Here is a 107666-nt window from a genome sequence, read left to right as displayed (position 1 = left end):
ATAAACGCAGATAGCATTAAATTAATGTTTCATTCCCATGGTGTCATACAGTGGCATCCAGTTCCAGCGCAGGACAATTCAATGACAATATGGCAGCAGAGAAGTGCCTTACCTGTTATACGCTAACCAGGGATGCAGAGTGTTCGAATTAGACTCAAAGCATCCACGTATCTTGGAGTGAGTTTATTAACCTGGAGACACACTAGTGAAAATGAGCTGGGAACTGGGAAATAACAGAATGTGCATAAAAAAAGAAGCAAAGCGCATAAAAATAAGCATTAAAGCATGGTCAATTTTAATAAACATTTTCCTTTTACTTTTTATCCAGCTCTAACCTGTGCGGGAGCTGTCAGGGGAGGAGAACTGTGTCCACAGCCAAGTGGAGGAGGGTAAGTATGCGTGGAGGTGAAGAAAATGATCCTTGGTTCATATGCTTGGCTGATGAAGCTGGTAGAGATAGGGCTGGCAGCCTGGCGAATGGTGGTGTTTGACTTTGTCGTGTTCTTTGGTCCGTTTGGCAACCTAGGGTAAGGCAAGGCTGTAGAGAACCAGACCCAGAGGTGTTTGGAAACTGTTGCATGAAGGAGCTCCAAGAGACAAGAGCAGGGATCCACAGCAGAGAGACTCTAAGGGCTGTTGATGCCTGAAGGGTGACCCGAGCCCTTCAGCGCCCTGCCATGCTCCTGGGAAGGGAGCTGCTGGCAAGACCTGGCTCTGAGGCTCCTCTCTCTGCTTCTCCTCTGCTGCTTCTGTCCCCTTCTGCTGGCTGCATAGCTGGCGGGCCTTCATTAGGCCCAACAGTGAATGCATCTTTCTTTTGAATTTATAATACGTACGGGTTGATACTCTAGAGGGAACAAGATACTGAGATCTTGAGATAACTTGCAAAGAAGGAGAGATTTTGCAAGGACAGGGAATTCAGCCTTCGTTATGACTTGCCCCAGGGTTTTGTTCTGCACATCAGCAGTTCTGCAGGAGGGGAAGGAACGGTGGCAGCCTCTTCGAACAGAGGGTTCCCCTTTCGCTTGCGCTCAGCTGTACGTGCTGTGTGTTTCTGAAAGGCTATTTTGCTGCATTTCTCCGTGTTCTCAGTGAGAGCAATACTCCAGTTAGTGCTTGGGATAAAATCTTATGGGTGCTAGTTGCTTTTTTCTTTTCATCAGATTAGTTATTTAAAAGCATCTCATTTGTGTCCCCTAGAATTATTCTAAAGATTCTTATCACGCGTGGTTTTTCATTAATGAAAACTCTTGGAGCCACATCTGGCACGTTTTATTGATCATAATCTCATGGCTGGAAGCTCATCTTGGTAGCTATAGCAACAGAACTTCTTTTTTCAAATGTCAACATAACTTCACAAAAAATGGAGTAAGGGGGAGCAGATAATTTAAATTACTAAGCAGCTAATAACTCTTTTCTCTGTAATCAATTCTGAGTTTTCTAATTCGGTACAGTAAATAATGGATAGGAACAAAATCTTCTGACAGCTACATCTGCTGTGGAAGCTTGTGAAAGAAAATAACATGGATGCACATGGTATCTCGAGATTCCTTTTCGCTGGTCATGTGTTGCTCCCAACCTCTGCTGGGCTGCAGGCACCACGGGCAGGCGGAGGGCATGGCCCCTGGAGGAGCAGCACCACGGAGCACGTGTTCGCAGCCCTCCCTCCGCTACCCAGCCAGGCAAGGGCTCTCAAACACTTCCCACGCCAGCAGGGCTTGCTCCAGCTCTTGAGGGCAGGAGGTGCTCCCGAAATGTGCCTAAGGGTTAAGGTGAAATGATAAACTGAAATTATAACTTTCTGTAAGCACACTCTGATGCCCAAGGACCACTGTGAGGTCGGCGCCACCAAGTTGTTCTTATGGATTTTCTCAGGTATGTCTACTCAGGCACAAGTCACCTCTGAAGCAGGGGACCTGCAGGTAACCTGGTCTGCGTTGCGGGATGGCTCTTCCCTCAGCTTCCAGCTCCGATGTTTGGCTCTGAGAGCATTCGAAGCAGTCTTTCTTCATCCTGCCTAATAGCAGCATCCTGCTAGCATTTGGAAATGGTGGTGCTGGGGCAGTCAAATGAAGCGGTGGGTGGATGCGGCAGCCTCCCTTGCTTTCCCTTAGGGCTTTCCAGCAAGGCAAGCAGAGAACCGCCCTCAGCCTCCAGCCAGAGCAGAAAGTCAGATCCAGCTGCAGCTGCCTGCCTTTTTCAGGTCTGCAAGAAACTACATATGGGTATAAGTGGTATTTCTAGAAAGTTTCTAGAGATTCAACCCTTGATATCATCTTTTCAGCAGCTGAAAAAAAAAGCCTTTTGGAAGTGCTGGAGACCACAATCCTGAGAAAATCGCAGAGGGCAAAGGGCAGGCTCCTTCCCTGGGCCCCCCACCACTCCCAAGGTCGGGGCTGGAAAATGGAAAATGGAAACTGTTCCTGTCAGCTTCCTGGCTGGTGATCAGTACAAAATGCTTTGCTGGCCTTGACGTCTTCCCCCAGTTGGTGCTTGCTTTCCCCAGGTCCCACTCCTGGCGTGGGAGGTCTCCCTGTGGTCCGCAGCCTTGGGCAGGGCTGAGGTTCTTGGCAGCACCCCACAAAGGGCCTATATTTATTATTATTGAAATCAAGCTTGCAGCTGGAGGGCAATTCATCCGGGTGCTCTGCCGCTCTAAATATCACCTATTTGACCCCCACTTCTGTACAATCCTCCTCCCCACAGCCACACCAGCAACATGGTGCAAGGCTTTCCCTGCAGACACCCTTTCCACCCAAGAAAACCCATAGATCAGCCTATTCTTTTCATCCTGCTCAAAAAACAGGGTGGGTTAGGGGTTTTTTGCAATGTCTTCCCTGGGTTACGTTAAATCTCCATCCATCCCAGCAGAAGGCTGCAGCTGGGTGTAAGTGGCAATTGCCTTTGCCCTGGCCACTCACGCCCGACCGCAGCCCCAGCATTTTTTCCCCGTGCAGATGGTGCAGCCGCTCATGCGTGTTAATCCCAGCGCCAGGTCACTGAGCGGGAACAAGGCGAGGATTGTTCCCCCAGAGCCTGGGGGAAAGCGGGAACGCAAGGCACAGGGAGGGGAGAGGAAGGATGCACCGCCCCATCCCAGACAGTGGCAGAGGGTGAATTGTGTCTCCATTTCACTCTGGGTAACACCAAGGGCTGGTTGCTGGAAGAGATGCTGGAAGAGATGCTAACACCTTGTTGCTGCTGTATAAAAGGGTGAGTTGGCGCCGGTTGGCACTGACTTGGTGGAACATGTTTCGCCTGTGCTGCACCCACAGAGCACCCCGGGGAAGGAGATAACCATCGGGAAAATATGTAGCTACGGCGCTGCCAGGGATTTGACGCAGCAAAATACTTCTGCCGTTATCGGTTTCTGCTGGTTGAAGCACACCTCCCTGCCGGGGCAGGTCCCTCGCTGCTTTAATGCTTAGAAATTCGGTGAGGCAAGGTTGTGGGTACAACATCAACAGGAGGGACCAGTCTGCTGCGGGGTTAAGGATGGGCTTCGTGATGCCCTGCTTCGAGTTCAGCCAGTCGAGTGCATCGCTGTGAGAAGTTTGCAGTTTTATATGGTGAGAGCAGAAATGGAAGAGTGAAGTACATCCTTAAGAGCAGACAAAACCAATGTGGCTGGAGAGAGGTTCAAAGAGAAAATGGCTCATGTGGCAGGGGGAAAGTCAAGGGCACTTTTTATGAGAAGTGGGTGTTGTGTTGAGCTGGAAAGGAATAAATGTTTATAGAGCTTTTCTTTCCTCAATTTAATTTATTTCCCTGTCCCTACATTTCCTGAATGCTATCCCAGGAAAAGCCTTTCACCTTAAGCAAATATTTTATTGTGTAAGTATAGCTTAGGGCCTCTAACAGAGCAGAGCTGCAAGAGTTTGCCTGCTGCTGTTACTAGCAATGGGCAGCATCATTGGCAGGATCATCAACACAAAATCCAGCATCCATGGGGAAGTTTTGGACTCATTTTGGCCTTGGATATTTTAGAAAAAGATTGATGAGGCCACCTTTTATTTTAATTCCTGTTGTCTCTTTACAGCAGTGCAGATTACACATCACCGCACACATCAAAGACGAGCCTGAGACAACTTTAGGTGTACTCACAGCAGCTTGCCCTAATCCTGTAAGGATCTAGCTCTATTACCTCCTGCTTTTCCACACCTAAAGTCATCAAAGTTCCTACCTGTCTGTAGCCACAGTAGCGTAGCTCCCCAGCGCTTGTGCCAGACATTGTGTGGGTGTGGGGACACATCTGGCAGGTTGTCTCACAGCTGGAGCTTCTCAGGCCACCGCAGCCAGGGAGAGGGGAGGTGGTGACCCCTCTTACACACAGATTAGGAAGCCCTGGTGGCAAGGAACATGCTGCAGGGAACGTTTCGGTATTTGGTATTCAATAATTATAGGAGTGAGGATGAGAAAGGGCTTTTCCACCTGTGCGGATGAGTGGTGGCTTCCAGAACAGAGACTCATGCTGACTTGACCCAATAAATATTCATGGACTCTGTACAAAAAAGGGAGAGCTTCGGCAGGTGGAGCTGAGAGGGCAGTGAGAGCCTGCAACTGCCCTTGGGTGGAGGAAGGGGCTGGACCAGGGTTTCCCACATATTGGCTGACTGTTTTAACCACTAAACCAGTGGGTGGAAGTAGCAGCAATGAAAACCAAACCCAGCACCTAAACGAACGAAAACAGAAAGTCATGATTCATGTATGGGCATAGAGAAAGGATTCCCTACTCCCACCTCCTTTATACCTTCAAAGATCTGAAAAACCTTCCCTTTCTTTTTTTGGAAGATGGGATTAGAAAGAATATTTGCAAAGAGGTGTTTAAACCCTTGTGGGGAGTGGGGCTGGGCCCTACCCACCCTCCTCAGCAGCTATTCCAGCAGCTGCCTGGGGCACGCTGCGCTGGCTTTTCATCTTGCGGGTGGCTATCTACCTCTTCCCTGCCCACTGTGTAATCAAGACGCTATGAATGCTAGCCGAAAAGTTAAATATCTCAGGGTGCTATTGCAGCCGAAATCATCCTTGTGGCTCTCGTCCGTGTTTGTAGCTAGTTGGGTGTGATGACTGTAGCTGTATTGTTTTCTAGGCTTGGAGCCCAAAAATGCCAGATAGAGAAGGAGGGCAATGCATTTAGCAGAGGAATTAGGTTTATGTTCTATATCTATTACTGATACAAGCATTTATATTTGACTCAGCATTCGTTTAATACACATTCATTAACAAATATTCAAGCCAGATGGAAGCTGGCTGCTGTCTAATACCCCAAATACCTCAAGCTACTCACAGCACTACACAATGTATGCAGTATTTATCCAGGTATATATAAAAATTGTATTTCATTATTAATTAATTATATATATAATTATATATATATAGACATATGTACAAATAGATATGCATGTATGTGCACATACATGTGTGTGAATGGAGGCACGCATATGTATGTTTGGATTTCTTATTCCTCGAGACAGCTCTGTTCTGCTGATCCCGTGACACAGAGACAGCCTTGCTGATGTTCTCCGGCTGAAATGACCTAATTCAGTTTACACCATGCGTGTGAGGTGAGGCAGGGCCACTCTCCGCTGCGCACACAGCCCCAGCCCACGCAGCCTGTAGTCACCGGCAGCCCCACCAGTGCCCGGGGAGGCTGCGACCAGAGATCCTCCCGCTCCAGGGAGCAGAGTGGCCATCGCCGAGCATCCCTCTGGCCGGCAGGAAGGGAGCGGCCACCCTGCCCCAGCAGGTTGGGCCTAGCACCAAGTGTCAGAAAAGCTCGTGTTTTAATATTATATCCACTTCCAAGGCAGAGCCCAAGTTGGCAACAGTCCTGTGTTGCAGGAGCATTCACTGAGGAATGCACAGAGCCCTGAAAACACAGGGTGTCATCCTAATGCTGTGGGGGGTCATATTGCCATCGCTGGTGGCAGCCACGCACCGTCTGCTCGTGCTGCGACAGGCCAAGAGGGCAGCCGGCAATTCTGGCACCTGGCTGTTAGGGAGCACCGGGGGCTGCTGACACTTCTCCACTGGGGGGATGGTGGTAGGAAGCTGCTCGCTGCCACCTCTCTTTCTGCACAAGCATCCCAAGAGCATCAGTAAAGTGGATGATCTTGTCCTGTACTCCATTTTACTTGGAAAAACATATGTCACTAAATATTGACTCACTCTTCAATGAGACTCATACTTTCCAAACAGCTGCAGGTCTCTCCTACCCTCTGAAATATTCATGTGGGGGAGTGACGTGGAATATGTTCCCCTCTAAAATGTTATTTTCATTTGATGTGTGTGCTAATGCATGTGCAATACCGTCACTGAGATTACCCTGAACTGTCACATGTTGGAGACTGTGTACAGTTTGTTTCTATAATGGCACTTCTTAGTGCTAAACATTTTAATCTATTTTTTAAAAATGAAAAGCAGACAAACAAATATTGGGAAAGACTTGCTTGAAACAGGGAAAGCAGCTCCTGGGGGAAAACCATTTTTATTGCTCTTAGTTTATGAAACACTTCACAGAGGTCAGACTTCTTTTCTGTGTAAAGATTGCACATGGGGGTACAGAATGATTTTCTGAAAGCCTTATAGTATGTTAGTAGCAGAGGTAGAATATCTGTTATTGATTAGGCATTGAATAATTAATGTTAATAACAAAGATGCTGATGGAAGGGATGGGGTGGTAGGGCTGTGTTCAGACTAAGGCACCTTGCTCTTGGTATGCCTCTTGAAGTGCTCTGAAACGGATTTACACAACATCTCCCCTCTGCCTGTAGGATACAGCTGTGCAAGCTGAGCTGTGTCCCGGCTCTCTCTGTCTCCCCTTGCAAAGGAGGGCAGGCCTTTGCCCACAGGAAAGGGAATTTAAAAAAAAAACAAAAACCACCCACCAACCCAGGAAAGGGCATTGTGCTTTGAAGGGGGCCAGCCTGCTCACTCACTCCCTGGTGACTCACGTCCTCGGTGGCTGTGAGCAGCAACCACAGTGTGAACCCAGACCAGGATGTTGGTGGATGCCATGGGCAGCTGTGGGCACGTTGTGACCAGGCAGGAGGTCTCGGGTAGCAGGGCCCTGGCACACATTGCCGTTCCTGTCACAGAACAGGCACCTACCAGACTTGACACAGGTGCTTGGGGACACTGCATTTGGGGACGCTTTTTGAGCGCTCCTGGCTGTTTGCGACAATGTCCAAGGTGTCACCTGTGCCAGAGCCACAACCTCAATTGCCCGCTGGTTCGGTAACTCCAGAGGTGCCGGAGGCGGGCGTGGGAGGAGGTGCTGAGCAGGGAGGAGCCGCTGGCACCGAGCGGGGTGCTACGGGGAGGGTGACTCAGTGGAGCGTGCTGCCGGCCCCGTGACGCCCAGCCACCACCCGGCTGTGCTGCAGCAGGCGTGGGCGCGCGTCGGCCGCCACGCGCCTTCCTTCTGCCGCCCTTCCTCTTCAAAAATGTTGAAACTAGGCTGTTTGGAGGAGTATTATTCACAGTCGTATTTCACTAGATAAACCTCGAAGTTGGGTGTGATGCCAGGAAAGGCGTGAGGGTAACAAGTCAGGGTGTCAAAATCTGCTCTTCCTACTTGACAAAAGTATGTATGAATTTCACTCTCACACCATGACGTAGGCACATACCTCCGGCTGGCCCTCTGCCTTTTGCTGGCGCTACTTGCCTAAGGTTCGTTGTCATTTTATACTTCTTGAATGACCGGCTTGGATAGACCCAGTCTTTGATGTATTCCTACTAACCCCGTGTGTGCGAACAGGAGGAAGTATAGAAGTACTCATTAGGACAACAGTAATTAGTTGCAACTTCCGAATTGAAATGCACAATTAATGCTGTGTCACATGCCGAGTATCAGTCATGCAATGAGAGGGTTGTGACGGCAATTAGGAATTCCAGAGTTTTAAGGCAATTGCTGTGCCAAAAATCCCGCTCAGCTTGTACAGATTGTGCTGGGCAGTATTAATCCATTGTGCAGCATCAAGCAGAGGCACTGTTTGCAACTCGCAGCAACTCTCTTGCAACCTGATCTCCAAAGCGTTGGCAGTTCCTCTGTCCTGGAGCACATCTCTGTGTGACAAAGTAACCCTGAGCCCAGATGAGAGCCAGAAAGAACCAGTCAGTGAATACTGGTGGGCCTTCTTGCTCACCCTTCCTTGCTTGAAGTCTCCTCCTATGCAACCTCCAAGAGCCCCATCCCTCCCTCTTGAGCTTCTCCTCTTCCACAGGGAGCGGGAAGCAGATGGGCAATGGGAGGCCCAGGGCTCCAACCTGCCGACCCATCGAAGAGGAAGAAGACGAGGACAGTGGTGGCAGAGCCCGAGCAGCTCTTCCCTCCACCACAGTCACCACCAGGCTATTTGAGTATTGCACACACTGGTGGTGAGTGTCTCTCCCTGAGGGCACCCGGGAAGAGACCTCCTCACCTGTCCTTCAAACACGGAGCACGGAGAGCCCTGCATGTCCTGTGCTCTCCCATGCCTGAGAGGCTCGAAGCCTGACAGCTTCACAAAATCATGTGTTCTTGCTCTTGGAGTCAAACATGGGCAGTTTTACAGACACCAGCAGCCTTTACCCACTGCCTACCAGTTTGGGGAACAGATCTGACTTGCCTGTGCCACCGGTGATGTGTGAACAAAACTGATCTGTGCCTGCCTCAGTGCCTGCGGCTCAGTGATGCCGTCCACTGAAACCACCAGATCATGCAGTTTGTCCATGGGTATCCTACCTTCATTACTGCACACCTAAAATATCTCTCCTGGATCTGAGGCATCTTTGCAATGACTAAGCTTGTGAGTCGCCTACCATTTGCCATTGCAAACGACATCCCGAAGGACACCACTGCCTGGCTGATGCCACTGCGTTTGTCCTCTGGTCCTGTCAAAGGTATCTGGCATCACAGGGGCAGTACCAGACGTGTTTGGTTTGGGAAACAAACCTGGTATTTCGTGGTGTTTGGGTTTTCTCAGTAATGGTGAATGTTGGGGCATTTTCATAGTCACCTCCCAATGCAGGGAAAGGTCGGACTAGCTGCCTATTGAACAAGGTGGAAACAAACAAGTGGTGTCCCCACTGAAGCTGAAGTTTAAAGTCCTGCCTCTTTTAATATGCTAAGGCATTTAATAAAAGAGGGAGCTCGGTGTGGGTGCAGACGGTGCAGTGCTGGTGCCTGTCAGAGGGAGGAGAAGGAGGGGGACTGTGAGCTTCTCAGTTTCCCCACTAACATGGCTCTTTTTGATTTTCAAGAAAGCAAACTTGTTTTTTCACCAAGTGCCTCCCGCCTCTATACCCCAGACTCCTCATGGCCTCCTACTGTTTTTTCTAAGCATTTTGAACTAAACGCTGCTTTCAAGCCTGCCCCCAAGCCCTGCTGGTGCTGCTGGATCAGCTTATTTAACCTTCTGCCCCTAATGGTCCTCGTACAATATTTACTGCTCCCCCTTTGAATATTGGAAGATTAATTTAATTCTGCGTCTTTTTCACATAGTAATTGTATTAAATCTCTGAGTTCTGACCCAGTATTATCAAGCAGCTTCTATAGTGGTAGGGCCTGACCCACAGACCACTGATTTCTTTTGGTTTGTGGAAGTTGTACAGGACTCAAGAAGAACCAAATATTTTCACTGCAGATCTTCCACAGGTCACTAAACCGATGCCTGCGAGTGCCATTATTATTCTGAACAGGGAGGCAGCCGCATCCCAGCATTATGAACTGGTTTGAGAAAATGACTGATTTTTTTTTTCAGTTCAGCAGCTGAACCAAAATGTTAATAAAAGAAAGGAAGAAACAAAGATCAGAGTGAGCAGTATATAAATTTTGCAGGTGCTTATCTTAGGTTAAAAAAGCTTTGTCCACATAAAGCTTTGTCCACATAAAACATCCCATCTGACCCAAAGCAAAACATTTTTTCCCCTGCATTTATAAATACAAAAATCAGGAGAGACTACATACACAGATCTGTTCCTACACACCCAAATTTGTTCCTGACCAATAGTACCTCATATAGCAGATGGAAAAGATGGCAAAATAAGGGAAATTTAAACCCACATCTGCCATTTAGTGTTGGTGGAGACTTCCCTGGAGTGGATTGGCCCAGAGGGGCTGGGGACAGCTATATATTTGGGGGGCAAATGCCTTGGGAGACACAGTTGCTCCTCCAGCTCTTCTCCTCCCCCACAGCAGGTTTCCAGGAAATCATGTGAATAAAAGGCTTTGTAAGGAGAAAAGAGAGAGGGTCACGGAGACAAGCTGGAGAGGACGATGGCAGCCAGCGCCACACTGACACGTCCTCCCTCAAAGCAGCTCTGTCCCCATTGTGCTGGGTGAATGACAAGGCTCTGCCAGGATGTCACGCTGACCCAAAGCGTTGCTGCTGTGTCCAATTGACCAATAAATCATGTCTTGTTCGGGGATGCTCTCCTGAATAGCAGGGTAATTGCTGCTCCCTAATGGGTGAGGTTTCATTTGGAGTAGATGCTAGGGGTGAGTGTTTTCCAGTGGTGCAAACTGGAAGAGCCCCCGAGCAGGGGCCAAGAGCATTCTGCAGCATCCCTCCTTTGTAGTGGGGAGAATTGTCACCAACAATTAATCATGGTTTTGTTGGGTTTGTTTGGTTTTTTACCTAGAAATAACTATTTAGATTGAATTTATGAACAGTTTTGAGATGACTGAATTACTTTTAGGGGAGAATTTGCCATTTCCTTCTAATAAACTGCTGAGATCCCCCTCTTAATTACTATTAGCAGCTCTGAGGATCCTTTGGGCAGGTAGAGACCATGTAGAAGGGGCAGAAGTGAGACAAAACATTTTCCAAGCAAAGATATAATTAGGGATTACAGAGACTGATCCTACTGCATAGTATAATTAGGAGATTATGGCGTGGCATTGGCCTGAATTAGACTTGACAGAAAAATCTCTACCCTGCTATATAAAACCTTCCAGGTTTTGAAATGGAAACCTGTAAACAAAAGGTCTTCACTATCTTAAACCCATGTCCTACAGCAGCCTGACGCTGAGAAGGCTTGTGTGTTGAGGAGTGAATGGAAACTTGTGTGGTCTCCTGGGTTAGAGGTAGAGAAACCCCTGATGGGAGGTGACCACCAGCTCCGTCTGCTGTTTCCCCTTCCCTGCAGGGAACCTGGTCCCAGCTGAGCCTCCTGTGGTGTCCCCAGCCCTCCCCAGCCAAGCCTTTCTCTGAGCCCCTCCGGGGTGTCAGCAGCACAGCACAGTGGGCTTGAGGACCTCCTGCTCTGGCCTCTGGGCCAGATCCTGCTGGGATCTCCCCTAGGGTTTGGGAAGAGGCTTGAAGGGCACCCACTGACCACCCCCCCCCCCCTTCCCCCAGTGCTGGGCATCGTGTAGCAGGATCGAACCACTCCCTTAGGCAGTAAGTTGGGCCAAAGATGGCACCCTGTGGGCTGGTGGGGAGGGAGAGAGGGAGAAACCTGCCTGCGCACAGCCCCGGTATTGCAGAGCTCTGTATCAACCAAACCAGCCCCTAAATCAAATGAACACAAATAAAATTGTGAGAATCAGCTACATGGATTACATTCCTTTACCTCTTGCCCTAAAGCATTTCTAAAATCAATAACTCCCCCCAAAAAATTAAATCATACCTCTAAATGGACCACCATCAGGATAGGCTTGGTGTGCTCTTGGTACAGTAGTTGATTAATTCTTGCTAAAAGTCAGTAAGACACTACAGTGAAGCATGCCCCAAATCAAGCAGTAAGACCAATGCTGCCATTCAACCGCAGTATTTTTTGAGGTACCCCAGGAGAAGAGGGGAGCGGAGGAGCGCAGTGCCCTCACGCAGCTCCGAGCACTTCGCCAGGGGTTTCTTTGTCACTCCATATGGTTGCAGCAGCAAGGCTGCCCAGTCCCCACAGCATCTTCTTCTCTCCTGTATCACTTTTTTCTTTTATCTAGTATTAATTTTTCAGCACAGAAACCACCTTTCTCCTGTGCTATATCTATTACTTGTTCAGTATAGATTGTAAATGCGAACAACTCTGAGCACTTCACTTCCCTCATTATATACTCTCCAGCACGCAGGTGGATAATAAAATAATAATCTGCAGCTTATGGTCAATTAACAAGAATAAATCTGTGGATGAAACACATGTGACAAAAGCCCAGCGTGGCAAAAGGCCCTGCAGCCTCCACAGATCCATTTCCTGTTTCTCTTTCTGATGCTCAAAAATCAACGTAAAGTTTCAAAAGCCTTCGCATGTAACTGCCAGATAATAAGAGATGATGTTGACCAAATCAAAGGCTTCTTTTACTTTTGGGAGCATTGATTTGAACAAGGTCATTTGTCTTTCTCCTGCTGTGCAATCACAGAATGAAAAATTGCAGAATTTACAGAAAATAGATAGTCATCAGCACATCATCTTGTCAGACTATGATTTGTCTGGAGATGAATGACTGTCAGATTTCCTCAGCCTAGGAAGCTCAGCTGAACACTGGCTGGGGTCTAGTAATTTCGTTAAACTTCCCAGCACTCACACCAAGCCAAATATTCAGGATACTAAAGATGAATCTATTTAAACATGCGATCTTAATTAAACATTATTCCAGAGCAAGTGCTTGGATTCTCAGATCCATCCTCTTTTAAGGCATTATTTGCGATTTTATCTAGAAGATGAACTAAATCTTTGTGATACATCAGAGGCTTGTTAGTAAATGTAATTGTCTCCCCTCCACATTGTATTTTCCTTGGTCAAGATTATGAATCCCTTGAGTATCTTACTTAGAATTTTGCTATCTGACAACTCAATTAAAAAGTTATTTGAAGTTATAAGTAAAGAAGTAAAGGAAGATTTAGAACTATAAAAAGTAATCTGTATACTTCTATAAAAGCACCTGTCTGGGGGATATTAAATGACTGCAATGTACAGTCAGGAATAAAAGGTAACACAGCAAATTGGAGCTGTCATTTCATCTCCCATTAAGAGATTAATTAATTTTCCTTTGACAGTTATAGCAATTGAGCTTCAACATAACGACATGTGATACAAAAGCATAAAAGCTTCTTTTAAAAGTGCATATTGATAGTCATCTGCTTGGGATCCTACAAAGTACAGCAGATTTTTTTCCCACATTTGGTCCAGCAGGACCATTATGTGGTTTGTCAGAGGCCGCAGAAAGGCTCGGGAACTCCTGAAATCAGAGCGCATCCCTAGTTCCAGAGTGGTTTTTTGGTTTTGTAAGATGTTGAAGATCTTACTGTTCCTAAAATACCTGCTTGCTTAGGGGAATTTTAAATGTGAGTCTTCTCACTTCTGTTTGGGATTATTTAACCCCTGGGAGAAAAAAGTCTTGTTGTGTATCTAACGAAATTACCTCAAAAGATCTGTATTTAAAAGAAAGCCTACCAAATGCATGACAACCTTGTTCTGTGTAATAATCCTGTTGCTGCCGCGTGGTGGTTGCTTTGGGGTTCACCCAGAGCCTTGGAGGCAACTTGTTCCCCCAAAGATGCCACTTGCGCTGCAGCAAGCCCCAGCTCACAGCTCAGCCACCCAATTTAAGGGACCTGACTTGAGTTCCAGGAACAGGGATGAGTTTCCCTGGCTGGTCCACTCTGGTTTTCCAGCAGATGGCAATAACCCACAATGGGTGAGCAGGAGGAGCTGGGGCAGTGGGGGCTTGTGCAGTGGCACTGCCAGTGGGGCAGGAGCCTCCCCACAGCCCTGCCAAATCCCGGCGGCAGGAAGAGAGGGGAAAAGCAGGGAAGAGAGAGCAAGCCAATGAATAATAGATTACTAAGATCTATTGAGCTAGAAAGTGCATACACAGGAGAGGGGAAGAGTGCATAATTCATCTATAATTGCTTAGGGGGGGATTTTAAATAAGGAAGAGATGGGTCACACATTCCCTTTGTTTCTTTTATAAGTTTTCCAGCAGTGGGAGTGTGTTCTTGTTCACCCTTCTGGGCCTTACAGCTCAAAGGTGACCCAGCGACAGTCCTGCCATCTGTCAGGTGATGCGGCTGGTCACACACAGGATGCCAAGGCGTGACTGAAGCATGACCTAAAAATGACTGTTAACCTGTAGCACTGCAGGCAAAAAGTGGTGAGCGTAAAGGACGCACCTTTAAAAAGACAGGGACAAAATCCTGGTACTATACTGTCGACAGCTACTTCATAGCTCCTGAAAATATGCTGAGGAATTTCTATCTTGTGATTCACAGTTAATCATCCTGCTCACTTTGCACACTGCCAAATTTATGTGAGGTTGGCTTTTGTCACAACAAATGGAAACCTCTTTAACTTCCTTGTATTTCTCTGGAATAAACAAGGGAACAGGAGAGAACAACACAGGCTGGCTAACCTAGAGTCTATACAAGATGTTTCCTTGGGAATCGAGCATGTTTGTGTCTAGAAGTGATGATTTTATGTGATAAACTTACACCCTGCATTTGTCAAGATTAAACACCTCAAAAGTCTTACTGGCGTTACAGAAAGCAACACAGATATAGACCTGTGCTGTCAGTGCAGAGGTCTGTCTGTGCCAATATCCCCTCTCTAAAAGTCTGAAAAATGAAGCTCTTCTGGAGGAATAGCAAATGAGACAACGTGCCCTGGTTTTCTGTTCATGGGGGGAGGTACAAAAGGCGGGTCTATGCTGTAAAACTCAAGCATTTATAACTGCTGTTGTTCCGCAGCTACCTGTGTAAAGCTCCTTTTGTTTTCTCATCTTGGCCCCAGTGAAAGACTTTGGCAGCAAGTATCGTGTTTTAATTTGTGTGAAAAGCTTTCTCACTTTCTACTTTGTAACTTGTCTATATCAGGGAATGTTCCCTTCTTTTTTTCTTTTCTTTTTATGAAAAAGTGCAATTAGAAACTCTTGATCTGCGTTCTCCTTATCGTGATGTTACTTTTTTGCTATCCAAAAATAAATTTTTTCAATCTCTTAAAATAAGGCATAATAAAATGAGAAAAATGGGCAATACCCACTCATAAAACATGCAGAAAAATACTGAGCTACTCATAAAAAAAGACAATTCTTCCATTTTTATGTCTCCTCTTCCAAAAAACAAATCGAAAGGGCTGAGGAAGATAATTGTTTTGGGTGGGTATGTGATTGAGATCCTAATAATAACGTAATTGAAAGAGCGATAATTGAAGACCTACATCTATTAAAAAATAGTAACTTTTTATTATTTACTCACCACTGCATCAGCAGAACTGTTTTAACTTCTGCTGGCATGGCGGCTTCTCAGCCTCCACAGCAACAACCTGTTTCATGATTATTTTGGAATTCTTGTGCGTTCAGCACCTAATGAGACACTCAGTTTGTGGCACGCATGGAGGATGTGGTCCAGATTACCAGCTCTGCCGTTAGTTCTCTATTCTGTTGAGACGAAGCTGGTGCAGGTAGGTGAGAGCATATCATTCAGTGCCAGATGGACTGGCACAGAAAACTCCAGTTTGAGAGACCTGCTCAGAAGCAACTAGCTTGTGCTTTATTTTCTGGCCAAGAGACCAGATGCCTATAAATACTGTGTTTCTTTTAATGATAACTTGTGGTTATTAATGCATGAAACAATTTCCATTAAACAAGTAAAAAGTAGGAATGGATGATATATTTCCCAGTGAATAGTAAAATGACAACAAATACGGTCTCATTCATTGAAAAACCTTCATAGATTCGATCTGGATTCATTTGAATGATGCTGCCTAGGGAGAGCAAAGGAAAAGCAATGTCACCGTATTCCCATCACGGAGCTGGGGGAGGGGGCTGCTTCTCTTTGAACATTCAGTCTCAGGCTGAAAGACGCAGGTTCAGTGTCTGCTTGAGGGGATTTAAGCCCCCTCCACCACCTCTTTCTTACTCCGTCATTGCTAACTGCCATGCCATTAAATATTCTGGGGTGCTTGCAATCCTGTTGCTGCTGTTCCACTTAGCATTAATAATTAAATCTCCACTGTCAGAGGGACTGAGCTTCAGATATCTCCCATCCTCGAGGAGTGCTCCGGGCTGGGAAGCATTCACGTCCTTTGTTGGAATGACTGGCCATCTATTTTCCACACCCCAGAACGGTGCCAGCCAGAGGGACCGAAGGTGCCCCACTTTCGAGTGACTGTCTCATGGTTAGGATGCTAATATGGAGGAGATGGTAAATATGATTTTAAATCCAGTTTCTGCTTCATTTGAAATAAACTACAAGGTCTTTGTTTTGCCATTAAAACTCTCACATTTAAATTTGTTTTGACCCAAGTCGGGGCCTGTTTTTAAATTTGTTTTCCCCCTTACGTTTTTTTTTGTCTTGGCAGGAAGCCTGAGAACTCTCCCTCCCTTTTGCAAACATAATGATAACAAAACTCTGAGCCAGCGAACACCTCTCACTTGGCTTTGGAGTTTATTCATCCCTAAGGTATAGCTATTATTTCGTAATTGGAAGGACCTTCTAGGTATTCTTTTATCAGTAGTATAATAGATACTTACAGCTCTGCTATTACTTCCTTGTGAACCTGCCTTCGTGTTAATAGCTTTTATCTTGGCTCAGCTGTTTGCAGCAGCTCTGGGGCTCCTCCCTTCCAGGACATAGTTTCATCCCGACCGAAACCAGCATCCTACACAGCGTCACTCTGTCTTTCGGGCAGGCAGGTGCTGCGCCATATTTCTTCCCACTCTGCAGGAAGAGATCATGACCTCAATTATGTCAAACAGTGGATGGAGCTTACATATTATGTACTGCTAAAGTCAAAGGAGATACAAGCCAGTGAAATAAAGACATATCTAACATATGGACATTTTAGCCAGCTGTAATTATCTCACTTCCTAATTAGAAAGTCTAGAAGCCTTGTGCACAGTGGGTTATGACTTTACCATGTCAATATTTTCACTAAAAGATTTATTCATTTTTTATTTATTAATTTTTTTATTTATTAAATTCAAACCTGACTTTTCAAATGAGGTCTGTGATTACATGAATCAATGGTCTTGATGCAAAATAAGAGATTTTGGCGATTGGCTTAATGACAGCAATACAGGTAAGAAGTTTTCACAAATGCTTTAGGGAGTGCCAGCACAGTGAACGGCTGAGCCTGGGGGAAAAGGCATTAGACAACAGCTACAGTGAAGAGGTGCAATACAGTGCCACAGCTAACGCAGTCTTTCTTTTCTCCGTTTTTTTATCACAGAGCAATTGTAAAGTCAAGCTATGATCTACCCGAAATGTTCCAGGTCATCCTTCACATCAGCTTGGGGTGTAAACTCACGTTAGTCCAGGCAAAAATACTAAAAATTTCCATTCTTTCTAATGACAAATCAATTTTGCTATTTTAAAAACATACAAATAACGAAAACCCAGCCGATCCCTTTTTATGAGTTTCTCCCATGGTTTGCTCTCTAGTGAAAACTTGAATGACTCATTTCTGGCTAGAAGCAGCTGAGACAACAGAACTAATGGCAGCATTGAATGTGTCACCTACAGTGTTATTGCTACGCCAGCCTTAGAGCAATGAAATAATTTGTACATGTTTCTTTTCCCTTTTCAATGGAAAACAATGGGGCAAACAGAAAGAGCAAGGAAAATCAGCACAGAAACTTGCAGGAAAGCAAACATAAGACAAAATGCAGACTTGGATTCCTGAAGATACCTCTACTTGAAGAAGGGGCGACAGGATTGGAAAGGGTTTGATCCCTGAACTCCAGTGACTCCTTGGGAATGGCTATGATATGCTGAAATTACAAAGAACTCTGAGCCAGCACATAGTTTCCTTCATACCAGCCCACTCAGGGACTTGAAATAACCTTTTTGTCAGAAGCAAAACATAGAACTGAAAGAAACACAGCATGTCATGGAAATGTCATAACCTTCTACCTGACTCCTTCTGCAGTATCTGTTGGCACAGAAGGTTTGTTTTCTCTTTTAGGAAACAAAATTAAATAGAGAAGAGCTGGTGCAGGGGCTATAATGGAACAGAGGAACTAGAGAAGGAAGAATAAAAGGTGGCATCTGTACTAGTAAATTAAACATGGTCACAGGCACTGGAACTTGATCATCTGTACTGTGAAATTGTTAGAACAGCCCTTCCCATGGTTTTGGTCAGAGGCTAGCTTGCCATCTCCCACACACATCCTGTGATGAGACCTTTTCCAATAGGTAGCTTAGGTGTGAACAACAGATTTTGAAGAGTAGGAGTGTTTAATACTACGGCTGTGGGCCCTCTGGGCCAGCTGGCCTCACTGTCTGAGAGATGCTTAGGCCTCTTTAACTCACCGGTGTAGGCACAGCCACAGAGAATTCAGGGACCTTCACGTCCTTCTTCCTTTGACATAAGCAACAAAGTCACATCTTTTGTCTAAATGTATTTAACACCATCTTGAAATGAGTTAGATTTTTCCTGATTCCAGTGCTCTGTCTGAAGCCATTCAAAATTTCCACCCTCCTGATGGCAAAAAGCTTTACCAAAAAAAAAAAAAGGCCAATTTGCATCCATTTTGCTTAGAGGGAAAAGTTCTGTTGGTGTTTCCTCTGATATATTTACAGAGAGGGATCAAAATCCCTCTTCATCTTTGTTATGTTCAACTAAATGCGAAATACGGAAATGGTTAGGGACGTTGTGGAAGATGGAATGCACTGCTCACATTATTTCAAATAGTGTCTTCCATGCTGAATGTTAAAAAAGAGTATATTTTACCCTTGCTACCAACAGATAGACCAATTCTTATTTATTTTATGGTTAGAAAACACCTCCTAATTTCCAACTCACATCTATTCACAGCTCCAACAGGAGACCCTGCACATAGAGTATTTCATGCAGCAGCAGCTTGCCCAGCCACACAGACAGCCCTGGCCACTAAAGCTGTGCCAGTGCTGGTAAATAAAACAGGCTAAGGCTGTCCTCTGGCCCTGGCAAACTGGCAGCATCCACCAGCTAAACTCTTCCACCCTCAAAACCAGACTGGATGCATCTAAAGTGCCTAATGGGAACAGTCTCTGGTCTGTGCTAATTCTCAAACTGCTTGAACGTGGAGAGATTCGGTTTGGCCAAAACCACGTGCCAAACCCACGCCGGGGACCGTGCTAGCAATGTCACGTGGTGGGCGGCCCCGTTTGTTTCCTGGCACAGCCATAGCCTCAGACTGTGACTTGCAAGAATGTTTACTGAGTTGAATACCACACTTAACAAATGAAATATTTTTTCTGAATCCCTGGGATCCATAGAGTCAAACCTCTTCCATCAGGATTGTTCTCTACCTCTGTTGTCTTCAAGACCATGGTGACCAAGCAACACCTTTAAGAGAAAATATCATGCTTATAGAACAAAAGATTTCAGAGAAAAACTGAAATGTAACACATGCATGTCTATTTTTCTGAGGATAGGTAGGATTAAATTAACTTCAGGCAGCTGAAAATTATAATTCTGTCACTCAATTCATTCTCATGAATTTGTTTAATTATTTTGAATATGAAAAGTTTGACATTCACCAATTCCAGTAGCAATGATTTCCATCTTTAACTACATCAACAGACTCTAGAGTGCAATTGTTCTGATCACATATGGGTGCCTACTTTAAGATGAGATGAATTATTCTCCAGACTCCTTTGACTGTAACAAATACAACTCCACGGATTCTCAAGGGAGCTTAGACATCCAGCTTTGATGTAGGTACATGCTTACAGACACCCAAAAAACTTGGGCAGGATGAGTTTCCCCCCTGACTTTTAGCTATACGTGTTAAAGCGGAGATGAATCCCACACAGTCTACCAGTTTCTGCTGTTCCTCAGAAATAGCATTCAGTATAAACTGGACAACCTCACGTAACTTCACTGTGACTGTCCACTGGGAACCGTATTGGCCCGTGAGAAGCCTGTGCGGTTGCATGGGACTAGCAACACGCAGTATGAGCTTGAACTTCCAATTTCAGAGTGCCTGGAAGGGAGCACGTTGGGCCCTTGCACTGGAGCAAATTCTGAACTTGCGCGATTTCAGGAACCAGAAACTCCCTCATGTATCTATCTTCTCTAAAACTCCCTTGTGCATCTTCTCTAAGCCTGAATTTTGTGCAGTATAATAAAATGAACTTCAATATGTATAAAACATTTAACATACAAGGCTTTATTTCATTCTTTTTGCACAGCTATGTAATATCTTTGTATTTCTTTCAGTTCTGCTTATCAGTGGTTCATAAACGCAATTCCTTCCTTTTCATTAGACAAAAAATAAGCTTAGAAATTAAAAACACTAGTGCAGGACCCTCCTTGATTCTGCAAGGTATAAATGGACATTTACGTTGTGCTTTTTAAATATCAATAGTTTTCATTATAGGTTTATCGCAGGAAAGGGATATTGTTATTTAAAGCATTAATTGTGCTTTTTGTATGCGTCTGTTAGCTCAAACCATGGCTAGATAAAGACACAACTAATTATGCAGAGTTAAGATTTCATTTAGGCAAAGGTCTTAATTCAAGGTAGCACAAAGAAATGTCCCCCTTTACCTACTGCCTGCTTTAGCGATTCTGTCAGAAAAATGATTATTCGGTACCTTTCTCCACTGTTAATTCTGTGCTGTGACTCAGAGGTATCTTTTCATGCTCACCACAGAAGTGACACGGTTTGGAATACTATGCTCAAGAGAAAAGCGATAAACAATTTAACTTTGCAGGTAACTAGTGAGGCTGGTCTTGGCAAGAGCAGAAGTAAAGGATCTGTTTGACCAAAACAAGCATTACTTTGTTCTTTGGCAACGCTTACAATCAGATAGTTGTAAAAAATTGCTCTTTACTTGCAAACTGAGACTGCTAATACAAACAATAGGCACATTTGAATTTTTGTCACAGCTTCCATTGGATGATCTCAGAGATACAAATAGTGAACAGCACAATGACCATGTGGCCAATGAACAGCACAAAGTAAAAAAGCCTGCATTGACCACAGCCCATTCTGGCTAATGTGATTTACAAAAATAACGTGCTGGCAAGATGGAAAAATCTTACAAATTCCTCCCCGATTTTTCACAGTAAAACAAATTATCTTCTCTGAAATGTGGATAAAAGTTCCTCCTTAAGGCAGAGAACATTCCTTTGTAGTGTCATGGTGAAAGAAGTTCTTCACAGAACTTCTGAGAAATCTGTGTTCCTTTTTCTATATTCTTTACTTTCTTTGTTCCCTTTTCAATTGATTTTCCTTATAGTGTACAGTTATATAAATAAAAATGGCTCATCTGTTAGTTGAGTCAGGAGATGGGGAGTAAATTGACACCTTCATGCAAAAAGCCCACGGTATCTGTGCTTTGTTAAAAAGTTTTTTTGTAGTAGTGAGAAAGAACAGAAAGGAGGAATTGAATTGATTATATGTATATGTGTAGGCGGTAAAAGTATTTTTAGATAGAGGTGAGAGGCTAGAAGCTGTCAAAAAACTGAGAGTAGGAGCAGAGTAGACAGGAGATGCCCCAGGTAATGTGCTTTATATCAGGCAAGTTGAACCATTTTATACAATACGCTTGTAAGTAGTATTTGAAGTAAAATAAAGGTGTTTTCTATTTATTTCAGAACCGTTTGCTTAGTTAAGTGCATTTATTTATCTAAAATCAGAATGGTTTCTCTAGTGCATGTCACTTCTGAGGTTCTAAGACCAAACACAGAGAACAAGTCTCTGAAAAAAGGAGTCGAAACCCAAGGAGACAGCAAAATGAGCAAGGGGGATGTTTGCCGTACCTGCCTGCTAAATGTGAGAAAGCTTTTTGTATTTGCCTTTTCAGTCATTTCCGAAAGAAAGAATCAACATAGTTCATAATGAGATTAGTCTGTTTGGTAAAGGGGGGTGGCAAACAATGAATAAACAACCCAGATTTAATACCGATCACATTTTAAGCAGCACATTTCTGTTGGTTACCTAACATCAGTCCTGGCATTATGAGTAACAGGACAGCAACGTCCAATTTCAGATAAGCAGTTCAAATTAATTAAAATATGACACGCATCTAGGATTACTGTGATTGAGGCATAAAATAAGGGACAGCTGAACTTGTAGAGATTTGAAATAGAGGACTCAGAAGAGAAAAAATAGCAAAAAAGTAAAATGGGATTTTGCCCTTCAAATTTAATAGGCTCAGACTAGTACACACATGACCCCAGTATTTCAAAACTTTGAATCTAAGGAGAGAAAGCATCCATTCTATGTCTAATTCAAACTCCAAAAATGGATTTTTCTAAGACTGGATTTTGAGAACTACAAAACTTGTTTTCTATGGAGTTGTGTTTTATGATAGATTGTAAGTATTGGGTCAACTTTTTCTCCACAATTGCAGCATTTATAATGTCACTTTCTTACGTGGCTTCTCCTGCACCTCTACACGGCTGCCTGCTTTCACAAAACTTGTGGGAGCTTAATTACCTTTGAGACAACTCCCTTTTGGCAAACATAGTTAAATTTGGCCAAAGGTTTTGAAAGTCTGGCATAACAGGACAGACAGACACAGTTCAAACACTGACTTTTCATAAGGAATCAGTTAACAAAGAGAGAGATGGATGTCTTTGTGTGTGAGTTATGATATAAAACATTCAGAATGCAATAGATACATGAATTAAGATTCCTGTAGTTTCTACCATAGCTCACATAAACTACATCAAGCAATTGCAGCTGGCAATTCTTTCAATCTGAGATTCGCGAGGTCACTACATGTACTGGATCTTTCCACCTAACATATGTATATAGCCCCATCTGAGGTGTCAGTATGACAGCCACCCTACATCTCCAGCAAAAACAAGTCACATACAGAGTAAAGGTTGCGAACTCCAGCTCTTTCTACTCCAGTGAAATGATAGAGGAATCCTTCATAGGCAGAATACGCAAGAGATGCTAAAATTGGAACTTGGGCAGGACAGTTTATTTGTAATGTGGAATCTTTCATGACTGCGCTTGGGCAGGGACTCAAAATTACATATCTTCTGGCACCTTCAGCTCTATTATGCATGTTGATATTATGCGGGACCATTGGTTGAACACTGACTCAGAGGGAAGAGTGCCTCAGACTGAATCACTAATGCCATATCCTGCAGCACTCCAGTGAAGCCTTGGCAGCAAGGAAGGATAATTACAATGTGGTTACTATGACTGATTTTTGAGATGCTTTTACGTATACCTCAGGCATGTCAGTAGCTAAAACGCAGTCAGCTTGCTCAGAAATACCCAAGGGTCCTAAGTATACTGTATTCTACCACAAAACTGGGCATACAGATACAAAAACATCCAACTGAACCCCATACCCTCAATTACTCTGTATCTTTTCCACATATGTATCATTTACAAAATAATGAGTACAAAACTACTGTCCTTTTACATGTTCCTTTTGCCTTTTAATGATAAATTATGGACATCTATATGCAAGATGTTGTTTCTCTTACAAAAGACATGCTACTCTCTAGTCTGTTTTCCCAGAGTCTGTAACTGCTGAACGAGTAGGTGTGACAGTGGTATCAGCCTTACAGCATCAATAGAATTTTAATAACGACGTTTTGTGGACAGACAGCCCAAAGTCAAATGATCCTTGGTGTCAAGGGGACATTTTCACCAGCATTCAGGCTAAGATACACAGAAGCAAAGCTTTAAGATATTTGCAGTGTTTACTACTTGTCTTGCAGATTGTCACATACCACCTGATACGGAACATCAAGGAAATACAGATATTGGAAATACCATTCAACATGAAAAATGCGTCCACATGTTCAGTTACACCTATTGATACTATTTTTATCTTTTCCTCAAATAGAGTCTTTGTTTCCCTCTTTCTCTTGCTTGCACTTCTCAGGTCCCTACCCATTGCCTTTCTTTCCCTTCAGCAAACCTGTTCTTCCCACCTTTTGAGGATTTTACTGTCTCCTTCCTTCTTCCGTGTGTTAAAATAATCAAAGAAAAAGTTTGGGCCAACATTAGTCTTGATTAGATGAACTGAGCGCAGACAGTCCACACGTCTCAGTGCCATTGTTTCAGGATGTTTGCAGATTCATGCAGATACCACTCTATCAGTTACAGGCAGTTCATGCTTTCCAGGTTATCTTTGCAACCACGAGGACAAGACACCGTTTTTTTAAAAGAGAAAGATAAGATTGCTCACAATTTGAAAATGCCGTGAAGACCACATAAATGTTCCCAAACTGGATGTTTGACAACTTTTACTAATATAATAAGAGATACCGTGCAAGTTAACTTGGAATAACCGATCAGGAGTATTTGTTATTATTTCTTTTTGGTCACACTATTTAAAAATTGTCGTTTCGTCTGTTATCAGCTATGAAAACACTCGGACAGACCCCTGGTTGCAGCGAGGCAGGGGTGTAGTTTTTGTTTTCCCTCGGTTCTTTCCATCACGGACAGAGAGGCCTGGGTGTTCCCCATCGCCAGCCGAACTACAAGCTGATCTCCGGCCGTCGCACCGCGACCATGGCGGAGACGGACGGCGGAGCGCCTGGACCAACCTGTGCGCTCACCAGCCTCAAATTAGGAGCAACATGCCTTCGGGGGCCGCCCCAGCGCTCCTCAGCGCCGGACCCGAGGGTCGCCGCCGCCGCGCTGACCGGACAGAACCAGATCGAACCAGATCGGACCGGAGCGGCGCGGCGGCAACCGGGGCGCACGGCACCCCCCGGCCACACCACACCCCCCTCCCCACCTCCGCCTGGCCCCGCCCCGCGCGCCCCGCCCCCGGCACGTGACGGGGGAGCGGTGACGCCGCCGTGCCCCGGAGCTGACACTCGGCGCGGGGCGGGCGGGCGCAGGGGCCGTGGTCGGTGGGGCGGGGAGCTGTGAGGGGGAGCAGCAGCCGCCGCCACTGGAGCGGGGCTCGGGCCCGGCCGCGCCGCCGAGGCAGGTGAGGGGCTGGCGGGGGGCAAGGAGAAGAGGGAGGGCGGGGAGGAGCGCGGCGCCGCCGGGACAATCGGGCAGGGCAGGGTGGCCCTACGGCGGGCGGAGGGCACGTCTGGGCCGGGGCCGGCTCACGGCGCCGCCCGCCCTCCTTCCCTCGCGCGGGGCGCCGCCGCGGAGCGCCTCCCGTGCCCGGCGGGCGGCGGGGGGTCTGGGCGGCGCCGCCCCGCCGTGCCCCCGTTGGCGGCGGCTTCGCTCCTCAGGCGCTGCTGGGAGCGGCGGGTTGGCGGCGGTGGGGGAGGAGGCAGCCCCGCACCTGGGCTCTGCCGGTGGGCCCGCGGGGGCGGCGCGGAGGGCGGGCAGGGCCGCCCGACCTGCCGTGTGCCAGCGCCGCTCACCTGCCGGGGCCGCGGCCAGCGGCAGACAAAGGGAGGCGGCGGGCAGCGGCGGCGGCGTGGCGGCCGTTCCCGGGCTCCCCCGATCCGGGGCCGGGGGTTGGGTGTGGGGTGTTTTGCCGCCCTTGCGTTAACTTGAGCGCGGCAGCTCCGGGCGGGTTGGCCGGGGTGCGTCGGTACGGGTTTGTGGCGGTTTTTTATTTGTAGCCTGCTGTTGGAGTCAGAACAACTTAACAAAAGCCCGCAACGAGGGGCGAGTGGGCTGGTGATGGGCTGGGGGCGCGTTGAGGCGCGGGGTGCTGCAGCGTGGCTTGAAAAGTTGTCCTGACAGTTGTTTAAAAGGCATCGCTTATCCAGTACTCTGAGTCATGGGTAATTATTAAATGGTTACTTATTATGCCTTTAATTTTTAAGGAAGTGTGAGCTCTGGGAAGCTAGCTCACTTGGGAGCAGTGCTCGATTTCTAACCTATGCTAGTAATCTCTGAGGAAACAGCAAAGGATTAAGCTTGTTTTCATAAAGCTTAGAAGTTGTCTGTGTTTTGTCTATATTTGTTGTTTGCATTTGCATCTTTGCCTCTATTTTTATACAACTTCTGCATGCTCTAGATGCTCACTTTGCAGATGGTGGTGGTTTTTTCAGGCACCGGTGAGGAGTGCTGGTTGTCTGCATGAAAATACCAGCTGAGGAGTGAGTTGTGCCCCTTGGGAAGAAAGGTATGAATAGGGCTGAATTCTGACAAGGTTGTTGTGTGGGACCTGTCTCACGAGCAGTGGTCGCGCAGTATGGCTTTAACCCCTGAGGAAACTGCCCTCGGAGAAGCAGAATCATAGAATCTAGTGAGCTATAGCCAGGGTATCTCATCTGTCATGAACTGGTAAGAATTTATCCCAATTTAGCTTCAGTAATTGAGTTTATTTCTGTATCGGCACTGCAGAAGGGTTCATTTCAGTAGCGGGTGAAGTTCAGTGCTGAAAATGGAAAAAGATTACACAAGTCAACTGCTGCTGCTTTGTAGGACACTGTGAACAAGGTCACACAAAGATTTTTTTAAGGTGATTGGTTAATATCCTTGGTGGCATTTTTAATAACTTATCATCTCTTTGTATTATAAAGTAAGTAACAATTCCATAACCATGGTAAGGTTTTTTTTACAAGAGGAAAATAAATAGTAAAGTCTTTTTAGTATATCTTGCATTTCAGTTGCCTGATTCTAGAAGATGAGAAGGAAATATTCTGTGCTTGATAATTTCAAAAGAGAGGTATGAAACACCTACAGTGTACCTTCTGATTTTCATTCTTTTTTTGGCCTTTAGTTCTAGGATAATGCTGAAGTTAGGGGTGATCATACCTAATATATATGATCATATTATATACACATCGTATATGATTATACCATATAGACATGCCTCTGTGTATTGGGACCGTGCTTCTTTTAAAACCGTTTGCATGTGCCTCAGGATCAGTGTAGTGAGCAGTTAAGATTGGGTGCCATAAGGAGGTGGCTGCGTTGCTGTAGGGCTGAAGTTGCCCTAGGAAAGACATACCTAAAGCTCTCTAAACCCAGCCTGTCTGAGGGTGGCTGAAGCTGTCACTGCAGTTACTTGGGTCTGAAAAGGTCCCGATTTCTGTGGATGCACATGAAATCCAGCCAGAGGCAGGTGTGTGCATGCAAACTCCCTGATGCTGCGTTTGCATCCCCCGCCGCCGTGTGGAGGGGCTGTGGAGGGACGCGGGGGGCACCGGAGCGGGCCGTGCCCCCCCGGGGCAGGAGCGGGGGCACCGGAGCGGGCCGTGCCCCCCCGGGGAGAGGAGGAGCGGAGCGGGCCGTGCCGCCCGGGGCAGGGGCGCGGCGGGGAGCGGAGAGCCGGGGCGGGGAGAGGGAAGGGAGGAGCTAACCTCTGCAAACACGGAGGGTTGCCAGCCTTACTCAGCCTTGGCTGAGTCAGAGGTGGGAACGGTTCCCATCGGAAGTCGGAGCCCGAAAGGATGGGTACCGAGAGGACGATCCCTCCAGCGCGGCGGGATGCGGGGGTCGCTGCCTCAGGGCCGTGTGTGCGGACACAAATGTCCTCTCTCTTCGGGGCTGCAGGAAGGCTCTGTGAAAGGGTGGAATGTATTTCCACGCGGGGATGTGTCCCACCTTAAGTTAGTTACCCTGTAGCATTCGGATTTCACTTTACCAGAAGAAAAGTGTGGCCCGAGTCTGTTTCTTGGTATTCATGAATAAGTTTTCTTAGGTCTTTGTTGTCAGTGGGGCCAGTCACTGTATTAATCTTTTAATGAGGCATTGAGGCTTTATTTAGGGTATTAAAGCTTGCAGGTGTCTTCTGTGGAAGTAAATAATTTTTCATGCTTATCATCCTCTAATCAGGGTTCTTCAACCTTCTTTACCAAAGTGGGTGCCACCCAGCATTAATGCTAAAGGAAAAAAAAATAAAATACAGTGAGATTACAAGGTCTGACCTGCCATATCGCTTCAGTTGTTGACTAGTAGCACAATGAAGTCAGTAGTCCCAAATGTCGATACTGTGCATTCACATCTGAATTATTCTAAGCCCCTTAGAGCAGAGGTTTGGCCAAGGCTTCCATGGCTCTTTAACCTGAGTTCTATGAGGCAGATACATGGACCCTTGAAAGGCCATTACAATTAGCTGTCACCTGGGCTGCGCATAGGGTACAGGCAGTCTACCTTCTGTGGCACAATATCTGTGTTAAAAAAAAAATGCTAACAAAATAAAACTTAATGCACTTGGATCTGTGAAATCAAGGCCATGGTAGTTGTTTGCAGACCTACAGGATTGATGTTGATATTTGTTAAACTTACTGAGAAAGATTTCCGACCTATACCATAGGTATCTCTTGTTTCTCTCTGTTGAGGTGGAGAACTAGAACCTTGCTTGATCGTGATGATGTGATCTGTTTCTAAAACTGTTTTAGTGTTCTGACCAAACACAGAACAAAGCCAGTCTCTCTTTGATCGTGTGTTCAACATTACCAAATGTTCACTATTGACTTGATAATTTTGCAGCTTGGATGAAAGAACAAAAAAATTGTGCTGCTTATTTTTGTTTTTTCCTTTTTTTGGAAGGGGATGAGGCTGCAAAACTGACTTCAAAAGTGAATAGAGCTATTTTTGTAGCTACTGCATTTTATTTAACTTGTATTTCTGAAAATTCTGCTTTTTAAGCATAAAATACAAGTTATTGAGCATATCTGTCTTGGAAAAAATGTTAAGCATGCAATCTCATTAAATAGTTACAAGGAATTGGCAAAAGAGAAATGAAAAACCCAAGCTTTTAAACACTTGGTAGCCCTGTGGGAAACCATAGGCTTATGTTCTCTTTTTGGTTTCTGTATGGGAGAAAGAAAAACAGTGTGAATGGGTCCTCATCCTACATTTCAACTCCCAAGGTAGCAGACCTTAGAGGTAGCCTGTAACTTGGAAAGACTTGCATTTTTCTGGTGTATGACCTTGAGGCCACGGAAGGGGTTGGGAGCAGCTTTGAAAAACTGTTGGGAGGAATCAGGTTTAGTAACAAGGAAAAAATAACATTTGTGTGGCAGAGCTTCCAAAACTAGGAAGAGAATGGGAATGTCTGCAATTTGCTCATGTTTACCTTCTGCTACAGTTGCTAAACAACTGCAGAGCTGTGCTTAAAAATACCTATTTATGCAATACAGCAGGTAAGCAAGTTGTTTTGTACAGAGGCTGTAAATAGACTACAATGCTGTGAATTTCAATGTACCATTTTATGGTAGAGAGAGTAAACACCAGAATCCTAGCATTCTTTTCTACTGCTTTGTGTTCCTACTGTCAGGCTTTGTTGAATGTGGTACCAACATTCCTTCTGCCAAGTCCTCAATAAAATTGTAAGTCTGACCTTGTGATTCCATTTGGAGTCTTGTAAATGATGGTAGCTTTCAAGTTAACTGTAGGAAATGCTTCCTGGAAGTAAAATAAGATGGATTGCGGGAGAGAGAAGGACACAATTTAAAGATGAGCACTTCTGTCTTGGCATCATACTTGAGCTTTTTTGCTGCTTCTTTTTCTACAAACTTATGGGGGAAATGTGTGTTTTGTTTTTCTTTTTTCTTTTTTTTTTCAATGCTTAGACCAACTAGGAGAGATGGTGAAAGAATTTTCTTCTGTTTTTTCTGTCCTTAGTCCTGTTTAGGGTAACCAAGTTCATGCTGCATGTGTGTGCCTGCATGGAATTGCATTAGTTCCACTCTGTGTCAGGGTAAATGATGCAAATCTCATCACAAATTCTTAACTTGCTGAGCTGCAAGTTTCTACAAAATGTTTCTCATTCATGAAGCATGCATTTTTAACAAAGATTTACTTGTCAATCTTTGTAAGACTAAATGTGACAGCGTTTTACTTGAATTCTCCTACATTCTATTTGAATGATAGAGATCTTCCCCTTTACTTACATGCTTTGATTTTCAAGATTAAGAAATCATTTCATGATAGTTCACTATGTTGTGTTCAGTGTAAATTGGCAAGACTATCCACTCATGAATTGTGACATTGATGCTACATGGTTAAATAGAGAGAACTTGTAGTTCATGGGTGCGGATACAGTGGTGGTTGTCTGGATTATAAGGTGCTAAAAGTCCCTTTCAAAATTGTCATGTGTTATCCTGTCATTTATTATCCAGTTTTGGTTCATATCCTGTTTCATTATTGTTGGGGTTTTTGTTTGTGTTTTCTGTTTTAGCCCTTAAACTCATTAGATCAGTAAATACCACAAAAAGCTCTCTTAACAGCAAAGTAAATATGCAGAATTTAAACCACTGAAACCAAAGTACCTTGGAAACATTAAATACTTTTATTTAATACTACCATGGTTATAGATGAAATTCTATGTTGCAGTTATACTAGCAATTTAAAGAAATAACAAGAAAAAAAAAGATTATACCACCTGTTTTATAGACAACAGCTAGATCCAGAGGCAACATGACCCGCAGCCTCAGCCCGTGTGGGTTGTGGAGCTCCCTAGTCATCTCCTTCTTCAGCAAGGTGAAGATCAGCAGGCTGTGCAGAGTGCGTACTGCACAGGGGTTAAGGATTGCCAGCCCACGCTGAACCTGGTGACAGGAGTGTAGCATCGGAAGAAGATTTAAGGGCTTTCATAAGGATTTTTGAGCACTCTGAAGGAACTATTGAACTGAAACAGGAATCAAAATAAGCAAATAATAATCTTTGCCTTCTCAATACTTCAGTTAAAACCAGCGTAGTAACACGTGAAGCAATTAAGCCTATGTGTAAGCAAGAGATTGACTCTGACTAGTTCCCCCCACCAAGCCCCTGGTGATCAACATTATTTAGTAAAGAAACGACAGGCTTAATGAGCAACTTGATAGCAGGAGGCTTGTGTGAATAGGAGAGTTAAATTGGTGACTAAGTTGTTCTACTGACTTTCTGACTGAGAAATGTATCTGAACATCTTGCATTTTTCCATCAATTTATTAGTCTGAGATTGACATAATTGAACAGGCAGGGTTATTTTTGAAATTATTTTCCTCTGAAGTGCTCTTGGACAATTACTATATTACATATAGATTTTTTTTTTTTTTTTCTTGCAGCTCTTACAGATTATTAACAGGAAAATAACACTTCTGAAACAGAATGTGGCTTACCTTTTGCCTGAAAAGGTGAAATATTTTCAAATAGAAATGGCTGATAAAGGTGGGAAGATCCTTCCAGGACAATTGTACATTGAAGTGGAGTACGACTATGAGTATGAGGCCAAGGACAAGAAAATTGTGATTAAGCAAGGGGAGAAATACATCTTAGTGAAAAAGACTAATGATGATTGGTGGCAAGTCAAAAGAGATGAAAATTCCAAACCCTTTTATGTGCCAGCACAGTATGTGAAGGAAATACCACGAAAAGCGCTGATGCCACCTGTTAAGCAAGCAAGCGTGCTGCCAAATAACACTTTAAAGTTGACACATGGATTACAGAGATCAACTGAAAATGTGAATAAGTCACCAGAGCTTTCTAGTTTTGGAAAATCTTCTCCAATTCAAGTGTCTTGCTTAGTTCGAGATGCCAATCAAAATCTGGGACCGAACAATAGCCCTGGTCAAACTCTTGGTTTGAGCCTGGACCTTACCCAAAACAACGGAAAACTTAACAATGAGTTGCAATCTCCCAAGGTTTCCAATCAGTATCGAACCGTCTCCATGGGTCATTTCCCATGTCCAGAGTTCTTGGAAATAGAGAAGACGAGCTTTTTGCATGAACAATCATGTGATTCAGCAGGAGAAGGCTCAGAAAAAATTCACCAAGATTCAGAGTCTGGAGATGAACTCAGTAGTAGCTCCACAGAACAAGTGCAGGTAAAGTAAAAAAATGGTCCTTATAGATTTGAGCGTGGGGTTTGTTTTTTTTTTTTTCTTTCGTTTCCTTATTGCCATAATTGCTTTGTAGTGTTTTGAGTTTTATTCCTGATAAATTCAGATTGTTTAAGTAAAAATGTTTTGTCTCAGCATGAACTGGTTATTGAAGTCCAAACAGTTGATCTGTATAGCTCTGTTCCTTGCAGAAATACTATGCTTTGGGGATTAATTCCATTTACGTTATCCTGTGATTGAATGTTACAGCAATGCTTTTGTTCTTTCTTTATTAAGATTCTTTTGAGATGACACTGAATTCAGTTTATATTTTCTTCTAGAGGAAGGGAGCCTACTGCAGTAACTCCTCACTTCTTGGCTTGTTGAAATAATAGTGCTAGTTACTTAGTTACTGTCAGCTTTTCCTAAATGTGCATATAGATAGCGTAAGAGCTGTAAATTGATGTATTAGTGGGTTTAATAGTTTAAAAATGGGACACTAAAGATTTGTGTGGAGTTTAATTTCTGGTTTGATTATTTTATTTGTAGACTTTTGTTGTAATGAGTCAGCCTTGCCAATTCTGCTTCTCACAACTTTACTCTGGATTAAAACTCAAAACATGTGAATTTGTTAATTAGTATGGAAGAATCTCAGGAATGATATACTCCCACTTCAGGCTAAAACTGAGCGTTGATGGCCTTTTTTCCTTAGTAAAGTGGTTTCTCTCACTTTTTAATTTTTTTTTTTTTCCTTTTAATATGTCCTCCCCCACTCCCAGCAAAAGATTAGCACTCTGACTTAGGTAATTGGGTCACTTCTGGTACGGGTAGCCGAGTTAATTAATCTTTTGTAATTCCAGGTTTGTTCTTGAACCAATGATGTATGTGTACATACACACTTATGTATGTGTGTATATAGATAATTCCCCCACCTCACACCCCCATCTTTCTGCAGGGACATGTTAAACTATTTTAAAATTCTAAGGTTAAAAGCTCCCTAGTCTTGAACTTTTTTAGGTTGTAATGTGAAACTGTTGCTTGGGTACAAAGTGATCATTATAGTAAATCCCACTTGCCAGCATGTATTCAGAGTACCGAAGGAACTCACTCAAGTGTAGTATTCAGATAGAAGTAGATGCTAACTTTAGAAATAAAAATCTTATCAAGGAGAGCTGTGAATCAGTACTTTGCTAATAAGACACAATTAAGACAAAGCTGCTTAGTTAATGAGTGAGTGTGGAAAGATCTTAAAGACACAAGATTGATTGCGTGGTTTATGTAGTCTTGAACTGTATGAGCTCATATATGTATTAATTGAAATACTCAGAATCAGTAGTTTTTCAACATCGTACTCTATTCTTGGCCTCATTCTTGAAATTCAGAGTTTCTCTAGTTATGGGACTTCATGCCTCCAATATTTGTATCTTTTATGACAATTCTATTTTAACACACACCTTCCCCCCCCCCCCCCCCCCCGAAATAATAAGGAATAAATGGGATTACTAAATTTAATATTTTTTTAAGTAATTTCTTGCTTATACAATGTGAAGATTGATTGGTTTTCTTGCACTTTCATTACAGTAGTGTCCTAGCTCACTGAACTTGATATGAGTCACGATAAAATAATTATTGGATACTTATTTTAGAAGCATGTGTAGCAGCCCACCTACTCCCATAATAATTATTGCCAAAAAAAATATGAAAATGCTAAGGAATGTTTAGAAAGTATATCCTACTTTAAATAGTTTACCACACTGAAGTTTATATTGTATGTTAAGACAGTTCCTTCTACTGCGCTGACTACAGTTTGATGCACTCCTTGTCTAAAGTGGATGAAATTAATGTTACATGGGTGTCTCTTGTCAAACAGTAAGAAAAACATGGCCTGATGCTCAGTTTCCACTGGACTTTGTGACTGTCGATGCAGTGACACTTTTCACCTTTTTCCCTACTGTGTCCCTAAATACACTTGACTCAACTCTACAACCTATTTATAAGTTTGGATTTGAGTGGGGCAGCTATGCATGTATTTGTAGGCTTTGCTGGGTTGTAGAAGGTTGGAAGATGGGAGTTTTCACACTGCTTTAAAAACTACAAATCCTCAAAATGCTACATTTCGACTGTGGAAAAAGGATGGCAGTTTCTGACTGGTGTTACTGAAGAACTTACCATTATTGCAGTCTTGGGCGACAAGAGTGCGTGTGCTCACTGTGCCTTGCAGTTGTCTTATTTTAAAACTGTGAAGTAACTTAATCTTCTTGTGGGCAAACACAGGCTCTTTAAATACAATGAAAATATTTGACATTTAGTAGCCATGGGGATTAAAGCAGTAGCAGCACTGATGTCACCGTTAGCTCAGTCTAGATGTTCAGAGTGCCAGCCTTCTCACTGGAACAGCCCCGCGTTTTTTTTAGAATTCTTTCAATAATGAGCATTGTTCGGTAGAAATCAGCTGTGCAGAAATTAATGGCTCAGAAAGCTGTTTTTATTGCTCTTAGTCTGTAGTGAGAACATCAAGTTCCCAGCTTTCACGCAGAAACAGGATTTCAGTTCACAAGAATGACTGTGGTTCTCCCTCCCCTGCCTACTGTGGAGTTCAGTTTTTATGCAGTCTGCATTATAATAAACTCTAAGCTACAGGTGTTTTCTCCTCAATTTGTAATATTAGAAGCAAGAAGGATCCTAATACTTTTGTGTAGGTGATTTTTTTTGGGGGGGACTGAGGTCATAGTATTCGGCCCTAGCCCAACCTTCAGTGTGTTTTCAGTATCCTGAATACAAATGTATGAGATGCAGAGGAATGCTTCTATTATGAGATTCTTCTAAGAGGTGGTTACATTATTCTTTGAAGATTATCCTCCTCCTTTCCAGTAATGAAGTGCAGGTTCTGCAGCTGTACAGTCTCCAGCTCATAGGCTTGCTGGCTGTGGAAATACTGGAAGATCCAGAGTCTCCGAAGTACTGCGTAAAGGAAGGATTTTTTAGGAGCTGAAATATTATATGAAGTGGAGGATGGAGAGGTGACAGTGGGAGGAAGAATTTGCTAATGAGGACGTAAGCAAATGATCTGGTCAAGAGAAAGATGTGGACTGGGTAATGAATGTTCTTGACATTTTATGCAAAGAAATTCCAACTATTGTGTGCAACTCTGGTGCATAAGGCATTGTAAGAATCAGATGTTAGTTTATGGACTTGAGTTGTAGGAAGGCTGGAGGTAATTTGAGGAAGAAGAATTTGAGAGGAAACAAGCCAACTTAACCAGATTTAAATCTCTGGAGGAGATGGTAACTGCAAGTAGAATTGGAATTGAATGAAATGGTTCAGGAGCGCACAGCTGGGCATAAGAATCGCTGACATGGAGGTGCTTGAAACCATGAGAATCAATGAAATTCAATAAAATTTTAGGAAAATGGTGTCAGGTGTGATGTCCTGATCCCACAGGAAGGGCAGAAGATATTCCTCAGAGAGGCCAGGGATGGGGGGAAAAGGAAAATTTTGAAAGAATTCTGTAGCAGAACACAGATGATACTTGAAAGAAGCAGAAGGGAGGTGCCAGCAGTATGCAGTGAGAGCCCCAAGTAATTGTTTCGAAGAAAAAAAGTTTACATGTTTAGGCATGCCTAAACAGGAAAGAAAAGTTGAAATGAAAGTGGAAGACATTAAAAGTGGTCTTGAAAAGGAGCTTTGGGCAGTGCTTGCAGGTAAAATCTACTAATGAGTTTTGAGAGAGAAGGCGTGCAGACAGGGGAAGAGTTGGGTAAGTTCAGAGATCAAGAATGAGTCGGTGTTATCTTTATAAGGATGATACTTTGGAATAAAATTGTTACAGACAGAAATTAAAACCTACTTTCAGCAATGCTAATGCATAACCTATGTGAAATCACTTTGTTTCTGATGAGTGTTACCTCATTTTCTATCGTAGGAGACATAGAATATATTTTAGAGTAAAATACATGCACTGTCTTAATGTTACTTTTTATGCTCATTAAAAGTTACTTTTAGCAGCAGTCTGGTTTTAATCATTATAAATATAGACAGTGACCTATTTGCAAAGATTGCTCTGTCTTTCATCCTCTTTAGTAATTGACTGTTGCATAAACTGTGAAGCACTAAAGGGGATTATCACTAGGATGGCTGTTTTGCTTTGATTAATTCTGAGCAGTAAAGATCTTGCAAAGAGACCTTTCTGTCTTACCTCTGCAATTTCTGTGGGATTGCTGTAACTTTTTGTTAATAGAGAAAGCAAGTTTTTTTTGGTTTATGTAGAAGATGTGAGAGCACCTCTTCTGGAGATCTTGGCACTCTTGACTTTGTCACTTAGTTGAAAGACTGGTGGCAAATCATTAATGTTAGACTGCTTTGTTGGTCAACCATTAAACGTCTAAAATAAATGGCTATTACTTGTTTTGTGGAGCCCAGAATTAATTTGCTTCTATTATAAGAAATTTCATGCTATTTTTTGTTTCATTCATTTGCCCAAGGAATAAATAAATAGACAGTAAGAAGGAAGCATGCTATAAACCAGAGTTGTTCTTAATGAAACTGAGCATGTTTGCAGATTCATGGTGTTATGTGTAATGTAATACTTTGAATTATATTTTAAGTACTATGTTTTTAATCTCTTAACTCCTTAAAATCAGCATTTGTTATTCCAACGATGTTAAATGCTGAAATATGCCCACTATAACGAGGTGAAGAATAACTTTAAATGGCAAGGAACTAAAAGCTTCATAATTCAAGGAATTTTGTAAAACACTAAAACAATTTTTTTTTTTTTTTTTGGTAATTCCAGTAACTGCTGCTAGAACTTTGTAACTGGCTTGAAATGCTTCCTGAGTTACATTAGTAACTCTCAATGTTGTCTGTCCCGGAACCTTTAAGGAACACTTTTCCTGGCTTTTTTTTTTTCCCTACCCAGTGGCAACAGGTCTGGATAGTTTCACTTTAGAGTGGTGGTGTTTGTGATCAGTGCTCTCTCAGTATTTTTAATATGTAACTACTGTGTAAGTCAGCTAGTGGGCAGATATCTCTTTTGGTCCAAATGAGTAATTCTGGAATTAGGTGCCCTAGAACCAGAAGGCGCTGTGTCCCACTAACACAGCCTACAGCCCCTGTGCTCCTCTGAACTTCCCTGCTGCAAATCAGATCAACCTCTTTTTTTTTTTTTTCTTCCTTAAAAAAAAAAGTATAATCTATGTGAGGCAATTGTGGAAAAATCATAGCCTGGGAGACAAGTTGGCTAGTTCCAATTCTGGTGTCTGAATGCTCAGCTGAGTAAGCTACAGATCTACTCGGTACATGCAGTTTCGTATTGTGCTTTCAGAGTTGAAACAAAGATCTAGAGCCCTGTTAAAATTCTGCAAGTGCCAAAACAGTCTTCTGATTTTCCACCTCTATTTATATTAATTTTGTGCAGCAAATGATAAAGTGGAACATCCAAGGCATCAACTCGTATTCATAAACCCGTGCCTGTAATCCTCGCAGAACTGCTTACTAGCTCAAATGAAGCTCAAGCTGCAGTGCTAAGGAATAACAGTTGTAATATGGAATTAGGTTTTCGGTTTTTCTTCTGGAAAAGTGTAATTTCTAGTGTGCGATATGGTGCCTGTTGTCTCACCTGTCTTTTCTTTTGAAGTAGTGCAAAATCCCACCCTCGTCAGGGGTGACAGCAGAATGTCTATGGATGGTGCAGTAAAGGCTTAAAAGAAAAGCTGCCCGAGGAAGAAGAGAGGGTGTTTTGTCTAAATTGGCTGGAGATACCAGGGACTTGCTTGTTCTTGGCTGGCAGTGCTTCTGTTGGTTTTAAGTTGGGAACCTCCAGACATAGAACAAACTCAATTTTTTTTGTAATAAACAAAAATGCGTTTGAGAATATTTGATCATACCTTGTTCTTGCACATAACCGAATATAAACAATTGCATTTGCTGTGTCTTTACCTAGTTACTATCTAGGCGGTTCTTTAATATTGCAGTGCTTGCCTATGGAATAAATGTGCTGTTATTTTGTGGAATTCTAAAGAAAGTATCACTTGTTTCACAGCAGTGTGACAAAACGATAGGGAACATATGACTCGGTAGAATAAAATGCAGAACACTTTTTTCTTTTTTTTTAGGCAGCTCTCTCTGGAATAGTAGACGTTTGTGCTTAAAAAAAGGAAAGTAAAATCTATGTGTATCTAGTACCCAAACAGCTGATATTTCTCTGAAATGCCTTGTCAGGTATGTTTGGTTTAAAAACGATAGAGAGAAACAGGTTTTGCCTTTACGTGGGGTTTGTTCTAATGCTAAAGGACAATATTTTTGGACAAAACAATCTTTCAGAACAGTAAGAATTGAAGATTTTCAAGGACTTTTGTGATGGTGAGTAATGGGGCAACATAGTGTTAGATTGCATTTATCAATTTTGAATTTAGTCTATCTTAATATGGCTTCTGAGTTAGTTCTTGGGAAAGATAGTACATTTTTAGTAGATTGTTTTATGAAAGTGCTAGGTTAATGCAGGGAAGCAATCAAACAAGCATAGAGAATGCCAGTAGTAGGAAACATAAAACAAAAATGCAGAACGCTTAATTCCATGGTATTTCTGTGTTTTAAATAGCGTGCAGTTGCCTTGAAAAGTGCATAATAGTGCTGAAAATAGCATAGAAGAGGTGAAAAATATGAGCAGAGATGTGGAATGGTTCTTGTGTGAGGGCTTTGTAAAAGTCTTACAAGCCAGTGGGTGCACATTTAGTACTGCATGCAGAGGGCTCCTGATTTTTAAGTTGGTATTGTAATTATCGATGCTGAAATGGCTGAGAGATTGTTGAGAAGTAAAACAACCTTAATTTTGTTTTTTTTTTTCTTTTTCAACATTTTATCTGCTTGTCTTGTCTTTTCTTTTGTAAACTATTTTGTCAGAGACTTAGAGCTTCTGTACAGTGATGCTCTGAAGACTGGCATAGTTATTTGGAGTCCATATTTCAATTAGTTCTGTGCCTGATATTCAAAATGTAATAGTTTTAATTGTTGCCTTTTTAAATAGTTTGCCTGGGGCTTCTGGATGATCTTCATATCCTCCAGTTAAACAGAACACAGGGAAGCTATTTAATTTAGACACAGTGCTGAAGAGCAGAATTTTATCTTTGTTTTCTGGTGGTACCTCACATCTGCAGTTGCTGTCTTTCTCTTGCTTTTGTGGTTTGTCATTCAGTTGCATCACTCTGCTGCTCTAGTCACCACCTGGCTCTACAAATATTTATTTCCAGTACAGCACTGGGATGGAGTGGTGCTGGCTTAAGTAGTCTTGTGATCAAGTATGTCAATAGCCCATATATACTCCTTTATTGCAATTTGAATAATCATAAATCATCTACTGTGAAGTCTGCAAATCTGATGGATTGGAGGACACACCTGCCTTTTTAGTGTCGCTGATGTGATGCGACTTCTGCAACAAATGTGCTAATGTAGAGAAATACGCTAATAAAATATTATGTTTGATAAAAACAAAAATACTGTTAACTAACTTTCTGTATTCTCAGCTGGTTGTTCAATGTATCTAATAGTGTTGTATACACATTTCTGTTCTAGACAGCTTGATAGATTGCCAGGATATTGTTTAGAAATGATTCATGATAAAAGAGAAACTTCATACTGTGTTGCACATAACCATTGTTTGTTCCTTAAGTATTTAGAAGAACCTTTATCCTGTGGTAAAGTGTTGTAACACAAAATACGAAGTTCTTGAGTGACTTTGATGTGACTGCTTTTCCTGTTGAAACTGAACAAAGGTGCTTTCCCTGCTGCCAATGCTCTATCAGCATCTGGCACTATACATTTCCTGGTTATCTGCATCCATTTCAAAGAGGTAATAGATGGCTGTCATGCATAACTGCATTGCGCTTTAGACGCAGGGGACTATATATGTGTGTATGTATGTACATATATTTTCTATAGAAAGATACAAAAAAATCAGGGGCCACTGTTCTGTTTCTTGATAGCACTTTGATCTTGTTTTGCACCTCATATAATGTAACTACCAACTTTAAACTCCTTCACAAAAACTTCATGAGATGTACTCATCAGTATTTTTTTTTTTTAAATCCTCCAAATAAGCCAATTTGTCCTGCCTGTGACTTTGTAATTATCCTCCCTCCCAGCTGCTGCACTCTAATTTTTAATGGCATCTTCATGCTACCCTCAGGCCCTGTACTTTTCGTACCATAACCTGTGTTACTCCTTATGTCTCACGCCCACAAGCTATGCCAGAGGACTTCATCGCTTCCTCCCAGGCGTGCTTTTCACAGCCTTGCTTTAGGGGGGGAACTGGAGCCTGAGCTCCCTGGAGAAGAGGCAGTGTGGCCTTGCTAGTGGCCCAGCTGTCACCCAGCCTGGTCCTTCCAACCCTTTGCATATCGCTCTCTTGCTCGCTGAGCTCAGCCACTCGCCCTTGTGCCCATGGCAGATCCTAATGTGTCATCCGCCGCAGCCTTGGCAGTAACACGCTACAGCCTTCAGCTTCACTTGCTTTCCTTACTCTTGCCTTTTCCAGCTTGAAGGGTTATGTTCTTCATGTGACTGCCTGAGCAGAGAGGACATTTAGAGTGAGGGAAGTAAAACTTTAGAGAGATTTTTTTTCTTGTTATTCTTTCATGGTCTTCTCACAAGGAGAGATCTGTCTCAGTTCCTTCTCTTTCCAAGTTTGAGAGCACTTGTTCCTATAGCAGATGTGGGTTGTGATACACCAAGGTGTAAACTTTCCTTGAAGTTTGTCTACTTTTCAGTTAACTGTATGTGTGTCTAAAAAAAAAAAAAAAAAAAAAAAAAAAACAACACCAAAAATCCAACCTGTATTGCATCTCTCTTTTGCTTTTTCCCTAGTTCATAATTTGCTATTGTAGCCATCAGTGGAGCAAAACTTGGATATGTGCTTGCGCTCTTTTTTTTTTTAATGGAAAACCGGAAACACCCAAATGCTTTGCTTTAGCTGAATTCTTTTATTCTTCTTTTCTTGTTTTGTAAAGCTCTAAAGCCTCAGAAGATTTTGTCCAAACTTATGGTGTGATAGTCCATACAGCATTTATGAGGGCTGTAAGACAGAGTGCTTTCTAGCTGCTGCCTGTCTTTGGCATGCTGTTTATTAAAACAAATAAGAAGAATATTGTGGGGTAAGATGATGTTACACAATTTCTTTCTTTGCAATTGATTTCTGAAGAAAGTTTTCTGAGTGTAGCTTAAAAGGCTGAATTTAAATACCATGTCCATAGGTGGTCTCAGGAATTCCATATGCTTATCCTGCTCTCACGTCATCTTCTCCCAGTGCCTCCTTACCTCTGTCTAAAGCTGCTACTACTTTGCTTCACTATGTATTTTGATGCAAACTGTGATTTGAGGACCAGGCTTCTGTATTGTCCTTGGTATGGCTGGATCTGGGCTCGAGTGCAGCCTCAGAATGGTTGTAAAATAAATAAAATTTCACAAATAATAAATCTTTTTATGTTGTCTTATCTGTCATCTGAAAAAAAATATGCTGGTTTAATATCTAATTTTATTGAAGTAACGTAGTAGTTGCAGACTTACTTTATTTTAACATCTGTTTTAACGTTGAAACACAAAATTAAGTGATAAAAGTACTTACTCTGGGTACTGAATTGCAGCAATAGCTGTTCTTAAAAATGAAAGAAATTCTTGCTAGTGTAAGGAAAATAAAGGGGAAGAAAGAGTGCAGAAATGCATGTCTGAGTTTCATGCTTTCTACCCTGAGACTGGGTGCCAACAAACTGTCTGCAAGTAGAGAGAAACAGACTAAGAAATATGGTGAAAGGACAAATATGTATATTTTTAGTTGTTGTACGGGAAAAAAAGATGCAACCTAGTTGAGATTCCTATGAGAATTTTATTGTTTTGCTTAGTTCCACTGTAAGGAGTGCATATAGCCTGTTGCTGAATATTTCTGGGATTTTGAGATAGTCTTTAACAGTACAATCGTGTACTCGCCTTTAGTATTTAAAAATACCCCCAAACCTCGAAAGTGATCTTAATAATCTCCAGCTCCTTGAAGTTATACGCAGTGGATTGTATGTATTTCTAAAAATATTCATCCTACTATTTGGTACACTTTTGCTAAATGGAATCACAATGTTAAAATTAGTGAATGTAGCCTATTCTAGCTCAGTTAAAAGTTGAGAATTAAAAAAACTATCTTAGAAGCACCATGGCATAATTGCTTACAGGCTTTTTTGTGTGGTCTTAAACAGCTACTAAAGGAAATATTTCTACTTTGCTCAGATTTTGAAGTAACTCATATAAATGGCCCAACTGCTAACACTTTGTTCTTTTTATGTCTTTTAAGGCAGAATTTTAAACTGAAGTCTTGACTTAAACTATTGTGTGTGTGTGTGTCTTGCCTGGCAGGAGACTTGGCTTCTAGTTCATCCTTCGTTACCAGCAGAAAATGTTATGCATGATGTAATAGTAGATGTTCTTTGTCTTAAGTCACTAAAATACATGAGGTTGAACATGAGTTCAAGCAACCCTAACAAAATTTAAAAGTTTTGACTGTGTGCCGGAGCACGTGTATTGTGGAGGCAGCAGCATCTGAATTTAGAAGGACTTTTGTGACATTTTGTCTTAATTCTTCGTACCCCGCCTCTGCCAACACACACACCACACCACCCCCCCTCCCCCCAATGATGGATGGCAATATACGTGGGATTTCTAGGGTTTGTTTGGAAACTTTAACATGCAAAATAAACAGCTGAGTAGGTATGTGTACTGGAGGTAACAATACATAAACAGCCAGCTCCTGGTCTTGTTAAGAGCCTGACTTGTAATGGGAATTTAATTTTAAAATGCTTTTCCAGTAAAGCTGTGAACTTCATGTCTGTAAGTGCCAAAATCAGAAGTATTTTTCTTGGCCAGCGGGGTTTCAAGCACAAAACACATCTAAAGTTTTGGAAAAAAGAAATACATTCATTTTGATGCCAAACACTTTTCCTTCTTTTGCTTTTTGCCTAAAGGTTTGTTTGCTTCAGGCAGGCTGGTGAACGTCCCTTTCCAACGTTCTGGGAGACAGTAAGGATGTCAAAGAAATGCAATATCCTAAAAAGCCAAAGACTCCTTTAGAAAGTGAATTGCAGTCTCTGCTCTAAGTTGTTGTACAGTGACTTTATCCTGCACCTTCTACGTAATCTTGCTTTCTGTCATGGAACCCACTAATTCTATTCAGTGTTACACAGTAAATGTGAAAGAATACTGGATCTGAATGCAGATTTAGCAAAGGATGGTCCACCACAAGGACTGATGGCTTTTAAAGACAGGAAAGTCTGATATGCTCACTGTTGGTTGAAACCTGCCAGGTGAAAATGAGTTTTGATGTTAAAATAATGAAATTTTAGATAATCTGTTTTAATAATGAGCTAAATGGGTAATGGGAGCTCAACATCTGATTTTAATTCAACCATTTAAAAGCTTACTTGTTTTGTAAGCTTTTAAAGCTTACTTCGGTTTTGTAAACAAACTGAAATTATGTTTACGTATGTGAAAAATGATCAATAGTGTGTGAAAATGGCTTTTTGTGTTATCTGTAAACTTCAGTGATGCTTGAGGGAAGGTATATCTGGAGAAAGAAACCCATGGAAACAAGCTATCAAAATCATATCAAACAGCTTCTTGTTCCAAATCCTTTTCAAGTTGGGGGATCTTTTCATATTAATTTTTTATGCTAAGCGTCTCAATAAAGGCATACTTTATGACAGAAGTGACTTTTTTTTTTGTAATGGATATTTATAACGTCTTGATGCTGCTAGATCCAGTTTGTTATGGTGTGCCAGTATGGCCGAAAGCTCTATATGGAGGAATGTTGGCTGCAAGGCTCATGGTACCTTGACGCTTCATTATAGGTTTTGTTATGATTGTGCTGGACTGTCCATGCCACACCATTTCCCCATCCTCTAATCTCCTGTTTCAACGGAATTCTAAAAGGCACAGCTATTAATACTTCCAGTGTTATTTATAAGATAGAGCTAATCACCCTATATACTCAATTGCCACTCTTGTGAAGACAGGAGTAATGTTAGCCTAAAACTTATTCAGGTATTTTAAATTTCCCAGTAAGCCTTATATTTTTAATATAGCATTTGCACTAGGTGTGAGTGAACAGCAGAGTCTTAGGTCATCAAGCCAAACAAGCTGTATTTATTGCCAGCATTCCTGCGGAAGGCTCTGCTAGGTTGGCATCACAGCTACTTTACAGACCCTTGTGGGACCTGGAACCTACAATGCCTGCGGTTGCCCGTATTTCACCTTTTTAGAGGAGCTCAATGGAAATGTCTCTAGAAAACAGCATAGAAATCAATGGCAAAGTATTTTTGTATACAATAATTTTAAATACGCTTGTTCTTCTGTGTGCTGCATTCATGGCAAACTATTGTTTTTTTCAGAAATAGTAACACTTTAAATGCTGCTTGTTCATGATACTCTGCTCTAGCTGGATCATCAACCAAATGCAACAGACATCTAAAGGTGCACCGTTTACTGATGACAGTAGTAGAAAAATAACATGCCCTTTACCCTAGTATATATTTTTCTTGGAGACTCCCAGAAAGTTCAGCTTCCATCCAGTCAGTTCTTTCTGCAGCTCCACAGTGGATTTCCGGCAGCTTCCGAGAACAGCTTTATGCGCTGAGCTTTGCTATAGACTTCAGTGTCTTCTCTTAATGCATATCTGTCCTTAAAAGAATTTTTTTTTTTCCAATAGCTTGGCAGATAGTGCTGCAATACTTTATTATACTTGTAGTTTCAATGAGAATGTTCTCCAAAGGCTGGTGGCTCCGGCTGATCCGGTGGCTGCTGAGCATGGGGTTGGGATGGAGCAGCACGGGGGAGGGCTGTGTTTGCTATAGCCAGCGCCTGGGCACCGCTTACTGCATGTTGCTTCATCAGCACGAAGCTATTAGCAAATTCTTGCCAGCTCAGCTATAATGTACTGCTAATAGGTTTGCTTTATTGCATAGGGTAGTCAAAAAAGCCTGGGATGTTTTAGTAATTTTAAGTAGCATAACATTCCTCTTAATGAAGTTTGACAGCATTTTCTAAACTCCCTCACATTGTATAACAAGAATACCATAAATGCATTCCTGTGTACTAGGTGCTGGTAACTTATTTGTGTATTCTCCTAATGAAAGTTTTCTTATATGAAGGCTTTTGACATAATTTCTAATGTATTCTATAAAATAGATTCCTGGCAAGAAAAACATCTGTGTAATTATTCCATTGTAATACTCTCTTAATTTTGTCAGTTTTGTATTTGTTGTAAGACTTTGTAAATCTTAGTTCAGTCAAAAACCCCCCAAACTCTTGTGAGTTGTTTTTTAAATTACCTTGCAGTATTTTAGGACCTGCTTTGTAAGCTGGGGTATGCAACGCGCAGGGGCTTAGCGTGGCCTCTTTCACTCGCACCATCAGCAGTACGTTTCAGAGAGGGCTGGTGCCAGATACCTGAATCTGACTTTTCCATCTCTGCCTTTTGCTTTACAGGCAGGTTTTTTTTTTTTTTTTTTTTTTTTTGAGGGGCTTTAATAACTTCTTCATTTTACTGATAAATTGGGATGGATCTCTGATAGCTAGGGTTTGGGACAATTTTAATTTTTAGTTGTTAGCCATGAAAAATGGTGTTGGATGGCAGAAAGCCAATTCAATTATGTCAGTTTATTTTATTACTATTAATAATTTGTGAAACTGGTCACGGTCTTATAATCATGGGTGAAGCAGGAAGGGTCACTGTGTTTCCCTGTTTCCCACCTTGGTACCAGGCAGTGGGCAGGGACGTGGTGAAGAATGCAACGTCCTGTTTTTTATTGCAGGGTCTGGTTCACTTACAGCTGGGTTCACTCATTTCTCTCTTACATCTGAGGGTCTTATCTCACTCCTGGAGCCAGACTTCGGGAGAGGTTTTTACAGTCTTAATCCAGCAGTGCTGCTCATAGTCGGGGTGGCTCTAGTTTGAATGCAGCACCATACGTGGGAAGAGCAGATGCCACCTTTATGATGAGTGCATCTTTAGCAGACCCTGTCTGGGTTGATCTAACTGTGACAGCAAGCCTTCAGAGATGGAGCCTTTACTTGAAATATCAGAACACTTGACTCCTTCACTCCCCCCTTATTTCTGGCAGGCTGTACTTCTTTGTTTCAACTCTTCATAAAAGGTCTTTCATCCTATGAAAACTTTGTTAGGGAAGGACCGGCAAAAAAGCAGGGGGATTTCTGTTAAATGTTTAATTACAATTAGTAGTTGATACTTGTCTGAAGGAATGAAATCAGCACAGAAAGCTGGAATAAGTGTGGTTTGATTTTCTTTCTTTTTTTTTTATTTTGAACAAATAGTTCCAAGCCTTTAAGTAAGGAAATTTCAATTTAGCATGCCAAATGTTAAGTAGTGGTCTATTTTTTTTTTTCTTTCTTTTTGAGTTATCCAAGAACTAAAGATAAAACAGTCAGGGATAACTGTGACTAACTCGATAGTCTGATTTATACTGAAAGTTGTAGAAGAAGTTGCAGTGAAACAGAGGAATTATTTCTGTCGACCATGTTAATTATCAGTCCAATCTATAAATGTTTTCACTTCAATATACCTCCAAAAATGGCTGCTTAAAAAAAATAAAAATCCTTAACTGTGTTCTGAGGAACTTGGCTGCCATGCTGTCCTGTTTAACCTTCCTTTGTTTCAGTTTTTGCACCAGTGTGCAGTTGGAAGTACTGAAGTGGCACTACTTCCTATTAAATAGATCTGAGGAGTCAGAAAACAAAACATATATTTTAATTTGATTACTGAAAGCTTGATGAGATGCTAATTCTCAAAGCGCCTTATTTCGTATTTAGAATCTGGTAGCTTTTCTATGGAGTGGGCCTGTGACCTCTTGATTTTCATGATGCTTGATCACTAATCCATATGGCTGCCTGTTCAACAGTGGTCATACTAGCCTGGTAGGGGAGATACTGTCAATGTTTTGTTTAGGTTTTTTCCTTTGTCAGAATTTTTAGTTGAATGTTAAAGTTGGATTTATTTTTAAATTTTTTTTTTAAACTTGAATTGCTCAATAATTTATGTAGGACATAAGGGACCATTAGAACCTGTTCTGACACCTCTTTTGTAACATGTACCAGCAAACATCATACAATAACTTTCCACGTGAAACCCATAACTGTTATGTTTAAGGAAGATTGTTGGAGGAGGGGAGATGGTTTTGGCTTTTGAGGGTGGATGGCTGTGCTGAGCTTCTGGAAATAGGCTTAATCCATTGTTGAGGAACCCATTCATTATTATTCTTTGAATATTCTGGTGTATACTTTCTTTAATAAAAAAAGTAAGTTTCTAGACCATGTGACACTGCCTTAGTCCCTTCACCAATTCTTCTGTTTAAGATACAATAGACATACTATAGGCTGTATACACTGAATGCTATTTTGTGGTTCTTTCTCAATGACTGGAGCATGCAAGCCACAGATTTTTTTTTTCATCCTAATGGCCACACTGAAATTATACTTGAACTGCAAAAATTAAAACTAACTGCCTTTGAAGAGATAAATATCAAAGTTTAGATTGCACTGCAGTTACCCAGAAGCTTAAAAAAGCCCTAAAGCCCAGTTCACTTAGTTTGCAAGACCTCTATTTTGTATTACAAAATGCAGCTTGTTTCATCATTTGCTTATTTGCAACTTTTTAGGGAAGACAAGTGACTTGAAGTTTCCTGTCAGTGCTGCAGCTGTGAAAGCAAAGCAGGGGGACATGGACACAGGTCTCAGTAAAACTGCTCTTCATTAAACATGTGGGGTTTGCCATCTAACTCATAATATTTTTGGGTTTTTTTTTTTTTTTTTTTTTGCAAATTGTACCAGGGAATTGACTTACTATCTCCATTTCTGAGTGCTGTGAAGTTATAATTCAGTCAAGGAAGAATAATTGAAGCACAGGCATTTCCAGTTGTTTCAGGATACTGCTTCAGGTAACTTACATTCTGTGCTGGAAAGCTTTTTAGTATAGAGATGATTTCACTCTCTTTGTGATCATCTCTGAACAAAGAAGTGGGTTTGTCCATTGTTGAACTTACCTGCTCTGAAAAATCGATGTATTAATCCCAAAAAGTATAGCATTGTGTATATTTTCCTCTCTGGTTTGGTTTGCATCTTATTAATATTTCAGGTTAACCACTCCAGTGAGCAGGACAGGAGCCACTGTGGGGTTGACATGACTGAGTGAATGGGGGCATGTCCTTATTTTTCTGAAATCTGAGAAGCTCGCTTCTCCAAAACTCATTTCTTGCATCTGTGGGAATGTCTGAAATCGGAAGCATGACTAGGTCTGGTAGAAACTTCTTGTTTTATCCATGTCAGTTTTGCTACAGGTTGAAGAAAATTGTCCTCAGCTGTTTTTTGGGGGAGGGGTGTTGGAAGAGAAATCTCCCCTTTTCTTAGTGGTATGTTTCTGAATGTTTTATAAGTCTTCTGGGTCGTAACTTATTTTAAGTATTGGTATACCCTGGAGGTTTGCAGAGCAGAGGAAAATATAATATCTTTTCTTGCTTAAATTGATTAGATATTCCTATCACACCTGACCCAGGTTTTTCTACTAAAAATTAATATTAGTAATATGTTTTTTTCCTTAATTTTGCAAGAAGTGACTATAAGCATACTGAAAAATGTACCATTCCTGTTTTTCTTAAAGAAAAAATGAAATAAAATTTGACAGACATAGCAGACCAACATAGCTTGGACTATATATTAGTCCTTTGCCTCACTACATTTTCCGTTTCATCTCATTTGATGACAACTGTGGCAAAAGTATCCCTTTTCTTTCTAATTCTGTAAGGTAGTATATTAGATGCAGAGTGATAGGCATTTTTTTGTGCTTGCCCAAGCAGATTGGTGGAAGAGTATTAGCTTTGCCAGAATCGGTGAATGCCTCACTGGTAAGTGGGCAGCTCACACCCTACTCTGCAACAGCCGAGTTCCGTAGATGTGCTTATTTTGGCATTTACCTTGGTTTACCTGTTGCCCAAGATAGTCATTATGAGTAAAGTTATCATCAAATTTTATCTTGTAGGTGCATCAGCCATCAGTATGATACCCTTTTTCCTGTGGTTGGAAGGCATTGGGTGGCTGTAAGGAAAATATTTTATTCTCTATTGTGTATATAAAGTATTGCATGTATTATATTTTATGTTAAAATAGGTTTTTTTCCAAAATACTAATAATAATACTTTCTTGAGAGATCATTTTTTTCACTCCAAGTGGCGGACTTAAGCTAGTGAGCAAAATTGTATTTCTTGCTTCACTCATTCATACTGCCAGTGTGTCCTGTACTCTGAGATGATGGGAAAAGCTGTCCTCATTCAGCTTAAGAATCTTTGTTATTCTCTGTCTGAGCTACTTGGGATACTTCTTTCTTCCGTTGATGGCATGAGGTCCCTTCTACTTCAGATAGGTTCTTTAATGCTCTCATCACTGTGGTACTATATTGCTTGTTCTTACAGGGTGTTGATTTTTCTTATGAAAAAACAAGGACTTAAGCCCAACATTTCAGACGTGCATATTTGTACAATAAGCAGTTTCTTACTGCATATTTTTAATAGCATGCTCCATTTATTTCTAACTGCAATTGTGAATGTACTGCTTTTCAGGGAAGGGATGCGAATGTGTGAAGCTACACAAAACCTTGTAAGAGTAATAAAAATAGAGAAGAACCCCAATGTGGTTCCTTCTCACTGCATAGGGACAGAAGCAAGAATACAAAATGAGCTATTGAAAGTTGTTGACTAACCTGCACTTGAAAGTTCCCTGCTTTCCTGATAAGGCTGTTGCAAGGTTTCATTCCTTGTACCTTGCTTCTCTCCATACATAAGTAACTCTTTTAATTTAGCCAGGTTTTTTTTTTCCTGTTCCTGTCAGAAATGGACAACTCTACTTATTATTGTCTCTATGACTGATTCTGTTTTAATGTTTGAAGATAACTCCTTCTCCCAGCTGCCTTTGGGGTTTAATGATGCAACTAAACCTCCCTCAGAGCTAACAGGTTCTGAAAGAGAAGGTCCTGCTCTCCTGTCTCCTCAGTCAGTCAGACACTTCAAAGGCAGCTCTGACTGACCTTGCAGTGACCTGCAGACACCTAAAGGGTCTAAATATGGGCCTTTTTTTTTTTTTTTTTTTTTTTTTTTTAAAGTCTCCAGGGGGTTAATTTACTGCCATTCTCGTCTCTTCCATCAGCTTGCTGCAGGGTCACATCAACACCATGGGAGTGGAGGAGAAGGGAGCTGGGGTCACCCCTCTTGGTAGCAGATGGCTGGTAGACCAGCTTAGCTATATCTTAAAGCTGTGTCTGTAGTCTTTTATTTTCTGAAATAAATAAATTTGTGGGTTTTTTTGTTTTCTGAACACTGAATTGTTGGCTGAGTCCTTTGAATTGTGTGCTTTATTAATGTGGTGGCTTGAACTGAATTAGCAAAAGCATTTGCTGAAGTTTTGGTAGAAGCAGAAGTGTCAATGTGGCTTCTGCCTTTCTGCACAAAGGAAATTCTTTGCTTGTGTGCACGGGGAGTTAGGGTAACTCATTTAAGATGGCAAATTACTCTTCTCTTGGCTTCCCTTTTTGCTAAGATGAGCACACCCGTTTTTCCAAAAGGAAAAAGAGCAAAAAAGAGATTTGTTTTTTTTAATAAGGATATTCTGATGTGTTAAAAAAGATAGCTGTTGGAAAAATTTGCCTGAAATTAGAAATATGGAAACAGTCAAGACTTTGCATGTACAGATTTAAGAACCACCCTTCCACCGCCCCCTGCCTTCTTAAAACCGTTATCCCAGAGGCACTACCAGCGTCACTGACAGGCACAGCTTTGGCCAGCTGTGGTTCCATCTTGGAGCCGGCTAAGGTTGTCTCTATCAGACGTAGGGGAAGCTTCTAGCAGCTTCTCACAGAAGCCACCCCTGTAGCCCCCCAGCTACCAAAATCTTGCCACACAAACCCAATACATTCCTTAGCCTAGGTCTGTTTTGTATTAAGAGTATGAGTAAGTTACTTGATAGAAAAGTTTTGTCTATCATAATTTTTCTAGACTTTGGGTGTATAATTTGATTTTTGGTTTGTAGAAGTATAGAGCTAGCATGACAGTATGTAAAACGTAGTTCTTCAAATCATATATTTTGGAATTGTATAGCTAGTCAGGATCCCTAGAACATGCTTTACAGATATTGCTCTCAGATTATAAATTGGGCAGTACTGAAACTTGTTTTTCAGGCTTTTAATATAATATTTATGGAAGTTAATGTAAATAGTTACACTGGCTGTTTTCTGAAGGGATTGCCTGTTTCTTCCCAAGTGGGACATTCTAATCAAGGAAACTGCCCGCTGGAGATTTGGGGCACACGAGTAGCGCAGGACCTTGGGAACAGTAGTTGCAAATAATAAACTCAGGGAAAGCTCTGAGAAGCTGATGTGGAGGGCAGCAGCTGCCCATTAAACTCTGTGAAGTACAGCTGCCTGGCAGCTCAGGAAAGGATGGAGACTGTCAGTTGCTCAACGGAATATATTCTTCTTAATATATTAGTAAGGCAAGCCAACAGAAATTATTCTAGTATCTCATTTCATACTATACCATGGTTGTTTCCTAGGTCAGTTAGCTGTGTTATTCACTGGGGTTTGCCTTCTTAATTTATTCCCGTATTTCCAATATACCAGTAAGCATACTGATACATTAGCATTGCTTGTACTGTTTGAATACTGGTGATGCTCTGCAGCTGCACATGTTATTAAAAACTTGTAAATGTTGCAGTTCATAAGCTCAAGAAGATATTTTGAAGTTACTCTAACACCTAACAAAGAAATACTAGCATGACAAACGTTTGCAGAATTTGCTGCCACAAGCAACATTTAGTGAAGCAGAGTTTCACACAAGTGAAATCTGCTTTTACAGCAGAGTAAAAGGACAACAGCTGTAAATGGTGTGGGAGTTCTGCATTTTCTTGTCAAATGTTTGGAATTAAATACCCTTTCTGATAGAACACAGATTTGATGACTGCTGTATTATAGAACTGTCTCTTTCAAATTGTTCTTTTGTCTATTTTTTTTTTAAATCTAATATTTGGAAAGCGAGCCATTACTATACACTATATAGTTTTTAAATTCTTAATGGCTCTGGCTTTTTCCTTCTCTTTCTAACAGTAGAATATTACAGTTTTTGTTCTGAGCCGTGGGGTTTCAGTAACTTGCATGGTAGTAGTTAGATCATTCATTCTGTTTGATCAAATGGTACTCAAGCTATCTTTTAGGCTTTAGAGCTTGCCCAATAAACAACTTCAGTAACTTTTGAGTAACTTGGGAGTCTTATTAGAGGTGATGTTTACTTTCCCATCTTTACTTTCCATGGGTTCCCAGCTTTACATGGCTTTGTGTAAGCACTAAACCCTCAAAAGTACACTTGAATGCTATGGAATATGTATTTTTGAAAATGTAAAGTGTAGAAAATACTGCTATTCAGTTTGAAGTGACTTAAAGTAATGGAAACTTTTTCTTGGCCCTTAAGGTATTATGAGTTCAGATAACACCACTGCAACCTGCCAATATCTATCTTATCTATCATACGAGCTAACTTTTTAGACGTGCTATGGTACTGTAATGGTGACAACATAGAAGTATTCCATGAATATGTTAATAATCTGTTTTAAAAATTACTTCAACCTCTATGAGGCAAATGAGATGTACAGCTATAGATTAAATCAGTCAAAACATTAAATGGCTTGTTAAGTGAGGGTTCTCCAGTACTCCTGAAACTCTAAGAGATTATTCTGCTGCATTGGTTATTCTGCTGTAGCACTTCTAGAACAACTGAAGAACCTCTGCTCTTGTGATACTGCCCTTCAAAAAAGCAGTAGCTTTTGGCATATTACAGGACAGTTTTCCACTAGAGAGAGGAAGTTAGATTTTTCTGGTGTTAGTGTACTTGGTTTTTATAAAAAATAATCCTTGAGAGACATCACAAGTGATTCCTAACAGCTTTATTCTTCACAAATCTGCATTCACGCATGTACTACAGGTTTCTCAGAGGTCAAGAATTGACAGCAGTTAACTAAAATGCAGAATAAACTTGGTGTTTCTACTAGTATTGTTGAAACATCCTTACTACAGAACCAACTTGATACCACTTTCATGAAGGTAGGAGGGGAAAAAAAAAAAGTGTGAATCTACTACTGCATGGCATGTCCAGGTTGTTCATGATGCTGGCTATATTTCTGAAATAGGTTATGGATACTACATGATGTCTGTTGGAAGTATCAGTGCTTTATGTGGTGAAGTGGACAGAGGGAAAAAATGAAGGAAATTTACTGGCCAACTTTTCAACATGACAAACTTGGCCACTCTTTCCTAATTGTGATAAGCTTTCTGTGTAAGCGTGTATGAAGTAAAGTGTTTTGTATGGTATTTAAATTTCCTACTATAGGAAAACCAGCTTTGTCTATACCCTTGGACAAAAGCTTTTTTATGGAAGGGAGAAGCTAGATTGTGCAAGTGGCGAAGTACAAGTATGGTAAACACTGTCATCTTTGTGCATGGTTTACAAAGGATCCCATTGTAAGATCTTATTTCCGTTTTTTAAAATATTTGACATCACTGTTGCAATCCTTCGATCAATTATGTACTTTCTTTTATTCCTATAAACTTCCTAAGTTCATATGTAATAGTTTTGCTCACTGAGATGGTCATAAGCACTACAGAAATGTGAATGGGAATCTGTAGAGTGTACAGGAAAAAAAGGTTTTCCATCAGTTTTCTTTGATGGGTCTCTTACGATGGAGGATCTGGAGGGTTGTCTCTGGTACTCCAAGCCACAGCCAACTGCTCCCCTCCGCAGCATCCTAGCGGGTACCAGAGAGCCCTCCTGCTGCAGCCGCTCTCCTCCCCTCTTCAGAATTCCTTGTGCATGTGACAGAAGCAGCCACCTCTTGGCTTTCCGTGCTGCAGGCTTTTTGCAGTACAACTTAATGAATCATTGTCTTGATGAACATGAAAATCATTTAAGTCACTTCTTTTGGGCTACCAAGAAAAGGGAATGTATTTAAGTTGAGGCTTTTTGATACGTATCTGGATTATTATTTTTTTAATTGATAAGGCACTAAAATGTCCCCAGAAAGATTTCTGTTTTCATCAGCTCTGGGATTTTTTTTCTTTTTTTTCTGTGTTATGGGAGAGCTAAAGCAGAAGGGAACTTAAATGGCTCAAATAACAGAAGCACTTTCTGGCAGAACATGATGTCCTACGTACTAAGACTCTTTGTTCCATAATCTAGTTTCATAAAGAAAAATATTAATAGTTGTATTTATATTACAATGAATTGTATGTAAATATCTCCAGAAATAGAAGAAAGTAATAGCTCAGCCGGTAATTCAGTGCAAGTAAAATGCAAAATTGACCAGAAGATAGAATTAGTGAAAGTAAATCAGATGCTTAATTTTACTGTTTTCAATCTGATGGAAAGTTTTTGGCTAGCCATTTAAAAAAATGACTTTGAGTATATCTGCTTGATTTTTAAATGGGACATTTTAAACATTTAACTGTTGAATGACCTTTACCAGACAAATATATCGGAATGATTTATATGGGATTATTTTAGTTTTGCATTGCTTTGCACTGTGATTTATTTTTTATTATTATTTATAATGGCAAATCAACTGAACATGAGAACTTCAATGCAGTTAAATAATATTTGCACTACTATAGCTTGTCCAAAATTCATAGTCAGCTAGTAACAGGCCTATAATATTTACTGTCTTCTTTTTATGTGTTCTTTATACTTACAGAGTGAATTATCCAGTTAAGTGTTAGGTAGGGGAAGGTTATTGCATAAAAAATTGTTTGGGTTCCCATTTCAACTTGGCTTGTTAAATTGGTTCTCTATGTTCACCTCTGAGGTAGTAGAGATTTGATGAAAAATCTCCCCTGTGGACTTTTGGATATTACTCTAAGTTTTAAATGTGCCTGAATATGTTAGAAAGAAAGTATGATCCAGAACATGTTTGTAAAAACATAAGCCAAGACCAGAAAGAGGAAGGAGGAGATGAGCTAATTATTCCAGTTGAAGCTGTCACTTCGTGAAAATGAAACTGTAGAGTTTTTGAGATTTCTTTTATATAATTCCTGTTGAATAAAGCTGGTATTGAAGGCCCAGTCCTTCCTAAAAGGACAGTGGCAATTCCTTGGCAAGAAGCTCGGTTGTTGAGGGAACTGGGATGCTTCGTTCCCTGTCTCGGGCTGCTGTGGGATGTGCCTGTTCTCATTTCTTCATCTTGCTGCTGCAAAGAGACGGTATTCCCTGGTTTTCCTTCAGTCTAGCGCTGTTCTTTTGCATGAGTATGGACAATCTGTTGTTTGTAACTTCATAAAGAGTTTTAAGATGAGATTTCCTTTTTTTTGTTTTTCTTCTTTTTTTTTTTTCCCATTTTTAGCAGCTAGTGTCAGAATGCTGCTGCTGAAATGGAAGCTTTTCATTTCAGGTTCATAACACTAAGAAAAGCTGCTAACAGGCATGACAACTAACGCAATTTATTTGTAAAGGAGGAAAAATCACGTGTGGTAGGTCACGTTTTGCAGGCTAGCATTGCAGTCGTTCTTTAAGCAGTGGTTATGTTCTAGAAGTTTTTGTCTTGGTTGTAAGTGCTGTAAAGGAAAAAGGTAATTGCCAGTTTCAAGGAAACTTTGTTTTCTGTCTCTTAATTGCTGGCATCCTCAATGCAGTATGTTCTCATTGCATGAAAATTAAACCAGAAGCATTTTTAGGTGGTGGATAGGGAGGAGATCTGTAGTCCTTTTTTTCTCCCAGAACTGCAGTCTCACCTTGTTGCAATGCACTGAACATTTTTTTTAAGTTTGCTTTAATTTTGAACACTGAAACAAATACTGCAATCTTAAAAAAGCCATTTGTATAAGGTAACATAAAAATCTAAGGTGTTCTGAGAAGTTGATGTGCATTTTGGTAATGAAAAGTACCTTGTGAAGTATAGTAAGTTTGCTTTTTGTTGCACCGAGTTGAAGTGTTCAGAGGCCTGGTAGCGTATCTGCAGCCTTTGCTGAAAATGTTGACTGTTTGTTCATGAATGATTAACAGGTTGTTTTACTTAAAGGCGCGTATCTGCTTCCTACAGTGTCAGTATAAAAACTATGTTCTGAAAAAGCTGTGTGTACAGTCCCTATTTGAAGAATGTTGTGTGTTGGTCCTGGAAACTTTGTCCTGTCTGCACGAAACTCTCTTCCGTATCAATTTGCAAGGATTTAGTGCTAGCAGACTTTTCTGTGATACTGAACTTAAGTACAGCAGACTTCCGAAGTATTAACATACAGAGCATTACTGAGCTCAGGGAGAGCTCAGTAATGTTCATAAAGTTGCCATAGTGCTTAATGTGCTGTACAGTCTTTATTCAAGTTGTAGCATTGTAGAAGTATTTCTGCTTTCTAGTTTTTCATTTTCCTAGCAAAAGTCCTTCGCTGTTCTTAGCAAGAAAAAGCAACATGAATGAGTCTGAAAGGCATATCAAGTAGCAAATGAACGTTGAAATGTTTTGAGTAGAAGGCATTTTGTGTGTGTGTGCATGAGCATGTTGAAGGACGTGTTCTTGTGATTCTGATAACGAGAAGACAAGGAGTCTCTTTTGGTAGATTTAATTCCGTGGTCGTGAGCATTCAGAGCTTGCTAGTGCAAAAATGAAGCTCAGGGAGTGAAGTTCTATCTGGAAGTCCTCATGTACATACAGAGCTGTTTAGTGTTTAGCATATATTTAAGTTTCCCTTAGCTGTGTATGTCTGGTTTTGGGACAACAGCCGTGGAAGTGGTCAGAAACTCTTTTGGTCTCAGTAATGCTTTGTCTGTTTGGATTTATAAGTTGGTAATGAGTAATGGGTTTAGTAAATGAAAGGAATACGGTTAAATTAATATGTTTCTTGGCTTGAAACCATTAAAGGTTTTTGTAGAACGCAGTCTTGAACTTATAACAGTCACCTTAAAAGAAATAGCGAGGTGGTGGCAGGCCCAGGAGCTCTCCAGGGACACCTAGTGGGCCCATCCCTCCACAGGACTCTCCTTCCCAAGGGCAGGGGATTGACCCTCCTGCCGACGTTGATGTAGAAAGCACACTGAAGTCAAATTTCAGGAAACTTTGAGCTTTCTAAAGGCTGTTTTTCTCATCAACAAATGAGAAATTCTTCACAAAATGAGCCTTGATAAGGTTGGGTGCTGTTGAACTGAGCATTAGCGTAGACGCAGCAGCATACCTCGTTGCGTGGCTTGAGGTATGAGGAAGTATTATTATATGCTACGTGGTTATTTAAAATAGTTCCTGATAAGAAAGTTGTATCCCTCAAAGATGTACTTATGAGCTAAGCTGTGTCTTGTAGTTAGATTGATGGCTTTGCATTTTTTTATGCTTTGCTGAAAGCAGTACCTTACAGGTGCCTTTCAAAAATCTTGCATTTCTCACTGAAAAATCTGCCAGAAGAGAGACCAACAGGGAATGAAAGTAGCTGGAGGTTTGGTTGGCAGGACAGTTAGCTGCCATGTTTGTTGTTTGGGACAAAAGTTCTGGCTTTCCCTTGAAAAGCAGAAATCAGTATATTGAACTCGGAAGTACTAAGCATTCAGAAGAAAGCCTCTCATTACACTTTCCGATCAAGTTACTGTTTTAAACTTGACCAGTGTGCTGCCTGAGAGATGTGGCAGCGTGGTGGCTGTGAGCTTCCTGTATTGGCTCAGCACACACATGTTCCTGCTGTTTGGTCTGGAGTTGTTCTGGTTATAACGCTGAAACCCTTGAAGGCCTCAGCGTGAAACCTCTTGTGCGTTACTTGAGAAAATGTTCCGAAAACTATATCAAGCATTCTGTGTCATAGAGTTTCTATTTGGGAAACATTTTTATTAATACACAGAACTGTTCTTTTAATAATGGCACTTCCTTGTCTTAATTAAAACAAAAAAGCAACTGGCAAATGCAGGCCAGACAGCAGAGCCTTCTTACTGTCTTGTGTGGAAGAGCAATTTTAGGAGGATGCGAGCATTGTGCAAGTCCCAGCCTCCGGCCGCAGCAGGGGCACGCGATGGTGCTGCTTTTGCCACTTCCTTCAAATAGAGGAAGAACCTGAGGGTTTGTGCATTCCCCAGTGCAGGTGTATGTTGTTGCTTCAAATGACAAGCCATTAAAAAATACCCAAAAACCCCACACTCTTGAATGAGGAGACCTCGGAGGGGCTTTGAGCAGCCCCTGGAAGTTGATCAGGGTAACTCTCCCAGCATCCCGAGGAATCGAGGTTCATCCCTGAAGACAGAGGAATGATGCTACATTCACAGTAGTGTGCTTTATGCTGTTAGTGCTCTCAAGAGTGATTTTACAAAGCCAGCCATTTGAACCCCCTCCAAAACAGAAAAAAAAAAAGGGCAGGGGGAGACTTGGATAGTAGAAACACAGTTTTTTACTGTTCATCAAGGTTTGTAACAGAATTTTTTTCCTTTGAATTAGGTAGAGGATGATACCAAATGATTTTTGCTCTCTGATTTTGTCAGTGCTGCAATCCCCGCCCCCCTTGTGGTTTGCCTTAAACATACCATACTTGCTATATCTAGCAATCTGTGTTTTCTCTTTTAAAGGCACACAAAACAAGTCCATGCCCGTTTTAGTCTCATTAAGTTCCTCTCTAGCTATTTCCCCTTTTGGTTGTGGATGTTGCCCGTATTTGGTTCTAGCTATGGTGCAATCAGTTTATATCTGATTGTGTGGTATGATATAATGTCTTGCCTGAGCAAACCCCGATAATTTATGTTTAGATGTGGCTTAGATTAGCAGTTTATGATTTTAATGTTCAAAAGTACATTATAAAAGATCTTTTATGTAATGCAATGTGTTATTTTTTTCCTGTGAAAGATGCAACAAGAGGCACAAGGACTTGGCCTGCAGCAAAGCTTCTGAATTAAAACCAAGCAGGGGGAAGGGATGGTATAAATTATGTAGTTCCTTCCTTTAGAATGCCTAAATAATGTGCCCTAAAATACAGAGATGGCGGTGCATTACCAAGAAACTACTCAATTTGGTTTAATAGCAAGCTGCATTCACAATCTCATAATCACAGCTCTTGTGAAAACAGATGCTTTTACATTCTGTATGGTGTGTTTTATATACTTTAAAAATTGAACATCTGAAAGTGTATTTCTCTCATAAACACGTTAGTGACTTATTTGAAACTACTCATGGTTTCAGTGAGTGTCATGGACTTTTAACCATGCTTTCTGCTGGTCTTCATGTTGGCAAACGTTAATGAGAAGTAGTCATTAGTGTTTTGTTTTCTTGTAAATACTTGCTTGTGTTTGTGTATATGAATAAATTTAAGTGGATAAGAATATCCAGATAATTTCTATGAGAAGGGCATGGTAATCGGAACACTTGGTGATACTGCATAAAATATATTTAAATAAGCATCTGTTTGGAAAGGCATACAGGTAAACCATCCAGGTGTTTTCCAGAGTTTCTTAGTCAGAACGTGTGCTCATCTTTCCAACTGAACTGTTTGTTTAGATCTTGCTGAGAAAGTAAAAGTGCTGCTTTACATTCACCATCATCTATATTAGCAGGGAGGGGGAAAGGTTGGGAAACCATCTTTGCCTAACAAGTGGCATCTCAGAAATGCTACATTTTGTCTTGAACGAGATCACATTGCTTACAGTTCCTGAGCAGTACTTGAACTGTAAAGCTGAAGTTTTTCAACAAGGCAAGCATATAATTATTGTGATGATGATTCCAGTGTATTTCAAATCCACTCTGAGACATAATTATCAGCTGTCATCTGGAGAAACGCTGAAAAATTGTTTTAGTGTTAAATAAATATAGCTTGTGGTATTTACCTTATAGTTAACAACCTAATGTTTTCATGCCCAGCCATCTTGTGGCTGTCCTTTGTGCTTTGTACTTAAAAACAAAAAGGGGAGTTTGTTGGTTTGTTTTACTACTGTAATATATTCTGATTTGTAAGGGAGCATTCTAAAATTCATTTGCTCTTTAACAATACATTTCTTCTCTCAATAGCCAACTACTCCACCAAGCCAAGGGAGGCCTGATTCACCAGTTTATGCTAATTTACAAGAACTGAAAATATCTCAGTCTGCACTTCCACCACTACCTACAAGTGCTCCAGTCCAAATAAATGGGGAATGGGAAACCCATAAAGATACGACAGGACGCTGTTATTACTACAACAGAGGATCACAGGAACGAACCTGGAAACCTCCACGGTGGGCCCGAGATGCAAGCATTAATAAAGGGGATTCCCAGAGCCATGCAGATCATGAGGTAGTTCCTTCTGAGATCACAAGAATGAGACTGTAATGCATGTGAATGCTGTTTTGCTATGGAATTTGGTATCACTGAGTTTCGAGATGTCAAGGAGTGTCTTCATTTGTCTCTTTTGTCATGTGTCTTGGTATGAAGTGGTAACCAGTTTAGCTCTTCAATTGCTTTTGTGTGCAAGAATGTGTACAGGAACTGTGTATGAGAGTAGTAAGTTGTGAAAATGCTTTACAGTCCCTCAGCAGGTATTGCAGCTTTTCTTTTAAAGGTAAAAAGAAAACAAAGATATTTTGACACTAACAGGATTATAGATGACAGTAGACTAAGACAAGCATCGTAACTTCTCTGGCATGGAGTGCGTTCTCTTTCTCAGTGTATTTGGCATATTTTTGGGAGAGAAGAGGGGGAATCGGGGGAGTGTGACAGTCCTTCTAGAAGCAGGATTTATGGGGATGCACTGAGAAAGGCAAGAGGTATTAATTTTATCAATATCACTTAAATACACAGTAAAAGAAAGGCAGGGGATACACAGGTGTTTGCTACTGCTGGGTTAATGCTCTGGCAGTAAATTTCAATATGAGATGCGTTTCTTATAGAGGAAAATATTTTCATAGAGAGGAATTAAGATGGTTTTAGATATTCAAGTGGGTGTAGAGAACTCCAGAGTTCTGGAGTCAAAACCAGACTTAATGGAGTTCCACAGCACCTTCCACCTGCATCAAAAATAGTGACATAATTGTAGCTTCTATTAAACTAAAATATATTGATTTTTTTGTGCTTAGATGTGTACATGCTATTAATAATTCTATATATTCTATGATGCTTTAAAAATGTTTATTTTTTTAAAAATGGGCACATGTGACTGCTCAAATGCAAATTTTATTTAATTCATGGATTTTTAAAGAGGTGGAATATAATCATAGTGAATATAAAAAGCAGGTTTAGCTGGATAATTTTTGCAGCATTTTATTTAACGATTTGCTTTAGGAGATCTGTATTTACACACTTGTGAATGATTTCTTTGTGGAGCCTCGGAAAGCTGTAGAACAAACTAGGAGAAATGACAGTTAAAGGAGCAATATTTTGTTATCAAATTGTGATAGTTTTGAGGAAATCCTTTTCTTCATTCTGTGAATGGTATTCTAGAGGACGGAAGATGAGAACTTTAAAATTACCATGGTAGAAGCTCTGCCTAGCCGAGTGTCTAGGTCCAAGGGTAGCAAATGCTGATGGGAGGAGGAAATCCACCCCAGCTTTTGGCAGTTGGCTGTAGGAGCTTTTGAATAGATTACATTCAGGCCATAAATATATTTGTAGATATATCAATGATTTTGTGCTTTTGCAAAACCTTTTGGCAAAGCTTTGCTTCAGATCTTCCATAAGAGAGTTGAAGCTTACCATGAAGTTCTTTATGTTAAAACAATTTGGGATATTTAAGGTGCAGATATATTCTGTGTGGCTGCTTGCTAGGGAGAGCCAGACAGTGGTTTGTATTTATCTGAACTGCTGTGGTTCAGATAAAGCAAAGGAATAGTTGGGAGATGGCTATTACTGTTTAAATATGCTTAAAATAGCGCTCTTGTGTTAAACAGTACTTAGGTTAATCAGTGTCCTGATCGAAAGAAAAAGCAAACATTTATCAAGAAATCTTCTACATATTTCACTTTTGTATACCCTTTTCAAATATGTAGAGTTTAGGTGGGTTTCCTCCTGAGCTATTACATTGTTTAGTTTTAATTGTGGACTGCTCAGAAATTTTAGATTGCTGGAAGCCCTGTCGTAGAAGTCCACCTCTGAGACGTTAGTGCCAGAAACAGGAGAGAAAGGAAAAAGGGACCCTTTCATTGCCTTTGGCAATGGCCTTCATAGCAGCCATGAAGTCTGCAAGCATTTAAACAGCCAAATTTTCTTGCCACAGGCTAGTGGCAGCAACAGGTAAACTGGTGAAATGTTTGTGCCTGTTGCTTTGGTTGCTTTGATGTTGATGCTTTGACTTGCTGTCCTTGTGCTGGGATAGGACTCTGGCTTTAGTCTGGATAAGGTGATTGCTTTGTTTGAGTAGTACTTCTCCTTGTAGTAAATGTAACTGTTTTTCTCTTGTCATCGTTCTTCCTTCTGAGGAAGAAAATTCTTCCTTCTTATTGGAAGAACTTTCAATAATTCTTTCTCCCTGCCCACCTGCAAATGATCCCTCTGACTCTCACTCACAGAATCACAGAATCTTCAGAGTTGGAAGGGACCTCTAGAGATCATCTAGTCCAACTCCCCTGCTAAAGCAGGGTTGCCTAGAGCACATTACTCAGGACTGCATCCAGGCGAGCCTTGAAAATCTCCAGAGAAGGGGACTCCACAACCTCCCTGGGCAGCCTGTTCCAGTGCTCTGTCACCCTCACTGTAAAGAAGTTTTTCCGTGTATTTGAACGGAACTTCCTATGTTCTAACTTGTGCCCATTGCCCCTTGTCCTGTCACTGGGAACCATTGAAAAGTCTGGCACCATCCTCCTTCAACCCCCACTTTAGATACTTGTATGCCATAATAAGGTCTCCCCTCAGCCTTCTCTTCTCCAGGCTAAAGAGTCCCAGCTCTTTCAACCTTTCCTCATAAGGGAGGTGCTCCAGTCCCATAATCATCTTAGTTGCCCTTCGCTGGACTCGCTCCAGCAGTTCCCTGTCCCTCTTGAACTGGGGAGCCCAAAACTGGACACAGTACTCCAGTTGTGGCCTCACCAGTGCAGAGTAGAGGGGGAGAATGACCTCCTTCGACCTACTGGCCATACTCTTCCCTATGCAGCCCAGGATTCCATTGGCCTTTTTGGCAACAAGGGCACATTGTTGGCTCATGGATAATTTACTGTCTACCAGGACCCCCAGATCCTTCTCCTCAGAACTACTTCCCAGCAGGTCCACCCCTAACCTATACTGGTGCTTAGCATTCTTCCTCCCCAGGTGCAGGACCTTGCACTTGCTTTTGTTGAAACTCATTAGGTTCTTCTCTGCCCAGCTCTCTAGCCTGTCCAGGTCACACTGGATGGCAGCATGGCCCTCTGGAGTGTCAGCCACCCCTCCCAGTTTGGTATCATCAGTGAACTTGCTGAGGATACACTCTGTCCCATCATCCAGGTCGTTAATGAATATACTGAACAAAATTGGACCAAGTATTGACCCCTGGGGGACACCACTGGTGTCCCTCACTCATACCTCAACATACCTCACTCATACCTCTACACCCTGACTTCAGCACATGGTTGCATGTTCAGAATTGTTAATTTATTAATATTTTTTTGCCTATAACTTATGTCAGCTCAGCTCTTCTGTCTATTTGTGATGCTCGAGGTATCACAGATTGGCCTTTAGACAGTTACATCTATCAAGTTTTAGTCTTTGTGACTAATGTTTTCATTAATTATTAACTAGACACAATCTTTTATTTACAGTAGCACAAGTTTCTTAAGTAATTTGTGTCCTCTATGACTGGGTTATCAAAGTTTGGGTCTAGGGAGATATATATGTTGCAAGGTCATGTCAATCCACTTTTCTTTTTTCTTTTTTCCTTTCTTTTCTGTTCTGCTTTTGGGAGTTGTACATCTCACTCCACTGTTCATGTTCACCTTTCACCTTTTTTTTAATGACCTCTGAGTACTTAAACCAAAATACTTCACAGTAAGGGTTGAGACTTGAGGCTAAGCTACAGTAAAATATAGGACATCCGTAATTTTGTCTGATTGTGAAGACTTAGAGCAAATATTTCTTAATAATTAGTTAAAGCAGATTTATTATAATGAAGTTAAGTTAGCTTTTACACACTGGTCCTTCAGATTTAGTAATGGAAGAGCATATACAGGAAAGTTAAATGCTAGTTGTGTCTCTACTAGAGGATTTTGTATTGTATTAGGTAGCAAAGTCGCAAGGTGACGTAAGAATGACAACTGCGAATGATCATATATTCTAATATATGCATAATATATTAGAACATGAATTAGCTTATAGTTGGTGCTAGAACTTTGTGATTAGGAAATTGAATTTTGTTGGATAATTAAGAACAGGCAAAATTGTACTTAATTTGTCAAGTTGGTAACAGATAAGGCACAAAGAAAGCAGTTGTAGGTTATGGCAGTTATTTGTATGGGTGGGAGGGAAGCAATGAAGTCCTATCAACAGGGCCTCTAGGAAAGTGTACAAGATTTTGGAATTATAGGTAAAATTTATGAGAGGTTGTGACTTGTTAACATATATGAAGAAGTGCTTAACAGTAACTGGGAGAAATTTGTTAGACAGGACTGTAAAAGGAATGAGATGCCATCATATCAGAAAAAGGCAAACCTCTAATATCGAGCTAGGAGACCATAATAGAAAGTAGACACCAACAAATTAACCAGCAAGCTGTAGAAAGGCAACAGGATTTCATTTAAATTGGAAACTACATTTAAAACATGTGGCCAAGATGCAGTTTCTTTCCCTGCTTTTTGTTTCACAATAAACAAAGGGTAATAAAGGCATGCTAGCTTTTTTAATTACTTAGTATTCTTTCTTATTATTTTGATTTTTAGAAGTAGTAGTAAGTGATAGAAAAGAGACCGTAACTGTTCCTTTTTTTTATTAAATGCATGGTGATGAACTGGTCTCTGCCCTCAAGAATTTTCCATGTAAATGGAAAAAAGCCAAGAAAGACAGTGATATGAGGGACCTTTTCTGTAATTCCCTTTTGTGTCAGAGCAAGTTCTTAGAAGGTCTAAGGCTGGGCAGCTGTCTGCTTTAGATAGCTTTATTTAAATGTGGCATAGTATAATTGGGGATGGGACTCTGAGAAAAAACATGGATGATACGTAAAAAGCATATAGGCAGTCAATACTAGAAAAAATGTTGAAAGTTAAATTGAAAGTTGCTGAACGTGGTTTGGCTCCTGTTCTCTAACCGCTGTTGATGCGGCTTTAGCAGTTGTTCATACTAGCTTTCTCTTGGAATGCTGTCTCTTGGTAAACTTTGTAACTCAGGAATTTCATTTAAGTTTAGGTCTACAAAGGCTAAATTCCTACATTGTATGGTATGTGAGATAAGTTAAGCCTTGAAGCACCAAGACAGCCAGCTGAATATAAGCCAGCATGTGCCCAGGTGGCCAAGAAGGCCAATAGCAACCTGGCTTGTATCAGAAACAGTGTGACCAGCAGGACTAGGGAATTGATCGTCCCCCTGTACTCAGTGCTGGTGAGGCCCCACCTCGAATACTGTGTCCAGTTTTGGGCCCCTCACTACAAGAAAGACATTCAGGTGCTGGAGCATTTCCAGAGAAGGGCAACAAAGCTGGTGAGGGGTCTGGAGCAGGTGAGGGGCATCTTATGAGGAGCAGCTGAGGGAAGACCTCATAGCTCTCTACAGCTACCTGAAAGGAGATTGTAACAAGGTGGGGTTGGTCTCTTCTCCCAAGTAACAAGTGATGGGATGACAGAAAACGGCCTCAAGTTGTGCCAGGGAAAGTTTAGATTGGATATTAGGAAAAATTGGAAAAATTTCATCTCTGAATGGGTTGTCAAGCATTGGAACAGGCTGCCCAGGGAAGTGGTTGAGTCACCATCCCTGGAGGTATTTAAAAGACGTGTAGATGTGATTATTTGGCAGTGTTAGATTTGTGGTTGGACTCAATGACCTTAAAGGTCTTTTCCAACCTAAATGATTGTATGATTCTGTGACTATTATTATTATTATATGTGTGCCTTAAAGATAGACACATTAACAGTCATTCTTATTAACATCAGTAGTTTTTCCAGGAGAATTGTCATTTTGAAGACTTCTTAGTTTTACATGTGTGTGGTGTTTCCTCAGTATCAGGAGTTGCTTGGAAGAGGCAAATACAAATGCACGGTGTTATTCGGTTATAATTCCAGTTAATAGTAATAATAGCAATGTCCAAAGTCTACTGCTTTGATTGAACAAGTGTCAATGCACTTAATATTTAACCATTAAAACACAACGTAAACTTAAGTATGTGTATACAGTATAGCTATCTTATAAAACAGTAGTTCAAATGGGACTGATAGGACTCTTATCAGCTCCTCAGTCTTAACTCTTCAAGTGTAAAAATGAGACTGAAGACTTGGGTTTTTTTGCCCCAGTGGTTAGAAACTGATGCTTCAGAATTTTGTGTTACCCCATGTGCAAGAGAGGTGGTGTTCTTTAATCGGTAGTTTAGATGCTTGTATTCTGTAGGCTGTAGAGGATACTTACATTTTCACATTATTTTATTAATGACCCAAAAATTTCCCATGGGTTTTTCTGTGCTTGGTAAGCTGGCTCGTGTCAGTGTAAGGAGTTTGTGTTGCGCAAGTGGTAAGGTACTCAGAAAAGTAACACCAAAACCTGATGTGATAATCATTTGGAAATGTCACTAAACCCATAGTCTATAAAACCACTGAATTTTAAAAACTGGTGTTTTTAAAAACTGGAATTTTTTTGGTAAGATTTAAGCTTTTCAGGAGAGGTTTTTTCCTAGTTTAAAATTGAAAATCTGCCTGTCTCCTGCTTTATAGTGTGTTTTTCATCCTTTTACTTGTGTTATTGAACCTTAGTCAATATTTAACTGTCATTATTTCCGAATAGCAGGATGTGTTCCCTCAGAAGTGTTATGTGTCCTACTAGCTGAGGATCCAAGATAGCGTGAAAGGATATCTGCACTGAATTCCTCAGGAGGCTGTGGCGTAGAGATATTGTTGTGAGAGATGAATGCAGGGAGATTTTTTGTGTTTGTTTTGTTTGACCCATGGAATGGCTGCTTTGAATAATAACTACAATATTTTAGCAAGGAGATGAACAAGGTGTATGAGGGAACAGAAATTGTTTTACATGTGTGTGCAAAATGTTTTTTCTACTTTACATGTCAAACTTACTCCTTACGTTATAATTCACTTCTACCTTCAGAAAATCATCTTATACCTCGGCTAGCTGTGCCTGGTAGAAAGCCTTGCTTTTGCGTTGCTCATTGTCACACGCATCAGAGTTGGAAGGAGAAGAGCGGAAATTCCTAATGTTTTAGGATGCATTGCATCAGTACTGTAAAGTGCCGGTACCTACAAAGGTGCAACTGGAGTTTCAAGTTGTCTTGATGAATATTGTGTTTCCAGATACTGTTTGGGAAGGGAAGAAAAAGATTTAGGTATGAAAGTTGGGATGTTGCCACAAAACCAAGGTGGTAGGTCTGCCAAGTTTTTTGAGGCAATGCAGGTTACTAAAGCTCACTCTCTTTTTCATTCAGTAATGTAAATTTGTGGGAACAAAATTTAGATCAGCAAAAAAATCAGAGCTTAAATTTGAGTAGCTGAAATCTGGTAAAATAGAATTTCAAAAAATGTGGATCGGTATAAACCAGTTGTTCTGGAAATATTTTGAATTGTCTAGCAAATATAAAATATTTCTGTACTCTAAAAAATGCATCTCTTATTCTCTGATGTAAGATAAAAATGTCAACTCCCTGAATTTATTACTATTCTCTTTCTAGTCAAATAATCTTTGATCTTTCAGATTTCAAAGTGCTTTCTTTCTCAAAACTGCCTTGTATGTTTCTGACTACTTGTAGCATCTTTCATCAGAAGAAAACGACCACAGTTCTTGTTACAGCCAGTCAGATAGTCAGTATGGTTCTCCTCCAAAGGGTTGGTCAGAAGAGTTGGATGAACATGGTCAAACCTTATATACCAATGACTATACTAATGAAAAGGTACTTTTTCCTTCTTCTCATCACATTTTCTAAATCTTTTCCACTGATTCACTGTTAGAAATGCACATTTCGTTTCTAGAAGTGAAAAGCATACCACAGCAGTGTCTCCTTTTGTTTTTTAAATATGCACAAAACTTTAGCAACTGAACTGACTTGGCTTTTTCCCTTTTCTTTACCATCCAGAAAAAAGCTTTCTTATTTCCAGTCGGGTATCAGATTACATTAAATGCATGTCTCATGTATAATTTTTTTTAATTCCCACCCCCATCCCCCACCCCCAGTCCTCTTGCTTACACTTTAGGAAGGAACTTCACACCAATATAATGTTTTTCTTACTGTCTTTTAAGAGCTGGTCTTGTCTACGTAGACCTTCCAGATATGATGGTTTCAAACTGAAAATAATGCTGCTTTGTCAGTTTCATCGTTTTCTTCACTAGAGATTTTCAGTACTGCTTTCAGATGTAGACAAACTTCTTAAACTACAGCTGTATCAGCAGATTTATGTTCTATTCTAATTATGTAATTGCTGTTGACAATTTTCTGTGATTCTGGGCATGTCATTAAAATTTCTCCCATGTAGGAAAAATGACTGTTTATATTTGTAAAGCAGTCCGTTTCTCTGATTGTTCACTAAAGTTGAATAGCTGCATTTTGGTTGGTTTTGTTTTTTTTTTTTAACTTCAAAAATTGTTCATTGGAACTGTAGTTTTTTTACTGTATTATAGCACCACCTCTTCTCTAGTTGATTTTTAAATAATTGAATTTCATGTCAGTTTTGGAATTTTATCCTGCTTAATCTATTTTTGCTAAACATCTGTAGTGCACATTCCTCTATTTTGTCAAATATGCAATTTTTTTTGTTTGTTTAAATTGCACTGGGATTGGTAGAAAACAGTGTTTCCTATACTAAACAGGATCTTGGAAGGCAGTCTTGTGAAACCTGCTTGATCCAAGAGCCTTGCTGTGAGCGCTTCCGTGCATATTTTTGTGCGATCTTCTTGTAGACTTTTGCTCATTACAGTTCTTTCCTTTCTGCATAACTAGACACAGTTGTCATAGTTTTACCTCCTTGACTGTGGGAGTTGCTTATAGAGGTTACAGAAATTATATTATCTCCTTCATGATTTATTTAGGAACTGCATCTCATGTTTCTGTTGATGTTTTAAAAATGGAGTTGTTCGACAAGTGCAATTATCTCTTAAATTATCAACAGTTGCTGGTTGAGCTTCTTGTAATTCTGTAATTTTATGCATGAAATCCTTACACAGACCTGATGCAAAAATTATGCCTCATTAAACTGACACTGTAATGTTGATAAGAGTGAGATATGCCATCTTCAAAAGTATCTGTTTATTACAATCTCTTGTGTGATATTGCAGGACTACTTTCTAAGTAGTTACAGAAGGAAAAAATATTAGTGAACCCAATTCAGGAAGCTGAAAACTGTGTTGTTGTCATTGCTAACTAACCTTGGTTAAGTTAATGGAGGTTGTGCACTAAAAGCTGCTGAAGTGGATGGCACTTTATTAAAAATTAACTTTAAATCCCGAGTATCAAAGATTTAGTATGTTACGAATGTCACTCTGATTACATTTCCTATCAACACATTTCTTTCTACAGTGGATAAAACATGCAGATGAACAAGGTAGACCATACTACTACAGTGCTGATGGTTCCCGATCAGAATGGGAGTTACCTAAGGTGAGTGACCTAAAAAAGAAACTGACAACTTGGGGCTTTCCCCTCCTCCTCAATAAACGTTCCATGGGGTCTTTAATGGGAGTTATTCAGAACAAGAGGACTTACATATTGCACTTAGTTATTTCTTGCATTTTTGTGGAATCTCTTGATTGTGAATAGAAAAAAAATACCCAAGGACTATTCACATGTCAGAGAAGATCCTGTATCTTTGCTGATCTGAGGTTTTCATGCAAGGCTGCAGAATAATATCCATGATTTTGCTGTGATAAAGAAAACCTTTATAGGAAAAAAGAATTTATTTTTTTTAACTACAAAATATTCCTGAGAAATTAGTCTATTTTTAGCACGCTCCAAAATGCTTATACAGACAGGTTTTGAAAAACAAAAGCTTCAGCAGAGTCCTGTGGTATATTTGAGGATGACGCGGTTTCACCAGAAGTGTATTCTGGTGTGTATTAATTTTGTAATGAAATGAGGAATTTGTAGGACAGCAACAGAGCTAGAGGCACTTGGTAGTCCGAGGATGTACCTAATATTATTTCATTCTCATTTTCACTTTGAAAAACTATAGGACATTTGTCATAATACTTCATTCTGTGACTTCTGCAGTGCAGGAGGTTTTGACTGTGCAGAAGTTGCTTTCCACTAAAATAGATTGAGTTTGGATTTGAACTAAATAGCAAATTAAATTGGCTTTAATCCAACTACAGTTAGTCACAAAGATAATCCAGAACTGTTAGGTGAGGCATACTAGCATAGAGGGATGCGATCTAGTATTTGTGTTAGTGAATGATATCCTAGTGGTTCTAAACAAACATCTAAGTTCCGTTGTATTAATAGCCACCTACAGAATAAAACAGCCTCTTGTTTCGGAGTTTGTGATCTGATGTGCTTTAGTTCTTGTTTTTATGAAAATTATCACATATTGCTGTTTTCACTAATTTTCGTTGAAAATTACTTCTCATGAGCCATTTGGGCAGAACGTACTCTTTAATTGCTTCTTGAAACTAGTAAATCTTGGGTGGCAGTAAATATAAGGTTAACAGAAGTGAGCAAGCAATTGACTCTTGGATTCACGACCCCAGAACCTGTGTATTTCCAGAAATCCTTAGCTTTTGCCTCTAAACACTCTGGAATAGATTAAATATTTCAGCAAAAGATTTAGCTAATTTCTGTAACGATATATCTGAAGAACATACAGCAGAGATGTTACGCTTGTGAGTAATTGAAGCGTGATTGAAGATCAGAAATCTTACTGAAGCTGTTTCCAAAAGTGCTTAGGAACAAATGAGTTGGAAAGCCAACATAGACTGCAGAACTTCTTTGAAGAAAAATAATCTAGACTGAAAACTCTCATGAGTGGTGAGAGAAATTTATAGAAAGACTTCAGCATTGTAGCTCTTGCTTAAATGAAAATTAAGTTACTAGGGAAAAAACCCTACTCTTGGTCAGTTTTTTCCCCAGTGTATTTAGTTCAAATACTGCCTCCAAAAATTTGTTGAGAAATAAAGTGATGGAATGGAATGGTCATGTAGTGCTGTTAAGCCAGAAAAAGAAGAAAATAATTTTTTTAGGTGGTTCTTGATAATCTGGACTTCATTAGAACTAAAAATTATCTGGAGGTTTCTGGAAATAGCACATTAGCTGAGCTAATACTATAACATTAAAAATCTTCTCTGTTACAGCGTTAACCGTAAATGTGAACGTGCTCGGGAATAACACTTGTGTGTTAAAAACTGTGAGGGTGTATGTTGGGGGCAGGGGGCAGTTACAAAATAAATTACTTTAGACAGTCTCATAGAAAGCCCTCCAGTCATGTATATTTAAATGACATCTAGGAATAGCTGAATGCCTCTGGCTAAAAATGTCATCTCAGATGGAGTAGCTTTGACAACTGCTGAAAAGTCCATTAAGGCTCACGATGAGTGTGACCCAGCTTTTTGCAGTGGAAGAGGAGAACGTACTGAATTATTCTTTAAAATGGATAATAATCTTTAACCATAACTTGCACTACATCTTGCAAGAAACTTTGCGTTTTCTCCTATGCCTGTGCATTGTGCTGCATTCAGTTGTTGGTTCTTGCCAGTTATTTAAAAAACCAACCAACCAAAAAACACCAGCAAATAAAAGTTCGCTCCTGCGTGGATCACTGTGATAAAATGTTTCTTTCCTGTGTAGTGAATGAATAGTATCTAAATCATGTTGAGAAAGGCTACAACCCTATTCCAGAAACTTAGTTTTCTAGTAAGAGTTATATAATTTAAGCAAATGAGAAATTGCATTAAGGAGAGGAAGAAGTTAAATTGATCTCAGGAATGAGAACTTTCTAATTTCTAGTTTAAAAAAGGTAATCTATCAAAATGACAAAAAAAGTGAGGAAAAACTATGTAATAAATATTGAATAAGTAGCTCAAAAGGGCGGTAGAGAGGACAACCTAATAAAAATTTGAGATTAATGGTCTCTCAAATATTAAAAATACGTTCCTAGGCGGGTATCTGGCATAACAATTTGATGTTTGACCATCCTGTGACTGACCTCTCTGATCCACGAGTAGCCTTTGAAAGAAAATGTGTATCCTGTAAGCCTCTGGAGTGGACTCATAGTTTTGGTGTTAATATTTCCAGACTGATACTGCAATTGCGCTTTCTCTTGGCAGAAGTTCCTGCAGCGTTAGCTCCTCTCACTGTATCCCCAGAGGAAGCACTAGGTAGAGGAGCTTCATTTTTGGCAATCTGAATAGATCATCAGTCTGTTAATTCACTCTCTCTGCACTAGCAATGTTGGGTATGAGCTCAGGGACCTCAATTCTGATGCTCAGGTGAATGATTTTCCTGCTGGAGACCTGAATGTAGTCAAACAGAGCATGATCTCTGAAAAATTACGATAAAACACAATACAGGTAATATCAGGAAGATATGCAATCAAACGGTGAAATAAGATAAAGATCAGAACGTGTAAACAGGGTCTGGTTGTCTTATGGTAAATTTGTCTTGTTCTGAGCTGAGCTACTTGATTTGAGGTAACGTACGGTGTGCGTTGGCGGCTGTATCTACTGTAAGTCAATGCACTAAACAGTATCATTAGCAATAGTGAACCAGCGTCGCGTTCTTGTCATAAAATTTGGGATTGCTTGGCAAAAGTTGAGGTAGTATTAGTTGATGGGAGGATCTAGATGGATTTTAAGGAGAACAGTTCAACTGATAGGACAAATGGGAGATAAGTATGAAAAGGCAGTCAGATTTTTTTTTTTTCTTTCTCTTTAATGGGTGTATTTGTATTCAAGAGGCCTGGTCAGGTCTTCCTCATTAGTCCTGGTGTTTGGTGATTCTCACCCCTCTCCCCTCCTCCCAAATAAGATGGGGGGTGGGGTAAAAGTGCCCCCAGCTTATGCTTGGGTAAGCAGCAGGGTCTGTGGCAATCAGTGGTGACTTGAGGCTCTTCAAAAATCAGCAGCCTTACTGATCCTGAGGGTTAAAAGGTGAAGCAATGGACATCTGAGGCAGCAAAGTGAACAAAGTGGGAAATCCAGAGGTGTCTTTCAGTTACTTGTACATTTGAGATAGAGCTGCTTGTCCCAGTGGCCTCCTCGTTCTGTGTAGGTTCTGTTCCTTCAGTGCAGCTGCTGCTTCCAGCTGCTGCCACCCAGCAGCGAATGAGGATTCTTCTTTCCCTAGAGAAAGAAAGGGAATGAAGTCCTTAAAAAGATGAAAATTATTGGGTTTTTTATGTAGGTTTAAGAAAAATGTGTTATTGATTTAGTTCATAAGAAAAGCAAAAGCTGTAACATAAGTATTATGTCCATCGCCACAACAAAAAAGTTTATTCAAAGCCAACAACAGTAGTAGCACTAAAGAGTGGTTTTGTTCTGAGGTAACATTTAAAATTTTATAAAAAAAATTCTTCAATTTTAGACAGTCTACTGGGACAACTACAAATAATACGGTAGAGTGCTAGAAGGTAGTAGGATATCAGAATATTTTTAAATGCTGCTGTTTTGATCTCTCATTGCAAGAAGGTAAAATGCTTAACTTCAGGTCTTTACTAATTTTTACTGTCTGTTGCTTCTCACTCTTTTCTTCCTTCATCCACCCAGTTCCTTTCATCTGGCTGAGGATGTTGTTAACGCAAACCAAGAAGAATCTTTTTTTTTCTGTTTCTTAAAGCTGACAGATCTGTGTCATCTCCATAAGAATGGGGACAACTGCTACAAATAACTCAGAGGTGTTGCATTTATTTCAGTCACAATTAGGCTAGGACAGAGCCTTGAGCCGTGCCACGGATCAGGTTAAAATGAAATATAAATCACTTGGCCAGTTGAGAGGCTTAGAAAATTTTATTCTAAGGCAAAGAGAGCTTTTAAATAGCTGGTGAAGGCATTGAACAATTTCAGCAATGAAAATAACCCTGTGTGACCTGAATTTACGTCGCTGGTGTCCTTATCCTATGCCAAGAGCTGTTACAACAAGAAGTCTGTGTTACCTGGTGCATGCAGTCAGAGTATGAACAACGTGCTCCGGTCCTCCCTTTTTGGTAGGAGATTTTCCCAATGAAATGGGGAGCAAATGGAACTGATGTGCCGGAGGGGTTAATGTAATGGGAGAAGCTTGAGTTTGTGGAGGATTTCAAGGAGCAGTAGTGTGTATATTTGGAGTTGTGTGACACATTATCAAAAGCTTTAGAATTCAGAAAATAACATTGCACCCTAAGACGATGCTATTAAGGCACGTAGTGCAGCAGACGTTGTCCTGCCAGGCAATGTGTAGTCTTGAATGGGTCGGTTTTATTGCAACATACGTCCCTTGCCTGATCTCTGTCTTGATATTACAACAAGGCTTAGGCATATAAAGCCTGCTTAGAGTTCTATGAAAATAAGATTTTGTGCGAAGCAAGGAGAGCCCAACCAAGTTGCTTATCATTGATGATAAAAGTGGGAAATATAATTTTAAAGGCCTATAGGAGAGGCAACAGCTCAGCAGGTGGGAATCCTATACAGTGTCCATAAGTGATCCTGACCTGGAACTGTACTGCAAGGCTTTTTGAAGTAGGAGGATGCTGGGGAGAGGTGGTGCCGGTGGGGCAGACCAAGGAGTAGCAGCAGTGTAGGCATCTGACCTGGCTACTGAAAGCTCTGACTGCTGCTCTCCAGCCAGTGAGCTCGACCCAATCCAGAGCATGGCTGATTTGGTTGGATAATGCAGAGTCTGAAACAGTACCTGTATCTCACTGAGATTCTCTTTGGGCATCACAGATCAATCCATTTATTTTAAAAGTGGAGGCTTGTCTTGAGCCCAGAAATACACAAGCTTTCTCCTTTTTTTGCCCTTAGTAGTGTGTTCTACCATTTGTTAATGAATAAAACAAACAATCCCCCCAAAACAAACAAACAAAACAAACCATAAATGCTTCAGCAAAAAATGTTTATTTGACACCTCTGTTGTGAGAAAATGGGGCAAAAATGTCAAATGTTCTCTTTAAGGACTTGTTAGTTTACTAACACTTTTTATATCATCAATGCAAATTATTTAAGATACATGGCTAAGCATTCTGGGTTGTTAGCAGTGCTTTGTTAATGAGCTCCACATGCTGTTGCTTTGCTTTCTTGTTAAATGTTTTGTAAAACTAGAATTCCATATTACTTTACTGGTCTTTTATCCTTCAAGATGGGGTTGTCTCTTAGCTAAGTTGACTCCTGGTGGCTTGTGATGGTATCAAAGGCACCTTTTAAATTTAGATCACCTGTAATTAGGCTTGTGCATATATACTAACTCAATATAGATTTAAATTCAAGGAACATTACTTTAAAATAACTCTCTGACTGTTTAAACGTAAATTCTTCAAATTACTCAAATGGAAAGCACATGGAGGATTTCCATAAGTAATATTCACCAGTGTCACTGAAGTGTATATATCTTTTTCTGAAACAAATGGTTCTGTTTCATAGCAAGAAATATATTTGAATTACTCCCGTAAATGCTTTGGAATTGCTGCAAGGAATGCAGTTTGTGGCAACCTTCTGCAATTTAGACATAGTTTAATTGAAAACTGTAATATGGGTGATTTTGCTGCGTATTGCTTCGTTTGCTGACACAGGTTGAATTGTAGGAGCATCTGCTGAGTGGATACTTCCATAACAAGACAGGAAGCTGGTATTAGCTTTCCTGCAGCATAAATGATGGTTCAGCTTTGATTTAACAAGGGAATGAACAGAGAGTTGCTTAAACCTCACCATTGTAAGGAAGCAGTTGTCCTGTGAGTGTAAATGTGCTGAACCCAATACAAAGTCAGTGTAATCTCAGAGGTGAATCTCTACAGTGACAACCAATTCATTTCTGTCTTTGCATGAACTACCAAATTTTAGTCTCAGTACTGCAACATCCATTTACTTGGAAGTGTTTAACTACTGTTGTGCATATTGTAATAATTTAATGAAACACTGAAGTTGTTATTTACCTTTTAAGCATGTATTGACTTACTGGAGCATGAACTCTATTCATTGTAAAATATAAAGCTAACACGGGCATAGTGTCTGTCATGGGAGTAGTAGTGCTGGTTCTTTATTTGGGCAATACACGTAACTGTGTTGTACAATTGTAGCTCAAATTTAGTGTTTATGTTATTTAGGTTAAATCTTGCCATGCTTTGTTGGTATGAATAGGTGTAGGTTATTCTGCCTTTGAAGACCTGAGGCTCTGAGCTTACAGTAGGAATCGGTAGCAGAACTATAGAATTTGGTGTGCTTACAAAGATTAACGTTTTTAAATAAAAAGGGCCCTTGACTTTCCTTTGTTACTTCTTACCCAGTGGATTCTAGTCATTTACATGACTCTACAAATGCTGCCGTAAGTTTCTGTCTGTGTGCAGTTTTTAGTCTTCTGACACTTAATAGAAACAATGAGATTTTTAATGACTTTAAAAAACCCATATATTGATGGTGTCTCTTCTTGTTTGTATTTTCAGTATTGAACTTTGAAATATTTTTATAATTCTTTATAATGCTACCTTAGCGCTGCTGGTAGTGACTTAAAATGGCAATGCTACTAATTATAAGTGTGCTGCAATGCTGAGATCTATTTAAATGCTGAGTCTGTCTCATGGCCTTCACATTTTCTCAGCCTGTACATCTTTGGGTGCTCTTGAGTTATTAGAAAAACTCTGTTCTGATAAATCCGTTCTCTCCTTGACTGTTACAGCTCTGCTGAGTCTTAAAATTATTTCCTGCTAAGTATTTATTTTCTGTGCTTATGTACATTCCACACCAGAAAATCCTTTCATAAGTAATTTGATGTGATTATTTTGAAAAAGCAAGTCCTAAGCCCTGTATCTCCTCTCCAAGGCATCCTCAGCCTTCAGGTCACAGAGAATTGTATCCAGGCAATCATAACTCTCAATCTAAAAATATCTTACTGCAGGATAACAGGGTTTTCCTTTGCTTACACAAGAGCTGGACAGATGGTATAGTGCAGCTGACAGTTGCACTCAGTGAAACATGACAAGTGAATGTTTAAATCTTGTATTTATTGTAATTCCTTAGTGATTCTCAAAATGCTGGTTGGTTGCAAAACCAGCAGTAAGCTGTTGCACAAGAAATCAAACATCTATCTGCCAATGGAGAGTACTGTCCCAACAGTCTTAGTTACTGCCTTGGAGAGGACTACAGCAGAAAGGAGAGTTCTGAAAACTGAATGCAAAATAAAGCCAAGGCTATTTGCACACCCTGGGTGACATCAGAAATCTGAAAGTTTGCACTGTGAAGGTGTGAGAGTGGTATGTCCAAGTCCTGTTTGCGTGGATTAGATTCTACTTACAGTTTGATTTTTCTCTTCTTTAGTATAATGCTTCACCACAGCAACAGAGAGATATAATAAAGAGTAGGAGTCTGGACAGGAGGCTACAAGAACCAATAGTTTTAACAAAATGGAGGCACAGCACAATTGTGTTGGACACCAACGATAAGGTAGGAGCAAGTTAAACAGCATGCTGGAATACCAATTTTTTTCTGATGTGCGAAGTATTTAACCTAGCAGAAACGAGTATGCATGAATTTCTGAAATCTCGTTTTTCTTATGTTCTATTGCATCATTGTGTATAACATTCAGTGAAACCATGGGCTGTTTAATAACTTCACTACTATTACTTTGTGAGTAGTAGCTCTTTTCTTGTTATCCTTGAAGTATTTTAACCAGTGTTCGTTCAGGATTTGACGCATACGACCATTTTACTTATAATTGGGAGTATCCCAATTCAGTTAAGGGTATGGAGTGTAATTAAGGTATGAATTCAAGAATTATGGATGTGGGTGAGGTTCTCATGTAAGGTATAGTGATATTTCATGCCTAGATATTTTAATTGTAGGAAGCACCAAGTGGGTGCTTTCAAGGTGCACTTGAAATATTGCAGATGAATAATTGACATATTCATAGAATTGAAATAAAAGTTAAACTTGCTAAAGTAAAAACTATGCCTTGAAGACGTAAATAGTAATATTATATAGGGGATTTATCCCTTTAATGACTGTTCCATTGATCTCCACTGTAATATCTCAAGGAAAGAGGAAAAGCTGTGCGTGGTTACAGCAGGGTTGTGCGATTGTTATTGAGGGATGGAGGACAGAACTGACAGTGCTGAAACACTTGGCTTCGATCCTGTCCAGAGCTGAGCTGGGTGTTCAGTCTGAAAAGAGCTGTGCGTCAGTAACGAAACCTGTCTTCTGCCTGTCTTAGGGCATATTCTTGATAGTCTGTTTTGGGCTGTACAGTAACAGATGCCGTTTAGGCCAACAAGGAGACAGAGACTCTCCCTTGCTCTCCCTCCGGTTTGATTTATTTTGTCCCAGCCGTTACTGCTTATGCTGGGACATTCTGCTTATGCATGAGGAGAGTTGGCGTGAGCTGAGTGGGGAGGAACTGAAATGGGTGTTGTAGGGTGGAGATTTGCTGGTTTCTGTAACTCCAGATTCATGGAAACAGAAATACTCTGTAATGCTGAAATCTTAGTGCAGACTGCTCAGAATGAGATACCAGGAAATGGCATTGTAAGCGCTCCCTTCTTCTAAAGACACAGGGAAAAAATAAATTAATATAGATTTGGGAGTATGGAGAAAAGCCTGTAAGTGGGACTGTGTAATTGCAGACGTCAAAGGCACACTTAACTGGACAAAACACAGTAGGTGTAATTAAAATGGATCTGCTGCCCAGAATGTTACTTGTTTGACCTGTTGTTTCCGTTATGTTTTAATGGCTTCCCTTGTTGAAATGGAGTATAGGAGAGTGGGTTGTCATGAGTTGACTTAGTTCCTCAGAATAGGATTTATTGGATTTGATTTTAAGCTTTTGAGCTGTCAGTTTAGACTGTATCATAAGTGGTGCTGAGGAGGCAGTGGACCGTGCTTGGTTGGAGACTGCACCTGCAGGCATTAGTTTAGCTCAAGTGATTCTGAGGTCCCTCTGCTGCTCCTTTCCCCTCCCTGCTCCTCCGTACGCATCCTTCTGTACCGAGTGTGGCACGGCACTGCATGAGAGGCAGCCTAGATGGAGTCCTGGTAAATCAAAGCTGAGTGGACACGTCTAGCCTCATGTGCAGTTTACCCTTGACAGGTATGAACAATTCTGCTGGAGATAGCTTAAAGTTTTGCCCTCACTTTTAAAGAAAGAGGTATCTTTTTATTTTTTGGCATAAGATGTACTTGTGTTTTGGAACGACCGTTATGTAGTGCTGCAGGGAATGAAGAAGCTTTTGCAAAACATTGAATAAGTGGAGTTGTTTACTTTTCTTCAAGACCCAATGTTCAAATACCAAGACCTTAAACCTAGTGAAACAAATATGAAAGTGTACAAATACCTAGTATAATAACCAAAAGAAACTGCATATATGAGCGACGATTGTAAAGTCTAAGTCAGTAGCTTAAATTTCCTTTACCAGCTTCAAAACATGCAGGCAACATGTATTTTTTAATGCTAAGGAGACTATATAGTTCATATAAAGCACGATGTTAACGATTTGAGAAAACTAAAAATGTGTAGTGGAGCAATAAACTAGTGCTTTGTGGAAAGACAAAATTTGTTTAGCGCATTGATGCACCCATTTTATTACCACTGGCAAGCATGCTGTTACGTATTCTGCTTTAAATTAGTGTGTGAAAAGGGAATAGTTCATGACTGGATTTCTTGGTCCAGAGTTCCTTAGTGTATGAAAGCTATCTCAAATTCAGAATGAAATAGAAAGAAAAACAGCTGGTATTTGGCTGGGTAGGCACATCAACCCAAGTTAGCTTTTTAGCTGACTCCTAGGGAAGCTATTTTCTTTTTATTTTCTTTACTTGTTTTTCCTGGAAAAACAACACAACTCAATTCTATGAAAATAGGCCAGTCAAAAGAGTGCTTGAAATGTGTGTGAAAGTATGGGTTGCCATGGCTGACAGAATTAGATGATATCAAATGTACTTGTTAACTGTTTATTGGCTGTGGCACATAGGTGTATATAGCCATCATCTAAAAAAATTGGTAAACAGAGGAAAAAATACCTTCCTGGGAGGGACAACGTTGATTTCCTTAATTTGAATGTTTTTTTGTTTGTTTTTTTTTTCACTACAGACATCTGAAAATATGGAACACTTAGGCTCTTCTTAGGATTGCTAATGTTCTCTGTTATTGTGCTACTAAAAGAACTAGTGGGCCACTTCTGTAGGTAGATTTACAAGTGAATTTTAAAGCATGGGTGTGCAGTGTTATGCAATGCTGGAAAAACAAACTGAATTTGGGAGAGCTATCCAGGGAATTAAAGAGAGGGAGGGGGAGAAACGTGTTAATGGTAACAGAGAACAAATGACATTTTTCTTCTATTTGAAATTCTTTACCAGATTTTCAAGCGGTGTATGTGTGCAAAGCAGTCATTACTTCAGAAGAAACTCACATGCCTTTTTTGTTCCAGATGGGCAGTTTTTCTAGTTTTCAGAGATTTAGTACTTTCATTTGGTCCATAGTTAACGTCTAGTTTAAAACAAAAACCTAGAAATGTTCAGTGCTTGATTATTAGTAAATTAATGATCATGACTCACAAAAATTAATAGAGCTGGTATACGCTTTTCTACATGAATAAGAATTTATTGAACTAATCTCGTATTTACTAATCACACAGAAACATAATCTGTATATTTATTACATGGTGGCCTGTAATAAGTGAGTATAATAAATGTGCTTCATAATAAAGAATCAATGTCATACAAAAAATCTGCCCCTTAATAAACGATGGAAGCTTTGCTTTAAGCTGATACAGTATGTATTAAGATTTTTTTCAAATGGATATGTGCTAATTAACCCAGTTTCAGCGTTCTCTGTAAATCTTGTAAGAACACTGTTTAGTAAGCGGCTTTATAATATAACTATCTGAGAATATCATGAAACCTTAAAAATACCCTTTTTTGTAATGTATGAGCATGTATAAAGAGAGAGAGTATCTTTAGGCTTAAAAAAAATTCAAAACAATTGTAAGAAAGATTATAACTTGTGTTGCCACTTTGAATTTTACAGGAATCATCAACTGCTTCTAAGGCCAGTTTTCCTGAAAATGAGTCCTCTCCTTCTTCACCAAAGCATCAAGCCACAGTCAGTATGCAAAGTGTTAAAATAGATAAGTAGGTACTGTAGAAACTGGGCTATTCATGATTAGAGAATTGAGGGTAAGCCTGCTTGTTATTGAGAAAAACAATGGGATAAAACTATTTGAAGGCTTTACATTTTAAAAGCAATGCATTGCATCCAACTGCGCTTTCAGAAAAAATGTAAATATCTTCGGTTTAAATATGGCTCGACGATAGGAGATTAAGTTAAAAAAATTCACTGTGGAATGTCAAGTTATGGAAAGGTATGTCAAATTATGTAGAACTCCGTTTACTTTCTCCAGCAATCATGTCTTCCCACCTAGCAACTCAGAAGGTAAAAGCAGAAACAAACTCCCCCTCTCCACAGAATCTCTTGCTGTCTGTAGTCAGTAACAGTAGTGTTGGATATCTTTGTTACTTGTGTTTCAAGTCTCCTTGAAAAGACACAGAGTATCTGGCATAAATAAACTATTGTCTTTTTGATTTAGAAGAATAACTAATGGGAGGAAAACTTAAGCTTGTTAAACTTGTTATGAATGTTTAACAGGGTTTTTTTTGTTTCAGTTTATGTTTTAAATGTGATCATTGCTTTTTGAACAGTGGGAAATAATTAAAAAAAAATGAAGTTTTTATCTTTTTTTTAATTTTGTAACTGTACTATGGTAGCATTGAAATACGTGCCTTGATCAATTTTAGCAGCCCTTTGGTAGGTAGCTCAGGGCATTAAAGGCACAACTTCGCCCGTTTCATTCTTACTCTGCAGACAGAGGAATGGTTCTCTGGCTTATTCGTGCTGATCCATTCCTACAACCCTTCAAACAGTTTTCCACAATGAAATAAACATTGTTTATTACGCAAGCGTAGTTGATGGCCTTACAAACAAGCAATTATTGCTGCATGTATTCTAATTTATTTCTTTAAATATGGCTCAGACCTTGAATTATTAAAATTGTATTTTGTAGAAGAACTCACTGCTGGTTTAGATAATAGAAAAAAAATCTGTATTTTCTTTAGCTGTCACATGGGATTTAAATATTACAAAGAAAGCTGGTGAATTTTTGTGTATTTTGACTCTTAACTTGCTTTCTACTTTCTTTTCCCCAATTACATTAATTTTCCCATTAGTACCCCCTAGTGTTGCTGCTAAGTAGGGCGCTATGGTACTTTTTCTGAATAATTCTTCTTTGGAGCATTCCCACCGCTTCCACCATGAGTAGTTTATTAAAACTACCCATTAATTTATTTGACAAAGTGGACGTGGGTCGCTCAGTCCCTGTGAAAGATGGGGACAGGCCCTTCCACTTACTGAAGCCAAAGGTTTGTTAGAAGGGTGCAATGCATAGGGCTGTTAGTGGTGCTCTGCACGGATCACAAATAAAGTGATCTTAAGAATGGGCTAATTTTTTTTTTTGTTTTTGGAGGGTGGGTGAGGGAAGGGACTCATTTCTTCTGTGAAAATATCAGTTTTGGAAAATAATGTATATATCACTGGCTTGGGAAAACATTCCAGCCCAACGGAGATATTAGAATGAGTAAGAGTAGCCGTTACCATTGGGCTGAAATAAGATCTGAAACACCAGCTAGACACTATTATCCTTGAAAACATGCCATTTTTGTATTTTATGTGCAGTGCTTGAAACATGTAGGTAAAATTTTTAAGGTTCGTGAAAAACAGATCTATGTCTTTGATAAGAGTGTTGTCACAGTATTCCAGCAAAAAAAATTCTCTTTGATATTGTATTCTGCAGTTATGGTCCACTTAAATTTGAGATTTAGAGGAGAATGCTGAAGAGGATATATCTTCTGTTTTCATTGGACCTAGAATTGAGGACATTTTTGTTATGATAAATCTAATTTGGATCCTTTCCCTAGTTGATTATTTCAACTAATAGCTTAGTTCTTAAATTAGGAACTATTACAAGCTGTTCATGAAAAGGAATTGATTAAAAAAAATAATTTAACATTCCTTTAGCACCATTCACTGGTAGGATAATGATGGGGTGACAGGAGAAAATGACAGAATTTGTTACCTCATCTTCAGAGTCACAAATGGTATAAATCAATGGTTTTCCTTTTTATCCTAGAACATTTTTTCAGACATTTGGGTTGTGTGGGGTTTTTTTGTTTGTTTGTTTGGGGATTTTTTTTTTTTGCATAGAAACCAGAAATATTCACTCTTACCAGTGTTCTTTTTCCACTGTTCACTGACTGATCTCAAAATTTGTACAGAGGCATACCAATATAAATTCTTTTCGTCAACAAGACACAATTAAGTAGTTTAAAATTCTGATATTTTGCTTGGGGATAGGAAGAAATAGGACATCAAAGAAATGTTTTTAAAATGAATATGTTAATATTTTTATGCATTTCAATCATGTTTTATTTAAAATATGCAATTATGTTAAAATAACTTGGAAGAATTTTGTCAGAATTTAGGCTGTTTGTCAGCTATCTACTTTTTTAGTAAAAGACACAAACACAAATGTAGCATTACATGAATAATTATAAATTTACGTTTAAAATTTCCAGTCTAGTACCACAAATGATTTAGTTTGGCTTGTCCAAAGAACCTAGGCCTTGAAGAAGGAAAGCTTTTTATCTTCTGAAGGGTAATGAGTATTTTCCCAGAGGAATTTTGGTTTTGCTGATCTCTGTATATTTAAATATACTTAAGACAGTTTCTTGAAGTCATAACATGGGCAAAGATGGCTCATTGCCAGAAAATGATTATTTGGGGGATTTAATTTAGTGTTGTGATGGCAATAGAAGCAGATTTTCTTTTGTGTTTGCTATATCTTATTCTATCTTACAGGGTCAAGAGAAGTATGGATTATTGAATGTGACAAAAATTACAGAAAATGGGAAGAAAGTTCGGTAAGTCTTGTACTTTTAGAAGTACGTGTGCGTAAGGGTTTGTGTAAGGCATCTGACTTTTATATTAACACAGCATTCTTACTTTTTGCCTGAATTTCCCTTAGAGGTTTTCCTGTAGGACACGGTGTTTCCTTATCCCGAAGTTTAGCTCCCAGTGAGCTAAAGATAATGGACCTCAGAGAGCCAGAGGCTCGTGTGTGCCAGGGCTCCTTCATTTCATGAGGGTGTACTGATGAGAGACAGCTTTTAAGAATGGGATTGATTTATTTAAGAGAAAATCTGTATAGGTTATAGCCTTTCTTGTTCCTTGGGTAGAATCAGTGTAAGAGGGGCTTTCAGACTTTCACTTCATCTCCTTTAATTCCAAGGAGCGTACGCATCATGTGCTCCCTAATTCTTCCTTCACACTGCTTGGGAAGGGTTTGAAGCAGAATGTATCGCCCAACGTTTGTCTCCCTATAGGTGATGAATGACCTAATTTCTGACTTCCTTTCTTTGCCTTACAGGCAGGCATTTACATTATAAATCATAATGTATAATCAAGTAATTCTGTCTAACTTACATTTCTGGTGTTTTGCAAAGAGTCAGTTTTAAATCCTGGCACATCCTCAGATTTAATTTGGGTTTACTTTTAATTTTTTTAGTTTAATCTTTTAGGTCTAATATTGTGTTATCTAAGTTATTGTGTCCCAGACTTTTGATAGGTAAAGCATGCTTTTCTTGAGGATTAAATAGCACCCAGCTGATTTTTCCAGAGCTGCCCTGACCTAGTCCAGTGCAGCTGGGCAGCACATCTGACCCCCAGTTTGGTCCCTCAGAGCTGCTCCGAAGAGCTTGGTAGGAAAGGGTGGACAGTGGCTCCTGTAAGCTGCTACTGGTACAGTATACTGTCACCACTTATGTTGCCTCTGTTGGAATCGTTGGTCTGTACTACTGGGCTGCTATACAGAAAGATGCAACATGGCCACCCTGTCACTTTGAGAGCTGTTGAATAACAATTCATGTTTGAGCAACGGGAATAGATTGTCAGGGCTTGTCAAGATTTTTATTTTTTAACCTCAGGAGGACAAGTACTCGGGCATAAAAGCAAATAGTCAGACAGCTGGAACAACTCATTTGTTCTTTTTCTGCATTTTTTAGATGTGTAGCAAATATTTTATTGCCAATGTAAATGAGCTTATTACATAAGCGTGAGACACTTGCAACCCAGTTAGATATGATCAATCAATTTCAGAATTATGCAGTACTTTGGCATAGTCTACTAAGTACACAGTAGGCTGAGTGTTCCAGATTAGCCCCTTTGAAATTATAATTGTATGGTGTTTCTCCTGGTGAACTGCTTCCACTACTAATTAGCTTTGTTTGGTTTAGACTTTGATGGTCAGACTGGGACTGTTAACATATGTTCCCTTCTACAAATATGATAGCAATTAAAACTTACTGATGGCATTAATGACTGTATATATGGTTAAGTATATTAACATACAGGTCAGCTGGGCAGCTGTGATTGACAGTTTAAATATCTACTTTCAAAGACAATTTATTTTATATTTGTTTACAAATATTTACAGAAAGAATTGGATGTCATCATGGGCAGTGTTACAAGGTTCATCACTGCTGTTCACTAAAACCCAAGGAAGTGGAACTGGCTGGGTAAGCTCAAGAACAACCCCCACCCTTTAATTTACGTAAAGCACAGTAAATTTATGACCTCTTGTTTGTAGGCCTTAAATACCAATATGCATGCATAATTTAGAAAAAAATTAGTGTGTGTATGTTAGCAGGAAAACAGTTTAATGTAACAATTATGATGTGGAATGAGAAGAAAACCAGTTGTACTTTCTTATATTTCAGAAACGTTTTTATATTTGATAAGTAAGAAATCGATAAAGGGGTATTCAGGTGCTCTGTAAGCTTGAGGTTTTTGCTCCAGGCCAAATATTTTTGTGTTCCTTATACATGTGTTTGTCTAAACAGTTTGTTTTACCATTCTTGGATATTTTTTCATAAACTCCAGGTAATTTCGAATGTGATACATATAATAAAGAAAATAGTCTAAGGCTTGTCTTGTTGCATTGGACTGTTTGAATACTCTAGTATTGTTGTTTTATCATTTAGTCTTTGCCTTGCTGGATTCCATATTTTGTTTTATATCTGCCTAGTGCGTGACAGGTGTTTGTATCTATTTTGATGTCTAATGAAGACCTAAAGAGAAACATCACACTGAAGATGATGATTATTCAATTTTTATATCTTCTCTAGTTTAATAGCACTATAATTAAATTGGCTATATTTATCCGGCTGCGTACCTATGTTAATAGGTACAGACATGGTTCTTTATCTACATCTTGCCTACTTTTGGAGGTCTGACATTAAACTGTGTCAATCTCCTAGAATAACTAAAGAGAGGTCAATTCAGTGTTCATTATCCCAGTGTATTATCATGCGAATTCCAGCAAAATTGCATCTTACAGATATATGCTATCTTGCTGTGCTTTGCTGATCTTTCTGCTTGGCTCACTTTCTCCTGCTGCGCTTCTTTCTGAGTAGTGAATTGGTATTGACAATTCTTTTCTAAAGCATTGAGTTCATTTCAGAGCTGGAAACGTAATTTTTTTGCCCTTCTGTTGCTGTAGAAGGGGTGGTTGGAAAAAAGAAAAAGGGTGAGGATGAATAAATAACACTTCAGGTAGAAGAGAATGGAAAGAGTAAAGTTGGGCAAGATGGTCAAGCAGAAGGAAAAGAGAAGGGAAGGAAAAAGAATACAGATTGAAGGCATGAGATAAGATAAATTATGCTGTCTGTTAGGAAGTGGACTCGGTGACCTACAGAGGTCTGCCCACACCATATGTGGGGAGGGGAAAGGAATGTGGTGCGCACCAGAGCCAAAGCGTAGAAAAAAGCATAGAAACATGTATATATCTGAAAGTTACTGACTTTCCCACCTGTAAACTTTGAAACACGAGGTAAATAAAATGACCATTATCCCTCAGTGAGAAAAATATTGCCAATGAGAAAAGGAACAGAACTTGTGAATTTTTTTTTAATGTAACTTTAACAACAAAGCATGTTGAAGAAATATTAAAGAACCTTAAAAGGTGAGCTTTGAAGTAGGAAGTACTGGGTTTCGGAAGGTTTTGAAACTCATTCCTTTACCTTCCTTCATGCCCTTCAGTCATTGTCTGTTGTTTAGTCAAGTTCAGTTTCATCACCCTGCTTCATAAAATGGAAAATTTCAAGCCATTCTGAGGTGAACTTTGATATTTAGTCTCAATGCACAAAGAATACTGTTATTTTTGCAGCACACTAATATTAATGATGGAAACTGATAACTTCTGCAATTTATTTTTATAGCTAAGGATCCAAAAAGTACTTTAGTTTTATAGGTATAAATATGCACATTTGGAAAGTAAAACATTTCACCCGAGTAATTAACCAAATTCCAAAAACTCTATTACAGCTATTAATACTCTTAATCCAAATGTAGTTGTAGATCAAAAAATTATTTTAACTGTGTGTTAATATCATTAAAACACACAGTGCTAAACCAAGATACTGTTTATAAATGTATGGTAGTGTTATGAATGAATCTGTGCCTAAATTAATTATCCATAAAAGATAATCATGCAACTTTGCTTGTTGCTGAGGGATACTAGTGTGAGTTGTGTTACACCTTCCAAGTACAGTCATTTGGTAGGGAAATAAAAAGGCATAAATTCTTTTGATAATTTAAGTGGAGCAAAAGTATCGTAGTCACAATATTTCTGTGTGACACTGTCAGGTATGTGTACTGTCAAGTATTGGAGAGGGTCGGCAAAATAAATACCAACAATATGAACAGAATAAAGTGAAACTGGAAATATTAAGGGAGAATCTCTTGCAAAGACTTTGTGTAGTATACCTGCATACACACAGCTGTCTTCGTAAATATGTAAGTAAATATTCAGCACACACTCTTTTTGCTCTCTGAATTTTTTTCGTGTTAATAATTCCACTTCACCTCTTGGACTTTGATCTGTGTCAGTATTTTAATAAGGTGAAATCAAGTCTAACAGTTTGACATGTGATAAGAATGACATTTCTTCATCTTATGAGAAGAATATTTGTTTAGCATTCGTCTAGTGATTGATATAACCATATCTTTTTTTTCTGTGCATTGTTTTGTGACTTCATCACTTTTCTTCCTTTTTCTCATCAAGTCATTTTGCCAAGGGGGCTCAATTCCTGAGCTCTTGCTCTCGCTGCTTTCTTCTTGGAAAAATGCTCTCAGTCGTCGACCTGCTGTCACCTATGTAAACTCTGACCAAGTTTCAGCTATCACTGTATGTGTTCGTGTTGCATGCCTCTTGTCACTGTAAGGCTATTTGCCACTAATCTTGAAAGTAAATTTGAATTTTTCCAAGGTTTGAGTTTCGTCACTTCATGTAACGCCTTGGGTATCCTGTTTGCTGAAAGTCATCCAGGGTGCAAATTAACACAAGTGTATTGCAATAATCCTGTAATTGTTCTAATGGAACAAAGTAGAAAGAGTACCTGGTTCGTCAGTGCCAGAATTTAATCCCAAATTGACATACTATTTGGACCACTAGTGTCTTGACTAATAAACAGCATGATATGGGCAGTTCTTTAACAGGTATTTTGTGTCTAATTCTTCTAACACAACTAATTTAGGATGTTGATAAGGTGCCTATGATGCCTTTGATACAATGATGTACATGTTGTTGGTTAATTCTAGCTATAATTGGAATACCCAAAAATGTAAATGTTATGCATAAAAAGCTGAAAGGAAAAGAGTTCAAGGATGTATATGCCACATACAGAAAGCTGATGTAAATTTGTAGGACTCTTTATATATAATTTAAGCAGCTGTAGTTAGTCATGTTTTGAAGCGTAGATGCCAAGCACAGACGTGCTGCTTATCAGAAACTGATAAAAGTGTTGGTAGCTAATGTGGTAGCTTGTTGCTCAAGGTGGATGAGGAGGAATTTAGATAATGATACTAGTATTAGAAGAAACAAACAAGCTTGACTGGTTACATAAATGGTTTTTAATATCCCTTTCTCAGCACTCTTATCAGAATCAAACTAAACCTTTCTTAGAAAAAAAAATAATCATATGCTGAAGACATTAGAAGCAATGTTTCAATAATTTGACTTCTTGAGGATTTGAAAGTGTTAGTGATGTTTAAAACTATTTTGGTATCTTGGCTGGTAGTTCCTGAAGAGTTGAGAGAGAGCGCTATATGTTTTGAATTTAGTTAAGATTCCTGAGACTTCTAGAATGACCATTTTGATGACCAGTACCTTAATTTTTTTTTTTTTTTCCTGTAAGGGGGAGTAACTGTAGGCGTATTCCTCATTAACCTCGTGCTAAAAATGATGCAATTCTTTATCTGTCAAATTCATTGCTATGTATGTGGAAGCCTGGAACAAATAATTTGTACACAGTTTGGTATTCTTTAAAATGCTACTTTCTAGAAGGAAATCTGTGGATTTTTTTAATATGTCTTTTCATAGAAATTTAGATTCTCAACTGTTGGAAGGTGTGTCTCAACTTGTGGTGTGAATGGGTTGTAGTAGCTATTGCCAAATTTTAGCAATGGGGCTTCATAAAACACAGTAAATGGTAACTGCGTAGAAGGGTTCATCTGTCAACCTTCTGTAATGGGCGCGTGTCCTCAGTATCAAGTACAGTGACGGTTAACCAAAAGTGGGTAAACATCTTAAACACCAGTGAAATAAATGCTCTTCAAGGTTCATTTGGGCGCAAACTCTTGTTTACTGTGTTATACCACTGTGTTCATAGCCAAGGATGTTATATGCACATTACTACAGTTCATCAGTATTGTGCAGCTGATGATACAGGAGCTCAGATGATTATCATGAAAACTATTTGGTGCAAACACTCCTATCAGAGTCTGGTTTTGAAATACTTACATCATTTTGCTATGGCAATAAAGAATACCTTTATATTTTTCTTTTTTTTGTGTTAAAGCAGTAAGCTCTGAAGCTCCCTTACCGGCCAAAGGAGCATCTGTCTCCTCCGCTCTATTTCTGCAGTCCATCTGTGGGTGAGGAGGACTTGGAATTGAAACATTCTACCCAACTCTAATTACAAACAGAATTACAAGAATGGCAGGTGTCACTTGTACATCCAAAGTCTTCCCATAAATAACATCCAGTTCTGTTTCCAAAAATGCTGGAATATATCACAATATGGGCTGCGTGGCTTGTCCTGTGGAGTCTTCCAGAACTTGGAGAGAACTCCTGAAAAGATTGAAAAGGCCTTCTATTTATTGATTTAGCACACATCTTCAAGGCAGTCCTTAAGCTACACAGCACCTACTATGTCTAAAGCAAAAAACCCCAAACCTATTCTTTTGAAAAAGTAGAATTTCTCTGTGCCTTATAACTAGCATAAGCACATCCCATGACTATGCTTTTTTCCTAGAGAAAGCTGTCAGAAGTGAGTGTAGGACAGCTTCACATCTAGGACAGCTGGCAGCACCATGCATAGACGTCTCCCTCTTTCTGCCTTTCCTGGCTCCCCAGGCAGCTCAAAAGAGAAATCCAGTAAGAATAAGGTGTCTGCTCAGTAAGAGCTGATTTTATCCTGACTAATGCTGACTTGGTAGCGCATTCTGTTTTGAGAAAGCAGACTTTATGTCTAGGTGGCAGCAGATGCTAAAGAGAAAGGTTTTCTTTTTCCTGCTCTCAACAAAATCTGCTTGCTTCAGGAGGGTTCCATTGCCTTTTGGTAACCTTTGCATGCCCAGCACCTGAGCAGCCCTCTAGAGGACTTGCTCCTGGAAGCTTTCAAGGAGGGAAATGGCTGCTGGCATCTCGTTTTCATACACCCAGGAGCAGAAAAGAACCTTGATGGGAAAGCTCACGGGAGAGCCTGCATGCCCAACTTAAAATTGCCTTGAATAAAGAAATTAAGTTTATGATGAGTATATAAGGTATTGGTGGAGCTTTGCAGAGAGGCTGGATTATTTTTGTGGGTTTTCCCTATCCTTGGATCTCACAGCGCAGTTTGGGCACTGCTTGTATGAAGGAGCTGGGGAAGACTTCTTTTTTCCCCCCTCTGAGAAGTTTTGCTTCTGGTTTTTGGTTCGTTCTCTGTTTCTCTGAAATGCTGAAGGGAGTTGGGCCAAAATGACGGGTAGAGTGCACAGGCGTTTGAGGCAGTTCTGCGATCTGTCAGGTGGGGAGTTCAGCAAGCTAATGTATTGGAGGTCTTTCCTTTTGGTCAAAACAGAAGTAACTCTCACATTTTTTGTTGTGTGTTGATTTCACCTGTAGCAGGTCATCTCCTGTGCATCTGAGCATTATCTGGGCAGTATTTTTAATTAACACACACACCCCCATCCCCCCACCCCCTGGATCCTGCAGAGGACTTTGGCACTAGGCTCCTGCTCTCTCCAGTGCCAAACTATAAATTGATTTATTTTTTTTTCCAACACGCAGCAAGATTGATCTCGACTGTCAGGAAGTGTGTGGCTGGGGCACTTTGGTTGTACGCGTTGTTATGTGAATCTCTCTGAAACAGGCAGCTGCTGCGTAGCCGCCCATGACTGCAAGAGCCATAATGGCCCAGAAATTGTTCCTGTTCCTGTGGACTCCACTGCTGAGCTGGGGCGCTCTCAAAAGCTCTGCTCTAATTAATAAGAAATGTTCTTGGATGGGGTATCTGACAATTAAATTAGAAAGCGGAAGTTTTGTTTTGGGTTTTTTTTTTTCCTTTCCAAGTGCTAGTTGGCATTGGGTAAATTAGAAATATTTCCCCGATTCTGATACTTCACGGTTAAAATAAAGAAGTTAAGATGCTACTTTCCATTCCACACTTAATTGCCCTTAGGACTCAAAGCAGGGAGATTTTCCAGTGGTAAACAGCCTTTCTGAAACACAATTAGCATTAATTAACATCCATGCTGGGAATTTAATCAGAAGCAGCAGATTAATTCTGTTTTCTGAACCGTTTTTTCTCCCCTTGGATATGGCTGTTGTTGTACAGGCTGGAAACTTGTGTTCGCAGCAAGGAGCTTGTCCTGGGGCTTGTGTCTCCCAGAGCTCTCACACGAACAGCATTCGCACATCAAAAGCTTCTTAAAGAAATAAAAAAGAACCTTTCTGATTAATCAGATGCTACAGGCCTCCCCTAGAACTAAACCATTACATTTCTGTGCTACAACCAAGTGACTTACAGCTTTCCCTGTTCTGTGTTTTACTTATTTTACTCACAGTTGGGTTTTTTTTTTGTATGGGTCACTTAATTGGTTTCCTTGACGAATGATATTTCAAAGATACATGGGGTAGGTTGAAACCCTAGTAAAAGTACTTTATTTTAAAAAATTGTGATACCTAGTATGAATGTAGAAGTGGGAGGTAAAAATAGCTCCCTGATGTTTTCGTACAAATTGTTTGAAGGGTTACTTGTGGGTTAAATGCTTTTTTTATCACTTTGCTTATTTGCTGTTTGTTTAGTAGCTAGACAGTGAAACTGAGTTCTGTTTACTTGGTAGGATATGCTCCAGTATTGCAATAGAAGCACTACGGAAAAATGTAAAATAATGTGAAAAGCATAATTGGAAAAAAAATATATATACATGAAATATATCTATATAAAACAAAAATGTAAAAACTGAAAGTGCTCTTTCAGTGCAGGAGGGATGTGATTCCTATCTAGCAAAGCTACTGTTTGTGGTTTGATTTTTGGTTTCATATACAACCATTGATTACTTGTCAGAATGTTGTTTGGGTTTTTTTTGGTTCAGTTACTTATTAGCCAGTTTTGTTTAAAGTTTGGGACTATCTTGACTAAAATCAAGCTACCATCAAATGCTCTATAGACTTCTACCATTTGTGGTTGAGGAAAAAAAGCTCTGCTGGAATCTGGTTGGCATTTAAAGTTAGGGAATTTTAAGGGCTTTAGAGCAGCTTTTAATAGACATGCTTAAAGAGTGTTTTGTGTACGGTTTTTGTTTTCCTGATATCATGCCTGTTGATTTGTGGCGAAGTACTTTATTTGGGTTAAATTGAATAGACTGTAAATAACGTGTGGTAGACTTAGAGGACTGCAAGACTGTGTACCTGTCAGGAGATTTTTTGTTTTTAAGTTTGTCATCATTGTTCCTTTTTTTCCAGAAGTTTGGTGTCAATCAGTCTAAGCCAGAATTTACAGTGGATCTCAAAGGGGCGTTGATCGACTGGGCCTCAAAGGACAAATCCAGCAAAAAGAATGTTATTGAGGTGAATTATTTTATTTAAATGCAGAATTATATGTACTTTAATGACTTATGAATTTTTCTCTAAATTTAAAATCAAAAACTTTGTTGAGTTTTCTACATTTCTTTCCTGCTCAAATGTAGACGTATCTTAATACCTGCAAGAAATGTCCATTTTTAATATGTCTGCATGGGATATGCTTTTAAATTTTAAGTAGACTGTAATTTACTGTTTTCACTGGTAAGTATTCTTGAGTGGCTATATATTATCGAAAAGTTATACCAGGGAGAAGTTTAATTTGTTTTAGGTAATTTCACTTTCAAATTCTAGTGTATTTATCAATTCTGATGATACCTGTTTTTATTTCTTTAAAGCTAAAAACCCGCCAAGGAACTGAGCTCTTAATTCAATCTGATAATGACAGCTTTATTAATGAATGGTATAAAGTTCTTAACTATACCATCAACAATCAGGTATGTGTTTGAATCGTGAAGGCTCTATTTTCAAGGTAATGTTATTTAGTAAAACAATTGATGTAATAACTCCTAGTGCTTCATGTACATCTCCATTTCCTAATTTTCTTGAGTGTAGTCAGGAGGCTGAGGATATGGCAGCTCCTGGTGGATGGTCCACCGGATTAAGAACCAGGAGATGTGGGCTGACCTCCAGCTCAGAAATGAGCTTCATTCTGTGGCCAAAAACTTGTTCTGTCTCAGTGACCTGGAAGGTTCAGATAGAGAGGGAGTGAAGGGGGGAGGACAGCCAAGGGAGTGATGACATACAGTAATCAGCATTTGATACTGCTATTCACTTAATAAGGCTGCACTTAAAGTGCAAATTTAAAAGGCCTGGCAAAATACTGTATTATCTCTTCTTATCAGACAGCATAATGCCAGCTATTTAATCAACAGAAAAGTGATCAAGCATTTGCTCTTGATATTGCCAAACAAGATTTACTATCTTTGAATTCAGAAGAAGTTGGAGGAGATCTTGGAGAAAATACTCCTTTCATATCAAGTTGACTTCATGTGTATTCTTAATTTTTATAGTTACAGGCCTGGCTGCTGCCCATAAGCTGCATTTATGTTGTTCTTGATGTCAGTTAGTGGCATTCATTTCTCTTCGCTCTGATAGCGTTTTCCACCTAAACGCAACAGGCTAATATGAATGGTTTAGTTTCTTTCTGAGTGCTCATGGTTTAGGCTCATAATCTTCTGCTCTCTCCTGGTATGAAAATGTCATGACCCTTAATAACCAGGCCAGGCAGTCACTCAGCGATACCTTTCTCCTGTCTGCCCCGTGTAACACAACTGAGGCCGCTTCTTCCCTGCTTAAATATAAATGAAGATGGAAAGGCTGAGATACGCCGAGATGAGAGTGAGGTATTACACATTAGGTTGAGGAAGTGAATGGTGGAATAGGGAGAGTAGTTTATCAGCACTCTGGAGGAAATGGTGATGTATTACTGTGGGGAGCTGGGAGCCAAGAGACCTAAGATTACAAGGGGAAAGTTCAAAAAGTAAAATACTAGACTGCCTGATAATTTGGAGCACTGAAGCTTTTAATTTTGGGAACTTTAGGGTATAGTAGCTGTGAGTCTCTTTCCCAGGACAGAGGTGCTAGTTCTAGCCTGACAAGATCTTCCTCAAAAGAAGGTCCAGATTAGATTCTGGTCTCTTTGCTCCTTCAGGCTGCTGTTGTGACAATATGCTGTACAAGAGGAATAGCTATCTGCAGAGGATGCGGCTGCTTTTTTTTACATACAAAAATTTTGAAGTTATTAGATTAGACCCATTCCATAATGCAAACTAGATTCCAGGTGATTTTTCTTCCAAAGTAGTTTATGGTTTTAAAATTTATCAATCCTAAAAAGCTTTGAGGCCACTTGAGGGGAGCACTGTCCAAATGGTGGCAGAAGGATCCTTAGTGGGACATTAATTGAGCAGTTGAATGTATTTATCTTTGATGTGTAAAAAGGCTATCCTTTGAAAAGCAACAGGGAATGTGAGTGTTTAAAGCTAACATCTACCCTTCAAGTTAAAGTGCAACTTAGTCAATAAAGTCATGCTTCTGCTCTTTTAGTGCTCTGGGGTGCGCAACCTTGCCTTATTTCTAAAATGTCCTTCCTTGTAACAACAGACAATGTACAGTTGGATTTTTGTAACTGCATAGAAGTCACGTTCACTTCAGCAGAAGTAGGAAATACTTTGTTTTGGAAAGGAGTATATTGCACTGAGAGCAGAGGAAGTTTCTTTTCCTGTTTTCTGATACGTCTGCAGTCGTGTGTGTAGATAGGTATGAGCCTGCAGGTGGGCAATTTAACAGACTCTGGTATCTACCTCCACCTACAATATGAGCTACATTTTCACTTGGCTGTTTTTAATGAGAATATGGTGAGACAGCAATAACACAGGGCAAGAATTTTAGACACTGGTGTATTTACTTTTTCAGAGTGAGTCCAAGTATATGTTTTGACAGTGGTGTAATTTTCCAAATAGTAGTTCTGTTTTCTACTAAGAAAACTTTAATTACAGAGATCAGAAATAGGATAAATGCTCTAGAAATGTTTTTTAGACTCTATCAATCAGATGCTTCTGTAGCAGACCATGAAATAGCTGATGTTTGTCTACTGGATTTGAAAAAAACCCAACTAATGACCCACGTTTCTGTTGTTTATTAGTGGATGTAATGAAGTGTTATCATGAAAAGCTGGTTGTATTTTGTTCAGTGTCCAGCAAAACTTCTTTACTGGGTCTTATGATCGAACAGTGTTTCTCAAAGTTATTCCCTCTGCCAGTGAGAATGGTGTCATCTCTGAAGATATTTTTAGCGTCTAGAGTTCAGGAAAGAATCAACTGAATATCATTATAGGGAAAGGAATGTATATTGTAGAACTGTCTACAGGAAATGTGTGTGTTTAGTGCTATGTTCCATGAATTGGCAAACTGATCACTGTATACCTTCTTAAATCTAATAGGTAGTAGAGTCTGATGAAGCATTAGAGGATGATATACCACCAGATTCCCCTGGGGTGGAAAAACAAGACAAAGAAAAAGAGAAAGAGAATAAAGACTCTAAGAAACTTCGTTGTGAGTTGAAAATTTTCCATTAATTGATTTTAGCAATGACAATTTTTATTTTTTGCATCTTCAGTATTATGTGTAGAGAAGAATTCAAAAGGACAGCTAGAAATGAAACTACTCAAGTTTGGAAAAAGGCTTTGATACAGTTCATTCTACATCTTGGTGCTAGATCGTAGATTTTCTTCCATGTTTTATCAGTCGTAATTCAAAAAAAAAAAAAAATTAAAAAAAGGAGTACCAAATGTCTTTAGCTCCTGCTTTATGACACATGAAAAATAGGATAAAATAGTCAGTGCTCAAATGGATTATTTTCAAGGTGTTGTCAAATGCACAGAAGCAATTAGACATTTTTTTTCTGACTTTCATAAATTATTTTGAATAAGAATTCTCTTGTCCTTTTAAGTGTTCAAAACTAATTGAATTGTGTTACTTGGTTTTTGTCTGTGGTACAGCATCTGTAAATATTTTCATTATTAATTTAAACTGCAATTTTTCTAATTTGCTAATGATGTTATATTTACTTATTTAGGGAATCTAAACATTTTTAATTACTTACACCTTCAGAATTCTAGAGCTAAATTTCTTTTAGACACAGAAATTTCTTCCAATGCACAGAAATAGATTAATCAGGCAGACTGTCTTTTACTTCCACGACTTACATGTAAATTGCAAGAAAGTATTTATTTCTTTCAAAATAGTTAACTTAACGAAAACTACTACTGGTTTTGAAACTTAGCTATATTCTGAACACATCAATTCCATACGTAAGCTACCATTTAGTTGCTTTCACAGGCAGCATTTGGTTTTACAAGTTTTTTGTGACAGGGTTGTCTCTTGGTGGTTTGAAAAATGGGTGCTATTTATGAGGAGTTCCAGAAAGTTAAGGAAAAAAAATGTGGATGCGTTGCAAATTTCCATAGGTTTATGTGTTTTTGAGCTTTTTTTTTTTTTTAAAATGTTGGTTCCTTGGCAGATAAGTGCAGTGTTCGTTCTGTGGATACTCATGCTAAATGCATTTCTCTTTTTCAGCAGTGAAAGCACCTAGCAATATAGATTCCACAGATCAGAAGAAGACCAAAACGAAGCTCAAGAAGTTTCTTACACGGCGCCCTACATTACAAGCTGTCCGTGAAAAAGGCTACATTAAGGGTAAATGAACCTTTCTAACAAAGGAAATAATTTGAAAAGCTGACTTTGGTAGTTCGTGTGTCAAATGGAGTTAAAATGGTCTAGTTCTAGGGTAGAACACATGTATATAGCTGGTTTAACAAGTCTTGGATGTGTAGTGGAACTGGTGATTGATCATTATTCTTCTGAGCAGTGCTACTGGCCACTAAACTTCACGGAGGATGTCCTCTCCTTCAGCTCTTTACTGGCAGAACTGCAGTGAAAATTGAGGGCTCAAGAGCCTGTTTGGACTCAGAGTGCTTCTTAGCTAGAGAATCTGTTTGGTCTGCCGTTCTGAGCTGGAAACTTCAGACAGCTGATAATCATTTGTGCATACAAGGGAAAGGGAAGTCTTTCGGGTACAGAGCTGAATGCATGTGCTCATCTGTTTCACGAAGGTATTTTAGTCTGAGTGGAAGCAGACAATGATGTGCCATCTCATAAGAAATGACACATTTAGGCAAACCAGGATGAGGCTAAAGGAGTCTTAATTTAAACATCTTTTTTCCTCAAGCTTTTTTGAATGTATACATTTTTTAAATTGTTTCACAATGAGTCTTAAAGATACTCTTGAATCAAACTTATGAAAGAATTGATAATTTAATATATACTTCCATTGGTCGCTCTTGTAGAAACTTTGAGAGAACAGTATTTGCACAGGTTTAAGTTAATGTGTTTGTGTAAATTATTGACTTGGTACTCACTGTAAAACTTTATTTATTTGTATGCTTTAGCAGGACTTGTAGGTGGTGCTTTACTAGGGTCAAAATAGCATATGGATAGGCAAATATCAGACCAAATCCTACTGTGATTTGCCTAACTACGTACTTTAACAGGTGTGCTTCTGTTGCATGTGGCGTTTGATATATTTGTGTATCTGCAAATATAATTTAACTGTAAATGATGAAAATTTTGTTTGGGATAAGGAGACGTTATTCCCAGACTTTGACGTTTTGCTCTGCTTTACAGCTTAGTAGTCATGTCATGGCTCAGTGACGTAACTTCTGACATTAGCAACAACGAACGCTAAGCCAAGTTTTAATTTGTACACATGCGTGCTGATGATTGGATTTTTAATAAAGACATTAAGGAATGGAGAGTTTGTTTTTATTTAAAAGCATGGTGTAAACTTTTAAAGTTGGATCTGCACTGTACAGTTTTATGTTTACTGTATGAATGAAAAATACAGAAGTCTTTATTTAAAAGCCCAGTGTACTTTTGTTGCTGCTACAGAACAAGCATAGTAAATGGAAAACTTGGCAAAACCAGTATGAGCAGAAAAAATACGGAAAAAAAACCCCAATCCACTTGAAACAGCATGCACTAAGCAGAGAAGTAGCTGTGCTAAAGTTTTGTTACAGGGAAAAACAAAATTACAAAAGTTACTTTAAGATGGGAGGAAAAAATATGATTACTGTATATGTGAAAATTATTAAAGTCAGAGGCAATTGTAGCAAATCAATTTGTTACACAGTAGTATTCTCTTGTGCTACCTAATCTGCATTGCTTTACCTGCTAGAGCTGCATGCTAGCCTGGCTTTCTACTGTGTGGGCTTTTTCACTCCCTTACTACTGATTCTGCTTCTGCAGCTGGCCGCGTGGGTAGCAGCAGGACTGAGGTGTTTTGGGGCACCAGTCTTATATGCATACAGCTAATAATAATACCTTCACATGCCAGTTTTCATACTGTATAATTGGTTTGGTGTGCTGTTTGGAATTCACAAAGTGCTAGTCAGATGCAAGTGTTGTTAATGAATCTGCTTAAGTTACTAAATGTGAAAAATGGGCTAGATGCTATGGATGATGCAAATGCAAGAGCTGTTTCTCTCTTGCGTAAGCTTTCAAGTAAGATCTACTAGATACTGCAAAGATGGCTACTTTTGTACCTTATTTAACAGATTAAAAAAACCAACCAACTTTTATCCCTTTAAGAGCTTTGCCTCTCTGTCTCAAGACCCTGTTTCCATCTGATGCATCTGAACAGGGGAGGCCTTCTATTGTTTGGGCATCTTTGGTGAAAACCATAGAAATGGGTCTGAGAGATTTTGGTGATAACGTAACCTGAACAAGAGGAGTTAACATGTTGCTGAAATACATTAAGACAATGCAAAAACCTGTTTTCTGCCCAAGCTGATTTTCGTTTTTCTCAAGTTTAGGATAGAAGACACTCCCCCCTGGATTGTGTAGTTTTGAAAACAAGACTCAAAATAACATTTGCCCATAAGTATCTGTATTTAGATTCCAACCTTGCAGTCAGGTTGCGTATGCATAGTCATACTTGCATCCATTCAGAGCTCTGTGATATAAAGGTCTGTCGTTTATAAATCCATGTCAGAACTTAAAAATGTTAGAAGTTAAAGATGCTGCATTAAAGTAAATTAATATGTAATGCTGAGTTAAACAGTAGGTGCAATGAAAGATGAAATTTTACAGGGTTTCCCCCCAAGCAATGCCAAAAGCTTTCATTTTGTTTAGTTCAGATTTTTAACAAAGATTACAGTAAATGTATTTTGAACTCAAAACAGGAATGGAGTGTAACAGGACATTTGAATCCATTAAATTTATCATTACGGTAATGGCTATGAGACTTTTACAAGTATCTCCCAATGGATTAAAATTATTTCAGTAGCAAAAATTCTTACTTGGAGACTCACATTTGTGTAACTGCTGACACTCACTCTTGCCGGGAGCTTTTTCTTGCTGGGAGCTGCTGAGAGCTCTTTTCAAAACTTTCCTATTTTCCACTCTTAATACTGCGACAATTGTATCCAGTAGTCTTTGCCCTTTGTAGAGGTTTGTTTTAACCTGAACTAGTTCTGTCACTTGAGTCCTGTTCCACTGTAAATCAGTCTCTTTACTTGGTTCCAGATCAAGTGTTTGGTTCCAATCTCACCAGCTTGTGTCAAAGAGAAAACAGCACGGTGCCAAAGTTCGTGAAGCTGTGCATTGAGCATGTTGAGGAACATGGTATGGTTGAAGTTTTTTGTTTCTGAATCTCTCTTGCTCACCACACTATGTAATTCTGAACGTTTTAATTCTTAAAATGCTGCACTTATTTGGAGAAAATAATCTGAAACTTGCATCTGCAGTTAGCAATGAGTTTTCAAGAGTGGGGAGGTAGGTGGGATCCAAAATGGGGAGATGGGAGGTAATCTTATATCTGAGAAATCTGAGAACTGATCTGCTTCAGTGTATTTCAAGCTGGAGGAGAAGGCGGGACAGCCTCCTGGCAGCAAGGCTTTAAGGAAAGAGGGATTACAAGAAGTAATAGAAGAGCTCAGACCATCAAGTTGGTTTTTTTTTTCAGATGAAAAGAGAGAGTCTGTCAAAATGCAACCATTTATTCTTGAAAGGTTTAAGCATGCTAACAATCATTTATATTAAAACTTCATTGAAGCAAACTTCTAGGAAAAAGTTGTGTTCCTGCTCTGTATATGCATTGACTGCTGGAAGAGAAGTCTTATCGGTTTGATGCCCTGCAGCCAGTTACACACATTGTTAAATGAAGGTTTATGCAATTCTGGAGATTATCAGTGTCCACATATGACTCAATTTTTGTTTGCTTTCATTGAAAATAAGTCTCTCCTACCTAATAACTGAGAAAATTATATGTTTGAAAGCTACATGTCATGTTCTGGGTTGTCTGATGTAAAGGACATCTCCACATTTTTGTTGAAAATGTGCTGGTTGTGACTTCTGACTTGGCTGTAGAATATGCTGGTTTTCTTGCTTGTTTCTTGCTGTTGTCATTGCCCTGTCTCTTGGAAAAGATGACTGAGAGGGGATTATGGAATCTCCATAATCATCATTCAAATATATACCAGTCTGTTAAACTGAGAACATTCTCTTGAGAATCAGGGTAAGTGTTACAGGGGAATATGTGTTAATTTCAAGGCATCTTCTATGGGAACTTCATTTAGGATTTTGTTGCAACCTGTAGTCCTCTTTTTCAATGCTGCTATCTTATGGCCTGGGAGGGGAAAAAAAACTGCTTCCATTGCCTTACGCCAGTTCAGCAAACTGCCACCTTGCTTATAACAGCAGGCTTTCCTCCGTTTGTGATCTGCAGTTTGTGAGAAAGGGGTTGTTTTGCCTTGTTCTTTTTTTTTTTTTATTTCTTTTTTTATTTTAAAGACAGGATTGCAGTGAAGATAGTGGTGAAGTTTTCCTTTTTTAAATACCTGAGGGGAAGCTGACAGAAATGAACAGCTTTTTTTCCCCACTTCTCCAACTCTTCTTCCTACTGCCAATACACTTCTAATCAGTTCTTTCTGTAAAGGAATGACTAGTGGATTATGGGGAAAAGGGATATGTCAGATGGTGCTGGTAACTGTGCTGTGTTGCATCAGACAACTCCTTGAGGAGCTACAGGGACATGCAGGTATTCTGGCAACACTCACCCTTCTTAGTGGCACTGACTCACATGCTGCATTCAAGTGGCATTTCAATTAAATTCTTTACCTCCTAATCACTTCTGCGTAACTGCAGTACCAACCACAGAGACACAGTTTTCTTCTTTTCTGGTTGAGTGTGCAATACTGTAAAGGCAAGGGCTACCCATTTTAGTTTTGTAGGCTGTCGGGTAGTGATGAGTGTGCATGCACGTCATTCCTTCTCCATGCAAACCTGGTCACTTGACAACTTTGAGATGCTCTCTATGCATGACTTGATTTGATTTTTCTTAACCATACATTAAAAAATTGAACATCCACAAAATACTTGGTTCTTGCATGCTGGACTCCTGTATACCCTCTGCCCACTCACCGAGAGCATTTTAGACGGGACACCTAGTCTCATTGGGGAAACTTGGAGCTCTTGCCTCGTTACTGCTGTTCTACTGTGTAGGAAGTTTTAGAGGTTATTTTGAGCTTGACGCTTACCAAACCTGTGTCAGCAAACCAAAGTTCCTCTGATACGCCCTGCCCATCATTTTTTTGTTGTTGTTGAACCAAATGTTCTTTGTTACAAGCTGGGTTTCTTTTCTTTTTGTTGAGTAGATGTATAAAGAGGCAGCCTAATGATTGCAGAATTCATACATGTGTAAGGTATTAAAATGGATTTATCCCTTTGTTTTAGGATTAGATGTTGATGGCTTATACCGAGTTAGTGGCAATCTTGCAGTGATACAGAAGCTAAGATTTGCAGTCAATCACGGTAAGCTTTCTTCAACTATATTACAATTGCGTATATTTTCAGATTGTTGAAGTTCATAGAAAGCGCCGCAAAAAAAATTTTCTTAATGCATAACTGCAGTCATTCATGAGAAATTATTGTCATCTTCAAAGTAAAATTACTTCAAAATTGCAGATTTTAGTGTGTAATAGCCATTATTTGAAAAACCTAGCATCCTGGAGGTTTGGTCTTATGTGGAGCATAGAGACTGCTAGAACATAATTCTAAAGAAAGGTGGTAATGGAGTCTAGGGCGGAGAGGGGGGATTGTTTCAAACAAAATAACTTCATACCTTAGGGAAAAACAGTAAGTACATTAAGCTTCTGCTAGCACTAAAATTGTAAGTTAATGCTTTTTTATTGAGATTTGCTGCTGCCTTTTAGGATGTGGGTGCTTAGCTCCTCTTCGCTATACGCTGCGTATAAAACCCTTTTGTGTGGCTGTATCTTAGTGTTTTGTTCAGTGGGAATCAATAGGCAGCTTGCAAGTAGGAAGAGGACAGTAGCCCAGCTACAATCTGACCTCTCATTTCCTGATTGACAGTGTCTAACAGTAAATTTTGTGTTACGTCAGCAGCTCCTATTGCTGTCTGGAAAATGCCCTTGGTGTAGGGAAGCTGCGTGTCGTGCGGAAGGCAGAGTTTGGCCATCTTTGTATCTGTATCCCCTTTTACACTGCTGCAGCTCTGTGTTCCAGCAGAGAGCGGGCTGAAGTGGACTAAGAGTCTTCACTGCTTTAAAAGCAATAAGTACAGAAGAGTAGTTAAGTTTATTAAAAAATAAAAGCTTTAATAGTTAAATTATTAACATTCAAAACCCGCCTGGATGCTTTCCTGTGCAACCTGCTCTAGATAAACCTGCTTTGGCAGAGGGGTTGGACTAGATGATCTGCAGAGGTCCCTTCTAACCCCTACCATTCTGTGATTCTGTGGTTAATTATTCATTTTTCTCTCTCAGATGAGAAACTAGACTTGAATGACAGTAAATGGGAAGATATACATGTCATCACAGGAGCTCTAAAGATGTTTTTCAGAGAATTGCCGGAGCCGCTGTTCACTTATAATCACTTCAATGACTTTGTCAATGCAATTAGTAAGTCTGGAAAACACACGTGTGCTTTCTGTATGAGTTCTGCTCAATATGTGCAATTCACGTGATTATTTTGGACAGTAAGAAGGATATTTTGGTTATGAATGTCTGTAAGTCTTACCTAAAATTGCCTGTCAGTAATACACGATCTGGTCAGGAGGTGGCACTATTTTATCTCATATTAACACTGCAAAACGTTTGCTTTTGATTCCCAGTCTGTTAAATTTTATGCTAAAGCGTTAAACAAAAATACTGAATTTTTTTTTCTACACCTCATCCTTTTGCAGAACAAGAACCAAGGCAGCGTGTTCATGCTGTTAAAGATTTAATCAAACAGTTGCCAAAACCAAATCAGGACACTATGCAGGTACTCTTTAGACACCTGAAGAGGTAAGTAGCAGATAGAAGGGACGGCTTTGTACTGCTGATCCTCCCTTAAAGCTAAATAATCCAATTAGAAGTACTAAGTGACTGTTTCCACTGCATTTTTCTTGCCTGTATTGGACTTGATGGAAACAATTTATCAGTCTGTATTTATACAAGCTTGCAGAGCACCAAACAGACTTTAGACAGTCTGTGTCATAGTTGTAATGTTTACTGCGAAGTCCTTATGTTCGAGGGATTGTGAGAGAATCAGGAATAGCATTTCAGAACAAAACTTTTCCACAGAGAGGGGAATCACAGCAGCTGTATGTCCTAATAACAAGACTACTTGTTAAACAAATACTGTGAATAGTCATTTGCTTTGAACTGTGTCTTTTTCCCATCATCCTATTACTCTAATGCTGATAAGTCTCTTTTTGTGTATTTTTTTTCTCTTTCAGAGTTGTAGAAAACGGAGAAAAGAACCGAATGACCTATCAAAGTGTAGCAATAGTTTTTGGTCCAACATTATTAAAACCAGAGAAAGAGACTGGTAACATAGCAGTCCACACAGTATACCAGAATCAGATTGTAGAATTAATTCTACTGGAATTGAATTCTATTTTTGGACGCTGACATTTTTTCTTCGAGTAGAAACTGGAAGTGATGGGTTGGCAGCAGTACTCCATCAGAAGGAAAATCTCTTGCTGTACATGATGGATTATGTTTGTGGACCAAGCAGCAACTTGTTTTTTGCACTTTTGGGGAATGGAGAAACAGGAGAAATGTTGGACCACTTTAACACGAATTAAAGACAACACTTTGGATTTCTTTGAAAAGTTCAATGTAAAAAGTGAATTGAAAAGTTTATAGTTTGCCTTTTTTAAAGTAGCATTGGAAAAATGTAATATAGGTTCATACACTGGATTTATTGGAGAGTAAAGCTATTAATCTCAAACTGGATAATCTGGAATTTAATCTTAAAAATCTTGCTCTTGATAGAGAAAAGTCCTACCAACTGGTATGGAAAAATTCAGCGAAGCTACATCTTAAGCTTGTGTATTAGAACCTGCTCGGATCTGTATGACACTTTTCCAAGGGGTTTCTGCATGCAGTGACTGTCTTAAACTTGTGCTAACAGTTTGGTTTAGTTACTCAAATCTAATTCCTCAGTTGATACCTGCTGTCCTTTTTCCTTCCCCTCCACCCCCTTTTCTTTTTTTTTCTCCCCTCTTTTCTTTCTTTCCTTTTTTTTCCCAGCAACCGTTCTGGAATTCCGTAGTGGCTTTCTAGAGCAGCACACTATTTCAAACACTGAACTTGTAAGAATATCCAGCAATGGATATTTGTCTTGTGGCATAATAGGAGTTATATTTAATAAACATGTTCATTTTTTCAGGGTATTTCCAGAGCTAAATTTTGTGTTATACTGATTTAAAGCTAAAATCCTAAGTAAATACCAACTGTAACACTGTGTTGAGTACTTGGTATAATGCTGTGGTAGTGGAAGTTCCTTGATGTAAATACAGGCTGTCCTTTGGATTCTTGTATATAATTCAGTTCCTGTATAGTTTAAGAACACTTTAGTCACACATTTCTAATCCCAGGTAGTTTAGCTACAGTAGCATAATGTTTCCAGTGGATGTCTGGGTTTCAGCAGGGAAACAGGTTATGGGGAGGGAGGGGGGACCTAACTGTGTGCACTTTTAGATGTTAATTACATTTGCGGGCAAATAACTGTAATGCAAATGGTACTGGAGAAATACTGAGTGTGCTTGCTAAACTGTTAATGCACTACAAGAGGAGCCTTTTAGGTTATTTAATATGTACAGGATACATTAGAAATATGTATTATGAATTCTAACATCAACAAATAGTGAAACTCATGTTTTGATAGATAGATGTTTGATGGAATCCATGATGCTAAATTTAAGATTTTTCTTTTTACATTAATGTAGAATAATTTGTAAAATCGGTTTTGAAAGATTTTGTTACAGGGAGCATGGTCTGCTGAAGATTTTTTTAAATGTATTTTTCTAGACTAACTGCTGTATCTGACATATTTGTTATGTCTAACCTGAATAAAGAAAACTGTTAGCTCTTTTAGAGTTTGCCATTCCCGCTTCAGACAACATGAACCCCCTGTAAACAATAAGACGGATGTATCTTACGGCTTAGCATGGATACTACTTGTGGCAAAGAGCTGTCACGCTGGATTAAAATACAAATGCTTACTTTACAACCCGCCAATTTTAGGAACTTCCCAGTCCCTTACTCTAACAACTTAAATTCCAACATAAGGTTCAGAGAGGGCAGAAGTAACTCATGGATATAAATTTGTGGTCTTTAAAACATATCCCGATTTACTTGGAAACTACTGTATGGAAAGCAGATGCATTGGGGGAATAACTGTATTTCACCTTTGATCTGTTTTTCGCCTTTCACAACGCAGTTCTGGCTTCCAGCGAAGGGGATGTTTGGTGAAGTGCCGAGGTGTAATCGGATGAACGGTACGAGAATTTCACAAGCATAGGGCTTGCATGAAAAGTCTTTGGAGATAAAAGAGAAGATGAGTTACCTTGTGGCTTTCTCGCTGTCTTCTTGTGGTAATGGTGAAGTCTTGTGGTTTGTTGTGAAGCGACCTGGGTGAGAATTGTGAAAGCTCCACCTCGGCGTTGTGTTCTCAGCCTCCCGTAGGCTGTCAAACCCGAGCAGTGCCGAGTGGCGGCTGTGCCCCCACCTACTAGAAAATATCAACAAAGTTGGAATCTGTTGCTATAGATTATTCAAATCCCAACTTCAGCTGTAAAATAAAAAAGAATTCCCACTGCTAAATGAGAGGGCTTATCCACAGGTCACCTTTTCTGTATGAGTGTTACGTTTTTCAAAGAAAGAATACCTTTTTAAAACAATTTGAGGATGTCACACTTTTCTTTGTATTCCCCCCAAATAAAGCATTTTGTTATTACAATATATAGTATGGTTTTGTGCAGTGAAGTTGTCATATGTTTTAATGTTCTCATTTTTAGTTTGGGGAGGGTATTCTTTTTCTATGAAAGAGGTGTAGCTAAACGCTCAATACCTTCAGGAAGAAGGGGCTGGCCAAGCTGGCTGTGCGTGTCCTCACCAACTTGAAGCTGTGTGTCAGCACGTTGCGTTTCTTCGTTACTTGAAATACCTTGTCTTGTTCCCGCAGTTAGCTTTCTTTTAAAAAATCAAAACCAGATTTTTGCACAAACACAACAGGGGAAAAGCTATTTCTGTTAGATGAAACATAATTAAATTTATATATTCCTCAGTTTGGGCTTAAAATTAGATTTGGTTCTGGTTTAAAACCAATTTAAAGACCAAATATAAACTTTTGCAGCCATAACCTCTCAAAGATCCTGGAGGTCCAATGTTATGTATCGGTGCCAGCTGAAATTTTGTTGCAGCACTAGAGCTGTGTCCAGCTCTATAGTTCAGCTACGGCCTTGGCACCAGGCGCCTCTCGGATGTGCTTGATCTATAGCAGTTACGGGCTGCTTCACTTTAAAGCTGGAGAGAAAAGAGGACACAAAAAAGGACAAGGCAAATATACACCATCATTTCATGCAAACTAATTCTTAAAAATCAGAGTTGTGTGTAAGTAAAGCTTCCTGCAGGCAAGCAGATGGCTCACGCTCACTGCCCAGGCCCAGACTCTCCTCCCCATCTTCCCAGAAAGCTGGGATAAATTCCCTTTGTGCTGAACCCATTGTATCCTGGCAAGTGCATCCTCGATGCACAGCGTGAGAGAGAAGGGAGTTTGT

The 107666-nt window shown here is 39.9% G+C and overlaps 1 protein-coding gene across 16 annotated transcripts; it reads left to right on the top strand.

Annotated features, from left to right (window-relative positions):
* Positions 1–24725: 24725 nt before the first annotated feature.
* On the top strand, positions 24726–106848 carry ARHGAP12 (Rho GTPase activating protein 12). 16 transcript variants are annotated; one of them, XM_054190059.1, is made up of 20 exons: positions 24746–24824; positions 25855–25928; positions 30805–31563; positions 59638–59901; positions 67463–67603; positions 69224–69304; positions 77134–77259; positions 80831–80905; positions 83714–83775; positions 85347–85428; positions 87975–88097; positions 92925–93026; positions 93377–93475; positions 95980–96091; positions 97115–97234; positions 100121–100219; positions 102329–102406; positions 103381–103515; positions 103800–103902; positions 104337–106848. In XM_054190059.1, exons 3-20 carry the CDS (start codon positions 30895–30897, stop codon positions 104509–104511), a joined length of 2646 nt encoding a protein of 881 aa, XP_054046034.1. In that variant the 5' UTR covers positions 24746–24824; positions 25855–25928; positions 30805–30894; the 3' UTR covers positions 104512–106848. The 16 variants fall into 16 exon arrangements, 15 of the variants coding, with proteins under 15 accessions (XP_054046043.1, XP_054046046.1, XP_054046034.1 ...); XM_054190060.1 differs by having other exon boundaries at positions 92922–93026; positions 97118–97234; XM_054190057.1 differs by having other exon boundaries at positions 92922–93026.
* Positions 106849–107666: the final 818 nt, after the last annotated feature.

Source organism: Rissa tridactyla, chromosome 2 (genome assembly GCF_028500815.1).
Source record: "Rissa tridactyla isolate bRisTri1 chromosome 2, bRisTri1.patW.cur.20221130, whole genome shotgun sequence".
Classification (NCBI taxonomy): domain Eukaryota; kingdom Metazoa; phylum Chordata; class Aves; order Charadriiformes; family Laridae; genus Rissa; species Rissa tridactyla.
Note: the sequence above shows the minus strand (reverse complement) of the source record. Positions and strands in the feature narration are given on the sequence as shown.

Coding starts and splice junctions, on each gene's coding strand:
- ARHGAP12 (XM_054190068.1), top strand. CDS start 30,895: ATGGCTGATAAAGGTGGGAAGATCCTTCCAGGACAATTGTACATTGAA. Junction 93,476..95,979: donor ACTATACCATCAACAATCAG/GTATGTGTTTGA, acceptor TAAATCTAATAG/GTAGTAGAGTCTGATGAAGC. Junction 97,235..100,120: donor TGAAAAAGGCTACATTAAGG/GTAAATGAACCT, acceptor ACTTGGTTCCAG/ATCAAGTGTTTGGTTCCAAT.